The sequence below is a fragment of the Scleropages formosus genome, chromosome 4 (assembly GCF_900964775.1).
Source record: "Scleropages formosus chromosome 4, fSclFor1.1, whole genome shotgun sequence".
Classification (NCBI taxonomy): Eukaryota; Metazoa; Chordata; class Actinopteri; order Osteoglossiformes; family Osteoglossidae; genus Scleropages; species Scleropages formosus.
In genome coordinates, this window is record NC_041809.1 from 9,925,407 (window position 1) to 10,069,585 (window position 144,179).

The 144,179-nt window shown below is 39.6% G+C and overlaps 2 protein-coding genes across 19 annotated transcripts in view; one reads left to right on the forward strand and one right to left on the reverse strand.

Annotated features, from left to right (window-relative positions):
* Positions 1-39,169, forward strand: part of LOC108932824 (transcription factor COE3) — an 83,271-nt gene extending 44,102 nt beyond the window's left edge. The window contains exons 7-16 of one of the 18 annotated variants that reach the window (XM_018749424.2): positions 5,507-5,588; positions 8,350-8,491; positions 13,502-13,635; positions 14,078-14,204; positions 27,255-27,343; positions 32,647-32,712; positions 33,708-33,885; positions 34,770-34,970; positions 35,479-35,676; positions 37,236-39,169. In XM_018749424.2, coding sequence (XP_018604940.2) covers positions 5,507-5,588; positions 8,350-8,491; positions 13,502-13,635; positions 14,078-14,204; positions 27,255-27,343; positions 32,647-32,712; positions 33,708-33,885; positions 34,770-34,970; positions 35,479-35,676; positions 37,236-37,267 — 1,249 coding nt within the window. In that variant the 3' untranslated portion in view covers positions 37,268-39,169. Of the gene's footprint in view, positions 1-5,506; positions 5,589-8,349; positions 8,492-13,501; positions 13,636-14,077; positions 14,205-27,254; positions 27,344-32,646; positions 32,713-33,707; positions 33,886-34,769; positions 34,971-35,478; positions 35,777-37,235 lie in introns of those variants that run through there. The other 17 variants (XM_018749425.2, XM_018749426.2, XM_018749428.2 and 14 more) reach the window with 17 other exon arrangements.
* An 11,800-nt stretch (positions 39,170-50,969) lies between these two features.
* Positions 50,970-94,005, reverse strand: LOC108932891 (methylated-DNA--protein-cysteine methyltransferase). Its single transcript, XM_018749594.2, has 5 exons — positions 93,975-94,005; positions 88,110-88,246; positions 62,885-63,045; positions 55,177-55,316; positions 50,970-51,592 (listed from the first exon to the last, which is right to left on the reverse strand). The coding sequence occupies exons 2-5, from the start codon at positions 88,241-88,243 to the stop codon at positions 51,470-51,472; spliced, it is 558 nt and encodes a 185-aa protein (XP_018605110.2). The 5' UTR covers positions 88,244-88,246; positions 93,975-94,005; the 3' UTR covers positions 50,970-51,469.
* Between the last annotated feature and the right edge of the window lie 50,174 nt (positions 94,006-144,179).

Genomic DNA, 144,179 nt, shown 5'->3' on the forward strand with positions numbered 1-144,179 from the left:
GGCATTGCTCTCAAAGTGATGAAAACAGGGACGAAATAAAAGGAAATGGAACAATGTACCGCTGAAGTCCTGCAGAGAAATAAAAGGGGCTTGGGGCTACTCCAGACTAGGAAGGGTTAATTCGCACAAACCAATAGCGCTCTGTATTGAAGCAATAGGATATGGTGGGGTTTGCGAGTGCAAAGCAAGCTTCCAGCGCCAGGAGCGAGGTACAGTCGGATACGTGTTTTTCTTTCCATGTCCTCACGCAAGTTCATGTGTACAGAGGTCGGCGGAGACGCTGGGGAGCGGGAGTGACGAGAGCTTGGACGTCTGTCCTCGGACACGTTCCTGTTTGCGGTACAAAAGAGGGGGGCTGGGGAAACCGTGCGCTCACAAAGGACCATCTGGTTCCTGCTGTAAAATCCAGTGCCTCAACAGTGTCTCAACACCCCCCCACCACCACCACCTCACCCCCATCCCATGCACACCTCATCCTACCCCAAGCCGTGACGTCAGCCATGCATCCACACGAGTTGCCTATAATTCAAAACGTACAAGGGTTTAATAAGACCGGTGATAAAGGCATTTGTCATGCTGTATCTGAAGAATAAATCAACCTTATGGAGCAGTTTTTTTCCCTTTTCACCCCAACTTACTGTGGCCCTGAACGATGTGGACCAGGAGGAGTAGCTAATGGCATGGCTTGTAGTAAAGGAAAGAGCCTCTTGGAAATGTGATACATATTGACCTGTGTACTATATCCGTGTAGGGATCTGGTGTCAGCAGAATGTAGCCTTGTATGGGAAGCGCTTGTTACAGGTTTTCTGAGGGGAGCGCATTGTGTCCCAGGCAGCCGGGCCCAATCGGCTAGAGTTGCTGGGTAATCAATACTCTCAGGGACGGGCAGCCGGCAGGCTCTGCGCGCCGCACAGCTGTGGCTACTGCTTTCAGACAGCACTCGATAATTAGTGGTAGCTGTAGGGGAAGGGCCACAACCTTTACCCACCCGTTTGGGTGGACGTTTTTACCCATCTGTCATGCTATGTATACTCCCCCGTGCATGTTTATTGTGAAACAAAAGAAATCTCCTTTTTCCCTCCAAAAAACCATTACCCATAAGGCATGCATTCTCTGAGTACTGCATATGTATCATACAAGAGCATGGCCATGCATGCCTCCAGGATTATCGACCACACCTGATTCACGAGGGTAAAGTATGGCCAAAGTATTCGGATGGATTGTCAGAGGACAGGAGTTCATCACGCTGCAGAACTCTGACTGGTGTGGATGCAGAGGCTGCCCAGAGCTACTGGTACTTCAGTTTTTTTTGCGCTCTTTGTTTATTTTTTTAAAAAAAAAAAATCTGTAACTCCATCCTATACACCCTAGTCACTCCTCGAACCGGAAGAAAATTTGTTACGCTATACTTTGTAACAACCTAACTATTCACAAAATTTCACGCAAACTATGATGACAAACCTGTGGTTAAACCAGAGTGCCTCATCTAAATTTCGGTAAGAAAATTTCAGGTTTACAATAAATGTGATTTCACTCACTGTGAATCCGTGAGAACTGAACGCTGCTTAATTCCTCTCCGTTTCTTCTACCTTTGAAATAAAAGAGCGGGTCTGCAGCTATTTGCCCTGTGCTTCCTCATTATCTGAGCTCGATAGAGAAGCACGCTTACAGTAGAAAGATCAGAAACACCACAGTACTGACGGGCGTCGAGAGCTGCTCACTAGTCCCCATTTTATCTGTTTGTTTTAATTCCTCCCCGTTTGATAATTGGAGAGGGAGATGAGAGAAGTGCTCGGCGGGTCTTTTATTATTAGCGTAAGATCAGAGCAAAGACAACGAGGGGACAGCAAACCTCGAATTACCTAAAGTTCCCGTTTTCTTCGCAATTATGGGCCTTGTGAAGACAGGCAGTGTAAATGTCAGGCCCACCGCTTTTCTAAAGAGACAATCTATTTCTCCTTTGACCGGAGGGAGAGAAATCATTATTGCGTGATTAGTGGGGCTTTGGTTGGGTAAAAAAAAAAAAAAAAAGAGAAAGTACTAGGAGCAAGAGCGTTAGGCGAGGACGAGGCGTATTAATTATCCGGCCTTGGCCTGGTGCGGTAATTCCGTTGGCAATTTGTTGTCTTGCAGGTTCCAGTTCGAGATAAAAGCTGGTAAGTCTTTGCGCTGCACAGACGGACGTCATCGCGAAGCACTGTGGCAAATGAGACGCATCCTCACACCTCTTCCACTGACAAATCAAATTCCCCTTCTTGCTGTAATTGATTACTGCCTCGCACAATTATTTCCTACATTACAACGCGCAGGGCCCCCCTTTTCGCCAGTTCTGCTCAGCTATAATTACCTATGCTAATATCCCCTTTATTGGCCCTAATATTGCCCGACACCTTTCGCCGTCCTGAAAGCCACGAGGGCCCGGTGGCCTGTCAGAAAGGCTGATTATTGAGAAGGATAGCTTTAATCAAACCTAATTGCCATCGGTTTTCCCTCCCCTTGCGCTCTATTGCCAAAATCTAACGCAACAGACTCCTTGATATTCCATTAAATTACAATTAAACAGCCTCCTTTGTTCCTCATTGTCCTGAACAACAGCACAAAGTTCTGTAGCTATTCAGAACGAGAGCTGTTAGGTAATAATTGCTTCCCTGGCTCACAAAGGACCAATTTACACGATACTCGACTGGAATTTAAACAGTTTGTAATGTACTGGATATTACGGCAGAAGCCTACAGCTGCAGTCCAAATTATTTTAGACCAGATAGCGCACATGATCCGGTTAATCACCTTCGTGAAAGTATATAGAAATGAACGGAGGCACGGCTTAAGCACAAAGCAGCCGGACAGTCTGACAACATGCGGAGGTCCTCGTTTCACACTTTGCTGGCTTACGGTTTGCATTTACTGAAACGTCTGCGATGTGTGAAATGGTGAGAAAAAAGACAATTTCAAAAACCCAGGAACAATACAGTTGAGACAGCACCGTCATGTCAAAACATGATATAATTATATAGTCTCTGGAAAATATTAACGGTAAGGCCTGGTCCGCCTACTTTTTGTTTTTCCAGCTGTTTTCCAGCACAACATCAGGGGTACACTCGTTTGGTCGCGTTTGGCTGTCAAAAGTTATTAAAACATAAATACATATACACGCACACACATATATACACATACTGTGTATATGCATGCATATATGTGCAGAAATAGACAGATAAAGACAGCTTAGTACAGTAGTCTGGATCCTACAAAAACTGACTCTTAACTCGGAACAGCAAACAAATTGTCTTCAGTTTCTGAACTCCTCACTTGCCCGTGGCCCATTGCGGCGGACGAGCCGTTTGTCAGCGAGAGAGAGAGGGAGAGCGCTCGGCTCTGCCGGGGAGGAGGAGCGGGCAAATAACGGCTGTATTTCAAGCTTGATTTACTCCGATACCTACTGTGAAGGATTACGACTCTTTGGGGAAATAAGGACAGGGTTAGGGAATTAGTTGAACATAATGGTCATTTTGATAATGGGCCAACAGACGCGACCGAAAACATACTGTACACAATTAAGCATAATGCACTAACGACAAGTCAGGGTTCTTTATTGCCTCGCCACCATCCAGCAGCAAATCCGCCGTACTTGGCCACGCAGAAACAACTTTTAATGTATGGGAGTGGATGATTTTTCGACTCGCGAGGGAAATGTTCCTGCCCGTCCCCATTGTCTTGGCCAGCGGTGATGGAAGTGGAGGGGGTGAGACACGGCACCTCTCAGGATCGTAGTCTGAAAGGCTCCCGAAAGTGGTGGTTCGGCATTTAAGGTGTCATTACTTTACCTTCTGATTTAGGGTAGCCGAAAAGCCACGGTCTCTTTGGAGACCACACAGTCAGCTTTGAGATAAAGTGCTGCCTGGCGTGTGTCAACCACTCATATTTAGCAACAAAATTTGTTAGTCCACACGTAGTGCAGTCCGCAGTACATGATTTAAAACCCAAGAAATTTTTATATTGTAATTGAAATGCAGACATACTGTGCTTGGGTGGCTAAGTCTGTGCAAAAAAACATGACTAGATAATATATGCACCTTACGTGAAATAAGTCAGACCTACTTAAAAGTTGCTGTTTGAAGGACATGGATCTAACATCAGGTGACAAAGTACAGGTTAAGCCATTTTACCACATGGCATTGCAAGAAAGTACTGATCCGCATAATCGGAAAAAATTATTAAAACTGCAGATATGATGCAAAAGCCATCAATTAATTCACGCATTCTTATTTTAAGACTTCATGAATTGGGATGGGTTAGTCACCTTAGCCGCTCTAAAACAGCGGTCACAGGTACTTCCATCGATGGCAAAGTTGGGCCCAAATGAGCGAAAGCAATTTCCTTCTCTGAGTTAAGCTGCTCTATCCCATTGTGTTTCTTTAGTGGACACGTGGCATCAATTTACCGTAGCATTCGTTAATAAAGACGCCCTGGACAGAAGTGCGCACGCACAGCATCGATCTGCATGGATCCAACCGGGTGTGAGTGTGCGGCTTAAGAGCAGGCGAGCTTGTCTTCTGAGTGCCCTCCCCCAGATCTCTCAGACATGACATTTGTTCAGAAGATTAGCTGGGTTGTAATTTGCGGCATAATTGCCCGGCGCCGATGTCCCAGAAGTGGAGTCCTAATTGCCTGACAGGACTATAACTTTGCAGTGTGCTCTCACCTTGTTAGGTCCTCTTCCTGATGCTCCACAAATGAGCCCTGGTCGCAGGTGCACCTAATTTACCTCGCGATCCAACATGTTAGCTTTAATTGCGGAGTAGTTGTTAGAGAGAAGGAGATATGCGCGGAATATCAAGTGACTTCCTTTGCGCTGGTGGCAGATGGGAGTTAAAAGGCACAGTGAACTTTGTGTGTTAGGTGAAGAGATGAGATTTGATGCTAAGGGCAGCATCTTGAGAACTCATATTTTTCTTGATTAAAAAAAAAAACCCTCTTATCAATACATGTGATGTTTATGCTTGTCTCCAAGTTGCAGAAAAAAACTCATAATGTAAACCCTTAATAAAACTGTATGATTGTGAGGTAACTGAGTCATGAAGGAGATTGCCGGTGACCTTTTATGCCTTACGCTTATTTATTTAATCACGTTAATTTCTTTGCCTTTCTTCCCGTTGTTTTAATTGTACTCATGACTTTGACATATTGTGACTAATTCCCATATGTTTTCTATTTGATGGTTTGTCATTTACTTTAACTGAAACCTTGTGGATGATTTCTGTCTTCAGAACGGAGCACTATATGCAGATGAAATGTATTGATAAAAAGTAATTATTTTTTATTGTACTTTTTTTTTGCTTTATAATTTAAGTTTCAAGCTGTATGGTTTTTTTTCTTTATGCTGCCCTCATTATTACACCAGGCATCATTTTACTGTGTAGTTATGTCGACATATATGACCCATGAAAGTGTGTTTTCTATTCATATGGGAAAGATGCTCATAGCTGTCCTGTTTTGTGCTTCCTTCCAGATTCTTTTTAAAATTCTTCCTCAAGTGCAATCAGAACTGTCTGAAGAATGCAGGAAACCCTCGGGACATGCGCAGGTTCCAGGTAACTCGCAGCTGCACAGCGCCATGTCCACTTGGAACAGGCGGTGAGGCATGGACCCCTGCTACTGGCTCCTCCATCACACACCAGGCTCTACTCACCTCTTGCCACACCTGGTTTTATTCCAGTGATACACAGTGGGTTTTACTAGCTCTAAGTGCAGGAAATCACTGGACCCTTTCAGCTCTTAAAGCAGATAAAGAGACTTACGTTTTGCCAACTGAATTTAAACAGGTAAGCCCATCTCTCCCTCACTAAGGAAGAGTGGTAGAGCAGTGTTGGTGTTTTTCGTACCCAGGACATAGTCTGGTGGACTAGAACAGGGGTATCCTTGTTTTTAACTGAATAGCATTTTTGCTGCAACTATTAATCCTTGGTGCATTTTGCACAAATCAATGTGAAGCACAAAAATTTTGGAAATTCCAAAATAAATCTAATTGAATGGAATAAGGAGATGGCAGCACGGTGGCACGGGTGCCTCCATAGCCTGGACTGTGCAATTGGGTATCTGTTCGATCCCCGTTCGGTCTGTATCCAGATTGCATGCTCTCCCCGTGTTCATGGGGGTTTGCTCTGGGTGCTTTGGCTTCCTCTCACAGTCCAAAGACCTGTTTCCAGTGTTCTGGTGACTCGTAACCGCCTGTAGTGTGTGCATGTGTCAGTGAATCTGTATGTGTGACTCCACTGCAACAGACGGGCATCCCATCCATGGTATACACTGCCTAACCTGTTGCCCTGTACATGCGGGACAGGCTTGGGACTGCTGTGACTCTGACCGGGACAAGCAGTTCTAGATATTTAATGAGTAAGAGTAAATGAGGCATTACATTTCCCCCCAAAAAACTATCCCATTTCTTTAACATTAATAAGCACACACAACACACTGCCACACTGGAAAGTGGTGGAAGACCTGTATACCTTCTCAACAACTGGCTTCACACAAATGTGCTGGATCCTTTGTATCTGCACATATATCTATAGATATATAGTTATCAATAGACAGAGGTTGTACAAGCCAATGGAGGGTTGCGCTCATTTCTCATACAGCAGAGCCATAGGTGGCACTGGACATACCGATTCACTCATGGAGAGGAGAAGGTCACACTTGGAGAGAGGAGCTGTGTCTCATTTTACTACATCTTGCCCGTGACACAGGAATTGTACAAGTCCCAGCTGATGCTACGTTCAGCAGAGGAGTTGTCCCAACTGAAAAGACACCTTTCTCCAAAGATTTGGCTAGAGGTAACAGGGCCACGGACTCTTGGGGATGAGCACAAAGGAGCCTCAGCTGCAGCCTGGTGCCTGGTGACCCAACAAACTGTCCAGGATCTTACCTTCTTACCACAAAAACACTTCATGAAGACATTTCTGCCTTCAGAGAAGCCCGCTGTCTGCTTTCGCTTTCCTAAAGAAACCATCCAGGTCGACAGGTCGTGCCGCTTGTCCGCCTTCCTCTCTCTGCGAATTGCCGTGGAGTGCAGCTGGAGGTCTGGCAGGTCCACAATCCATCATGCTCTCTATGGACTGGCCCTGAACCTGGATGCAAGAATGGACCCCTTTCAGTCAAAAAGAAAAAAAAAAACAAATTCCACCAATGCACTAAGGTCAATCAGCATCAAAATGATTCTGAAAGTGGTTGTTTCCTCCTGATTGAAATCACCCAAATCACCCTGTTTCAAATTCTTCCAAACAAGTCTGGATCAAATTCTGCAAACCAATGGATCACCATATGAATGGAGACATGAAAACAACAACAGTTAGAGGCAAAACCCGGAGGCGCTGTTTGAAACTATGGAAATATTTCAGCAAACTGTACTCCTTCTTCTACTGTAGTATGCAAATGATATAGTAGTTAGATGTACTAGATCTGAAAGCAAAAACCGAGTGAAATTTTTTTTTTTTAAAAAAAGAACAAAGTTGGGTTGAATGACAAGTATATCCCCCTTTGCCCAAGCATCAACTACCTGAGAATCCTACAGAGACTTCCGTATTTACACATCCGCACTTGTTCCTGTCAGGAAGAAATTCTCATCCCAGCAAAGGTTAATTATGTGGCTCCAGCAAGAAAATGGAGATATAACTGAACAGCTTTGCATTTAGCTGTTGTACTTTGTCACAGTGCAGAAATGGAAAACACATTGGGTCTGTCAATCTGTCCAAACTTCATACTTCAATCAAGCACAATTTTACTGATAAGAAAATTTATCAAAAAGACATCTTTATTTTGTAGAGTGTATTTCTTTAAAATGGTTTGACAAAGCTGTCATTACAGTCTTCATCAAATAGTTGTCATATTTCAAAATTTCAAAATTATCAACTGGCCGGAAACTATATTGCTTCATTTGAGCTGAGATACACCAGTCATAAACTTTAATCTTGATCTTGTAATTTCGATCTTGTAAATTGAAGCTACAAGGAATTATTATTTTTTTTTGTTTGAAAACCGCTTTGGTTGCCAACACCCGCAATCTCAGATGGAGGAGATGAAGCTCTGCTTGGGACATCGTTTGGAACTGCAGACTGCTTCCAGTGTGGAGACCCATAACAAACATCATATTAACCTCTAGAGCTCTACATTGTATCTTAATTACACATTTAATTTTTAGATTGTGTTAACCACCCAATCCCCCACGAATCTGAACAAAGAAAAAATGGGACGTTTCGCCACAAGTTAATGCCATGTTGATGACAAATGTAGATGGTGCCGACTGCCACCTACGGATTGCTTAATGACGTGTCTTCTCCGCTTTCACTCTCGCTGCAGGTCGTTGTGTCGACGACCGTCAATGTGGACGGCCACGTGCTGGCTGTGTCCGACAACATGTTTGTACACAACAACTCGAAACACGGCAGAAGGGCCCGCCGCCTGGACCCTTCAGAAGGTACGGCCCCTTATCTGGAGAATGGTAGGCACATTTTACATCTCTTTTAATTTGCCATGCTTTTTGATCATTCAGTGTTGCATTTCAGCGTTGCTGTGTACCCTTACATTGCAAAAATTTAATTCAAACCTCAATATCCTCACCTGATTTTCTTCACCGTTTCATTGTCATTTTTTTAAGACTGATTTTCAATGTGTTATGCCATCATTTAAGATTGTTCTCCGCAGTCTCCTAATGTGCCTTGCCATTTTTTAATATAGACAGTTGTGAACGGCATTATTCACAACTGTATATATTAATAATAATAGCTTCTGAAATGTTGTTTACCTTTTATTGCTCTCTGGTTAAATGTCCTTAAGCATTGATCTGAAAGCCTGAAAGCAAGATTAAATCTGTAAAAAGTTTACTGTGAGGTCGGCTTCCTGCTGCTGGGCGCTGCTGCGACACGTGGAATGTAAGGGGTTTTCTATGAGAAAAACAGCACAAAACTGTTCCAGCCTATTCCACGATTGACTGACTGTCTGGACAGAAAATAAGCAAAAGGGAAAAAGGGGTTTTTGGAGCAAAACCGGACCAAAACACCAAAAAATACAGGAAATGCGGCACCTCCGCTTCTCTCTGCCACTTGGGCAACTAAGCTTATGAACACACATAGCTTTACTATCCTTATAAAACATTAATTAGCAAGCCACCAAAGAAAGGGTAATATTTAAAAAGACACCAAAAAAACAAAGACAATTAATAATTTTCACCAACGAGGGGGAAAAGAAAACGTATTTGCTTTTCTTTATTAATGACTAAGCTGTAGGATGACAGAAATATCGTAATTAAAGAGTGCCCTTAGCGCTGGAGTCATTATGTCGCGTGACGTATTGTTTATCGGCCTCATGTTCGCGGCATGGTAGGTGTGTTTAGCCTAGCAACCGGCTTTAATGAGGAGAGCAATTAAAGAGGTTAAGCCCTTTTCCCCAATCTTCTCGGTCCCGGGGGAGAGGGTGGAAAAAAAAACATCCACATGGGCTCCATGCTGGCCCCACCCAACTCAATATCTTCAAAGTGTCTTCAAAGCACATTTTGCAGAAATCCCTCGCTTCATTTCTCTTATTTACATTTTTTGACCAAATGACTAACTTCAACTAAATGAAAGTAACCTAAGTTTTATATATATATGTATATGTGGATACAAAAGATATGATGTCTTGGGAAAATTATTTACTAAAATTAACTTTTTATAAAATAAATACTGAACAATAATTTAAAATAATTCAGTGAAATTTAAAATAAACATATGAATACACAAACTTTTTTTCTCAGATCATATCAATCCATTTCAGTGCTTTATTATTGTTATTATTGTATTGTTTTTTTGTGTAATGTTCACAGATTTATTTGGATACTGTGCTCTTGTCATCAGACTGAAAAAAGGACTTGGGTTACTGGAAAGGCCTGGCAGAGCCACATATACAGTTGTAAAAATGTAATCCAATCCACATTCACCACAGAGTCCAGACCAGGGTGGACTGGGGGCATGTTTCGTATTAGCAACACATTCTTTACAAGGAGAGCGCTTGGTGCCTGAGTGTGTACTCATGCCTCGCTTGCACCTCATTAGCTAATCATCTGATATTCACCCACCGCACATACACACTTGGAGCGTTTTGAAACCACTCTCCCTGCACTCTCTATACGGTTACACTCTAAGTCATTTTAAAGGCCACGGTATGAAGTCGTTGACCGCGCAGAGGAAAAAAGCGAGCTGATACATTTCCGATAACAGGCGACGCTGCTGATTCCTAGCAACCGGGTTTTTCCATGGATGCAGACGTGTATCATTGTTCCTCACTTCATAAACGGCTCTGGCGACGGCTTTGTGTCGAACTGCCCTCGCCCCCCCATCCAGCCCGCGCAGCGCTCAAGGCCCGATTTGCATGCCAAGTGCCAGTAATGCTGTTAGGTTTATGCAATAAAGACGACCGAATCCCGGCTGCGTTTCTTTTTTTTTTTTCTCCCTGAGAGTTAAAGGGAACAGATGGCCCTGGGAGAGGTAAAAGGTATAATCCCATCAGCTGCAGTATCAGCCTGCCATCTGGACTTCCTGAGCACAATTACAAGACATTTTAGCAGGCAGAACAAAGAAGTCTTCATAAGGCAAGATTAGACCTGTTTGAGTGTCTCAATATTGTGGATCTGGGGAAAGGTGACAATCCCTGCCACCGGGCTCGGAAGAGAGCTCTGATTAGAGGACGTGTTTGGTAAATAATACGCAAGGGGGCCCCGGAGTGGCTTGTGCATGGGCCCTCTTGAAAACACAAAAGGTTTGTCAAATAGACCCCGCAGATTTGCTCAAGAGTGATGAGGAAAATCACAATGAGTCCACATTGCCTTCCAAGCACGATCAGGAGAAATGTCAAAAGAAAGCCCCACATATGTTCGATGCACTGTATACGTGGTGAATTATTTTTTTGGCATCATTTTTACTAGCCCCACTGTCCATTATTAGCACTTTCCTCTAGCATTGCGTAAGTTGCTATCCACGTTAGCATAAAAACTCGAACATACGATAAATGAACAACTTGTGAAAATAGATCGAGCCGCATTCTTTTTTTTTCTTTTTAAAGAATTAGACTAATAAGTATCGAATCAGCAACTGATTCATCAATGTATTCTCCTTAATCAAAAAAATCATCACTCTTTGCTCTTCAACAGTTAAGTAAACCATAAAAGTCCTCGGCAAAAATCCATTCTACAGTTAGCTGCACCCCATCACAAAGTTTATTCGGACCTATCGTAGTAACAGGCACATTTTGCAGACTTCTAGGGCTGCTGGAGTTGTGTTCATCCGCTGAAACGTTCCCCCACCCCCAAACACACAAGCCCATACACACACAGACACACACAGACATCAAACCTCCGTTGTCTGCTTGAACGCACCGTGCACGTACTTCATTAGCTAGCTAACACTGCCTGTGTAATTCAGTTCGCCATGGTCCCCATTGAACACATGTTTCCCTTCTATATGTGCATTGAAATGTATGCAAATGTGGGCAGAAGGGAGATGGCGATGGCCCAGACGCACTGGATCCCTGTGTTTCCTGCGGGGGAAGGTATTGCAGATTCCAAGGCAATGTGTAGGGTACCAGGCCGCAGCTGCCGGCCCAGCCCACCCCACCCCACCCCACCCCACTCCATCCCTATGTGCACCCCGCTCCCTCGTCCCGTCCCCCTTTTCCGCTCCCTCTCCTGCCTCACCTACAAAGTAAATTTGTTTACTGTAATTTTTTTTGCCGTATTATTTGGCATAATTGGCAGAGCTGATGAAGGTCACTCCCTCGGAGTGGGCAACGTCTGCCTTCGGAGACTTGGTCCTTTTGAAACGCTCAGCTCGCAATTAAGAAAAGCAAATGTCACTTGCAAGGCACCATGATGAAAATTCGTATGAACTTATTAGCATGGAGTCAACAGTGCTAGTTGGGGGCAGGCTCCCGGTATGTGTGCTTTGTGCCGCTGAGGTGCAGGGCGACGCGCACAGAATGAGCAAATATAACCTCCGCTAGTCCAACATTAGAGCAAACAAAGGGAGGCAGCTTGTCTGAAGTGTTCTACACAACAATAGCTAATGGCGATTAGTGGGACCTGGCTTCGTGCAATAGCTTAGTGAAGGGCTACCGGGTTGCCAGCCTGGAATCATGTGAATTCTCGTAACATAAACTTTGCTTTGAGCAACCCAGAAATGTCCTCATAATACAGCTACAGTTAAAAAAAAAAAAAAAAAAAAAAATCAGTGAAATACAATAAGAATAAGCCCTTTAAAATTCCCTTTTCATCAGTTAGCTCTGTTATTGTGTTTATATTGTACTGAGGGAATTACAAATGAGATTTTAACAGTGTAACTCGTGAAATGTATATTAAAAAGAAGATTAAAAATAACAAATTTTAAGCATGTAAGGAATGATCTCAGAAGCAATGTGCTTAATAGTGTGTCTCAATTATACTAAGAGGTTTGGCAGGACGCTGAACTTGAATTATTTAGCGGTAGCGATGCCTGGAGACCTAAAGGCTGAAACACGCCACCATTACTCCATTAACGGCAACAATGAGCGTGGTGAAAACAGGACGAAGAAGAAGGAGAAAGAAACAAGTCTGAATTAAGGACTCCCTTGAAGACCTCCACCCGTGGCAGAGAGACGGAGTGGGGAAATTTAGCTGTTATCGAGAGAACGGGGGGTCTATAGGGCCACTCTTTTGCGTGAAAGTCAGTGCACAAAAGCCCATCAAAGGCGGTGGAAAAGGTCTGTCGGCAGCATGTTAAAAAGGCGGTCTGATCAAAGTGAGCACGGAGAGCAAAAGCGGCTCGCGGCGGGACTGCCCCGCCCTTGGTACCGGCCTTGTCGCCACACATCGCCCGCTGTAGGTTCCGAAACGCTCCCTCCATTGCGCACCGGGCCCCTGCTCTAATAATTCATGCACACGAGGGCCCCCTGAGACACTGTTTTCCCAACTTGTGTTGACATGCCGCATGGGATGGGAACGTACACCCCTTGTAATGCCCAAGCAACGTTAGCGTATCTCGTGCCCCTCCAAATGAAAAGCGGAGAAAGACCATCACAGAAGGACAGCATTCGGGAAATAAAGACCTAAAGTCCGAGCCCATTATTTGCTTAGAAGACACTGAAATATGATACATCAGCTCTCCCAACTTTGCAAAAAACCTTTTTATAGACTCTTCTCAGATCCCCAAAGCAAAGCAGATAAATCGACAGCCCACACGCATGCAATTCTTAATCATTCGTAATTGCTGTCTTTGCTCTGATATGGAGTTTGCTACGTGGAGCCATTCTTCTCTTGAGCTGGTACAGTGCTGCTCAGCCTTCACAATGTTAACTTTTAATAGCATGTTTAGCTAAAGGTACATGTTGATGTATGTTCGTCAGTTTTATGCTCAAAAAAACAACGTTATTGTTGCATGGCCTGTCTTTGGGAGGAGAAGGAAGCAGTGGTCCTAAATCGGCCTTTCCCCTTTCTGCACTGTACAAGCAGCTACCCCGTGCATAAAGGCCATCAGCCCCAGTGAAGGATGGACCACGGGAGGGGCAACGGTCATCATCATCGGAGACAACTTCTTTGACGGCTTACAAGTTGTCTTTGGAACCATGCTTGTTTGGAGTGAGGTACATATGTTGAAATTTTACTTTAAATCAGTGAAAAAGTTTACAGACAGATTAAAAAAAAAGTATGGGAAAAATGTGTTTTCATATGTTGTCAACACTTTCTATTGTCTGGAGAAATAAAATTAAAATGACAAAATAAGCAAGGCTAATTGCAGATAGTTGTTCAGTAGGTCAACTGGCAGAAAAAAAGCATGCAATTCAACAATAAACCACTATAATACAACTAGTGCAAGGAGACATATGGAAACAATTTTCACATGAATGACACCCTCTGGCTTTTCCTGGATCATTTAGAGACATTTCATTAAAACTGCTGAATCTTGAGCTCGAATTTTTTTAAGGTGGGCAGAAAATCGGGCCCATTTTGGTAATTAACTGGGAAGAGTTGTTCATATCATCTGCCATCTCTCTGAGAGTACCATTTCCTGTGTGATTCTTCCAGCTGATAACCCCCCATGCTATCAGGGTACAAACCCCACCCAGACACATTCCTGGAGTTGTGGAAGTCACCCTCTCGTACAAATCCAAGCAGTTCTGCAAAGGGGCTCCGGGCCGCTTCGTCTACACCGGTAAGGCCCTCCGTTGCTTTCCACCGTTCAGACCTCTCTGTGGTCCAGCAGGAGCCCTTACTGCTCACGGTACATGGCCCACAGCTGTGTGTGTGAGCTGCTTATAGACAGGGTAAATTTGGGACTTTCTGTAACCATGTTTTTCACTGGAACTTCATTGATAGGGGCCCTGCCAGGTCCTGCAATTCCACATGACCCATATTACTTATCACTTAGTAGGGAAATTTCTCCAGAAATCCAGGCTGTAGAGCTCTATAGGCAAGGGTTAGTGGAGTGATTAGAGCTGCTGTTGCTGCTGCTAGACCCAGATGTTGCAGGTTCAAATCCTACCTCCACCTGTAATACCTTTGAGCAAGGTACTTACCTTAAGTTCCTCCAGTAAAATTACCCAGCTAAATAAATGGGTAAATAACTGTAAGCAGCTCAACAATGTAAGTGTCAGCTAAATGAATAGATGTGAATTTGACACATGTGCATATGCTATAGTATGTGTGTACACTGAATAATTTGACAATGTATGTTTCAGTTACTAGTAGAGCAAAGGCAATTCATCTTGGGAAACAGAAGGAAGTGGGATCTTGAATGTCACTGGTACAGAGATTGCAGCTCATCTGACCCGAAAGCATCCGATGGGGATGACAAGGGGGTCGCTTGGAACAACTTTCCCTCCCTTGAAAAATGAGCTTGGACCCTGTTGTAACCCAGGTCATGAAAATGTGACCTCATCACCCCTCCATCTCCCACCACCCACCAAAGGAGGGGGGTAGGGGGGAGAGGAGGGAGGCCCAGCTCCCCAGGGCGCCTGTCTCCCATCACCGTCCCGCCAAGCTTACGGTCAGACACTGGCCTCTAACATTTAACCTTGCCAGCAGGGAAGGAGCAAAGGGCACCCAGCCTGCTGGATAATGAAACAGGGGTTCAGTGTGTTCTGTGATGCACAGCCAACGTATATAATTTAAGACATTAATGACATATATAGCGGCCAATAAAAGTGCCAAATCTCTGCGAATGGGCTCTATTAGTCACACATCCTAAGCGGATTGTGATGATTATCATCACGCTGGAGGAAAATGTGCCCCCCACCCTCATACTCATGCTGTTGTATCCCAACCAACTGACCCCCCCCCCCCCCCCCCCGCCCCCCAGCCAGTAATATAAAGAATTTCCCTGGGAGATTGTGGACACGTAGTTCATTAGCATGGTGAATTAAAAGGAGAAGTCAGGAACGGCATGTCCGCATCTTTTTCTGCCAATCCATTTATTCCCAGAGTGCCTCACCCCACTTGTAAGCAGGTCAAACCTCAAGAGAGCGGAAAAGATTTCAAGCAAGTAGCATTTAGCCTCAAAATTTACATTCTGTATGCACTGTAACTAGCAGCTGATACAGAAGTGTCATCAAAAACAGTAGCAACTAGTGGGACCGATAAATTAGATTCAGAAACATTGCTTGTGGGCGAATTAGTATTTCGAAAAATGTAAGTGACTGGCCAACAAAGTTATGATTACAATAACTTCACAAACGCAGTCTTGAATTATTGTTTCTTTGAAATATTAAAGGATGACAAGGATAACCTTTTTCTGTCTAAATCACTGCAACAAAAAATGCAAAGCTTAACTTTGAAGTTGAAATGTAATTTTATTACGAAAGTAATGTTAATACAATTATCACTATAATTAGAATAGTAATTATGTCACGGAAAAAGATAATTTGAAGCTGATATAGAAAGCGTGCACTGTTGGCACTAGCCACGTTCGTTGCCCGACTGATCGTAATGGCTACCAATTTAACAAATCAGGTTGAAGGAAATGGATATTAGCTTTCCTTCAAGCATGGCTTCTCAGCTCGCTCTAAGTAGGGCTCATTTAAAACGTTTCATCTTGACCTCCCTCACCCAAACATTTTGCTAACCCACCCCAATTTAAGACTTTTTTTTCCTCAATTAAAGAAATTATCACTAATTACCAGGAGACGGCATGCTGTTTGCTGTAGACTTGGACTTGTTACCAAACACAGACATTGGAGGATGATAGCATCATAAATAGACACAAAATCAGGATGAGTGTGGATTATGGATCTCTTTCCAGTTTTCAGGATTTAAATGTGCACCAAATGAGTATGATCTATAAGCTTGTAATCATTACCCAGGCGACTCTCTTTGGGAATACGTTCAAGTTTAAAAACGTGGACTAAAGAGAAGGGAACATGGATTTAACTAATCTACATGGCAGTGGGTCCAACTTTGACCTACAAGTTTTCTCTTTTTTATTATTATTTCATATTTAGCTGATGCCTTTGTTCAAGGTGACTCACAATGCTAGATAAACTACACTAAGCTACTTACAATTATTTATCCTTTCACACAACAGAGCAGTTTAACTCACACAAACTCACACATTAACATCAAGTTAGAATCTCATTGTCACTTGAAACATGCCTTTGGACTATGGAAGTAAACTTGAGCACCTGGAGGAAAACTATGTGAACATGAAGGCTGAGTCGGATGAGAACCCGCAAACTCATAGTTTAGGACCTCTGAGGCACTAGTGCTACCTTCTGTGCCATCCATCCATCCATCCATCCAGCCAGTCAGTTCAATAACTACTTTGTCCTGAGCAGGGATGTTGTTATCCAGCACCTATCCGGGAATCATTGGTCGTAGGGCTGAGGGGTGGGGTACATTCTGGATGGAATACCAGCCCATTGTAGCTGCTGTGCTATCATGTTCAATATTTTTCATACTTGCCAAAAAAGGCATACAAAAATGCCAGAGAGGCTAGAAGATCTTATGTGGATAATTGAAGTGCAGTATAGTATCGCTGAATACTTTACAGTAAATAACATCCCCAGCAAAGAGACAAAAAAGGACTGTCTGGGACTGCCGCATTCCTTAGAAACCTCAGGTGAAACATAATTTCATGAAAACCAACACATGTTAATGTGGACCATTCTTACTCAGCAAATAGATGACGTTCCATTTTTAAAGCGATGGAAGTAACTAGAATGTGCTGTTGTAACTCTAGATGGCCATTGGGTAGGGTCATGTTAGTGCCCTTCTCTTGTAATCGAACAATCAGAGTTTGACTGTCTTCTCCTGCTGTAATATGCCTGAGTGAGGTGGTTACCCTGAATCAATATGGTAAAAATCACCCAGCAGTATAAACAGATAATTTTAAGTAGTTTAATAGTACACCTAGCAGCATTAACTTGCCTTTCACAAGGACTCGGCTCAGTGAGTACAATAAAATACCTAAATGAATAAGATACATTTTAAACTGGTGGCATCTGGAAGAAACCCGTCTAGAGTACAAAATTACTTCATACGCTGTGAGCATTTCATTCTGCTACTAATTTTACGTGTTGAAATCATTATAATATGGTTTAAAGTCTCCACTGTTGCACCTTTCCTCACACTGAGATGCAGTCCGCACAGTCTTCCACGTACTGTATATACTGTATTGGTATATCAGCTCCCCATTGATCAGGTGTGGCACTCCACAGACTGCCGCCAGCGGCCCTCAGAAATCATCGTAGGACGAACATGCTTGTCCTGCTGTCAATACTGTTCAGGCTAAGTCCTCGAAAGCTGATCATGCAGTTCCAGCAGACACCTTAAAACCCTTCAAATTGATTTCTGCCATTGCTTGTTCTTTTTCTGAATATTATCTACTTCGCTATATCTTAACCTCATGGCAACTTGGAGAAAGAAATACTTTGCTTTTAGTACTGTGGATTTACATTCACACAGGACCAGTAAATGCTGTCAACTATGAGTACTGGGCTTGAATAGGATGATCACGGACGTACTGTATACCTACTTCTCAAAATAGATGCACAGCTCTTTTATTTAGATTGTGAAACTTACACGTCACTAATTGTTTCAAAACCAGACCCTGTTTCAGCAGGACGGCTAAGACAGCAAACTCTTTTACGCCCCATTTCAGCCCTGAGAAATAAGATGTACTGTTTTGTGCCATCGTGTCCATGGACTATTTGTCCTAATCAGTGACACCCATTTACCTGAATAGCTTGAAATGAAGTACATCTCACAGAGAAATCGTACGTTTACCGAATCCCATTCATCACGGGGGGAAACGGAGGGTCATAAACTTTTCTCTTCCTCCGCTGGGATCATACGACATGCATCAAAATGTAAAGAAAAAAAATGATTGGTGAGACGGAAGTGTCGAGCATTTATCAGGGTGCAGGGACATTATTTGCTAATTTTCCAACCTGTGTAGTGACACGGTGCTTCCTCTTTAGACCCAGGGTGACCACCTCAGCCTTTTTGTTATTAGTACATGTCAAATTTTTTCACCCCCTTCTGCCTTTGGGCGCTCTAACAAGACTCATTTGTCTATAACAGCGTTGCACGTCTCCACCCCTCCCCCCAGCTCTTTCCAAAGGACTTTGAGCAAAGATAGTCTCATGCTCTGTAAGCTCTGCCTGCCACTTTGTGGTGGGTCTTGATGGCTCGCGGGCTGATAAATCACAAAGTTTTCTCGTCAAGGTGACAGTATTGACTCTAATGCGCCAAAACTGACAAAATGTGGGGGCACGGCGACAGCAATTAATCAAAAAAAGGACAAAGGGGTCATCTCTTTTTCACTCAATAAAGAGGGAATCCTTACAGCTTAAATAAGATCTCTCCAACACAGCGCCGGTGGAGTGTATGGCCCGAATTTAACACAAAGATATATAAGAGCTTTGGTAACTTAATTGTCTGACACGGGTTCACTAATGACATTATTGCGAATCAAAGTGAAGCAATCAATAAGTGTCTGAACCATTTCCTCAGGTTGATGGGACAGGGGTTGGTGCATAAAAGAAGGGCTGGTAAAATGACATATTACATATTTTTATTATAGGTTAACTTAAGATGTGAGGAATGCAAAAACAGAGCAGTAATGGAAAAGAACAGCAGGAACTTTGGGAGCAAAATTTGCGTTTGATTTCATGATCCAGTGTCCGTGAAGGTTTAGCATTTTTCTCTGCGTACGTCAGGCCGAGCCCATATACAAACCCTCTGAGGTCTCTGATCTAAGATGCAGCAGATCCTCATGACTTCCTCTTACGTAGGGCCAACTTCCCGAGTCCTTCTCAAGGCCAGAGCGGGATTCGTAAAGGCTGCAATCAAAGTGTTCGCACAAGAGGTTTGTGAGCAAAGCTCGGCACTTTCGATTACTGGAACCTTCGAAAACTGAAAAGAGCGAACTGTCCCTTTTATCGCCAGGTACTTTTTAGTGTCCTCTTCTAATGTGAGACTGGGGGGGAGGGGACGATTCCTCCTGCGTGGGCCACCGTACGATTGCCCGGGGACGCTGTAAGGGCCACCGAAGAGCCAGCTCCTGTCTTCCAATTAGAAGCCGGGTGCGGCACTCGCTCCGCTGCTGGCGAGACGCGCTTAGAGGGAAAATTTCATGCCGTTATGCCGTGGCGTGTAATTATTAAGTGACCTGTGAAATCGAAGTCTGTAATTGAAACAAGTGGCTGCAATTGAGCATGCGATCCCCGTTCGCTGAGCCCATCCCCCACTCCCATCACCTTTCTTCTCGCAATTTACCGCGCTAGCTGCGAAGGAGAGGAAGGAAGGTGAGCAAAGAATCCATTTCTATAAGAGGGCGCCCTGCACTAATTTGGATATAATTGGTTCACTTCGTTCCTATTTTGGATCTCTTTTTTTAACGCTCTTCTAAATAGGTTGTCCTTACTAAGACGGAGACATTAGTCCTGCTCCAAGAAGCAAGGCAGGCCCCCTGATAGATGAGGTGCTCAAGTGGCCCCGTGCCTTTGTGCTCCCCGTGCACTTTGCGAGTCTTGGTGTACCTTGTCTGTCAGCCAACCCACTGCCCCAACCGCCCCCTTCTCCGTGAACGAAATTCATTGCCAAATTTATTGAGAAATTAATGAGAAAAGCTGCAAAGTATTGACTTTGAGAGGAAAACACAACTCATCTTGAATGAGGGGGGAAAATGCAGCAATAATTTAGCCACCATTGATTTTCGCCCTGTCCATGTATTGATCTTCATTTTACAATATTAATTTGCACCTGCGATCAGCTGTGAAGGGAACCAATTTGATTTTTGTTGGCAGGTAATGTGTAAGGTCTGCTCCAGGCCGCAGAGTTGTGGCCTGTGTGCATCCAGATGTTCCACAGGGGAAAAGGGATCTACTACCGATAGGGGCCCATAACACAGACTAGAAATATCTTTTTTTGTCAGACAAAATATGAAAGTGTGAGTTAATTTCCAGAGGTATCCAGTCCCTCCGGCACCGATTGGCACCGTTTTTATGTGTCACAGGAGCCATTGCTGGCTGAAATTCCAACCGCCACTCATCACCATGCTTGTATCGGTTCAAAGTTCATGAAATTTCTATGAGCATCGATTCCCACTTATTGATTTTTTTCCTCCTTTTTTCTGTCGCGGATCTTTGAAATTTTAATTTTCCCGAGCATCTGAATTTCTGGGAGATGAAACGACTTTGAGAAGCGATGGGGCGAAGGCACTTGGCAGTTAATTTGTCGTTTTGTTTTGTCGTTGGCCACGACGGTTAAGTGGAGCTCTCTTTTTAGAAGCGGAAAGCAATGTGACAGAACAGCACGCTTTACAAGTGCTTCACACAGAGCCACCATTTCTCGCCAGCAGTTTTTATCACCTGGCGAGGCTGGCGCACCTACCTCCTCATCCGTAGGATATTTCATAACCTCAAGGCGCGTTATACAGTAATTGCTATTGGCATTTTTCTCCACGGATTGAGCCGGCTAATGTATAAACTACTTGTCAGCAAATAGCACTTTGTCACCGCAATCGCTAACACCCTCTAGAGGAACGTCCCTGTACTGAGCAATTTCATTTTGCTTTATTTAATTCTTTTTTTTTTGCCCATTACGAGTCAGTACTTCCAGCAAGGCACGCCCTAGGCGTAGCCAGACGGGCGCCAGGGCCCCTTCAGTTCACGTTCAGTGGAAACGCCTCTGTTTTGTTTGCAGTGGACCGTGGCCTGTCGCATCCTGGTTTGGGCTCTTAATAACACATTTTTCACTGGTGTGCATAGATCATATATATTGGCTGCTCACAAAAAGTGCTTCTGAGATTGGGGTCAGTCTCCAACAAAGTGACAGATAAAATTATAACTGTAAATTCACAGGAAGGTTATTACTACTGAAATTAATTGCACCTAGCTGGTAAAAGAGAGATTAACATAACCTATAGTTTCTTCTTCTTCTTCTTCTTCTTATTATTATTATTATTATTATTACTCAAACCATATTTTTTTCTGGAAAACTCAACTGATTTAATGGAAATAGATATCAAAGGATTTTTTAAATCTCTTGCCTTTGTTAATACATTGTCTCAATTGCAACATAACTTTATACTGCCCACTGCAAAAGGCTTTTATTGATTGAATGTTCTTAATCCAAAGTCCCTCAGGCATGTGCTAAAACCGGACTTGCTGCTGAGACCTATAAGACCTTGCAAAGCAGATGGATAACTATGTGAAAAGTCACCTTTTCCCATACACTGAATTTCAGCAGAAATTTAATTTTTTTTTTTTTAAAAAAAAGAATGCACAAATGCACTTCTCTGGTTTTAGTGGAATGGTATTCTCCACTTGTGGCAGTAAATAGAATTCCCTATCATTTCTTTCTGCCTCATCTCAGCGCCCATTTTGCACTAGAGAAGGTGGGGCGTAGATAAGCTGAGAGCAGTTAAGTATAATTAGAGAAAGTAATGGCTAGCTATGGCAATAAAGCTACTTATCATCTGGAAAGATACAGAGTTATCATAATAACTGTAATGGTGGGCTGGAATGCCAGTTTTGGCATGCAATCCACGTATAAATCAGGCCTGCATCAACATAACAGGGACGGACTCTATGGCACATTTGCTGCTCATTTTGTTTATCTGGAAGCTCACGTAACATTTTGTCTCTTAGCACCAAACACATTTAAAGCAGACACGAACAACCATGCCATCTTCCCTTTAAAAAATCATTTCCAATATTTTATTCCCCTTGAGCACAACAGTGGGAGAACAGAGCACAGCTAGAGGAGCAGATCCTCGGTATATTAAATGAAGAGCTGGGGATGAACCTTCCGGGCGGTTCACGTTAAAGTGGTGTTGGAAAATACGTGGCTGATAGTGTATCAGATGTAGTGATGAAGAAAAATATATATTATTTTCAATTGCAGGTCAGGAGAATTCCTAGATACTCCAGTCTCAGTTGCAGGTCAAGATGAAGGTGTCTTTTCAAGATGAAGTGTTCACTTAAACTTTGACATATACATTTACATTTCTATTTATTCATTCAGAAGACGCTTTTCTCCAAAGCAACGTACATCTCAGAGGAAATACAACTTGTGCATTACATTAGGAGAAAGAGAGACATAGCTGCAGACACATGATTCTTAAGTAAACCTAGTTTGTTTCTTTCCACTTTATGCACCGATGTTCATCGCACGAGTAGGTGCACAAAACTCAGGATAGACTAGTCCTGATCGCCTTCCTATATTTTTTTTTAAAGGTACAGAAACATTTACATAAAATACAGGAGTAGTGGCTGTGTAAAGGCTTATCTGGGAATGATCGTACAATTATGGTGCATGAACATTTACACCATACATGAGCTTGAGAGGTCATCGGCGAAGTGAGTCCGGAATGTGAAGTCGTATGATTATCTAGGTTGCTCACATCGGTATTTAAAAATGTCTTCCCGTGGCTGCTGCGTAAGTGCTATGGCATCGGACTCTGATTGCGGGGCACCGCATCGGTGTTTGCCTGTACGTGATGACAGGATATCTGCTGCTCTCAGAGACGCAGATCTGATTGCTCGTCTCATTTGGTGGCTCCACCTTCCTCATTCACATTGTTCTCCGCTGCCCGACCCACCTATTAAAAGTAGAAATTAGCTCTGATAAGGCCCACCCTGACAGCAGTGCCAGATCTCCTTTTAATACAAGGGTGCAACATTAGACAGATAAAAGTAACCCTGCTTTGTTCCGAGATAGTAAGGTGACCGTCAGGCAGTGTGACAGTGAGGCGTTTTTAAAATTAATAACCCGTCGGCATCATTTTAATGTACAGCAAATACAGGACCCTCATTAACAGACTCAACTCCTCACTGACTAATTCATACAAGTTAACAGAGGGCCGGTGGCTTCAACCTGCGAATCCTGCATTAAGATACCTTTTTCGGTCAGTCCACCATGCTTCTTGTGCCTTATTATGCCTTAAAAGCAGATGTTGTCCTTTGCAAGAAAACATGTGCATTTAATGATAATTTTCTGAATTGTAAGCACATTATGTGCCTAATGATCCATTAGACTTCATGGATTACTGTTGTCAAAAATAAACTTTGCAAGGCTTCAGGCTATTTATTGTATATGAAAATTAACTCGAATAGCGGAGGAGATTTTTTTTTTTTTGCCGTATTACTTCTTTGAATTTGTATAATAGCATTGCTCTGTATCCTCGACTCTGGCCCACAGTTGTTCCTTCTCTAATTATCTGTGAGGTCAGTAAGCAAAAATTGGGAAGACGCTGGGAGATCAATACAAATTATCCCTGAGCAAACCAGCGCTGACAGTTTGAATTGCAGCATATGTTTACCCAAAATCAGGCAATTTATCTTAATATCAGCAAAGTAATGCAGTGCAGGTGAAAGGTCAGACAATCTCTTCACCTCATAATTACGCGCCTCTAAAACAGGAAAGTGGTATTGATTGGCCGGCCTGGGAACTGAGTGCGTGGGACGTGCTGTCCAGCCCGCCCTCTTTCTCTGCTGGACTCCTGGCCCGGAGGAGCTGGCCGCTTGTGTATTAATGCGCTCTGTGTGGAGGGTTTTGTGTTTCTCCACTGGCGGTCGGCCCTTCTTGGGATATGGGGGGGGTGGTTGGCCTTGTTGGGCCAGGCATCAGGGGTGATGGATCCGATGTCGCTCCCATGTGCCCCAGGGCCCCGGGCCAGAGCGTCTGGAGGTTCTGTAGAAGGAGGGGAGAAAGGCGGCTGTGGGGGGTGGGGTTCAGATGGAATTACTCTTGTGTTCAGCAGTCTACTATGAATGTACAGCCCAGCTGCCGCGGCAAAGGGGCTGGCCGGCCAGGGAGGCCCCCTGTGCGCAACCCTTACAGCCCTCTTCCTTCCCGTGCTCTCTCTCTGTACAGCTCTTCAGTTATCTCTTACTTCACTCTCTAATAAGAAGAGATGGGCAGCTTTATTGTTACTGCTGAATGCCAATGCCAGGGTCTTTTCAATGACCACAATGGATGTCCGCAGACTCTAACGCGTGTGCTGAACTCTGTATACCCAAAAATTACATGTAATGTCAGAAAATACTTCATTTCTTTTATTCATGCTGCTTGCTGTCCATATTTTAGGTGAAATTTGCTGAATATCTTTATTTTCAATGACTGCACTCAATCATCACCAATATGAAAACTGGATGAATTCCAAAGCAACGCATCCCATCCAGAAAGAAAGAGTTCAAAAGTGAGATCCATTTACATAAAATCAATATGAGATAGACATGCAGTTAAATCGCACCATGCCCTACCCTTTGAAAGCCATTAGACCGGATGTTGCCTGTGACTGCTGTCCAGCAAAGAGGAGGCCACTTACTCTTACGGTGCCCTAGACACTGGCTGGGTTGTTGTGTCTTGACATGCAGCTGTTCCCCACTGGGTGGCGCACACATGGGGTTGCCATGTTCGCCCACACGGAGAGACGTGACGAATCATCCTTGAAGCCATCGCTGACAGCCCGTGATGATTAATGATCTGATTATGAAGTGGCTTTGCACATATAAAATTTACATCACACTTTAGCCTGTTTTGTAGCTATGTGACATACGTTAAGCCAAAGAGCCACCTGGCAAGCTTTACTCTCTCTCAAAGAGTTGGATCATGTAAAAAAAGACGGCGAAATACCGGCAAAAGCCGCAATTCACAGAAATCGATATGTTGGATCAATGTGTTATTAACAAGAAAATGTTTCATGTCACGTTCCCAAGAAGACCTTTGTCTCCAAGATGCATGAAGAGATGTCAAGGCGAATCACTGGGCATCAAACTGTTGTCCCATTGATAGCATGTCACCATGCAGCCCCTCTGTTGTTGCCCATCCTTGTTTACGTGGATAGCTGTAGCAGTTGATCACTGTCAGCTAATTATTTTAAGGTATTTTTCACTCCCTCCCCTGTGTGCATGTCATTAGCCTTCATGTTCCCATACCTTCAACAGTGTTAGCAAGCTGGATGATTTTAATAATGGAATTACATGCTGAGTAATGAGTGATGATCTGACTCGCACACTGCATGATGAATAGATGGAAGCAGCTCTTATTAGTCCAAAAAAGATTTACATTGTACTGCACTCCGCAGAGTCACTGCTGACAAGGACATCCAACGTACTTTGAGAAAATGGGTTCCTTTATTTGTTCTGACCTTATGGTAGAGCAGCAGGTGGTATATCGGTTAAGAAACTGAACGTGTAGCCATTACAGTTAGGTGTAGTTTAATTTCAATCGTCAAGTTTTGCCTTGATCTTCTACTCTTTAGCATGAACTTCATGCGAAAGGATTCAGTAAAATGCACCACCCAGTAACTAGGAAAATTGCAAACTGTTTTGGATTTAAAAAAAAAAAAAAAAAACGTCCAGCAAGCAAAATTGAAATCCGATTCCATATCATGTTATTAAGATCCAAGTAAGTCTTTGAAGGTACAAACTTTTCCCACTTTATTTTTTATTGCATTTTGCTTCTCTTTCCTTTTCTTTGCTTTCTTTCTTTTGCATCACCTTATCTTTTTCTGAAATTTCTCAGCTACAGAGTGAAAATTCCGTTTTTCCACTTGCTTCCATTAGATGGCAGCGAACTGCACTCCGAAGGAAGGGCAGGTTTAGGGAGAGTGGACATAACACTGTAGGAGGATGTAGCTATATCCAAGACTTTTACAGAAAGTACCCAACACATAAATAGAAGTGTCTACTACTGCACTTGTTTGGAATTTGAATGTGACCAAATGCTGACAAACGTGATGAGTCAGTAGTATCTGTGCAGCCATGAATAAATTGAGGCTTAACCTGTATCATCAAACTTTTGATTGTGATGTGACGAGTTACAAAGATTTTTGTTCCCAGTTGTTTTTGTAAACTGAGGTACAAATATAAGTAAAAGTTTTTTGATGCGTGAAATAATGTGCACTGTATAGTTTTATATGTTGGCTATTTATTTATTTAGTAATTAATTAATTGATTGATTTATTTTTTAATTTCTCTGACACTTTTTTCCAAATTGCTATGCAGTATGTGCAGTGGAACTATGCCTTGATTTCGACTCATACAGTGTAAGCACAGGGATGCTGTAGATTCCTTTAATTTGGCCCAGTCAAATTCTTACAGGGATATACAGGTAACATTGTGGTTAGAATCATCACCTTGCTATCGGATCACCTGGGCCTGAATCCCTGCTTCTTCTGTAACACTTTTGCGCAAGACGTTGTACTTCAGCTGCTCTGCTAAAATGTACCCTGTGTAAATGGGTAAATCATTGTAAAAAGCTGAGTGTACAATCCTAACAATTTAAGTTGTGTTGGAGAAAGGTTTCAGCTAAATGGTTAATAATAACAATACTCAGAAGTACAAAGTGATCCATGATGCTGACATCACTCAATTCGTGACAGCGGCAGTTGCTGTATAAGGCACAGAAAACCACAGTAATTAAGTGATGCTGGCTCATTCACAAAGTATCATCTAACTCTGATTTGTTTCACTTATTAATTCTGGTGTTATTTCAAGTTGAAAAAGACATTAATGGGGTGCCTTGCGACGGACTGGCGTCCCGTCCTGGGTGTGTCCTCTCCCCCTCCGGCCTCACGCCCTGTGTTACCGGGTAGGCTCCGGTTCCCCGCGACCCCGTATGGGACAAGCGGTTCTGAAAATGTGTGTGTGTGTCTTTTTTACTTCATTTATTCAGGGCAGTATGTGAGAAAAATAATTTGATTCCTGTATCAAATGTACCAAAGCCTAATACGTTACTGGCTTTTTTTGTGTTTCAGCTTTGAACGAACCAACTATTGACTACGGATTCCAGAGGTTGCAGAAGGTCATTCCGAGACATCCAGGTGATCCAGAGAGGTTACCAAAGGTCAGTATTTGAACAAATTAATGTCCTCATATACTTCCAAACATATAACCAATTGCATGTCTGCACTGATGAGTTACAGCCTGCCAGCTTCTTTAGCTAATCATCATTTTTCACTGAGTGATGATGCTGTACATTTATTCATTTAGCTGATACTTTTCTCCAAAGTGACTTAGAATGTTAAGGTACTTAAAACTATTTATACTACTGGGTAATTTTACTGTTACAGTTTAAGGTAAGTATCTGGCTCAAGGGCACTACAGCTGAGGCTCAAACATGCAACTTTCGGGTCCAAGGGCAACAGCTCTAACCACTACACTACCAGCTGACGCTCCTGGAAGGGGACCACACATAAACATGTACATTCAGAGGTCATGCAGGGGATCATTTAGGATTCTGGGAAAGAGGTGTAAACTTTTCTATGTGGCAGAATGGTCCAATTAAACTTTTTCCACACCAGTAGCCTGTAGTGATCGTAATCAGGACCGCCCTGACCTGTGATTACTCCGCTCTTGTTTTCCTTTCATTTTCTAAAGCTCGATTCAGTTTAATCTTTTGTTTACAAAGCTTTTGTCATAAGTCCTCGTCTTAACAGGCTAAAACACAGGGTTCATATTGGCACAGCGTTTTCTTTCCTTTGAATTCCACTAAAAAGCGCTTTGCCTCCTGTCCACGTACGCAGAGCGCACATCACCGGCCTGACATTTAATTGTACAAACTGACGGACGTGCAGCGCTTAAATGGATTTGTTTCCCTTTGATTTGACATTATAATTTTATTTGCAGATAACCTAGAAATGTATCACACAAACAGAATGCCTGCAAGAATTCCCATGTAAAAAAAAAAAAAAAAAAAAAAAAAAAAAAAACCAGGAGAGTGGTTTTCATAATAATATGACTGATTAGTTTATCTGGGATTTCTGATAGCTCAGCAAGTGCTGACCACCTCTGCGTTTCAATAATACCATAAAACCTTTAAGGCCTTATCTATTAAAGCCCAGCATGTGACTTAGCAATATCATTAACTAGCACTGTATAATGTACAAAAGTGGAGACTGCAGTTACTGTATTGGATGAAATTACAATAGAACTATCCCCAACACAGGCAGCTGTGTTTCAATTACACTTGGCTTTTTGTCTCAGTGGAGGGCAATATCTTGACATGGAATCTTGTTCCAATAAACGTCTTAAACTATCTTTAATACCAATAAAAAGGTTCACCAGCTGGTAGTAGACAGAGGCCCTTCCTCTGTGCTTTTCATCTTTACGATCTTTTGTGTTGAAGTCTATGTTGGATTCGCTTTCCGAGATGTGTTAATGGCACCGTTCAACAAAGAGAACAAAAAAAATGCATATAGCCGAGTATTTTTGAAAATAAAGCTCTTTTCCTTACAACGAAAAAACACCTCTGTAAAACCAAGCACAATGTTCGAACGATGGCTGGTTAAATTTAGCAAAAAAGCGCATCAGCCGAAACAATCAGAAAGCGAAATGCAATTTCAATAAACAATGTAAATATTTGATTTGGCTTCTAATGGACCCAAATGTGGAGTTCAGTGGCATGTAAATGAAACTGCCAAGTGATTCATCATTGTTAAGGCGGCCGTCTGAATCTGGTTTGCTCGGGGTCAAAGCGCGTTACAAGTGAAACAATTGCAATTGGTCCGTACATACGTTTTGAATGAAAGGAGAAAGTGAATAAATAAAATGAACATTAGCCGTTTCAGAGGAAACAGGGTTGTAACAAGGCCGAGGGTGGAATCGGAGAATTTAGAGTGTGTTAGCAATAAGGCAAAGCGACACTGCTCAGCCCTCCCCAGCTACACCCTACAGTTGATAATATTACCGCGATATTGATTTCTGCTGCAATTTTCTGAGGATCCGTAATGCACGTGGCTTGATGGGTAATTGCGGCACGACAGAAAGCCAATACGGGGGTTGCGTGGATTGCTTTGGACACAGAATAATATTGTTGCTACACAGAGAGGGAGTTGGCTCGAATTGAAGTTTACCTCCTAATCTCAGACAACATCAAAATTACCGGCTGACCCACTGGGACAAGCATAAACAAACAGTGCTCGAGTAAAATCCTGTGTGAATATAAAGACAATAACTAAGTGCATTCATGTGATGAGAAAAGAGATTGGAAGAGTACATCTATTTAAGTGAACAGAGACTTCGCAATTCTCATTCTTTGAAGATTTTGTTTTGAAGCAATAGAAACTTAGCATCCAACAAACGTAATGGGGAAATACAACAATGAGCAGCTGGTTATTAAAGCGTATATATATTCTTTTTCTGCTGTGACAAATTATATTCATTACAAAACAAATAGCACAAACTTGATTTTATTTTACCATAAAATTAATTGCACACAATTTCTTGCCTTTCTGTTGTGCTCAGCAAACAATACAAATCTATTTTGCATCCTTTCCGTGTAATATACAGGAAGAGTATTAGAATTGCATTAATGTTGAGCAATTACCCAAGCATTAAAATTCATCTTCTTTCCTCTGCTTTTTGAAGTAGCTACATCTAATGGGCCTGTACCTCTCAATGTATTCATGTCCTCAGGCTAGAACTAACAGAATAATTGCTTTACAGTTTTATAATGACATTAGCACCTGAAGCCAGATCACCTTGGTTACCTTTTTTAACTGTGATGATGTATACCATTCTCGATGATGAAGCGTGTGAAGAATTACACTTAAACTGTTGTCATTGACAATGAATACCCCTAATAAAAAAGCACATTTTTCATGAAATAGCAACAGAAATCATTTTGAGCTTTAACGGTTTCCATTTAACTTGAAATTTTTATTATTTATTTTAAGTGTTGGAAAGGGAGTCAATTATGCATTATTATGGGGAAGTGCTTCCGAAACGCCATTCTGCGCTAATCATATTCACAGTATGAGGCCCTGCGCTTGGCGACAGATTATCGGAACACAACGATCCCGTTTAAAGCATCCTTGACTGATCGTGTTGCCCTCCGTGCCTCCTTGCAATGCGAATGCACCACCACTTAAGTGCTCTCTGTAAGTCGGGCTCATTACTTAAGACAGCACATGGTGAAATGATGGATTAAATACAAGAGCTTTGTCATTTTTCCTAGCGATATCCTCACGCTGCTGCTGCAAAAGCACCATATGGAACAGGCGAGCCACAGATATTTTCTGCAAATGAAAAATAGCAAACGCGACTGCCTTAATTGCTTTAATTGTTGCTCAAAACTGAAAGGCGTGTAAGAATCCTTGTGATATGATACAAGAGATTATGACTAATTATTAACACCTCAAGAAAAAAAAAAAAGGAGGGAAAAGTATCCTGTTGGTGGAGTCAGTCTGGTTGATGAGGCAGGATTAAGACAGCTGGCCCCTTTCACTGATAGTACCTGCTTGGTGACAAGTATAATTCTTTATTTGTATGCAAACTAGATGCCATGCAACATCGAGCATAGGCACCGATTTCGGAAGTAAATGCCCATTTTGAGAGCCACCCATCCAGTAACTTTCCGGATTAAGCACTGTTTCTATAAGCGCGAGGGGTGGTGATTAATCTTGATAAACAAAGGGTGCGAGACGAGATGCTCTTCGGGATGAAAGAGGCAGCGAGCGCGGTCGGAGACCGTCTCCCTGCGCGCGAGCCCGGCTCTTTGAAATACGGGCCAAATTTACAAGGCTGCAGTCTGAGGCGGCGGCGGCAGCAGCGTGTTTACATTCGCTTTGCTTGTCACTTAGAGCAGCTGCTGTCTTAATTTGAGATTGCTACTGCCAACTGACAGAATATCTAATGTGTATTATGGGCACCAGAGGAAGACAAATAAAGAGAAGAGCTGAAAAAAAGGAGCAGTATCTGGCGTGTGGGGGTTCTCAACATTCATAACTATACCCCAGGAAGGCACACTAGGGGAATAAACAAAAATTATAGGGTACTCTTGGTTTACTTAAATAATCTTCCATTTTAGACCACAGTAAACTGTGTTTATTGTACAAAAATCATTTTTTGTTTATTGTTAACAGGAATAGATCAGTGCTTCAATGCACGGTAGGGCAGCAGTAAGGGAAGTGGTTATGGACAGTGCCTTTCAACCGAAATGTTGTTGGCTTCAGTCTCTTACGCAATACAAGAGCAAGAAACGCCGCTTGAACAACTCCAGTAAAATTTTCTTTGCATGAGTGCAATAAAAGGGCTACAGTAATGAAGTGCAATTTGCTGTGGATAAACATGTCAGCTCAGCAACGGCGGTAACAACTAAAAATGTATAAAATAATTAATAATAAGGCTAAAAATAATAACAGTAATCAGAAAGATTTACATAACAGTCAACACGGGAAATAAAAAGAAAACCAGTGAACCACAAATAAGCAGCCAAACTGAAGCGCTCCAAAGCAGCATGGGAGAAGTACTGAAAGAGCAGTCGCGTTCTGAAGAAAGCGAGGCGGCGACTGTTGCCAAACACGAGGATGCGTGCAAACGTGGATAAGAGAAATTTACAGCTCTTGTGTCCCCAGGCACAAGCACTACACACTCACTGGATGGGAAATCATTTATGAAGCCCTTTACAACAGGCAGTCAAAGAGGTTAATTGAAAAAAAAAAATCCTAATATCATTATGAAAGAACTAGATTAGCCCAAGCTAATTCACTTTATTGTTCAGAAGAAAGAGGAATAAGCGGTGAACTCTCCTGCAAATTTGGGCCATGTATTAAGGGTGAGATGTTGTCTTTAAGGACTCTGCCAGTTTAATTAAGATATGGAAAATGAGTCATTGTTCTGTGCCTCTAAAGTACTAGGAATTAGCAGACAAATTCGGCAGGGGGGCTTCACACATCTCTGCTCCATGTTTGTTTGTTTAATACCCACAAAGCCACATTATTCAGACTGAAGAGCTTCTCAGGCTTCTTTAAGGTCTGCAATGTGAAGAGCTGTAACTGAGCATGCTGATATCCTTATATCCTTCCTCCACCATAATTCATCAGTTTGTTTAATTCAAAAAATGTAAACATAAATGACATGTCCAATTTAATGAACTAAATATCAGGTAGATATCAAGTGTATATAAATTCCTATACATGTAATTATAGGTGTATAAAATTCCTATATATAAACAAAGTAATTGCCAAGATTTTTAAACACGCTATTTTATATTTTTAAATACAGTAAATATTATATATATATATATATATATATATATATATATATATATATATATATATATATATATATACACACACATATATTTACACTTTTGCAATCAGTTTGCATACATCTGTGTTAAATATAATGTTATAATTTTGCCTGCAGGAGGTGTTGCTGAAGAGAGCAGCAGACCTTGTGGAAGCTTTATACGGAATGCCCCATAACAACCAGGTACCGCCGTCCAACCACAAAGTGCTCTGGTTGGGCCATTTGCCACACACACTCCCGTGCTGTCACCGTGTCCCCGTCTGGTTCGAGGCTGTACGATGTCCTTGCTCCGGAGGAGTACCTCTGTTTTTCCCACACGCGTTCATGGCCGTCACACATCCGTGAGGAAAAGTTAATCAAAGCACAAACGCAAATGTTCCAACATCCCAGTAACCTTGAATGGCAGCCAAATGTTTTGTAACTAATACAAATTCTGAAGTCTAACTCTGCAGAATGCATGCTGCAACTAAATTAATTTCCCTTTAAAATTAAAATAAATGCCATTATAGCTGTTTTTTCACTGTTTTTTAAAAAAAAATTATCGCTATACAGTCTAGTAGCTACTTGTGTACTGTTGTCTTCAGTTCTGTTGCTTTGTTTATATGGGTTTCACTTTTCCATTAACATAGCTGTTCACTAGATACCTGTGTTTTATACATGTTTTAGTAAATTATTTACAGGTGGCCCCCGATTTATGATGGGATTACGTTCCGCGAAACCCATCGAATGTCAAAAATATCATATGTCGAAAATGTATTTAATACACCTAATACACACCTCTGCGTGACAGACTGGGAGATGTGGATTGCTGCCACTGCCCAGCATCCTGAGAGAGTATTGCTCTGCATATTGCTTGCCTGGGAAAAAAATCAAAATTCAAAATTCGAAGTACGGTTTCTACTGAATGTCTGCTGCCAGGTCACCATCGTAAAGTCGAAAAGATTGTAAGTCGAATCATCGTAAATCGGGGACCACCTGTCTACAGTATGGACGCATTACAGCAGCATAAATAAGTGCAGCTACTCTAGTTGAATATTTTCTGAGCTAACCAATTTTTTTGCCATACTGTAGCTATAATGAACTTACACACATGAATTGAGTTTATTTAACGACTTTAGATATTTCAATGAACGTTATTTCATGCAAACCATAACATTACAACATCTTCTTTTTTCCAGGAGATCATTCTGAAGAGGGCAGCTGATATCGCGGAAGCCCTGTATAGTGTACCTCGCAACCACAACCAAATTCCGTCGCTCGCCAACACTCCGGCGCACAGCGGCATGATGGGAGTGAATTCCTTCAGCAGCCAGCTAGCAGTCAATGTATCAGAGACATCGCAGGGAAATGATCAAGGTAGGTATCCAGAAGAGACAGAAAGGTTTTCTATCCTTCTACCCATCAACCCTCCACCATTGTGCACTGCCACACCTGACTGTCACTTGGTCCACAAACTGTAAGTGTATCACCCTAGCTGATTCTAATTAATCTCCGAGAAGGCTTTCTGACAACTTTGTGGTTTGTCCTGGTTGTGGGTGACCGTTTCTACTGTTCACTTAAGGCCAGGCCATGTGTTCTTTGTAGTCGTGGTTAAGATCAGTATGAAAAGGAGTGTACCTCTTTACTTGCACATGATTGCTATATAATTAACATATGGGCATCCAAATCTGTGCTACTCTGTGCTCTTTTAAAAAGAGGTGAAGTCCGTGTACGTGATTGGGGCATGAAGGGCCATTACACAGTACTTCCGTTTTCATCATTCTACACACGCTACACCCAGGTATTAAAGTAATCTAAATGTATTGCATTTTTACCTTTTTATATCTCCTTGGACAAGACTCTACTAAGAGATGAAAAAACTTTGCCTGGCTCAGTCTGTGTGGAGTTCGTATGTGTTTCCCCTGTTTGTGTGCATTTCCTCTCACAATTCAAAGATGTTACTCATATTGTGCATGTTTGTTATTGCCCTGTATTGGACTGGCATCTCGAGTAGGGTGTACCCAGTCTCGTGCCTTGTGCTTCCAGGGTAGGCTCAAGACCACTGCAGCCCAGCACTGGACAGGCAGTTACAGATAATAATGAATGAATGAACGAATGAATTAATGAATGTAACATTCAGACACAAACTTTGGAGAGAATGTTCTGCACTTCCTCAATACCTGTGATTCTCTGCATTTCTGTGGCTAAACGGACAAAGTCATAACCACAGTGCCCCTGTCCCCTTCTCAACCCTTCTGCAGTGGGCTACAGCCGCAACACAAGCAGTGTGTCACCACGCGGCTACATCCCCAGCAGCACCCCGCAGCAGTCCAACTACAACACGGTGAGCAGCAGCATGAATGGCTACGGCAACGCGGGCATGCCCAACCTGGGAGTGCCCAGCTCCCCGGGCTTCCTCAATGGCTCCTCAGCCAACTCACCCTACGGCAGTAAGTATCAAGGTACCAGCTTTTCAATCGTACCTCCTACAGAAGAATGACGTCCTTCACTGTCTTAGGCTCCAACATCACCTTTGTTCATGTTTTAATGGGAATGAGTGCTACTGGATAAAAGGAAGGGTGACTCTGGAGGATTTTTCAGTAGTCAATAAGGCATAATTTGAGTAAAGCTTCCAAAAAAAGGAAAAAGTGTAAAATCTGCATAAAACATATAGAAAACTCCAACACTAAACCTATTATCCAGAGAATGTCCAAAAGAGAATATTTCCTGTCCCAGCACATGCCCAGTTATTTATAATTATTTATTTTATTTTAATATAACTTGCACTTTTCAAGTTGGGAACGATATTAATTTCCTTCCCTTATTGACTTAATTGCTGTATGTATTATTGTAATTCATTCTGTTCTTAACAAACAGAAGTTAAGTTAAGGCAATTTTAAAAAAAAATAATAATAATATGTGCCCTGAACTCCTCTCTCTAAGTGGTAATTATTCTTTGCTTTATTGCAGTAGTGCCTTCGAGCCCTACCATGGCTGCCTCCTCGGTCACCCTGCCGTCAAACTGTAGCAGTGCGCACGGCATTTTCTCATTCTCACCTGCCAATGTCATCTCCGCAGTGAAACAGAAGAGCGCCTTTGCCCCCGTCGTCAGGCCCCAGGCCTCTCCGCCGCCCTCTTGCACCAGTGCAAATGGCAATGGACTTCAAGGTGAGCACGGCGCCACCTCCTTCCACTTTTTGACGGCACCTGAAATCCGACAAGTTGCTTGCACTTTTCCACAACAGCCATGGTCAACATCTGCGTAGTGCAGATATTTGTAAACTGAAGTACAGAGCAAGCTTGCTTACACTCTATGTATATATCCATATATGCATGATAGAATTTCAGAAAGGAATATGCAATTCATATTGAAGTTTATTTAAAAATGCACACAGCGAGTACGAGAGTGGTAAAAGTAGGATTGTAGCATCTTTGCCATTTGCTGCATGTACCGCTTCTCTTTTTTTCTGTAAGGAAAAAAAGCCTCTTAGGGCTACCATTTTACCAATGCATGCATGTCTTTGTGGCATATTTGGGGCAGTGGGCAGAATAGTGGTTAGCACTGCTACCTTTAGAACCAAAGGTTGCAAGTTTGAGCCTTACCAACAGCTCTGTACCCTTAAGCAAGGTACTTCCCCTAAATTCCTATAGTATCCCAGATGTTTTACAATAGTTGTACATTTCTTAATATTGTAAGTCGCTTTGGAGAAAAGCATCAGCTAAATGAATAAATGTAAATGTAAAAGTACAATTAACTGCAGGCAAATGTATACACGTTAAACATTTCTGCAGTATTTGATACCAACTATATGGCAGAAATACTATATATGGGTGACACAGATACTTTGTTTGGGTCAGGCCATTGGCAAAGATCTAATACGATGCAGTGTGATCAAGACCTTAACAAAGTCTTGTCAGAAATTACCCTCCCCATTAAGCGCACTTGTTCTTCCAGTATCAGCCAACCTGATTGCTTTGAAAGTGTTTTTTTTTTTTTTCTTTTAACATGGACTGTATCCATGATTAATACTGTTAGAATTAATGAACTGGGAAATTAAAGTCCATGTTGCTATACACACATATTATTAATACATAGTGGGCAGAAATTAATGAGGAGTGCCTCCTCTCCTCATCAAGTTCTTTTTGCAAACTTAAAAGCACTCGAACCATGACACTACAAATAAATGGAAAGCAAAGTAATCATTTTCATTCCAGCAGCTCACTGGACACCTAATTGTTCAAAAGAGTGAAATGACCAAGTATATCAAGACTTTGGGTGGCAGCCTAGCTAATGAGGTTCAAGCAGATGGTCTTGAAAAACCCTTCATCTCCAGTAAACCACTAAAAATGCTTCCTAGGATATTATAATAAAACATAATTAACAAATTGTGAAGCACAGTTCTGGTACCTCACAACAACCTAAAATCAACAAACCTTTTTGCAATAATTATGTTACTGCAGAACAAAGCAAGCAGGGGAAAATAAAAGAAAATAGGTAAAGAGTTGTTAGCACTGTCACCTTGCAGTTGGGTCTGAACCCCTGGTCCTGCTCTAGTACCCTTGAACAAGGTACTTTGTACATTGTATTGTAAGTAGCTGAGCATATAAATCCCACAGTTCTAAGTTGTTTTGGTCAAAGTTATCAACTAAATGAATAAATGTACTAGTCTGTCAAATGTGTCTTGCAATAAGATGTCCGTATTGACTGATTTTGTTCTGTTTTTCAGCTATGTCTGGATTGGTCGTCCCACCCATGTGAACAGCACTTTCTCACCTTGTCAAGCAACAGATGTTCATGCAATGGGCTCCAGGTGACCTATGTAGTACATACAGAAGATTCTGGTAGAATCAGCATTATCACGAACAAAATCAACAACTAATTCTGTTATTCAGAAGTAAAAATGACTTTGTTTCAAAGATTTTATTCGAATAATTATTATCGACTGACATGCAAGCCACTTCATGAAGAGTTCCATTTTATGGACAGGATTTTTTTCCCCCCCACCACATGTTCACATTTTCAGCTTTGAAGAAAACAAATGAAGAAGAAAAAAAAGAATATTTTGTATAATACTTTGGGTTACATCTGGGAAATGTTTGTTTCACGCAATGTACATGGAGAAACTTTATGGATGCACCATTTGAATATAAAAAAGAACACTGATGAAAACGCCTCAATTTTTTTTTTTTTTTTTCCAGTTTCCTTACATATTGTAGAGTCAAAAATGATCTCTTTAATGTAAATTTCCTTTTACCTTTTTCTATTTTCATTTGTGTCAAGGAATTGGGGCCAATAACCGTGGGAGCCAATGAACTGGAAAATATACGAAATATATAATTTAGATCAATAAATGAACAAATTCAGGCAAAATTAGTGGGGAGGTTGGGCAGGGAGGGGACATTTTATCATGCTCATGTCATCTTAAGAATGAACTTTGTAACTTATTGTAGTTAGAAATTGTAACTTTGATATTGCAAAAATTATTCTCTTGCCTTCAATGAGCACACTGACAGAGAGAAAATGCAACTGTCTGTTGGTCAAAAAATACTTCCACTGCTAGAGCTTCCTGTAAAGCAAGTGTGATCTGCAACGTTTTTCGACTTTTTTGCTAGCACTGTATATTATTGCATTCTTAGGCTACTGTGAAGTCTGTTTCTTGTACAAGAGATTTGTCCTTTTACTTCTAGCTCCTAATTCCCCAATGTGTTTTGTATGTGGTAATAAAATTGTAGACTTTTGTGATTTTGCCAAAGTTGTAGCTAAATATTTATATACTTGTCTTGATTTTTTTTTTTTTTTTTTTTGAGATCCACTCAAATATATTTAGTACAGACTTGCACTCCTTCGATAAGGCAAAGGAGTGGGGAAAAGTCTTATTCATGGCAATGCTTTCTTTCACGTACAAACCTGTGGTCACTAAGGGAATTTTTTTGTAACATATCAATTATAAATATTGTATTTATCTTTGAAATTTTGTATATTGATTTCCATCTTTTTATTTGATCTTGTTTGTATTGTTTGTCATGGCCTGATATCGTGATGCAGCACACAGAGTTAAGCCAAGAACTGTTGCCTTCATTTACTTATTTTGTATTAATAGAATGCAATGTCCATAAATTTCATTTGTATTTCAGAAATTTTGTTACTTGTCGACTTTTCATTCATATTTTTAAGGAAAGTCAAATTCATTGTTTATTTTTATATTGATTTTTAAGTTATCAGAAAAGATTTTGGAATAAACTGTTTGTTGTATAGTCAAATAAATTGTTTGTGTCATATGGCTGTAATAATTCAAGTAGAATAATGTGCATGTTAAGCAGCCCCCGGGGGAAAATTCAGTTTGTGGTTGTAAATTTTTTTTGTAGAATGTAAAAAAAAAAAATCATTTTTACCTGTCAATCATGACGCCACATAGCTTAATTGTGTTTACAGGGAATCAAGATGCCGAAATTTGGAATGGAAATATAAAGAAATCACTGATGTTTTAATAAAATTTGTCAAAAAAGCAAAAAAAAAACTTGTATATTGCCTTAACAGTGGGCTTCTTGGGAGTAAATTTTCTGCTGTTTTAACAAAAACTTTATGCCACTGTTGTTGATCACCACTCCATCGAAATTGTGTGAAAAGCACAGACATTTTGCTAAAATAAAACTTAACTAAGATCACTCCATTTTTGACTGCTTTCTGTTACTTATGTACTATTTTCTGCAAGCAGTATAAAAATTTAAAAAAAAAAAAAAAACACTTTTATATTACAGAGTGCACTGAGCAAAATATTGCAGACAATAAGGTGCAAAAATTTATAGCAGAAAAATTAAAGTTTTACACTCATTTATATGCTATTTAACTGCACTTTTGCTTTTAAATATATTTTATATTTTAAAAAAGCTTCTGCATGAATACTATCTGATTTATGCCTACACTTAAATGTGGTAATTTCCGGTATTTTTTTAGCGAACAGCAGAAAACAAAGGTGTTTGCTGATGTCCGTTTGTAAGAGTCATTGTTAATTTGAGATGTATGTTTTTGGGATACTAGGGGTAATTCAAGGGGATGCAGTGGCACAGCGGGTAAAGCTGGTGCCTTGCTGCTTGGTGGATGTGGGATTTGAGTCCTACTCAGGGTGTGGAGTTTGCATGTTTCTCTCTGTGTTTGTATCCCCAAGAGACACACATAGAAGAAAGCAACGGCAAACCATTCCCTTCCTCCCTTGCCATTAAAAACAATACCAGTGGTCACTACCAGGTGGGACCGACTCAATGGCACATTACATGGGGAGTTCAATCTTTAGAGGCTTCAACAGAGTCCAATTATTTTCTATTGAATTGATATATATTTTGCTCAAAAGACATTCAAAATATTAAAAACACCTTCAGCTGGAACATTACAACGTCACAATAAACCATGTCCATACATATGTAACTGAAGTAGTAAAAGCAAGGACTCATACTTATGTAATTAAAAGATGTGCTTAACATATAAAAGATTTTCATTTTAGTAGAAATATACATTTACCTCATGAGACTGTCATATATCAGTTTAATTTGCACATTCAAAGATATTAAATAGGAAATAATGAAGCTTTCAATATAGTATAATATATGTAGAGGGTACAGGGGTAGACCATGCCTCAAAGTCCTGCTGCCCTTGTGCAGGGCAATCTATTCTGCTTTAAGAATTTCAGCTGCCTCTGTGAACAGTAATGGCTCACAGACACACACCTCAAGAGACACATAAAATGAAGGCACAGACTGTCAGTGTCATCTAACCGAGCAGAAGGGATTTATGAGTCCAGAATTGTGCGCGTTAATTCTTAGGCCCGGTACTTGTCTCACAGTTCCTTGGTCAACTGTTACCAAGTACGAAGCCCTGACACAAACAAATGTGCATCAATAACTTATATGATAACCCACATATTTTCCATGACAGCTGCACATATGCCACATGAGTGAGGCCTGTGGTAAATGTAGTCTAAAAATTCATTATTTCATAAGTAACATGTCTGCATCATAACTTTAGTTGTTATTGCAAGATAAAGCATTGCACCAATAAGGTTTAAAACAGACTGTACCCATAAAGATTAAACAATTATTAAATAACTAGGCAAACTATCACCATGTGGAATAGCATTGCAACATGGTACTTGGTTGGTCTGAGTGTACACTACTTGTTCCCTCCTAGAAAGAATAAAGTATTCTGTAATAAGATGTGAAATTTATATGCATTTACATTAATTCGTATAGTTACCATTTTTCTGCAAAGTAATTTACAATGTTGAGAAACTATTTACCATTTCTTACAGTTGAGTACTTCCTAGTATATAAATTCAGGATAAGTACCTTGCTCAAGGGTACTACAGCAGGAGGTATGATTCGAACCTGAGTTGAGTGCAACGTGACAGTTTTAAGCAGTCTTAGTGGGAGTAAGACTGGAATAATGACAGGAGCTGAAAATCACTGGAAAAAAGACTGGACCACAAAAAACAGAAACCTGACTGATAGCATAAACAAAATGTACTAAAATACAAGCAAATATGTCAAGTAGCGAAATGTAAAGAGAATTTCTCAAGCTACAGCTGCCAAAGAAGACTGTCTAAAAAAAGGCATTGAAAACAGAGCAGAACTTTATGCACAGATGCTAATCAACACTCATTACTCAGTCATGTGCAAATGAGACCAGTTATGGTCTCTGACAAACACACAGTCCGAGTACAAATAAAATGATCAAGATCTGAATTAAGTCCAATGTGATTTCTATAATAATGCATAGAGCAAATGTCTCCACAGTGATATTAACCAATTTTCACTCATTTAATTTGATTGATTACAATTTGCTCAGCATTTTATATTAATGTCTCTGAGCTTGTGGCAATTACTGGAGAACAACCTTTTAAGTTCTTGCAAGCTTTCAAAAGATTATTCAGCTCACTCAAGTCGTGTTTTAGCCTAATGCCTTGTTTCATTACATTAAACCTCCCCGTTAATAAAGAATCAATGCACTGAAAAGGGGGAAGGTTACCTTTTGTCTATGATGGGTGGTATCAGTTCAAACCTTTTATAGTTTGAATACTGAAAAGGACCTTGTGAAATCCATACTCATCAACTGGGTCAACGAGAGCAATATAAAGGTGCTGGAAGAATAGCCTTGGCTCTTTAAAACAACTATACATCTTATCTGGCTTTAAGAGTGGCCCTGGATAGTGAATCTGTGAAAAAAGAAAAAAAAAAAAAGTCAATTTCTCATCAAGACTGTCTCCATAATCATCTTTCAACAGAATAAATACAATTAAGAGCACATGAAAAGGCTGTATTGGTGTTTTGGTAGCTTATTATGTCACCATCGTTCCTGCGTCTCATGGTACTGGAGATAATGAGGGTGGGCTGATGGCAGAAGCGACAATATTGCAAAGAATAATTTTTTTAATGTAATCTTTTGTGATTCCTTACCCTCTGTGGGTGATTTCCATGTGTGATAGGCAGGTTTTAGCTCAATTTTAAGCAACACATGAATAGGACAGCAGACCTTTTGAGTGTCCTTTCCCCTCTTTCTGACAATACCTTCCTGTTTATTGAAAAAATTGCTACTTTTAATTAAACTCTCCCTTGTGCTAAAATATCAGTTAATAACGATAATCATTTTTGACCACTTCCAGTGTTGCGTGCCGATCAATCGATGTCTTTGACCAGAATATCCTTTTCAAAAGTACTGATAGGTGCCACTAAACATCTGCCCCTGAGCAAATCATGAATAAAACTAGCGTGAACTTTCTCAGTCGCACTATATCTGTGTCCAGCATATTACACACCTTGTTATTATTAACCTTTAAAATAAGTGTTGAAAAACCTTTCATATCTATTATGAAATACAAATGGCAGAACAGTAGGAGAATAATTTGTTGAATGTTTCCTGGCCATTTGCACCATACTTTGTAATAATAGCTCCTATAATGATAATTTTGGGCATCAGCTCGTTTACTGATATAAGTCCATTCAAATCAGGTGAAGTAACATCCATCCAGCCACACTGGACAGGACGGCAGTCCATCTGAAAGCAAATGTTCAACATCTTAAGATGTTTTCAAAGAGAATTACTCTTTCACAAACAAACAGTGGTGGGTCACATGTACTGCAGTTCACTACTTGTGAATCATAAACCAGAGAAACACAGTAACTGAGACAATGATTGATGTTACACACCAGAATTTGCAAATACTTTAATTTCAGACTTCACTAAAATACAATAATTCATTTACAAAACGTCGAAAATGTACTTTAAACTTGCCAAGGGAGCATGCAATCTGCAATGTGATATTATTGAATATACAGCAAATGATATAAGAAATACACGTATGTGGAATTGATACACTTCTCACTGTATTGTAGTATAATGAAGACACAACTGAACACAGCAACTTGTGAAGTACTGTGAAAATGACCTGAAGCTTGATATAAATCTTGACACAATCTGTTGTAAAACTGATGTGATTACGATTCTGGGTTAGGCTGTATGAATGTGCACTGCTTTTGGAGAGACCTGGCAGATGTTCTGGGCAACACTAAGACACTACGTTTTGGAGCAGCAGGATAGTTTGGTTTTGCCAAAGCACGATATCGCTTCCGCCGCATTCCCGCCTCATAGCATAATCTTTGTTTTGCAGATCCAGTGTCTGTACCCACAGCAATCTCCATGCATGTCCAATGAGCCTCCCTCCCATTGGCCGACATAGCAGAAAGCCGACACCACTTGTTCCATGAATCAACATGCTGGATATCGACTACTGGCCTTTCCGACATACTGTCAGATAAAGGAACAGTCCAAAAAAAAGAAAAAAAAAAAAAAAAAAAAACATTTTAACACATTTGACTTGAATTTATCTTGCACAACATTACTTTTTCAAGTGTATACCTTCAAAACAAATAGTAGGTGCACTGGTTATAACAACATTAACAATTTTTACGGCTTTGAGGGAAGTGATTCTTTGCAACATACTCCCGAATTTGCATTTTTCTTGTGGTTGTCAGTCTGAAAGGAACCAAAATGCTTTCCAGACCGCTCAGATTCCACGCATGGCGATGTTACTGATCTGTTCCTGTATTATTCAGGGGGCAGCTTTTGTATAAGTGATAGCACACATAAAAGACAGTTTCAACAATAAAAAAGTCAATGAAAAGCCCCTGTTGATAAAGTCACAATGGCTGCGCATTGTGGGAATTAGGAAAGGTAATACAAAGAAATAAAGCCTTCATTCAGGTCACAGAAGACTTTTATCTGGATTGGTTTTTTTCCTCCAGCCCACTGACACAGTTTCCATGGATGAAGGAAAAAAAAGGGGGTGAAATGTTTGCTGTGTCCTTCTTGGTGAGAATTAATCTAACGACTGTTGCTGTACTACAGATGATCTAATGATCTATATCTAATTTGTAATCTATATGCGTTCCTGTGATGAATATGGTGAAAAAAATAAAGACGAACACATAACTAATACTCATGCCTACAAAAAGCCATTAAAGCAATCCGTGCTAATTGACCCTTTTTTCAGACATGTGCTGCACAAAGCAGTAGGTAGCACACAAATATGATCTTTTATGATGAAGCGTACAGATTCAAGAACCAGATAAAGTCCTACAATAGATCCTTATTTTCTGATATTCCAGTAAAACATCCAACTGCATAAATTGGTACATCTGGATGCAGAACAAGTTAAAAATGTCCTGTAAGAAAGATATAAAAATGATCAATGTTATACCTTCTTATTAGTAAGAACCATAAACCATTTTTCCCCTTCCTAAACTCCCCATGCTGTCTGTAAGGTCTGCTAATGTAATGTCAAAGTAGAAGGATATTGCTATTTTTCAGTTCTGAGGCCAGTTGCAAAGCAATGTCCCTTCTCTATAAAGAAAATAAAGTGACATTTGCCAGACGTGATCTTAAATAATCCAGAAGAAAATCACATACTACTGTAGTCCAGAGCTGTGCAAGAAAGCTATCAATGGGGGGTTGCCTGGAAAAACAAACTGACTGAAATTCGGGCAGCATGGTGGCAGAGCGAGTAGAGCTGCTGTCTCACCGCTCCTGGGTGATGCGAGAGGACATGGGGTTGATCCCTGCTCAGTCTGTGTGGAGTTTGCATGTTCTCCCCACGTCTGTGTGAGTTTTCTTCTGGGTGCTCTGGTTTCCTCCCACAGTCCAAAGACATGCTGTTAAGCTTCACCCATAGTGTGTGAGTGATTGAGAGTGTGATGCACTGATGTATGGATAAGTGACCCAGTGTAAGTAGTGTATCTAGCAGTGTAAGTCACCTTGGTGGAAAAGGTGTGTGGGCTGATAACACTACATAGTGTTCATTGGAAGTTGCTCTGGAGAAAAGCGTCTGCTAAATAAATCAGTGTAAATGAAACTGACTAGCAAAAGTCAAGCGGAGGACAGTTGCCTTACAACAGCTATGCATTTCTCAGCATCAATGAGACTTTTGTCAAAAAATAAAAGACACATCAGCAAAATAATTTACAGCAGGACAGAAGTGAAATGGACGTAAATCAAAAAACGTTTCAGTTTTTCTGAAGATATAACAAAATAAAAAGAATGTTACAAGTCAGTAAATACTACAGTCCTGCCTTCAGTATTACTGTTTAGAAAACAGCTGTGCTCCAAAACAGCTGCAAAAATGTTAAATTGTGACTGCCTTAGATAAAAATATGTTAGTACTCAGTACACGTTTCAAGAAGAGAACTATAAATTATTTACTAAAGGTTAAAAAAAAGTATGTTACAATAAGTAAAGTGTTAAGTAAAGTTTTACAATAACAATGTGCTTGATGAAGAGCTTTGATAAGGTGAACTGCACACTCCAGTGTTCTTCACTGCTCTAACCATGGTAATATAAAATAAGGTAAAGATTTTGATATCACGGTATAAAATGGCGTGCAGATATTAAAGCAACTAATAGCTGCACTGTTTCAATTTCTGAGATTTTCTCTTCATAGGCACGATAAAGCCGTAAAATCTAACGGAGCAGATATATTTTGCTGGAGATTTCCATACTGCAGCCAGTTATTAGAGCTTTTCTGTTGTCTTATTCATTTAAAAAATGCCACATATGTATCATCCTTATTTATGTATTGCATTGTAATGCAAAATGCAAACGCAAAGACATCACATCTAGTATTTATTTCTTGTCATTATCACCGTGCTGTTTACGGCCGCTGACGAAACACCGCCGCCATGCAAATACCCACCATGTTTCACAATTTCTCAGCGCCACAGCAAGAAGCTGAATAGGTGGCGTAGCCATTATTTAAGAGCTGGAGCCCTTTCCGAAGCCTGTGAACTGCCAAATTTCCCGTGCCTAATATTTTCACTTTAATTGTGCCACTTGAGAAATTTACTTCCCTCCGAATGTGGCATGAATCTTACGCTTATTGCAGTATCATTAGCGGCAACATTTAAGCAACATCTGTGTGCTGTGGAGCTAATTGAAGTGGCAGAAGTGGCAGCTGTAAATCCACAGGAAGATGGCAGTTTTTTCGCCCCGGTGCTGCCGAGCTAGCTGGTAACCGTCAGCCTGTTCGTGCAATCTGCTCTTCAGTACATGCACGCGATGTCCAAAGAATTCAGAGCCGGGGGTTAATGATCCTGTTAACTGCGTTGCTGTATCAATTTGGCGGGTTTTCAGGCGGCCTTGCGCTTCGTCGTGATTCTCGAATGGCGGCTTGAAAGACGTGGAGAACGAAAATTTAGAGCAAGACAAGCGCTGCCCTCCACAAAAACAAGACCGCTGTAGAAAAGTGTTGAACTAAAAAAAATTCTAAAAATGAAAATAAAAACATTAAAAAACCTTGAGCATCAGGCTTATGGTGCCCTGACATACACAGTGTGATTACTGTCACTTTGGCAAGCCGCATCTGTGCCAACCATCGTTACCATGGACAAGCCTGGCTGCCAGTCAGTTAATTAGCTAATACGCGCTCTGTTTATTTGTCAACTTCAGCTCTGGAATGCCGTTGTCTGTACTGGCTTTGCATGCTGAAAGATTAAAGCTTTAACATATTCTAATCAATGCAATAATTTGTCATGGATTAGGTTAAAAAAAAAAAAAAAATTGCATATTTGGGTAGAGGTGTGTTTTGGCAAAAAAGCCCACTTTGATGCTTATTCAGTTTGGCTCAGTGATGCCTAATGTCTGTCTAATGTCAACCCTTACACAGGTGGTGGACAGCTTACAATGTACTAAGAGATATGTGCAATTTATCTCAAGATCATCGTAATGAAGTAAACCAAAGTTACTCTGACTCGAGAAGATTTATCAAGCAGTCATAACAACTGAGGACCCTCCACATTCCTCCATGTTACCACTCGGTCTTGCTTTACTTAAGTACTGTTCCAGGGAATTAAACATTTACAGTTTTCTTCTACATGGAATTTGATGCTCTCTGCATATACTGTATTTCAAATACATAAAGCTCTAAGTATGACCTATGAATCACACCTGGACTAGTTTTATAGAGGAGTTTGTACATGATTTATTTTATATGGTCATACACTGCAAAGCGAGAACTGTTGACTGTAATAAATAAACCTATTAAATATACAATTACCCACTGATTTAATCTTTGATGTGTGGACAAAATGGAAATTAAAAAAAGCTTTACTTATTTATTGTATTAAATGTATTCATTTGGAAACTTAAAAATTGTAGGTTTTCATAACAGAAACCAGATGATGTTTTTTTTTTTAAAGGGAAAAATTAAACTGACTTTAGTTATTCGTTAATAATGCTCCTGCATCTCCCAAATGTGAAGACTACCGTTTCATAACGCAAAGATTGAATGATAAAATTGTGAATTATTAGTTGGCTACCAGCCCTGGAAGGTTTCAGAAAGCAAAAAAGTTTCATCTCTGGAGGAGAACCAACTGTGAAAAAATAAGAAAGTAAATTAAGAGCAAAACGCATTTTCTATACGTTCTAATTTCCTAAGGGATGCACAAGGCAGCAAAACTAAACACATTACCGAACTTGTGAAAACCCTATTATCCTGTTTTCATAACAATTTAAACAACAACAAAAATATTTTACGGCACTGGAACCTATAATACAATTGGCTTTCCATCAAACAATATTGTTGGTGGTTTGCCTTCATCAGTCACAGACGTCACGGCAGCACGTTGGCTTCAATTTTCACCTTACTGCTTGGAAAATAAATCCCAAACAAACGCCTTTTTCCTCTCCACCGTTATAAACTTTTGTTGAGGGACATGCTGGCATGTGTGTTAACTGACAGGTGTGTTAGGACCAGCAGTCCCGTGCGTGGCAGCAAGGATCTGAAAAAGTCACTTTAACAAACATAACAGGACTCCTCACAATATGCTGTAGAAAAAGAGGATCCCTGTCATTTACTATGATAGTTATTCATTAATCTGGCATTTTCCCTCAAAGCAGCTTGCACTTGGTTAGTATAGGTCTGCATACTAAGCTACTTACAATCTTTTAAGTTGGGGAGGTTTTAGGTTCTCAACATAGGTTAATAACCTTGATTAAAGTTACTATAGTGGGAGTTGGATTCAAACCCAGAACATTTACTTCAAGGCAATGGCTCTAAGCATTTCACCACCAGATGACACAGTGGCAGGAGAAATATTGCTTTATAAGACATGGATTGAAGTGTATGAAATGAGTAACCCAAAGCAGACTTTATGGATTCCACCAAAAACCTTTGTGTCGCCCCTGCAATTGTATTCATAACAAAAGGGGCAGCAGGTAATGTAGTTGTTAGAGCTTCAGGTTTGCATTCAAAGGACCAGGGTTCAAATCGCACTACCTGCTGTAATATACCTGAGCAGGATACTTAACTCTAAATTGCTGCAGTAAAATTGCCCAGATCTATAACCGGGTAAATAATTGGAGGTGGCTTAACACTCTGTTGCTTTGGTGATTATTTCAGTTTTATACTAAATAATGTATGTTTTAATTTTAATGTTTTGAGTCCTATATGTTCTGCTTTTCCCTAAACTTGTAATCTTTAATCACTAATGTTTGTTTGCGAAAAGTGTCAGCTAAATAAATAAATGTAGAATTTAACTTTCTCCTGTAAGAATAACGCAACTGTATAAATGGATAAATAAAGTAAATGTAATAGCTTACACTTCAAATTCCACTGGAGAAAAAATATTGGCTCAATGAATAAATATAAAATCTTCAGATATCCAAATCCTCACTATCATTTTGCTTCCTGTTTTTCCTCTCCTTACGCCAAACCAATTTTAGTTCGCACTCCCAAACATATCCAAAATACCTTTACATACATACATTAAGTAGATTTTCCTTCACTCGGATTTCATCGAATGCAAGATCTTGAACGATGTTCCCATAGTAGTTCAGCAGGATACTGCAGAGATTTCTCTGCCCTTCCTTGGAAATATGCATTACCTCACCAGTCCGCTTTCCAAACACACATTACCTCATCAGATAACAGACACATAAAGAAAAAAAAAAAAGGTCTGTTATAACGATGGATCACTGGAGAACACCAAGAGGAAAACAAAACAGTGACCCACAAACTCTTTTCAAAGCGACAAAGGCACCTTTTTCTGCCACTTTCTTCTGTATTAAAATAAAATACATATCCAGTTATCTTCACGGTCAAGGGCATCCATTTCATTACAAAGGTAGTGGGGCCCGGGTAAATATTATTTTTTGAATCTTTCATTATCTTTCTCTGTGGAAATGGGCTAAAGCAGCGTGTGTCGGTATTAGATGCCGCCGAGCCAGCTGTCGTGCCCGGCTGCGCGGCGACTCTGTGTCAGCGGTTCAAAGGGAGTTGGGGACGGGAGGGGGAGGAAATCGGATCGGTCAGGAGAAAGCCTGGTTCAGAGCCTAACGGACATGGCTATCTTTTTGCAAATCATATTCTTCTGGCGTGTCGGGCTAACGGCGCACTTTCTCCCCACATGGTGAGTGTTGGGAGGCAATCTGACATGCTGTCAGATGAGAAGCTACATCTTATGTGATACACACTTACACACCTCTTGGTCATTGCCATATACTATATTATTACTAATAATGATCTAAATGGCACGTCCATGGAGACAAGGGGGAGGCCTCAAGAAACTTCTGTGAATGCATATATATATCTATATGGAAAAATGGATGGGATTTCACGGAAGACATGGGTGCATCTTAAGGGCTGCCAATTACTGGTGCACGTGAGCAGGGGTGTGTCTAACATGATTTACGATGGTGGTCTCCAGCATCGGTTGATTTTAACAACAGAAATGTAATGAGAGCAGTGTGCTCCGAGCGAGCAATGTGCTGCTCAGTGGCTTTCATTAAACTTATTCCCTTGCTTTTGTTACATTCTACCTATGAAAGTTAAATACAAAATTTTCTAATAAAAATGTATGGTCATTTTTGAAAATGCATTGCGAAAGTTTGTCTCACACTGAAAAGAAAATCCAAGTGAAAAGAAGACAATAAATGAAGATAAAAAGCAGGGGAATAAAACAGAACCCCTCAAAGTGGATGTGGTGTCACCACAACCTTCATTACCTCTGGTGTTAGTGCTTAGTCCAGGCACCATCTGACACCACTGATACCTGCATCTGAAAATGGGCCATTCTTCATCTACCTGTCCGTATGCTCCAGAATCCTCCACATAACTGTACATAAATATATTCAGCAGGTACATCAGAGCGGAGCTGGAATGTTAGCTGGGATTCAAAGCCAACAGCAGCAGCAGGTGGCACAATGAATATGGAGGAGGAACAGTAACCGAGAGGTTGCCCACTTTAGTCACACTTGTACCACTGCTATTGTACCCTTGAGAAAGGTAATTACCTTGATTTGCTCCAGGAAAATACCCAGCTGGATAAATGGGTAAAATAAAGCTGCAAGGTGATTTTGGTTAAAGTGTCAGATACAAGGCAAGGCCAACTTTTTAAATGTTGGAATAGAGAAGCTGTGTACTTATTTACTTAAATGTTTACTATAAAACATGTGCATTTGATTCCAGCAAACCGCAGTGCCCTCTGTTGGAAAGTACACAGAACACGAAGGGAGACGTGCGCATACTCTGAGCCGGGAGGAAAGTCAACGTACAGCAAAGCATGCAGGCGGCACCATCCTGCATGTTCTGCAAATGTCACACCAAACACATTTTTACTAAACCTTTCTAAAACAACATCTGACAAAGTTGAAATCTGACTGTCAGTCCATGGCACCCATATATATATATATATATATATATATATGAGAATGTTTTCATCAAATTTTATTCTACTTTTAAATTCTTATACTGTGAAATACACACCCATGATTTTGCACTGATATAAACATTTATGAAAGTGGACATTGTAAATCACAAATAAACATACAAAAATGTCATACTCTCTCATGGCAGAGTTGAAAAATAAATTATTTCTTTGAATTACAAACACAGGCTTCACCAAGCACAAATGTTTGTCATTTTGCAGTTTTATTTATTTATTTATTTTTTAAATCAAAAGTACATGCAAACAGCAAACATAGTGCAATATTGTAAATAATCACATTAGGTCCCAGAAGGCTTGAATAACAAGAATCAGTGGAAAAGTGAAAATACATCAAAATGCTTGTCTCACCTGGCTCACATCAATCAAGCTGGACTTGTTTCTGCAAATTGTGTCATAACTTAATAGGTTCCACAGAAAAAACACAAAAAAAGAAAAGAAGAAAAAACAGGCCCCATTTCCCAAACAAACATTATTCGAACGACATTAAAAGTAGTAGAAGATTTTCGGAACTTTGGGGAAAAACAGAACTTTTAAGACTCCCAAGATTAAAATTAAAAACATACACTATTTAGTATAACACTGAAATAATTACCAAACAAAAAAAAAGAAAACATTAATATCGCAAACTGTGATAACTTGTGCTGAAGAGACAGAAGCCAGGAAGGATGTGGGGAGAAATCAGACCACATTTTATCTTTTACATGTTGGCCTTCTCATGGGCCAGCAGCCACTGTTTCAAGTGGTTACCTTGACCGCCCATGTAATTTCCAATTTGACCATTGCTGGCGATCACTCGGTGGCACGGAATGAGCAGAGGAACCTACAATAAAACAAAAATGTTCATTCATACTGTGATGGATCTCTGTGGAGAGCCATTGCTGATGCAGGCTGCTTGATCACCATAAACACAGTGCACCAATACAGGTAAATTGCAGCAGAATATGTAAAAATACTGAAGAGATTCATGATATGTGAAATCAGGAAATGTAAAACTTTTGAAGAAACCCGATGTAAAACAATAACAGTACTATGTCTGTAACATGACGTGACTCGTATTCCATGGAGTTATTCAAAACAATTTGGTCAAACGGGAAAAAAAACCTGCATTCCAACACGTGTAATGAATATGCATTTTCAATTAGTTTCAGCAAAAAGTCTGTCTACCTACTCATCAAGACAGCTTGAACATGACTCAAATCCATATGATGTGGACAGAGTGACAAAGATAAGTGTAGAAGAACTAAACTGAGAAATACTTCACTGAAAGTTGTTTTAATCTGCAATATAAAACTTAAAGTAGAACTGAGTGATGACTGAATAACTGAGATTATTCTTATTAATAATAATATTAAATATCTCAGTGGCATCTTCTGATATTTAGTATTGTCAGTAAAGCAGAATAATGAAAAGAAAAAAAGCTCCGTATACTGAGTGATCTAAGCAATGGGTCTGAAAGTGAGCCGATGAAACAGTCCCTATGCTGCACCATACTCATGAGAAAAAATGTGCTTTTACGTGGCAGAAGTTCGGAGGCAGTGTCCGTATATGTACGGCCATCAAGGGAGCAGACCTTGAAGGATATTGGACCACTACTTGCTGGGCTAGGCCAATTAACACATTCTTAATTGCCAAGTACTTGGCTAATTAAGCTCTTTAAAAAGCACAGGGTGATCTGCTCCCAGGACTGAGGGAAAAAGTGAGAATTTATGTACATACTGCACCAAACAGCTAAAATCTGGCAGTTGCGAAACAAAGGACTGTAAAAACCTCATCTAAATAGTGAATAACGAAGCGATGGTTTTCATCTTACCTGAGAAGGCGAAGAACAATAGAAAATATGAACATTACAGAAGACTGACACAACCATAATAGTACTTTACACACCAAATTACAAGAAGTTACTGTAAATACAAAAGGTGGAATTAAGATGGAATGCAAAGACACTGAGCTATTATGTAGGACGGTTTAAAATACCATTGCTTTTAAATTCAGATATGAACATTCGAGGAGCGAATACAGGAGAGTTAAGTTTACATCCTGCCTGCATCATGAGAAATGTTTTTGACGGGAACAGTACCATATGGTGAGGCGCAGCACAAATACAAAACAATATAAAATTTCTCCCTGATCAAATGGACTTTTCATTCACTGTTTTCCGACCTGAGTCACTGCTGAGCTTCCGAAACTTGAAGGAGTTAAACTTCTACACAGAAGCTGCTGCATTTCAAAAAACACGTCTGCACATTTATAAAGAGAGAGACTACGACAGAGAAAAAGAAAATGTTTTGCTTCTGTAGGGGGCCACGTACATGCGCTCATCACCTACCGCAAATGTACGAAACAGTGCCGGCAAGAATTGGACCGTGTCGAGCTGAGCGCTCCAACAACAATGGAGCAAACCGAAATAACACGTTCTTATGTTTTCCTCATTACCACTGAATGGTAAATTACACTCCGGCGTAACTAAACGACTCCTCTGGCCTTGAGAAGTTTTGTTCTGATAAGATCCTTGAAATGCCTGCCCATAGGGATCTTACATTCTTTTTCCTCATATTTTAGCTTAACACACGACATAACCACTTAGTGATAAATGATCAACTCACTGATAAATGATCACAGCTTGCTGTGCTCTGTGGCAAGGGACTTGTACTTCCTATTAGGTATTTGGGCAACATTGCTCTATGCAAATTAATTTCCTGGTGTCCATGGTGTTAAGGTTTCTAAATTAGGACCGTAATTTATATACGTAAGTACAAAATCTGAATACACAACAAAACTGTAGCAGAACAAAAAACTTCTGCAACCATTATTTTCTTCAATATATGTACATTTGGCCCAAGATCTCAGTCAACAGAAAAAAAAACTCCACAATTTATGTCTTGCGTGCATATTTTATTTTCACTGATCTACTGTACTTTCTGTTCTGAAGCAGCACTCAACAGAATTAATTTTGGTACAATGGTGACAATAAAAATAATATATGGCTAGAAAAACAGATAACGTATAGGTTAAAGACATGAACTTATAACATGATGGTTGTTGGTTCAAGCCCCACTCCCTGGAACTACCGTGGTTTAAATGGGCCAAATTCTATAAATCACTTTAGGTAACATAATCCTAAACAAAAAATTAATGACAATAATAAAGATACATATCTGGTGTTGTCCTCCTCCGGTTCTATCCAGTATTTACGTCGGAAAATGCAAAGTCCTTTTAAGCAAGCAATGGACTGTAACTTTTGTCAGTGCTGAAGAACATCAAACGCAAATACCAATAAAAAAAGTATTAGTGGAGCATCTTTTTTAATATGGACAGAGCCAAACATTTTCTAAGATTTCACATCTTGTTTCTGCAGGTAGAGAGGCAAAGGGGAGGAAGTCTTTCCCCCAAACCAGAGCCTCATTAGTACCTAAATCCAAGTGAAATCGCGACAGTGGAAAGCTGTAATCAATAGATCTCCTTAAGTTTTTCCTCCGGTGCAAATGGTTCACCAACCCTGACATGACACCCAGGCCCTGGTATTAAGCCTTTATCAAAACACACTGAGCTGAGTGCAGTAATAAGAAGAATGCTCATGATTAATGTTTACAGCAATCTGTGCACAGACAAACTTGGTGAATAAGAAAAGGAGTTTTTTTCCTAAAGAATGGATAAAGTATGGATTTACAGTGACTGAAATGGATTATGAAATTTTTCCTCAATGTCAGAATCATGAGGAACTGTGGGGCTGGGCTTGTGAAAGTGAAGCTCAAAACGTACGAGTAATTTCAGACTGCTTTTTTAACATGGATATAATAATTGGGTAGAATTGCTATGGAATGATGAGAGAGGCTATACTGTTCCTACTCATATATGATTTAAAGTAATATAAAAGTTAAATTCTGAATAATAAATATACAGCAAGATGTACCATACACACAGTATATTAGAATTAAACTCATAGCACAATACTTGGATTTAATAAAATATCGACTATTAATATTTAAATAATCTATAGTTATTCCTTTAGCACGTGAAACATCTTTGGATTGAGGGAGAAAAGCAGAGAACTGGAAAGAAATCCACATAAACACTGGAAGGAAATGAAAACCGCACACAGCCTGAACTGGATTCGAACCCACGTCCGAAACCACAGGTCAGGTTCTCTGAGGCACAAGTGCTACCTGCTGCACCACCATTTCAAAGAAAATTCAACTCTGGAAATACTGTACTGATTTCTATGGGTTGTGTAATTAGTAAGTTACCTATAAAAAAATCTTGTGAAAATCAGTTGGAAATCATTGGAATTATTCATTTATGATATGAACTAATATATCACATCAAAAAGGTGGGTGAAGCAAAACCTATTAAAGCTGAACTGTACACCTTTAGCCGTGAAAGATACACTAGCGGCTGTCTACTTACTGGGTTCCTCCTCATAGCCCCGCCTACCGCTCTGACAGCATTAATGTTTCCGGACATCTCGGCGAGACGTTTGTAGGAGACCGTCTCTCCCAGCCTGATGTCCCTTTGCAAAACATGGAGCACTCGGCTGGTGAATGACTCTGCAGGTATCCAGAGAGACACAGAGTCACTTTAGTGCCGTGTGAACCTCTCAGCTGAAGGCAAGAAGACATAGTTAGTTCACCCCACACACACACACACAGGCACCCAAAAAACCAATCTGTCGGCAACAACTATCAGGGTAAAGTTAGTCCATCACCATACTGTCTCTCTTTTCTCAAAACAGTACATGACTACTTTAAAACAGGACTTTATCGCAAAAAGTATAATATATAAAACAGAAAATATAAAAACTCTTAACTGGTTGTGATAACAATTCTATTAACATATTAAACTTTAACAACACATTCAATATTTAGTATGTTTATATAAGACAACAGAATAACTGAGGTTATATTACAACAGGGTCAGCAAAGAAATTAACTTTCTGTTCATTCATTTATATGGATCAAAAGACAGTAAATGTGTTCCTAGTTTTTTTTCCCTATGAAATCATTTAAAAGTATAGATCATTTGTGGCAGCTGGGTGACAGTGGGGTTAATCGGGCTGATTTGTCCTTTTAATTGCTTTCTATTCAGAGTAAATTCATTAGATTATGTTCTCTTCTAAATTCATGAATCAATTTAACCATAGACGCCACATTAACAGCTTTAGGTTCATTAACACATGCAGTTACGTTAGCAGCCAGTTGCCAGGAGGATTTCTTCAGGCAAACAGATTTTGTTTACTGTGATTACTTAAAAGGATTACTGATTTGAAGTCCATTTCTTCACCTTGTTAGCATTTTTTCCCTCCCAGTATTAGGAGAAGTGAGAAAAGGGATTTGTGCTTTCACCATACAACACTGACTACCCAACAAGGTGATTTCCTATGGGGTGTTTAATTTGATTTATTCAGTTTTATTATTATTTACACACACTTTAATGATCCCCTTTGTTTCCATGGCTTTGTATGGAAATAACTTGACAACCTGATAGAAGTATCTTTCTCTAATATATTTTATATCCCCACCAATGCCAGTAATTTGAGACATATAATGCATCATCTTCATGCTTTAAAGAAGTAGCTAAAAAAGTCAATACAAAGAGAGCAGTTCAACAGTGCTTAAGTAAATGCCATCTGAGTTTATCAAGTACCTGTGAACTGGTTTTCGTAAAAGAGTAATGGTAACAATTTTCGCTAATTTTAATAATCAAAATGAAATCACTGAGACTTGTAAAGAACACAAATGCAAATTATCCAAGCTTTCTTGGCTTAGACATTATTAGTCGGATTGGCCTAGCCCAGCTTGGAAAGTTGCAATGGCATCAGTTCAGTCGGGAAAGCTGTCCAAAAGAAAAAAAAAACAATCCCTCGCTTTAACCTCCCTAAACCTGGCCTGTGCTTAACAGTAAATCCCAAATACGTGGAGAAGATCTGGGTAACAAAGGTAATTTGCTTGAACTTACGGTCTAAAGGGGATACACTTGATTGATACCCACCCATGTTTCTTACCTAGATCTATCTTTAAAAATTCCCCCGAGGTACAGTTAACTAATTATTCACTGATAATCGCCCTGTCAGCGGCAAAAGCCAAATTTGGGAAGACCAACCTGACTGAGGGGATGTAAGCTCCTTCATTTGTTAATAAATTATTCTTTAGCAAAAGGACAAGGATTAGTGCATGCGGGAAGGGCATGTCACTGCTGACAGAGCTGTCAGATGGACAGGTGAAAGGAAATCCAGAGAGCTTTAATTTATCTGCGGCAGAACGAACAGCTCTTTGGGGATTAATCTCCACATCGACGGCGGGCCGTTTGCCCCGGGGCCAGTTAGAGGACTCGGAAGAAACTGTGACTGAAGGAATCTCACTCAAATGCGCCACTCTGGTTTTCTCCCATATTTAAATGAGAAAGTTGCCACAAAGGAGACTAAGGGTGGTATGTGCTGGCCATCTGTGGAATACTAATTACTGGCAAAACATTATAAAAAAGAATAAACAGTTTGATGCAGGCAATGTCTGCCGAAAGAAACAGGCAAATTTCTTAAGTGATAATTATATTTTTGGGTTTAATCTTGTGTGATATAATATCAATATTTCCAAAAAGTTTACTGGCAGTTTATGTCCTCAACATATTACTCTGATCCAAATATGTGCATCACAGTAATTATCCAGCTGTAAATGGATAATATCCAATAATATTTTTTTCTTTTTTCTCCCATTATTACGAACTGCTTAAGCAGTGTAGTGTTGCGGCGGTCTCCATCCATCCGGAAAACAGGGACAGAGGCACGGAACACCCTGAATGGGGCACCAGAACATCGCAGGGCGATAACAGAGCAACAAATAAATATACTTGCTTGATTAGGACAGCTTCTTGATCAGTATTCTTTGCAGAATATCTAAAGCTTTTAGGAACAAGAGGAAAACAGCTGCAGATCCCTCAGATACCTACTGCCCAGGAAGGACCTCTCCAGGTTGAACGATGGTCTTTCATTAAAGTCAGTTCAGGTGGCAGAGGCACTCATGGTATTTCACAGTTAATGAGGGGTTTAAAATGCCATGGGAAGGGTCAAGACCCTGTTTTGCTGGGCACTGCCCGAGTCAATTGTTTAAATGCAGGCTGAAGTACCTCCTGTAATCTTAGCTCTGCATGCAATTTGGACAAGCCATAAATACGTTATAGTTCATTTAATTCCATGAGGCAGCAGATTACAGTAGTATTAGCCAACTGGGACTTGGAAATGTTGGATTGGCTGGGAGGTAATGTGCAGCTATTGATCGGGAGAATCCAATCACATGATTTTTATGTTTACCATTTTAGCAAATATTTATGGATAGGTCAAAATTCTTGTTAGTTCACCAGCAATAGCACCTGTGCTGAATCCTACTGGATGGGGATGACAGCTTTAAAATACCGCATTTCTTGGGCGATAAGAGCAGGACTCAAGCCTCGATTCTACATTGTTTGCATCAAGTTCCATGGAGAGTCTAATAAACCAATTCCGACTAATGAATAATTGAACAATTCAGTTAACTTCATAAATAAAGACTCAGCAGTTTTCATTTAAGAGGATGGAATTTGGTGCAAAACTTGACATCAGGCATCCATGAGTTAAACTGCTGCACATGACAATTACCATGCAAAAAGTATACATCCTTTAAATAAAAGCATGCGATCTTAGGAGAGAGAAGAAAAAAAAAAAAACGACATGTTGAACAGAGCCATTTCTACACAGATTTCTTGCAAAAGATTTTAAGAACTATATTTATATGCAATATTTAACAGAAGTAGTTATATTTTATTTTGAGTTAAATCAAAAAGCAAAACCATGGCATATGTTAAGTTTTACATAAAATGATACCAGTGATCAGGAGGGCTCCACATTTACAGAGAAAGAACTGATTGCTGAACGTTCACAAGAGGTCATCGGGCATCACGCCCTGGGACATGTCCAGCTGTGTTCAGTAATCATGTTGTCTTGTTCAGAGGTTTTTTGATGAACAGTAATGTCAATGATACTCAGGTATGGTGCATGTTTAATAAGGTTTACAGTTCATATTCACTAGATGAGAGCTGCTCAAATGTTCCTTCCAGTACCACTTTTAGAAATTACAGTCATTATTGTTATACTCTGCTTAGGTTGTGCTGATATCAATCATGTGATTTTTTTTTTTTTAAATCAGTGCTTTAACATCCTAGTTGAAAGGTCCTTTGTTGCCCAGGAACAGTTCAGAGACACACCACGGTGGTCTCCTGTTCAAATTGTAAGTAGGTCTTATTTTGCAGACATGTGCTCATGGCTTCCTGTACATATTTACATTTAGTCATTTTGCATCTTGCTTGTAACCTTAATTTGGTTTTGTTACCAATTAGTGTTTTGAGTTTCTTGTGGTTTCTTATACAGTATAAGAAAATTAAATATAAATAAGGGATTTTGTAAACTAAGGGCCTGCAGTGAATATTTATAAGGAGCCAGATATACTCTGATCATATTTAAATACTTGAGTTAAACGTTAACAGCACATCACAATGCAAAGACACGGGACACCTTGAAACAGACATAATACGTTGTTTGGAATGCGCTGACTGCTTTCACAATCATAAAGTTATTTATCAAATTTCTTCTCTGTATTTCTCATTCTGTTGTTTGTATCCAGCTAAGGGCTGTGGTTGTGGCAGCGGTATGGTTTTTTTTGTGTGCAGGGGATCAGCTGCTGGTCTTGAGGAGGCTGCCTGCACTCGTCTGGTGGGTATGTGGTGTTCTGGATGGGCTTGAGGCGGAACGGCAGAGCTCCAGAGCAGTGAGTGTAAATGCGTTTCAGATTCTGTGAGTAAACGGAGATCGCCAGTGGTGGGAGGAGAAGTAGCGGGCATGCCGTGCTTGTGAACAGCAGGTGGTGCATTTCTGGACATATCTTGGATGTGGAGTGGAGTACAACCCACAGGTTTTTAGAAACCAGTTTGCTTGCTAATGTGGAAATGATGTGTAACACCATCTGCAATAGATACAAGATTTGAAACAAGGCATGTGTGTTGCTGTGGCTTAGCATAATTTCATTTAGCATCAATAAAGTCCTATCTATCCATCCATCCATCATGGTGGGATATGCACGTATATCTTGTTGAAGTAACACTGGAAAGAAAATTATTTTGTTGTGCTTCTAACGACATGCTCCAAAGTTTGCAATTATCACAGCAAACAACACAGGATGACTTGACCACTTTAAACGTGTTGCTTTGAAGACTTTACAATGTTTTTCAGATGGTTAATTTTACCAAAATGTACATTGTGTGTATTATATAAAACCCTGATGTTTCAATGCAAAAAAAAAAAAAAAACCCCTACACAGCCGACTACTGCGGTTACTCTATTCAGTAATGTAAAACTAATTTTGTGTACTACTACATTCTGCTAAATACATCAAATGCAGCTTAAAAATTCAGCTGCTAAAGGGCAGCTCATTTCAAAGGAAACAGAGAACCCTATTTATCATTATTAAAATGTAAAGCATAGCCCATCTTTAATAAGACTATTTGTACATTACAAAGAGAAAAACTTAAGAGTTCAGACAAATATAGATAAATCCCTTCACTCGGTGGATGGATGGAAGTGCCATCAAGTCGAGTCCGACTCCGGAAAGATGTACGCTTCGCACACTCCGAGCTGGACTGAAACCCCACGCTGACAGTGCAGCATACATACATATTATTTCAGAAAATATAACATTTTTTATACTGTATGTTCCCATCGAATGGTCAAGCCCCTCAACCTGTTGTTTACTGCCAGCCGCCACTTTAAGAGAAAGGAAGAAGAGCAATAATCTCCTATTCAGAGCAGGTACTAATGAAGAATTCCTTATATTCCAAAATTTAATTAACACCCCAAAGACTTCAAATTAGATGCAATTTGAATTGCCTGGGGCAAAAACGCACGCACTTGTGTGGCGAGGGGTATCACAGTGAAAGTTGATATCGTAATTGGTTCTGATGTATTGTTGTGTTGCTGGGCTGAGGTGCCCTCGCTCATAACCATACAAAAAAAAAAAAAAAAAACCTCTCTGTAGATTACCCGCTTGTGGAAAATGTTGTCGCTTAGGTAGTGTACTGCTAAATTACCATGCGGCCGAGATGCACAGAGCGGCTAGGAGGGGAGGGCGGCACAGCTGGCCGGGGCTGCTGGTGGGTTGTGGGTGTGCGGGAGCTGCCTCTGCTCTCTTCAAAATGCCCTCAGCCGCATATTAAAATGTAATTGGCATTCCACCTAAGTAGCTTAAACCATTCTGTTATTTTCTTTTTAAAATGATTTGGATCCACTGTGGTTATTATTTTCAAAGGGGCAATTCTTAGTCTAATGACAATAAGGCCATCCGAAACATTCTTTCTCAGATACTAAACAGGTTATCACAGTACCCACTTTTCTTTCGAATATTACTCAAGTTCCTTTGAGCATACCCTTTAGCTGAGCATGACATACCTTCTGAATAAATGAGAATGCAGTTTCTCTCTCTACTAAATTATCCTTGAGTCATGACATTTTAAATCAACTTTCATGTGTACAGCTTTGCTGTAATTTAGAGCTTTTATTCATATTTGTTAATGCAAATAACACACTAAAATGTCTCTCTCTCACTGCATAACTGCATGAAGCTTATCTGTATGGAACACTATTTATATAATACAGCCTTCTACAAATGTGTACATTAAATTGGGTTTGGCAATAAAAGAATTTACAACTAGTGGCTTGAGGACTGGCAAAGCATTTATAGGAAAAAAAGAAAAAAAAAAATAAAAAATTTCCACTGGAGAGATTCACACATGAAATTGTGGAATATGTACCTGCCAATCACTCCAGTCTGGATCACCTATCGACTGGAATGAAAAACGGAAAGCTGGAAATATGACAACTTGTCACTTCATCATAAAGATACATGTCTAGTACTCAGAGACCAATAAGTCTGCACAACCTCTGTTTCCAAATTTTCGTTTATTTATTGAAGAAAAAAAAACTAAATATAGATGGATGCTGATGGTATCCATCTAACAGCTCCATCTGTCTCTTTGATGAAATTGGAGAGCTGTAACAAATCCAGCTATGCTGTTCAAGGCCGATCTGTCACTAACAAAATGTTATATCTGAATTTATGTTACATGTGAACATACATGCTCACTTTAAGTAATGCTGGAGAACACAACATGTCCAGTTAAACCAATACAAACACGTGAGAAAGATATAACAATGCATAAAGAGTTATGAGGAAAATCAGTGAAAAGAGGCCTCTGATCAGCATATTGTGGTTCATACACTAACTGATTCACACTGTTACTCATAACAAAGGAGAGTAATTCCTTCAGTTTCCCCACAATAAAACACGAGGTAACTTCATATTAGCACCACACATGGATAACCTTGCCAACATACTGTGGCATATGTAGCAACTTCACTAACGATGCCAAAATTAATATATTTATAAAATCAGTGAAGCACTTGTTGGCAGTCTATTATGTAGGTCTACAAAAAGGGGGCATGGTACACATAGCTTGGCAACTTCATCAACATTAGATCGAAGAGCACTATTACTGGAGGAAAAAACAACGGCAAACAACCTTTTCACAGACTGCCCTTCAGGGCAGAGAGAAAGTAAAAGTTAACACGGAGCCCTGCTGGGTTCATAAAAACAAAGATAGAAAAATGCCATATATCTTAAGCAATTACTTGTTAATTTACACAATAAGCATATTTGCTCTCATAAAACCCTAGCTAGGGGCCATCTCACTGCGAATAATTGTCACTGGTTTGTTCACTGGATTCATGTAATAGTCCATTTGTCAGCCATTCCCCTCCTAGTTTTGGAGGGTGGGCAAAACAATAGGCTCGTTGAAACTTTACGACTCAGATGTTCTCATTTTAAAAAGCTCCGTCAGCTCATGTCAGGAGTTAAAACTGCAACGTTTTCCGAACATGTGCCAAAGTTTTATGAAGGCCAGGGCCAAGGCTATCACAAACTTTTGGAACACTTGCAGAATCTGAAGGCTTGTAGCTGCCCTAAACTTGCGCTTGATACCTGGGCTTAACCTCACAGCAAGAAGCATTAAACACAGCACCATTGAAATTCCCATTACCAACCTTCCTGAAAGACAGGGTGGTGAAAGCATGGCATGGGCAGTTTCTCCGCCACCTGTGGCTCACGGAAATAGGCTCGCAGCCAGTCTGTACAGACCTGGAGCTGGCCAGATAGCGCCTCCTGGCCCTCCTGTACTGTGCAGTCAGAGGAGCCCGTTTTGGTCCTTGGGAAGAAAAAACATACAGTAAGTAATAAGTCTTCTGAAATGTTCCAATCTGATCCATTTGATCCATTTACACAACTGCAGTTACACAGAGAAAATTGAACTTTTTGCTGAGTATGATGTGAGGAGTCAGTAGAAAATTTCATTAAAAAACTCTTTCAAGAAGAAAATTACAGATCCTTTCATTTTTCTCAAAGTAAAAGATGAATTTGGCTCTTTCATGGCAAAAATCAACAAAACTGACAGGCAGTGAAGTTCATAAATGATTACAGTAACAAACAGTGTACTGTTCATATTGGACTTTTTGGTTTACTCTGAGGAGACAAAGCATATAGCACAAACAATCAGACTGAATAGTAGTAAACTGTGCTTCATGCATGTACAAAACATGTACAAAAGTTTTTCTTGTGATAGAAGAAATTGAGGAGTTTTGAACAATAAGTGTCCAACCAGACTGGCACTATCACTTGCAGAGAAGAGATTAACATGGAAGCAGGATGTGGTGTTCAGTCACCAGCATATGACTTCTGACACTGTCACTGAACATCCACATAACTTCAGCATGTGATAGTTTCAGGTCCTGCTATGTAACGAAAAGAGGTCACTTCAAAATCTCAGGGAAAAAAAGCCTTCCTGCTCATAAAAACCATATTGACACTTTTTTCCCTAACAATTTTGAACAAATTCAGCACACTTAAGAGCTGCATTTTGAAATGAAAATGTTTACCTGTTTTCCTGCAAAGGAAATTAACACGTAGAAGCTTTCGCCATCACTGAGGAAAAGTTGAAATATCACTTTGAGAAGACTATCAAATTTTAAAGAACAATTACACTGTCATAAGCTAACTTGGCTAACTACATATTAATATTATAAAACTAAAGGTTAATGTTAAGTTGGTCTTTAAATGTATATGAACTGTAGAACCTGAAAGATACAAATGTTGAAATTTAGATATATTTGCATTTATATATAAATCTTTCAGTAAATAGCACATATCTAAAAAAAAATCAATTTCAACAGGACATCGTGGCAGATTTACAATTGTGAATAACATTTCAGTTGAATTAACACTGCACTTCAATATTCTGCAGGCTGTTATAATCATGTTTCAGTGCAAGTGACTTCTTTTTAAAATGCTTTATAATGCTTTATACTGCTTCAAGGGGGGTGCGGTGGCACAGTGGGTCTGGGGTTTGAGTCCCACTTGGGGGTGCCTTGTGATAGACTGACATCCAGTACTGGGTGTGCACCCTCCCCCTCCAGCCTTACGCCCTGTGTTGGGGGGTTAGGCTTCGGCTCGCCGCGACCCCGCTTGGGACAAGCGGTTTAGACCGCTGTGTGTGTGTATACTGCTTCAAATAAATAATATATAATGTGTCCATTACTGACCATAGTGATTTCTTTCCACGCTTTTCAGGTAATAATTTATAAATCACTAAACATTCAAGCCTTGATATTTACCTGTGGTTTTCGCTTATTGTAATGACACATCTTATTTTTAAGGTCAACCTACTAACAAAAGTTTGATTGTTATTATTTATAAATAAAAAATGTTCATCCCCCCCCACTCCATTGTGTGGAAAAACCAAGGACACTTTGACCATGAGGGAAGTGCGTAGAAACCAAACCAAAAGTAAAACTTAATGCTCTAGAGCATCCCATACTACCTAGGAGTTTATTAATTAATTTTTGACAACACAATTAATGAGTTGGAAAAATATGCATAATTTCCTCTAATACAGAGGGGAACAGCATCTGGTTAAGCAACAGTCCTGGGATGAAGCAGTAACTGCAAGCACCAAGAAGCTTTACTGCATAACAAGGTACTCTGATGAATCAGGTATATAAAGACTGCTGTAAACCCACTGTAAAGTACAAACACCAGGTAATGAGTTCCAGCACACAGTTGATTACAATGTGCAGTGTACTTTTAATACACTACTGGATGACACGATGCATCTTGGGGCAGTATGCAGTGGAGTGGGTTTGGCTGCTGCCTTGAAATGTGAAGATCTCCGGCTTTAATCCTTCTTCGTGATGTAGTACCCTTGAACAAGGTACCTGAATTATTTCAGATGGCATAGTATGTATAAATAGATAAATTGTTGGAAAGTTGATTATTTTACCCAGTAAGTCACTTCGGACAAAGGGATCAGAAAAAAAAAAAAAAAGGATGATGCTCATAACAATTTTTGAAACAAAACAACCAATATTTTCTTTGCTATTCATGAGAAATAGCCTTAGACATAAGAGGAATTCAGGACCTTTCTCTTGCTACACCAGACACAATGTAGTGTCATGCTCTTGTCTTTATTTCTCTTGGCTTGGTTGCAGGCCGTTAGGAATTCACATCATCCTCCTTGGCCCTCTTCATGCCAGTGGTCTTCCTAACAATGCCATATCCCAGCTATTGTGGACTTGGTCAGGCTTTTCTGTCTCCTACTTATTCTGACAGGGACAGTGTTCAGCCGGTCCTCACAGACACGCTTTAGTAACCTGCTGCCCCTGCCTGTTCCTGGCAGATGTATTTAAGCTGGCCAACTTTCATACAGGGAACCCTAATATTACCGTTAACAACACAGTGTGTGTGTTTAAGGTAGGACACTAGGGTTAACGCTGTACCTAGTTATCAGAAGTCATTAGTATGTCAAAGCTACAATTAACTAGTCGATCGCAAGCTTCAGGCTTTCTTGTAATTTCAAATACCAAAAATTTTGTACAACAGATAAATCTGTTGCTGGGGTAAAGCCTTTGTCACACAGCCTCTTTTTTAAAAAAAGAAAAAAAAAAAAAAAAAGAACTGTGAGTCTTACAATGTTCTGATAGTTTCGGCAGCCAATTAATGTTGTAATCTTGTTTCTTCCTTTCTTCCATGGCCTTCTGACACTGTTTCACATCTAACATATTATATCACTTATGCTATCTACAGGTTTCTTTCTTTCATTATTTAATCTGTGGAAAGATTTTATGCAAAAATTCTTTGAACTTTCATACTTGGAAAAATTACAGTATACCAGCACACTCAGCCCTCAAATAGTGGGGTCCCATACAAGGAAAAACCACAATGGCCTTATTACATGGTGCAATAATATTTTTCTCGGATACATGGTAATTTTACTTCTACAACAGGTATTTTATTCATTGAATTTTAGTCACTGCCTACTTTATCTTTCACTGTACAACCTATTTTATTCAAGATACACAGGACAAGATGTTACAGCCCATGCGTATACTACAACAGCTTTATACAAGGATCCAGTCAAACCAACCTTGCCATGAAGCCACAGCACTGCCATCATACATTGCCATGACTCGAAACCAAGCAGCTTAATGTCCTCCTCCCACACCACACCAACCACAGGGTACCAACATGGATATTTCATTGAGGTTGTCAAGTGGGCACCTCCCTTCATCGGTGTTCTGTTGAATTAGGTCCAAGACACCTCCAGAAAGCTAAAGAGTGCAGTCTGGCAACCTAGACCCACTCCGCTCTCCACACACGTTAGATGCTATCACACTGATAATCTCAACAGATCACAACCTTCATTTAAGATTAATATCACTAGTAAATAGCAGATTTAGTACTACTATTTGTAGTAATTCTTTCAGTTGCTTTTTTCAAAGTGATATGCAATGCTAGTTACAGTGATTTACCCATTCATATGGCAGGGTAATTTTTTCCTGGAGCAATTCAAGGTAAGTACTTTGTTCAAGGAAACCACAGGAGCGGGGATCAAACATTCATTAGTTACGCTATGCAGTGTCTCTAACTATGTATTCTGCATGCTGTACAGAGTGAAAGACAGTCAGTGATCTATCAAAATATCTCCTCCAGGGTATACCCTGCCTTACACACTGTACATTGGAAAGGCAGTTATTGAAAATAAATGAATGGACAGAAATGTAACATTAACAGACAGACTTAGAATTTTTTTGGTGTTTAATATGTTAGTTTTATCACTGTCATGTATAATAGATAAGAAATAATGGTAATTTGATTCCATCATAGAAGAAATTTGCCTGACCATCTTATGTGGGATATTAATCCTGTTAGATGAGGAATCCATGTCGTGTAATACTCAGAATCTGGACATTTTCCTATTGAACTCAGTTACTCTCTGACTCTATGGTGTTGCCCAACTGAGAGCATGCCTGCTATTTATGGAACTTCTTCAGCACTGTAATCAATGATATTACTAAGATTTCAAACCACCAAGTATTCTGAGATTTCAGTTTTTTGGGTGCGGGGGGTGACTACAGGGTAAACTGTCAACAAAGTTTGTCTGTGTTAAACTTAGACTACAGCTGCTCACTTTATAAGTGGAAAAAAGTGATTGCATGCATCATGTGTTTCATGATATGTGAAGCCCTTGTCATTTCTTGCAGGCTTTTCACCTCAGTCTGTCTTCAGTAAATAAATAACAAGACCGCAAAAACCCACCAACAGTTTCAACGGTTATGGAAACCATTCAAACATTAAGGGCTTCATCCACACACTTAAAGATAACCAGACAACCCCCAGCACAGCTGGAGAATCATGGGGGGGTCTGCTGGTTCTGAATGCTGATCATCTACCCCCACATGGCTGACTGCCCGCCTGGCTCCTTAATGTCATCTCGTCTCCGCACTCTCTACGTGAGCATGTCCAGGCCGGCTGCGGCCGACAGGCCTGGGGATGGCTGTCCACACCAGCCTTTCTGCTGGAGCCTGGAGCGCTGGCGCTCGGCGAGGCTGATGGGGAAAGGCTGTCTCCCGGTGTGCCTGGGAGCCCTTACCCAGCAGTAACACTCATTACTTCTGCTTGGGTTCCCTCAGGGGACCAAGCGCCAGACGTCATTCCACCACGATAGCCCATCATTGACATTCCAGCCCATGCGGATCCAGTCGGCTTCCAGCAGTAGCTTGTTGCCCACGAGAAAGACGATGGGCAGTCTAAGCCGTGTGTCCCTTTCAAATGTAACACCATAACCTGTTGATTACTGGTAAAATAAGATTTTTCTTTTTTGAAAGAGACTCCTCCATATTTCTTAGTAATCCTTGTTACTGTCGAAATACTTGAATACATGAAACACTAACTCAGCAACTGCTAATCCAATTGTAATGTTCGTAACTATAAAACAAAATGAAAAAAAAACAGGAGAATTGTGATGGAAAATTTATAGAAATGATTACACAACAACACAAACTATAAACATAACCTGAACATAGAGTATTAAGGATAAACTAATAACCACTGGAAAAAAAAAGGGGCAGAAAAAGAAAACACTACTTACAAAGAAAAATGCTAAAAACACCCTGAAAGGATTTTATTTAAAAAAAAAAAAAAAAAAAAATCCATTCAGTTTCTCAGATCAAAGATCTAAATTACTAAGAGCAGGTACCACGTTATTGCTTTTATTCTTTTTTCTGAATAAATCATGGGGATGATTTGTGAGCATATCTGCGAAATGTGAAGTATTCAGTGTGATCAGTCATGATTCCCATGGGAAGCACTGAAGGAGTCATCTCTGTAAAACCCACTAATGTAAGACAAGGTCATTTCTATTTTCTGGAAATGAAGCTTTAAAATGAACCTGTCCAGAAGTGTCTTCATCACAGCACTCAGGAGCATTATATAATTAGTGCTCTGGAGCAAAATACAACTTTCAGTAATATTTAAAACAAACCTTAACACAATTTCACAGATGTCCACAGACACTTGACAGACTTTTTTTTTTTGTCGTAATAAAGAATTTAAGTTAAATTAAAAAAAAAAACCAATTCAAGCTACAGCTGAAGGAAAGCAAAGTGTTGCTATGAACACTGCTGTGGAAGAATGGGACAGACCTTGGCACAATCAGGCCACGAGAAATGCTCTGAATATTCTGCATGCAGACCTCCAAAAATCACTTTTGTGTGGGCTTGAAAATGAAAACGACATTCAAAAGAAACAAAAGTTATTTTCCAATTGTAAGTATTGTATTCAATTTTGTTTTTAACGATAAATGAATATGGACACAAAAACAATAAGCTGATTTTAACAACATATGTAACACTGCTGCCATACAATGACAAAATGACATTTTAAAATGTTCTCTCCGAGCACATGACCGTTACTACTCCTGACAAGGATAGCAAGACACCAGAAGAAAGTTCATAATTCATGCACAATATTATGTTAAGTAGCATACATTTCCAGCCTACATTACAATTTAATAGCAACAATTTTGATTCAGGTCTAAGGATTAATATCAAATCAAATTCTGACAATTCCCTTTTTTCTTTTTACACACAGTCGAGCAAGAGGTATTATTGGAAATATGCAAATTACACATTTTATTGTAGTTTTAAAGTTTCCATAATATTAGAAATGCACTGAAATTTGTATCATTGATTGCAGTGCTATATAATTACTTACACAGGTTTGTCATGTTGTCAGAAAACATAGGATTTAGAGAAAAATGAGCTAATTAAAAGAAGGAAAAAGTGAAGTCTGCTCTGCCCCATAAGATACTTGTTACACTACAACTGTTTATAACTTTGTGAAATATCACCTTTTTTCGTTTTCAATGAAATCCTAGTTAGAACTTCATTGTTTCTTTTAAGTGGAGCTGCAATGTCAGAGTATGGATGTCAATCATAACAAAGCAACTGAGCTCAAGTCAGCCATTTCAAACAATCGGGGCAGAAACCTTGTTCAGCCTCCCTAGAGGCAATTTGGCTTCAGAGGCTGAAATGGATAACAGGCTGTCCTTAGTTACTTATAATGCTTTACCTACGAAAACAACAGAAAAGAACGATTTGCACTTTTGGACACTAACTAAAACACACAAACACTTTAACTACACCTTGTCTATGTGCAGAAATAAAAAGGAACATATTGTTTCCTAAAATCCCAAACTAAATTAATGTGTTTGGAAGTTCACAGGCTAAATTAGTACTAATAACTATGGCACGTTTCCCTCTCTTGTCCCAGTACTGTCCCACATCTGCCAAAATTCCTTCTCTCCTCCTACAGCATTCCTGTTTTGTCCAGTATGACTCGTTCAACCACAGCTACATTCACCTGTGATGTTCCAGGCCAGGCAGACATGTACCAGGTCCTAGGAAGGGTCCACAGAGGTATACAATGGTGACAAACCAGTAGTCCTTTCGGCTTATACAAATCTGTTCCACTTCCATTTGGGCGTCACTCTGCACCAGCCACATTTCAACACCTACACATGCAAAATACACTGTAGTGTCCAGAGATTATATAAATTACGGCAAAGACTGGCAGTCTTTTGAGGACAGTCCTAAAATCACTGCAGTAGACTGGGCTCACATAAAATCAAATTGTGCAAACGAGACAAGAAAGTTATATCTTTCATTCCATTTATGTGGCAAGTACATTTGCAAACAGTCTGATGCCCAAGTATTTTAATAGCAGATGAGGTCCCCTTTAGAGTTGGAAAATTATTATTGTTGTTCATTTATTTCATTCTATACTTTCTGCAGATAAAAGCCCACCTTTTCCAAACTCAGCCACAAAGGTGTTCCCTATCCTGTCCATTGGTCAGAGCAGTGTCAAACCGCATTTCAGTCAATCATAGAAACACTATGTGGTGGTTCACTTTTCACTTTTCCATATTTTTCTTTTCGTTTTTGTGTTTGAGTTGGATGCTTCAGAGAGGGTTCAGGAGGGTTCCAGCAGGTAGACGGACAGAAGTTTCCTGTGCTGTACAACTGCAACAAGCTTACAACAAGTAAGGAGCAGTACAGTAAAAGCAGAATGAGATGTCAAGTGAAGCAATCAAGTGGGCAGTTCTGACCCTTCTCAACTATCTCATGGTACTAGATATTCACTCATAGGCAGATGACTTTATGACAGATGCCAACTTATGGACCACCCACTGGTATTAGTTGGTACCTGGCATGGCAAACTTTCAGGTTTCAAGAAGCCCACTGACCAGGAAAAACTCTGGCAAGTTCAGGTTCATGCCAGATTATCCACCTGCACAGAAAAGAGGGATCTTATCCAGAGAACCCACTGGTAAACAACAATCATAATTAGCACTTGACTCCAATCACCTGTTTTATCCTTTCTGAAGTGAAAACGGCATACCCATTTTGTCAAGAAAAACACCAAAATTCCCTGATGCTTTCACTTAAGTTTTTTCTTCCTCTCCATATGCAGTTCTTGTTTTTGTTTAGTTATTATTATTACTACTATTTTTCTTTGTTCTGACAGTCTCCCTTTAAAATTACCAGAAAATAGAAACTTTTTTTTTTTTATCTTTAATCACATTAGTCTGTGACCAAGTTCATTGTCTGACTGTGCACAACCAGGCACATCACAATAACGTTTTAGCTTTGAAGAATAATAATAATAATAAAAAAAAAAATGTAAAAGCTGGATTTTCAAGCCCTGCTAAATTTTTGTGACAAATTTCAGTGTTACGTGTACAGGTGAATAAGACAGTCAGAGAACAATCTATTCATGCTGCGGTTAAAAACTGCCTTTTATTTCAACTACCGAAAAGAAGAATTAATTTATTAAGAAAATTATGATCTTATAGTAATGTATTATCTTGTAAACCTATTATACACCTATCTTTACTTCACATAACTTAAGCAAACGCAAAAATTACATTTGGCATACAGTAACATTTCAAAATAATATAAGAAAACTGAATTACAGGACAATTTCAAATGAAACCCCACAGGAATTCCACTGTTAAAATTACCTGCAGTAATTTGCAGACATTTAAATGGTTTAAATAAATTGTTTTTATGCATGATTTTACAGAGAGAAAATTGTGCTGTCTTACACACTATATTCATTTTTATGAGAATATTGAGGTCAAAATCTCTACAGACTAGAGCTTGCAAGGTAAGATGAAATATGTTCCCTTGACAGTGAAAAGTGGAAAGTACAATAAATAAAATATTACAGAGATGCGTTTCTAATATTGTATTGTCACAACCAATTTCCCATTATCCATCCAGATTTTGATCTATATTATATTATTTCCCTCAGAAATCCACTTTATGAAGCCACCATCTCCCGTTTACATTCAAACTGCTTCCTACTTCCAGCTGGAGATGAAAAGCCAATGGCTATATTTACATGTATGAAACAAATTGAGCATTTAAATTACAATAAGCTTGATACGTATAACACAATGCACCTTTATATTCAAGCACAGTCCTGGACAGCCATATGAAAAACATCAAGTGAATCATTGCTCAGAGAAGAACTGAGTAAAGCAACAAGCAAGGGAATAAATTAATCTTTTGTATTAGTCTGCATAACAGGACATGTTTAGCTTATAGGAAAGACCAAAATTTCAACTATTATGATCTGAAATATGTTATTTAAAACATAAATATTTCTTAGTTTACATCTACACAGAGCAGTTTATGAAAAATGAAAGTAATGTAACATGGTCTGTTAAAGACTTATGAAAAGCAGACTGTATTGTATAAAAGGTACAGTATATGCATGCATGCATATAGCAAAATCATTACATAAACTGTGGTTGTAAAAACATATTTCTACAGTATTCCCAACTATGAAAATATTGCTATGAACTATTACTTTCTCTGAGATGTATACAGCTTTGGAGAAAAGCATCTGCTAAATGAATAAATGTAACTGTAACTAATGAAACCACACATATATAACAAATGAAGCTATATATGGTTTACTGCATGGGGCACAATACAGTGCATACAAACAGGACAGTTCAGGAGAGAGAGGGGGGGGGAAAAAAAAAAGGAAAGCCTGGGACCAACGTCAATTTAAATGCACTGAGCACCAGAAAAGACCCCAAATTCAGGCTTCAAAACTTGTAAAGCACAATCCCTCTCAACCCAACTAGATTGCCTGTCATATCTGACAGCAACCGTCAGGTTCTCCTTCACTGCTCATGGGCAACATGGAAGGTCAAAAGACCAAATACAATGGGCAAAACCATTCTGCCCCCACACCCTTGCCCCCCACTTCCGAGCACCAGATATTGAACTCAAAAAATGACAAGAGGGTGTGTTAGAATAGCTGCCAGAGAAACGGACTGCCGGAGACTGTCGGGTCGAGGTGGGGGGAAAAAACCAGTCTGTCTGGTGAATGTCAAGGCTTGGCATCATGTGCTGACAATCGTACAAGCAAAGGCCAAGAGACAATTGAAAATGGCTGTGTCCTTTTCGCAAATTTTATTGACTACAAAAAATACACCCTTTGCACGGTACAACAGCTGGCCTTAACCTTAGTGTTGTGGCTTACTTTTGCTGCAAACCTCTGTTAACCTACAAGTTAAAGCTTCTTACAAATTGAGAATTTACATTAATTTATCTTTTAAAAACTAATATCCATGTAAAAATCCATGAGTAACATCTTACAAAGTGGTTAGGGCTACTGTATTGCAATCTAAAGTATATTCAAATTCCCCGTCCGCTGCAGCACTCCTCAGCAAGTTACTTATTTTGAAGCATTCCAGTAAAATATTCAGCTGTATAAAAGTAACTGTAAGTAGCTTACTGTACAAAACAGACATAGTAAGTTATTCTGTGCAACTGTGTAAGCTAAATAAATAAAAATCAGTTATGCATGGGCGTACGTAAATACAGACAATTCTAAACTAAGCTGAAGAAAAATTATTACAATTGTACTACTTTCTGCTGGAATACTATTTTCTCTTTAAATAAATATGCCATTCAGAATTTAAAAAAAAAAGAAAAAAAAAATTCAAAGAAACTGAATTTGAGGAAAATAATATTTCCAAGCCTGAAAACTGAGTAAAAACTCAGCATGCCTGTACCAAAAATAACAATCTGTTTTGGTATGAATACATTATTCATTTGCTTAATGCTTTACTTTGAAACAGCAGTACAGAAATAGCCATTTTAACTAATATTTCACTAACCGCCATCCTCAGCTGCCAAAGTCTTGTCGTTTTTGCATGTTAACATTCAATTATGCAAATTGGGTGTTACTTCAGCCACACCTAGCAAGTGATTAAAAAGTTATGAATGTCAGAGGTCATATTAGACAGTTTTCTTCTGTTTTAGAATTGAAGTATAGCATCACATATCCTGCTTGTTGAAATAATTAATGGTTTTCAAAAGACGCATCACCTTGCTTCTGCTCCTTCTATTAATTGAGATGGAGAGAGAATAATAATGAAGCACATTTTAAGTTACTAGCTCTTCATGGCTGATTTTTCTTTTTTTTTTTTTTAATTGTGACACGCGACCTGCTGTTTTTTTAAACATGCCGATAGCCTGACTGGATTAAAGGGATGCAATTTAAATTGAGTGTACTCGAGATTCTGCAAACACCGTGCCACCATGTTGAGAGCGAGGCACCATCTAAGCGAATGGATGAGTAAATATCACTGTGCAAGGCCACAGACGACAACCTGCTTGCACATACGCTATGGCAATTAGCCAGACCAGAACAACCTCCACAAACCCCCGAAGGCTAGGATACCTTGATGATTTATGTTAACCCTACAACCACTCTCCTTGTTCTTTTATAAATGGCTGGGAGAAATTTCTGCTAAACACTCTCATCCTGCCCCTAGGCAACAATAATGTAAAGGTTGCACTGGACTCTGAAGCTTCAAGATTTTATTGTTGCCCATACTGAGTCTGTATTATAAAAGGCTGAATAATTTAAAATACTTGAATTGTCTCTCTCTCTCACACACACACACACACACACACACACACACACACACACACACACACACACACGAGTAACACAGACACAAATTATTCCCCAAACAATTTATACATGCCTTTTGCATTCTTAGTATGTTCCCCATCAAAAAAATGACTTCAGGGTCACTGTATTTAAGGCATGGTAAACTGCCCAGTGGAGACCTGCAACTTAAACACAAAAAATGTCTTAGAACAAACTAGTATCACTGTACCTACATATCAGAGATGTACCTGTCAAGCATCAGTTCTTGTATTGTATTTCTGCACATTATATTTTCAGAGAGCTGTCTGGATGCTGACCTATGGTTCATAATATTTATGATCCCCAAATTTCCCCTCTCCAGCACAAAGTCAAACAGAAGTACTTGTGCATATTCCTTTTTCCCCAACAAAATGCTTATTGACTCAGATCAGTGAAGAGTATCATGAAGCACTGTTTGACAGAGCAAGCTGGCTCTTTCATAGTCTTTTTCAGCTTCTCTCCAGTAGCAAGAGTGAATTAAACTGACTGTCCCATCATCAACAAAGCTGCAACTTCAGTGCTGCAATGTAAAATATATTTCTAATACTGCATTTTTAGTGCACCTGTAGTTTCTCTAGGAAACCCCAGTACACTGCCTGGAAGATGGGGGGAAAAAAATTCTCTACTGAGACTGAATGGGACACTTCAAAGGCATATATGAATGAAATAAGCCTGCAGTGGAGCATGGCTCCTCACAATCTGGACAAATATCCTGAAAAGTACTCAAAAACGGCATACCAAATGATAAATAAATTATGTCGACGTCAAACAAACAGGTATGCTACAAATCCGGAGACACGAGTCTCAACATTACACAGCTTAACTTGAGGCAGAGCCCTGGCCCTTGATTAGACTGCCGGGATGGTAATCGTTGCCTGCACATGCCATCACTACACAGAGCTCTTGCATATTTTTCATTCTTAATGAGAGGAAATTAGTGGTAGTCCCCAAGAGTTTTGGGTGCTTAACACTGAAGCACTCAACCCCACTCAAATCCCATACCAAATCCATGTTTAGTGCCACATGCAGATAAGAGCTAAGCAGCATTGTTCCATAATTGAGTCTTGTCCTACTTCAGTTTGGGATATCAGGAAAACATCGCCCTACTCCACTCTTTTTTTTTTTATATGAAGACATGAAGGTCTTATTTCATCTTATTTGCTAAACAATCTTGTGAATGTTACATTAAAACTGGTGACACAGATATATTCAAACAGATACTTTTTAAAATGCATGCAATATTTATTAATGAACACACTATACTACATGTTAAAATGGCATTGTTTTTCTGCTCACCGCTATACGAACAATATGTCTTTCTAAAATTTTCAGTCAGCCTTTGTATGCACATGGGGGATGGGAGCAAATTTATAGGTTGTACATTTAATCTGTCTACACTGCAAACTGAACAGCCACTATAACTAGGAGACAACCCTTTGAGACCAAAGGAATTCAAAAACAAGGCACAGATGGGGAGAAGCACCCAAAGAAGAGTCATTGAAATGAACAGGTTTCATTGAGTCACATCTGGGCAAAGACAAGGGAAATTGGGGTGGGAGAAAACAAAGGGAAATTTAAAAACCTTTTCCTAGTTTTTATCAATTATATATTTCTCTTCCTGTTAATGAGTATGAGTTAAATATAATTTGCACTACTATGGCAGTAATATTACGTGTAGAAATTGCACCCATATTACACATATTACACAGTATCACACATTGAGAAAAGCTGAACAGATGTTCTTTTTCTAGCAATTAATAGTAGAAAACTGTAAGCTTGAACTGCCCATTCTATGTCTTTCTTTGAAGAGCACTGTTTATACTTTGGATGCTGAAAGCTTAATGGAGTTGAGTATGCAGATGGAAACCTTGTACTCACTGACTTGGCATAGCCACACTGAAAATGTCACAACACACTTCCCTGAGAATAGCCTTGGCACCACAAAGAGAGATCTCTCCATTCTGCAGACAAAGTCACTGGGGGACCGACCGCCCAGGCTGGAGAGGCTCAGAAAATTGTATCCAAATGTTGCCTGTGCTGAAATATGACTCTTGACGGCCCAATAAAACTTTCATGGAGTGGCCATAGGGGGTTCTCTTGAAATCCAGCGAGTGACCAGAAGGCAGAAACCAAAGGTAAAACCAAAGCTTTGCTTTCTTCACACATACACACACACACACACACACACACACACACACACAGAACAGGAAGAAAAACCCTTTGTAATGAAATTAAATGCATCAATTCAAATGAACAACATACAATCAATACATATTTGTGCATATATTAATACAGTGTGAATACCTCATAGTTACTGGAGCTGCTATTGGACTTTTGGCTGACGGGTGCTCAGGCAAAAGTACACTGTTACTCCCTTATCGACAACACACTCCACTACGCCGCCCGCTTTCAACAGCTGACGAGGATATTAGCGAGTATCTAGGATGTCCGTGCCAGCTGAGGTGGACTGGTGGAAAGCTTTCTCTCATTTGGACTCATTTCCAGGTCAAAAATAATAACACACTCCAAAAATCAGCTGTTTATTTTAATAGGGTTCAGTTTCACTGGTGTGACATCTAAAATTAAGACAGGAGAATACTGAGAAAGAGGTAACTGTGAAAATTGCTTGATATTAGACAGCAGTACAAATATCTTATAAGCCTGTGACAAAAAAGGAAAGTAGATCTTAGGGGAAATGCTCCAGGACAGACTCAGCTTAACAGAGCATATTTCATTTTTACTGGTTCATTATTCTCAATATTAATCGTCATGATTCAACTATTCACTAATGTCAGGCTTCTAAATAACATTTCTGTTATTTTCTGTGACCTTGATCCTCAAACAAAACATTCAAAGTCATCAGAAATATTTCAGAAGTATTAAAAAAAACATTTATAGTATACTGTGGACACCAGTTGTTTCAGCATTATCTTGCTCGCAAATAGAATTTACTGCACTATATGTGACAATATTCTCAGGATTAATCACCCATCAGTGAAATTTCAATATGTTCATAAAATTCTAAAAATGAAACAACTGCAATGTTGTTGATGTAATGGAAGCCACATTTTTATTGCAGCCTCCCATTATTATGCATATCCAGGTAGAAAGTTAATTAACCCAAAGCTTAAGCTAATTATTATAGTAGAATGCTATCAACCAAACGCTTTTTAGTGAGACAGCTGTCCAGAATTTCATTTGCTAATCATTTGTCTTTTGGCTGAGCATATGGTGCATTTTTGGTGCTATCAGAGGAACAACAAACAGCTGAAAATCATTAACTAAAACAATGTGCATAAAATCACAAGTAGCTTTATATGGCTTTGTGTCAAAAGAGCCAGATCCCCTGCCCTATAAAAATAATTAAAAACATGGTTCTTGCCAATTACATTTTCTGGTCGATCATATACTAAATGTGTGACAGGCATTCAGATGTGCAAATAAATTGTCTATATTTATAGGCAAATGAGGCTGGATGTTTATTATTTATCCATGGTATGCTAATAGTGTATTAAGTATGCACACATACCTGGATAGCCTGTATCTGGAGAAGATGATTACTCAGTTGATGCAAAGACATGTTTTCTACCCCATGTTTTTTATATTTAATTAATGTAACAATGATCATTTAATATGCAATAAAGAAAATATATAATTGGTAATGCACAGTATTAGATGAAAATGTTCACTTAAAGCAGTGAGAAAATATGGCTCATGTAATGTACATTTACAGTAAATTGAAATATAGGGAATCTGCTACACACATTTAAAAGGTTAAACATAAATGTCAAACAATACAATCAAGTACATTTTGATAATGTTCTAACAATGGTTAAGAGAATGTAATTAAAAAAAACCCTACTGCACACCAGTGGAAAACTGCCTTCTCTGCATACTACGTTACCATCAACCATACTGTACCATTTGTAGCCCTAAAGATACAATCTACTCTAAGATATACTCTAACACTGTACCTCTGCTAGCATGTATCAAAAATTGCCCAGGAACATCACTTACAGCTGATTAAATGAAACTGAAGGATCCTTAGGAAATCCTAAAAAAATAAAAAAAATACTAATTCCTATTACACTAAATCCAAATCAGTCTGTCCATAGTTCAGTTAAAATTTTAAGTCCTGCAACAGTTTTAACAAACAAGAAGGATTTTACAAAATTTATTTAACAGCAAGTGTGGTCTATAGAGTATGTTAGTAAAGAATTTTCCCATTTTATCTTCTGTCAGTTAATTTGAATGTACAAATATAACAAATTCTGAAAGAAAACTCATATGTATGTACTCTTTTGGACAATGGACCTCAATCACTTTGAGAAATACTGTAATTTGCCGAGACTGATCTATACTTGCAGCTGTTTCTAGTAATACTCTGTGTTGTTGCCTCCGTACATCACTGTGACCCAATGTTGCTTTTGCGGCAATAAAAAAAAAAATGTTTCCAATAAAGAACTAAACATACGATAAGGCTATACCTACTCATGTGGAGCACAATGACACCACAGAGTACAGTAACAACAACAAGCTAAACAATCTTGGGTATAGAAGAATACCTCAGCTTCACATTTCAAAAACAGCTTTCTACTTTGATGCTGATGCAGCTTTTGACTGGGTTGTCTGCCACCTGAGTGCAAAATACAGGACCAGATGAGGATCTTAAAAGAGGATTCAGATGCTCATTAATAATAATTACTACAGTACAACATTTAGTAAACTTAGTGTACAGAATTTATTACAAATTCAATGTAAATTTGCTTTTGAAAGAAGTTACGCAAATAAAACTTGGAACTGACTGAAAGTTAAGTCTTCTACATTGCTCTGCCCAGAGGCGAGGAAGCAACAACAGGCAGGAACATACTGCCTTTGTGGATGAGGGGAAATGCAACCCCACAGAGTTATTAAAACACCACTGCAATTATATCGGTACTCTTACACTAGAAAGAAAAAAAAGTCAAAATTTGTGATTTTTTTTTTTTTATATGCATGACAGTATTCCAACTACCTCAATTATTAGATGACACTAGCACTGCTTACAGTTTGTGTAAGAAATAAATGTATGTGGTTTATTATCCAGAGGTCACAGCTGTACCTTAATGAAATTTCTCTGCAAACAAACAAGAAAATAATCATTGTTACTGCCATTTAAAACACTACCTGGCAATTAGACTAAACAGTTTTAAAGCATATCACAAAATGAAATATAAAAAGAAATTACAATCCCAATTAAATAAAGAGCTAGGCATAACAGCCAGAGTGAAAACTGCATGTCCATGTTAGGAAAACCATAGGAACATAGTTTCACTAATTCACTGTAAGGGAACTGAATGTATGATGTGCCAGTAACCAAAAATGATTGATACCTGTATCAGTTCCTAACACTTGCTGAAAATAAAACTACTCAAGCTCTAATACAGTAAGTGACATGGGCTTCTCTGACATTTCTCTTTAGGACCTCACAGGCTAAATTGCCTTTGCTGGTCCTGCTACCTATCAGGAAAACTGACAGACAAATTGGCCAAAGCACTGTAAAATAATATGCTTGCGAAATTTTGTCAGGGTGCGATTTTGGTCTTCTGAATTTTTCAAACAGGAACAAAATGAAAAATAACCTCAGCTTTTCCTTCCATCTCATGCAGACATGTCACACTTCAAAAAGTGGTAATACATCGTTTCCTACACTACACAATTCAAAAAACATGAGAAAAGGGAAAGAGGACAGGGCAAGCTGTCTTTATGTTTGTTCTGTACTATGTATTTTGCTGTTTAGAAATAAGAAATTCATACACTGGAGCTCCCAACATGTCCCTCCTTTGATAGTGGAGGATTTGAAGAGTTGTTTAATGAAAGAGTTACTGTGTGTCATTTAAGGACAAGTATGTGTATTTATATTTACTTTGTTGTGAGCTAAATTTTGTAAATTCACATATGAAACTAAGCAAAGTATGAATAAACACAGTCATCAGAATTTCCTGATGCGTTTAAAGAACAAAAGTTGTCTATTCAAATATAAAGCTACTAAGTTGCAGCCTTCAGCAGGCCATGACAAAACACCATTAAAGTGGTGAAAATACTGTCTATAAATTCTGAACACAGTGTGAGAGTTGATTTCACTGATAAAAACCTGGCAAACCGTAAATAATTAGGGACCCAAAAAACAGACTGCACCTTACAGTCACAGGATGTTTTATTCCACTGGGATGACTCTTGTAAGCCCCAAAGGGATCACAAGCTCTGAACACAGCCAGAGTATTTATATTACAGCCTTATTTCAGAATTTATATTTTTGACAATGACCAGTACAACTCTATGACTCCTTTATTTCTTCTATCTTTCACATTATTTTTTATTGCAGAAAAACAAAATGCATGACCTGTCTGCTGGGCTGGCGAGTGGCGGAAATGACTAAATGGAGATGGATGCTTTCAGGTGCACCTGCTCAATGCCCTGGAGGAGGGTCTCTAACAAGAGGCCCTGATTTCCAACGCTCAACATTTAGGCCCCTCATAAAGTATGCTGAAAGAGGAATAAGTCCCACCTACATCACCTCAAACAAACAGCCTGAAAATAGCAAGAACAGTGTATTGTACAGTATAGACCTGAATACAATAGTTAAATTACACTCAATTTTCAGTGGGCATTTAAGAAATAATACAAATCGCTAAGAGAAAAAATAGTGCAGTACAATAATTAAATCTTAATAAAGTAACTTTTCAGCATATTTAAGATTAAACTGCCAAAATTTTAAACCTATGAGCTAGCCATCCTTTTTACGGAAATACAATACAGCAAAACATTAAATATTTTTTCTACAAATTTATTCCATTACTTTAAAACTTTTAGTAGTTTATGAATAACTGTATATCTATTGAACAACTTTTGAAGACAGCATTTGAATTAAACCAACAAAATTGTTTCTGTACATCTTCTGATCATTGGCACAAACTATTGGCATTATGCTGTGTTTATGATAATTTAATTTACTGCTTTGGAAATACAGACTAATGTGCACTTTTGCAAATACATAAACACTGAAAAAAAACAACCACTTACTGGATTTTCATTGAAACCAAGTCACTTACATTCAAACAAATATGCATTAAAACACCAGATTATGTCAATTTTGCATCCTGGTAATGTGGTGTCACTACACATTACGGACCTCTAATTGGTGCTACGGTCGATGTGACAAACCTACACAATTTTGGCAGCTGAATGTGTGAATTGCTTTTCAATGACAGATGTTTGTTGCAAAGAGAAAAAAAAACTGTCACAACAAAATTAGGTGATCTATCATTGTAAGATATGGTTTTCATATACTGTTTACTTGAAGATATCACTTGCCTCCAGCTAAATCTGACTGGGAACATTTTTGTGATGCAGAAGTGATATGGATACAATCATTATTCGTGATAAATGGAGCTCCTGAACACAGAACAATCTAATAATATTGCCGTAATATTGCTGCTAAAATCAGTTTGTTTAAATGTCAGATTTTTTTTTCCCCCAGTATATTCTTTTTATCTTGCTTCACTCAAAACGTTCTGAGTGTCACATTGTACTGCAAATATGATTCAAGACAAACAAATTAGAAATGGAACCAAGTGAATCTACATAATGCAGCAAGGAAAATCAGACACAAGTATAATGACTACACAAAGGCTTTCCCTGTCCATTTTAATTAAATACTTCAAATGTCTAAACCACTGAATTACTAAAGAATTTAATCATTTCTCTAAAACAAACTGAAAAGCTACACAAATCATACTGATATAGAATTTAAAGAAGCAAAAAAGAAAGTACTTCCCAAACCAATTCTTGATTTATTTATAGTTTAGGTTCTATTAAAAACATCAGCGATAGCAACAATTAACTAACTAATTTTAATTCAAGAGTTATTCTGTTTTCATCAACACCTTACCCAGGGTCTCAATCTTCCTCCACACTGGAAACAAACACCAGGCTTGAAACAGGATACAATGTGCATGGGATACCAGAATTATTAATTATTATTAATTACTATTAACTACTATTATTATTATCATCAAATTGATTTTATTATTGGCTTTAGAAATTGTGGAGATGTTGTATTTCAATCACCTCTTCAAGGTGTTGTGTTTGGCTTTCCACACGTGAGATGGTGGCACGTTCCTCCATCAGAGGCCATGATCCAGTGGGGCAGGGAAAGCAGAGTGACTTGCAGTGTGTTGGACAATCAACTTTATGGTAAACTAACAAAGCTGGCCATGAGGAAGCAAATGATGCATTTCAGAAATACATTTGCCAGAATTTGGTTACGTTTGCAGTTAAAAAAGTAATGCGTACCTTGATTAATTCACTTCACAGTAAAACTCTTGAAAATAGCTATTACAGATTAAAAAAAAAATTGCTGACTAAGATCAGCCCAAAGTCCCCACTCTTGCTCACTCTGCACATGGTGCCATTTGAGACTCTAATCTGAGTGCATTTTGCGGCCATCCAATGGCAACAAGGAGAAAGGCAGACCATTTTTCTTTCTGAAACAGAGAATCTAAAAAAATTAAACCGGAAAGGAGCTACAATTAAAAACAAACAAACCGGGATTTGAAAATTTGTAACTTGGATGGTTGTAACGAGGTACAACCCTACTGTGAATTCCGATACAAATGCACGACTGGGGTACAACAACACTAATGAACTATTACTTCACTGAAAGTTTTTGAAAGCAACATCCTTTATACAATTACAGTACAGGGATCTAGAATTTTCCATAAACTAAGGACACTATGATTCCTTCCAACAAAAAAAAAAAAACCAATAAGCAAAACCATTTCAAATATTCACATTTACAGTTGGTGTAATACTTTTGCCACTATTCAAAGCTTGCTACAAGCAGCAAGATCTAGATCAATATGTTTTTTTGGAATGCTTTTGAGTCCACAGCATTTTAAAAGAGCATTTCCTTGAATCAACACAGATTACCAATGATCTGACAGCAGGGCTCAGCATGACACAGTCAGTCTTTTTGCTTGTATGCAGCTTCCCAGACACGAGCGGACATGATGCTCTCAGCATAAAAGCTATATACTTATAACATTTTGCAATAACATGTGGCATATCATTTGGCCTAAAGCTAGAGACACCATCTGTGGAATTCATTCCAGAGGTTTAATTTGCATGCTGAACCATTTCTTGAAAATGTTATCTGGTCTTTTATTTCTCAGCAATTATGTTTAGTCATTTCTGCATCTTCACCTCATACTGTTTAAACACAGGTGTTTTGCTGGTTCTCAGTCCTGAAGCTACAACAACAAACAATATTTCAATATAACAAGAAAGAGTGCATTAACTGTATTCATTTATTCATTTTTTTTATAATTTAAAATCATTGAGAAGTAGTTTTGATACAGTACTCATAATTTTATCCAATACATCACTGATAATAAGTTGCTTAACAAAAAAGGGAAAAAAAGCATTTCCATTACATATGTGCATTTTAAATAAGAATAAACTGAAAGATCCCAGCTATCTAAGCCTTGGAATTTGTGACGTACATAGAACATACACATAACCAGTATCCTTTCAGACAAAAAGGTAAATTTTGATAAATGTAAACATGACTTCCTCTAGTTCCTTACAATACATTTAATTTTATTCAATCCTTACAATGACCTAAGAACAAACTATGGGTCCTCATTTGATAATTTCAATACTTCTCTCCACATAATATTAACCCCTCCATCTGTTAGACTATAACCTATTTCCCAACTTTAACTCTGAAAGCCTCAAAACAACTGTAAGCCTTTAGACAGCCACTACTCCTGTATTGTATGTAAATGTTTGTGTACTTAAAAAAAAAAAAAAAAATGTAGGAAGGTGATCAGTATTCGTCTATCCCGAGTTTTGTGTGTGTACTCCTGCGATTAACATCGGTGCATAAACTGGAAAGAAAAACTAGGTTTACTTAAGAATCCCGTCTGCAACTATCTCTCTCTTTCTCCTAATGTAATGCACAAATTGTATTTTCTCTGAGATGTACATCGCTTTGGAGAAAAACGTCCGCTAAATTAATACATGTAAATGTAGCTAATACTTACCGGAATGAGAGCTAAACTGATGTTCTTCATACCTAATTGTGCCAACCTTTTGACATCCATCAAATTTTGATTCTTCTCTCTTATCAGATAATACTTTTCACAAAAGGCATTCAATGGTTATTCACAGTGGTAGAAGCATGGAAGAAAAGACTGGGGGGGGACGACTTATGCTGTGGTACAGCATCAGCTTCAGGGCAGTTTCAATTGGCTTAGTTTTCTATTTGGAACACTGAATATTTGGTATAACATTGTTCTGGTTAATGGGATTGTAAACTGTGACTTGCTACCAATTAACCTTTGTCCCTCCAATACATTTTTTTTTCCTTTATTTTAAAATTGAATTAAATTGTATGCAATAAGGAATTTTGTGCATATTAAATATCAGTTTAAAGTAAAAAACAGCTAACAATGGAAAGAACCTTACTGCAAATTCATCTTTACTCAGTTCTTAACACTAACAGAAAAACCACACTGAAATTGTACTAAATCGATTTAGACAGAACAGCATCTTCCCAAAAGGAAATACTTAGCAATAGGCTTGATACATTTTATTTTCAGCAAAATAGCAAAACCAGTATCTGAACTATTGAAGATATTAAGTCTAGCTCTGCAAAAAAGAATCCCATAATGTAAGATAAAGCTAAGAATATTAAATTGTGAAATGCTTTACTGATGCAAATCATTAAATTTGCATCTGTTTACTGAACCTTTACACAGGAACTAAAGCATGTTCAGATAGAGGAGAAAAATTATTCTGCATTGTTAAATAAGACATCTTCCGGGATCCAAACTCTGTACCATTAATCTTCACACTCATTAACAAGTATAATTTTTTTGCACTGTTTGAAAAATTTTAAAGATAGCAATTAAAATATTTATGATTATATACAAATTTTACACACACACACACACACACACACACACACAGCATTTCTTTAAAGTATGCAAACCCATTGTGTCCCTTAGTTTTACCACAAAATTATTTTATCATAACCCCACACACACACACACACACACACACACACACACACACACACACACACACACACACACACACACACACACTTTCAGAACCGCTTGTCCCAGACGGGGTCGTGGGGAACCGGAGCATACCCGGTAACACAGGGCGTAAGGCCGGAGGGGGAGGGGACACACCCAGGACGGGATGCCAGTCCGTCGCAAGGCACCCCAAGCGGGACTCGAACCCCAGACCCACCGGAGAGCAGGACTGTGGTCCAACCCACTGTGCCACCGCACCCCCGAAATTAAATACAACAAAGAAAACCAATGATACGTAAATATGTGTCCTTTAAAACAACATTTTTTTTCTCAAAATTAAGAAAGTTAAATGTTTCAAAGCTCAAAGTCCATCACATAACTGAAAACACACAAAAAAAATCAGTCTTACTGGAATAAGTAGGTATGTTGCAGCTCATGTTGACATCAACTACTTTTATTTCAGTATTGCTTATGACATCATAAGAAGCAAATTGCAACATCTATAAAATAAATTGTTTTAGGGCATTCTGCATGCTTTCCCTCTTTTTCTTCAGTTCCTGTACTGAAGACCAGTATTAAAATATGCTGCTTTTCCTGTCTCTATGACTGTTAAGAGAACTGACCAAGATAAAATAGAAGCCCTCATATTAGAAAGAAATGGATTTTTTTAATGCTAACATTTAAAAACACTTTAAACGTAATACAGTCTTTCATCATTGTTGCCAACGCAGTATATCTACTTTCATCCTGTTCCATTTAGTTTAAGTGAACTATCCATAAATAGGCAGTGAAAGTTTAGAGTAAATATATGAAAAAGATAAAATTCTTCCAAAATTTCTATAAATGTCAACAGAATTTTATCATAACCAGTGAAAGTTTAATATTTTATATACATAAAATTTATACAAAATGGGCATCTTGCCCTGCCTGTCAAAAAACAATATATATAAATATGTATATATTTCTTTTGAAATACACATCATGAGGACTTCACAATGTCTTTAAAAAAAGAAAAAACTGAAAATGTGCCTGGTATTCTTGCAGTCATATTTTGTTTTCATTAGAATTAAGGGAACACTGAACTGAAGCTGAAACATAGTGAAACTTTAAAAGTTTGGTCACAACTATGATACGTCAACTTAAACTTACAAACATATTAATGGAAATATTACATTTTTCATAAATTAATGCTGTTAAAACAAAATTCAACTAATAAGCAATGAATTGTGGGTAATTATTTTCAATAGAATAATTTCAGACTCAAGTGTTGAATGTGATAAAGCAGAACTCACAGCAATCATTTCAATTCATAATGCTAACAGGTCTGACATGACAGAACAGACTGATATCAGAGGACTTCATAATCAACACTACACCATGTATTTCTAACCTGAAAGCAGCTGTCAATATTAACTTTCATTTGTCAGACATCTGTAACCCTGTTGCTAGATGGTTTCAGGTTTGTTCAGGTGCAACGGAGACTTCAAATCCCTTGGCGATACTCACTTATTAACTACAGCAACTTAACATTGCTGGAGGTACACAGAATATGTACAGTATGGAATAGAGAAGTTACATGTAAATGTATGATCATATTGTAGGGCAAACGAGGACCATTTATATGTTGTTACCAAAGTATTATCTCAGTGAGTAAAGCCAAGCAGCACAGCCAAGGTGATGAGTCATGTTTTGTTTGACCAAACGAGGTTCTTTGGCATTTAAGGAAAAGCTGACTTTCACAACCATGAACACGTTTGTCTCTGTTCGTTACCATGTAAGAAATAACACAAACTTTTGAGTTTAAAAATACCTTACTGATTAATAACATGTTAGGAATAATGGGTGGGGCATTTATAAAAACTGTCGCAGATGGCTGTTGAATAAATACCAAAAACCTGCACCTATATGTGTTTAATGAATGGTTGAAAATGTTATGTTTAAAATACAAGACAGACAGGGGAAAAAAAAATTAAAATCATTTTCAAGTTTCATGGCCAGGTTTTAAAACGTGCGGTGCTTAAGCACTGTAAATGCTTGCAATATTTGCTGCTATCATGTTTGTGCTACCAAATTTCTTATTCTTAACTCAAAAAAGGTCTTCAAAAGTGTCTCCTCTTTGCTCTGGTACAAACTTCCCCCTGCTCATTTCTTTGGGGATCCGTGAAACTTTTCACTGGTTGATGAGACATGTTCCACTCCATCACATCTATAGATTCTTTCTGGCTGTAAATTTAATGCTTTTATTAATCAAATTGCACCCAAGCTTCTCGCCTACCCTTCGGTGAGCCTTGTGTCCGCCTGGATGCTGATGTCATGGACGCCCTCTTCACATCCACTGACTTTTATCCTCCCCAGGGGGCTGTCCAGTGTGACCCAAGTCAGCTTGCAGGGGATGATGCTCTTCATCATGCTCTGAATGTGTATAGGCAGGGAAGAAATGATAAGCAAGCCCTTAACACAGCACACACTGGATATAGATTTAAACATTTTATGAAACACTTTTTTTTTTCCTTTTTTTCAATTTTACATTAAAAAGGACTAGTACATACATGAGGAGCTATGCAACATTTACAACTTTTTGCAGTGTATTTCTACATAACAAATAAACAGAGAAAACAATGCAGTCAGTCCTGTTGTCTGCTAAACGATTCCCCAGATAGCAAAACATTATTTTCGATATGTCATTTCTGGTTGATGTTCAGGATGTTTTTCTTGCATTAAATTTGTTCCACTGGGTTCGAACCCCCAGAGGCACCGGCTTTCAGCTCTTAACAACAGCAGTAAAGCACAGCTTCTTTGATGACCAAAATAGACGCTGGCAATAATAAAAACCAAACACTTTTTTCCAAGCCATTTTTTTCTACCCATGAGACTTTTATTGAGAAGTCCTTATTATGATTTACAAAACTATATGTAAAGAACACTATGAAATTATATGTTATGTAAATTAAGTGCTATGAACCTGGCAGTGACATTACTAAAGAAAAGGCTAAAGAGAACAGAACAGTTATAATTTTTAATTTGGCTTTAAGTTCAAAAGCTACATTAGATGAAGATGTAACAATGTTTACAGAAGAAAGATTTTTTCCAGCACGCTCAGCATAACGGTATGTAAATACCATTCAAGGCACTGAGTACAAGTAAGGTAAATATGAAATGTTAAAAACTTTACACAATAACTTAAAGGAAGAACATTTAAAAAACAACAACAAATGCGGGCAAGTTACGTGAGAAAGCCATTCCTTGATGGACTGCATGAGGGACCCATAGTTACAGAACAATTCTTGGTGTGCTGTAGTCTAGTATTTTTTTTACAAGAGACAGCAACTGCTACATATCAGGTATAAATGACTGAATACCATGCCATGCTTATATCGGAAAACTGCACCAGCTGTATTAAAAAAAAAAATACATAAATGCATTAAACAGAATGAAACTAACTAGCAGGCTTCAGTTTGTAGCCCTTCAAAAGTCTTTCCACTAATTGAGGTCAACAGATTTTTCCTTCCAAGAGGTGACAAGAATGAGCAAAGCAGCTTACCAGTATATGGCAGGTTGCCCGGGCCGCTTAACGGAAATCACACTGAGTGGCAAAAGACAGCTGGCAGGCCAGCGATCCTTCCAGCCAGGGAGCTGCCTCTATGGGGTAAACAGCGTGTAAACCACCCAGGGGTCCACAGAATCCCACTTTGTCTAGGTCAAAGCAAGTGTTTCCGTGAACCTCAACTAACTCCATCCATAAAATGATCTTCTACATACACCTTCAGATATTTACATTCTTTATATAAAGAAAAATCAATGATTACTAATGTAACATAATTTATTAGCCACAATACAGGAAGTAGTGACATGAATATAAAAACATTTAAAACAACCAAGATTGGAAAAAGTACCAACAAGAACACATCAAGAACAACATGATTCAGGTTCTCATGGAAAAGGAAAAAAAATACAAATAAGTGCATTACTTTGTATATTGCAATATACAAATTCATGAAGAACAAGTCAATATGCTTGCGCTATAAATTTTTTTCTATACCATCCACTAAATGTTTTTTTTTTCCTCCATATATGATAAACTAACCAACTAACTTAAAATCCAGGGTAAAATGTAGGTATGTAAGAACAATGCCCAGCGTTACAGTCAATTCACAAAGTTGCTATCGCTCAAGCTCCATGACGAGCAAAATTCTTCATTACCAGTTAATTTCACACAAACCAAATCAGAACAAGTCATCTTACGGAGTCAAACCAGCCGGTTTGAGAACAGAGATGACGAGTGAACAAAGCCTGCCATTGAATCGTGAATTCAAAACAACTTGGCCTTCATCGATTGTGAAGACTTTTTGTTCCACTTCCTGTGCTATTTACAAAATCTGTAACCCAGAAACTGTTTCTCCATTATTTTACGGTTAAGGAAAACTTTGTTACATGATGAGATGCAGCAAGCAAAGCACAAATACGTATAAGCAGTGATTTATGTCTAAATGTTGCAAAGTACACCCAGATGCTGTAGACTATGTTCAACAAGACCTCCCATGTAACATACCATGGTCATCTGTGAAAAGGCATGCTTCAAGTAAACCTTATCACACGAGTCAATTTATTTAAAAGTAATCCAAAAACTTTTCTTTTGGGTTGTATTTAATGTTGTATTAAGAATTTGAAAACAGTTATATTTACTTACTGAGTTCAGCACCTTAAAATTACAGATGTAAACTATTACTACCAGTTTCTGTAGAATATTAAAAAGATAAGATTACTTCTATATATATAAAAATATGGAAAGAGAGAAAATATATATTTCAAAAAACACAAACATAATGGTTGCAAATCTTCAAATAAAATCTTTTTTATTGTGAACATAAAGCAAACCAATTCAAAATTTGTCTTTGGTTAAAAAAAGAAATGGTGTTCCTTGAAAAGCTGTTCCTGGAAAAAGTATTTCAATTTTGTATGTTATCTGTAATGTAATACCATTACAAAACCACCTCAGTTAAAAATAAGTGTATGACTTAGATTCCACAAAGGAAATGTGTATCTTGCCATATTTCAAATCGGTCTTTTTGAGCCAAACAACATAATTAAAATATTTCTATGGGGAATAGTCAGCAGCTGGCCTGGGCCCCCAACCCTTTAATGAGACGACTATGAGCAACACAGAGAATGACATATTAGGACAAAATATATTATTTCCCAGGATTCTAAAGGTGCATATTGCTGTAACCTAACATCAGTTGCACTGGTAATATATAAATTAACTTAGAACACATTTTCAGATAAAACAATAAAAGACACTGCATTTATAATTTAAGGCAGTTAAAGTCCCAACTACCTAATTTTACATCTCTAGCAGCTGAACTATCAAACCATATTACACTAAAACAGCAAGTTAGCTCCCAGCAATGAGTAACCAGATTTACTGCATCTTTGATCTCTGAAATCACTCTCACCAACCTGAAAATTTTACTTGAGTTTTTCGTAATGCAGAGTATAAGACTTCAAATAAGAATGAACACTTTCCTAACACAACAATAATGATGATGATGATGATGATGATGACTGTGAATGCATTTACATTTGGTGGTGTTCATCACATTAACTATGCTCAGTAACACATTTTACACAAAAAAACTACCAATTCCGTTTGTGGTAAGAAATGAGTTGACAGGATAACTACTTCCTCACACACTACGGACTGTCCAACCTGAGACCAAGCCAGAGGACAAACTGGTTTCCTGTGGACCAATCACAGTAAAAATACCATATTTAAGGCAAGGTACTGCTACCAACCATTGCACTGTGTCAACATCACCATTTCTTTTACCCTCAAGTATCAAATATTCCATGTACAATGCATCATTTTCATACTTCATCAGCAAATTTCAATCATTTAAACATAGGAGGCTTTAATAACCATTACATTTCAGTTTAATTAAAACTCATTCATATAGAAATATCTTAATTTTCCAATATCTTGCTTGTAATTTCTCAGATAAATGTGTGGTCAGTTATGATGCGTTTGCTGTTAAACTGCACTTAAACAGGGCTACCTGCAGTAAAGCGCATTAGTCTTTTTTTGTTTTTTTAAAAAGGTAACTGATGTAATTGAACTGATTAGTTACATCAATTTAAATCATTTAAGAACTATGTGCCTTAACTCAAAACTAATGCATAAATTCTGGATACACATTTACCTAGGTGGCAGAAAAACTCAAAATCCTTTGATGTGCAGATGAGTATATAGCACAAACTGCAACAGAACAGCAGACAAATGTAAGTCTATAAATGAAAACATCCAGAATAAGGACCGAGAACTACTTAAAATAGGATAAAAATAAATAGAGAAAAAAATAAACAAATAAATTATAACTGGAGCACCCTTGGGCCTAAGACTTTGAATCTTCTGCTGCACGCTGCAACTTTCTCTACAAATTGTTGTTGCACAAGAATTCTAAAACCTTTAATAAAAACAACTACTGTTGCCTTCTGTGATTAATTAAACAAAAGGAAAATAACTTCACATCTAATCAGTAATTAGTTTCCTTAAACAAAATACAAACAAAGAGAAAAGTTAATACTATGAGTACAGCAAACATGTACAAGGGCTAAACTATTAAATATTAACAAGCTTCCTGATTTGAAACAAGCATGTATTGTGTTGCAAAAAACAGTTACAGTAAACAATAAAACCCAATTCAATAACACACCACATTATGATTCCGGATTAGAGAGACTGGTGTGTATTTTTTCCTTCTCTTTCTTTACACGTGTCAGGGTATTTAAGTGTGCGAGACACTTACCGAGGAAATTACACTCAAAGCTTGAGAACTGAAAGATCTAATAATTTACCAGAAGGTCGAGACACAACCGGCCTCAACAAATCTAAGAATAGAGCTCAGCGGCATTAATCTCCATTCAGGATAGATGGATAGACATGAGATGAGGAAAGGTTGCTGATATCTGGTGCTGAGTGAGACAGGGCTCTCGTGATTTACAATACCGCATCAATCTTGTCACCTTCTCTCCAAACAATAACTGCCAGAAATATGGAGGAAGCTTCCAGCCGCTGTGTACGTGAACCCATTTTTCTTCAGTTGCTCCACGAAATACTCAGTTCCGCTCACTTTTTTCCCCCCACTGACATTTTAGTGCGAATTCTGCAGCAGGGAAGCGATGGACAGAAGTGAATATAAAAGACAGGGAAAATATTTCTTTATACACTGTAAACAGAAGTTCAAATTCCAATCAAACACAGACCACTATATACTTTATATACTGAAGTTCAGTTCAAACAGACAAGTCGATGTAGTCTGTATTCATAAGTTAGAAGAACAATCACTAAGTGAAAGCAGACCATGGTCCATGCATATGATTTAAATCACTCTATGCACTTTATTATATAAAAGTTCAAACACAGACCACTCACTATACTTTATCCCTGTGTTAAACAAACCACTTTTTATTCTATACACAAGGTAAACCACAGACTACTATGTATTATGCTTTGCTTAAGTTGAAACAGACCAGCGTGTATTATTATTGCATACAACAACTAACACACTCCTTCCCCCGGACTCCACCCCGTACAAACTTCAAACACTCACACACTGTTACACCATAGACTTTAGTTCGCACAAAACTCTAGGGAAATCGGACTAAACTGGCATTTATGATTTATAACATTGTCACAAATGAGTGCCACTCATGGCCGTATCTCATGGCTAGTAAGACACGTCAAACTTCTAACTACATGCTTGTTGTTGTTAAGTCTCCGTCACTGCGTCAGGAGGGAAAAAAAAGTGAGTGAGTTTTAAACTGCAAAACACGAAAAGCTGAAGTTAAGTGCTTTAACAACATTGTTTTTCGCTGCGTGCGGCCTCAAGACTTACTCGAGTCGACTAAAACACAGATCTGAACTCTCGACTCGAGTCGTCGCGTGACACCGCGTGTCAAGTGTGTGTGAAGACTGAAGTTGAACGTCTGTCGGAATGGAAATATGTACGTATTAGGCAGCTAAAGCACTACAACCGAGGAAATAAGTAGCCCTCCATATCCGACACAGTCGTTTCGCGAACGTTTTAAACGTCCAATGTCGTGCTGTTGCACAATCTGCGCCACAACTCTACTGCGTACTTACAGGAACTCGCACGTGCTGCACTTCCGCACTGTTCCGTTGCACAGCGTCGCAGGGTAAGAGCGCGCTCCAATCATCGGCGAGAACGCGACCCCGTGATCATTTTATGCAAACTAGCCACGGTCGCGTTCACAGCCTAATGTTTACAGAAGTCAGCCGGAATGAATGACTCGCTGAAAGCGTTTGCAGTTAGGAGTTATATCTGTTATGTAAGCATTAGCAAAGTAAATATTAAAAAACTGAATACAAAAAATTATTATTATTATTATTATTATTATTATTATTATTAGTGGTAGTAGTAGTAGTAGTATTACAGCTGGGGAATGTTGGGAATGCTTGATGAACGTCGTGAAAAAGTTTTATATGGAAGAACTAGCAAATCACTGTTTACCAGATGACAAGAAGTCAGTGTATCTGTTTGATTTGCTCCACTGCCTCGGCAACTAGGGTTACATTTATTCATCTGACACTTTTCACCAAAAGTGACTTACGATTGTTTATCCATTTGTACAGCTGAGTCATTCTTTGGAGCAAGTCAGCGTAAATACTTTGCTCAAGGGTACCACAGTTGGAGATGGGATTGAAGCCTGTGATCTTTGGGTAAATACGAGGGGCCCCGATCATTACACTGCCACCTCCCACTAAGTGGAGGTTAAACTGTCCAGTTCCAAATAAATAAATCAGGAGCTCTGTTTAAGGGTTGAAAATTACCCTACTTTCCACAGATTATTACAATGAAGTGAACTGATCAAGCCTATCAAACAATATCCTCAGCAAAGCCAGATGCCCCTTCTACACCTGACATTTGTTTTTCATCATGAAGCGAAAGGTCACTAGCAGAGAAGGTGCCAGCGATCCTGTGTCGGTTTACTTTGCTTTGCATTTGCATGATTTTTATTGCCTCATTCTCTCTGATAATTCCAACTCTTTAACCAAAACAGCGCCTTGTGTTTGTCTTCTGCTTCTACGGATGTAAACAACACAGGAACAGATAAAAAGAAGTTTTCCCTGCAGCTTATATCTAAGTTTTTTTGTACTTTTGCATAATCTGTTCTACCTCAAGTTATTCAGGTAGGCCAGGAAATGTAACTTTTTTCATATGGCTAAGAACAGGTTGTTGTTTCAAACATGTAAACCCCAATCGCACTTTTATTATGTCAGCAACACTTTTAAGGAAAAAAGGTGTTATGGTGGAATTTCTCTTCATTCTCATCTTTTTCTTCTCTTCATTCGTTGTGACTATAAATAATAATCACCACAATTAATACTGTCACCCAGAACCTGGATTTTTAATTTATAATGATATCTACATCCAAATTACTTCAAAAATATGCTGAAAGGATCATTTTCTGATCTTGCATTGTATATCATATTAGATTTGTTTTAAAAAGCAGAAAAACTAAAATCCATCGTTGATTTTATGAGTGTTAAAGGGAATTTGGGCTGCATTTCATTACAAATTATCAAAACATTTCAATACGAGTGAAATGGTTCTTTGCAGATTTAGGAATTTTGCCCAATTTAGTTTTTGTCAAAAAATTGTAATTAAATTCTATAAATGGGGTACAGTTAAATCACCTGCAGTTCCACTTACAAATGTGAGTAATTTCCCATGAACCCCTGCAGCCATATTCATTAACCTGCAGTGAGAGTGGGCCAAGACAGATCTGTGCAGTGGCTATTAATATGCATAGCCCTGCTAATGAGGCTGAACGGACCACAATGGTACAACACACGGACCCGACCCCCATCATGAAGACCACTGGGAACTTGCCTTTTCCCATGACTTTCCCTCTTCTGGTCTGTGTTATGGCCAACAGCCTTAGAAAACCATAAAAAAAAATAGTTTACACTGAGAACATGCACACTGTCATGCATTCAAATTTAATACCACAGCTTCAGCTCTTTGCTAATTCAGACTTGAAGGACCCAGATTCATTTTAAGTTGCTTTAGAGAAAAGTGTCAGCTAAATGAAAAGGCAAGCACTGTAATTACCTTAAAAGACTGCTCGGATTGGACCAGGATGGCCTGGAATGAGAGTTTGTGTCCAGCTCACAACCTTTTGCTGATACAAACTTTTTAAGAAGTATTTAACCTGGAACATCAATTCAAATCACGGACCACGTCACACACCATCACTCGATGTGTGTTCGGGAATTGTTAGAATTGCCTTAAGTTTTTCAAAAGAGTGGAAAAAATGTAAAAGAAGAGAAGCCGGTGAATGAGCTTTAGATGATTCTGTGATTTCTGCATCTACCAGTTTTTGGCCCGTCAGTGAATTATCAAGGTAAATAACTGATATTATTTTTAATTTTATTATAATTGTGTTATTATTTCTTGTTATAATGATTGCATTAGATATTAGTGAATTTTGTGGATCCACAGAGCTCCCAGTGCCCTTCAACACCCTGGTCTGGTCTTTTGTCAGACTTTCTTATTTACACCGTGTCGTAAATACTCCCGTCAGGGGCCACAAAATGCCCAGGCACCTGTACAAGAGTCCAACAACATGTATATTGCTTAAAGAAGTCACTGCCAAATGATCAAGCATGTTAGCTGTCACACACCCCACAATAAGAAAACAAATCACTTGCATTTCAGTATCACTTGTCACAAAAGAAACTTTGAACATTAAGCTAACATTAAGCACAAGAGTAGAAAAAGTCTGAACCTATGGCCTTCAGAACCAAAGGCACTAAACATCACACTATTAGCTGGCCCTGCTCGCACTTTCGTGAGATTAAATATCGTGTACCTGAAATAAATTACAATTTTTTTCCCCACCTTTTTCCGGTGAAACTTTCAAGAACTTTCGTGAAAGTCAGAGGAGGCATATTAAGGGGAAATGAAGTCATTGAATGTGACAAGGATGATGAGGTAATTCTGTTCCCACTAAAATTTCAGCAGCAGTGATCAAACTAAAGGACACATTTGGAATTAATTTCATATTGTTCGGTCGTAATTGAATTTGTCATTTTCGTAATCACTCACTTAGGGAAAGTGATGGACTTTCTTGCATGGAACCAATGATGTCACATTGCCTGATTTTGGATTCCATTTTTGTCAATCAGATAGAAATTACTCAGGGTCAGCTAGTTAATTTAGCAGAGATGTGGGTGATGGAATTTCTCCTTGTTATGCTTGCATTGTGGTGTAATGGGGTAGATCTGATCAACGCACAAAAAAGAAAGCCAATGGACTAAATCATTTTAATGAAGTATGCTTGCACTGGGAGCATGAGGTGAAATTTCAAATTATGCAAAATATTTTCAAATTTAGTATCTCACTGAACTGCATAAATACATATTGCATGGCACATTTCAAACTAAAGCATGACGATATCACTGTTCAAATTAACTTGATGAACCATTATACGCGTATTGCTCTTTTAGAAAAAAAAGTGGATTAAAAGTGAACATTAAACATTAACGTTGAAATTTTTACTGTAGATGTCTTCAGACAGCGTAAGTACCTGTAAGTACTGGATCGATACATACACAGATAAGCGCACCATTAATCGTTAAAGAAGCTGACAAACTCAATCTGTTATTATATACGGTAAAAATAAGTATCCATCATTTATTATTTGTTCTGTTTGTTCACAGCTGTTCACATAAATATAAATAAATATACTTATTGAGGAAATACACCAAAAGAATTATTTAATTAATTAACCAGTTAATGAATTAATTAACAGACACACAACCGACAAAGAAAGAAACAAACAAGCACGTGTACCCTAAAGATCAAATCCCCGAGTACATGGCTTTCGGTAGTTAAGGTATTTTAGGAGGCTAGCTACTGGGCACACTGATGAAAAACTATAATTAAGAATGTATAGGCGGATGACTCCAGGTTGAAGTTCCCTACCAGCGAATAATAGATTCCACAAATTATTACTATTTTTACCCCCGACCGACATTCTCGCAGCAGGACCGTGTCGTGTTTGATCTTCAAGGAAGACCTCAGGCTAAGGCCACTCGCTCATCTAAGAGGCGCCCGACACGCTTCCGGTGCACGGACGGACCATGCTCCGTGTACTGTGTAATTAACATCGGCGTGCCAAAGTCACGCAACGCATTTCTGATCTCACGCACCAGCGCATGGGCTGCTGGGTAGTGCTGGTGTACCCTCCACCCTCCCCCCCGCCCTCCTCGTACTGGTGCCTAGCGACACGGGGGCGGATTCGCTCGTCCTCGGCCGGTGTCAAGGATGGGAGCGTGAAGCAAACTGCCGCCCCCGCCGAGATCTTTTGAAGTCCACCAGGATTTCCGCGCCATCTGGAGAGGCTGTCAGTCTGGTCCAGATAGCACAGGTTGCCAGCAAGTCCCCAATTGTGCAATATGGCCCTTCCTTTAATGAACTACTAACTGTCCCCCGTTTTAATTGATGTGACATTTCAGCCCTTTATCTCTGACATTTCCATGAGGGATGTTTTTCACTCATGCCATTTTCTTTCCTTTGCAATTCCTAATATACATTTTGATTTTTAACATGTTTTTTACTGTCTGACAAAGAGCAACGTTTTATATGAGATGATATTATATCCACACTCAGATGCTTAATTTTTGTGCTTACATCTGAACCTTCAGCGCTCCGGTCGTTCATAGCATTTGTACTATTTTTATTTTTTTATGTTTTTTTGTCCATTAATGCCATGTGCGGGTCAGACCTGCTGCGATTATTTAGAAAGTTCCCAGGGCAAAGTTCCTCCACCTGCACTACCTGCTGGACAGAGTCATATTGTGTCACACGGTGATTTTTTTAGGCTGTTTAAATTCTGATTTTAAGATCTCGGGAGTCAGGAGTTTTTAAGTGAACTTCATTTCATTATAATTTTCGCAGAGCACAGAAGGTACAAGAAAGCCAGCAAATGACTGGGAAGATTCCCTGTTGGCAAACTCTTTCTGTCTGCATCTGTTTTATTTGTGGGACAAATCCCTTCCAAGAATGGTGGGGTGCCTTGTTGCTGAAATCGGAAGGGCAGGATGACAGGATGGCGAACGTGGTTTCTAATGTGTAAACCTGAATAGGGCTCTCAGATTGGGATATAACCTCATTTCTCTTCACTGGAAGCTGTTCGTACCTTTTTTTTAAATACAGATTGGATAATGATTGCGCAATTTTGTCCGTCTTAATTTTACACAGATTGATTATCACTACTAACCATCAACCTTGGTACTTTTAACAGATAATTATATAAAACATGGCTATTATTTTTGCTCCTTTGTTGTTCCTGGCCATTTGTAACTCCAGACTGGTGCCATTCATGCAGTAGCAAACAGTAAGAAGTGGAGGATGGATATCTGAGTTCAGCAAACATCAGCCATGTATATTCAGAGGAATAACACCATCAGGTAAGGAAACCTTTAAAGAGCTCTGTGATTTTGACATTGACATTGGTATTACTACTGCTAAGGCAAACATGAATGTGCTTTTTATTTTTTTCCTCTCTCTTCTTGCGGTGCCCTCCAAACTGGATTATTCACCCATGACTTCATTGTATACTGATAATAATCACATTTATTACACATGCTTTTAGTATACCTGTAGGCCAACTGAGTTAGTTCCTTCATTAAAATAGAAAAAATAAAATCAAAACAGAAAGGAGTTCATTTTAAGTGTATGAATCAGCTTATATGAAGTTTTACACCAATTAGAAAGAATAGTGGAGAAAATAACAATTTGGGATGGAAGCTTTTTAATAACTTGTAGCCATGTGTTTATTGAGTGAGGTCATTCTATAATAATTGATTATATATTTTTTAATAAAACAAAAACTGTACTTAGGCTTTCTGACTATTGCTGATTAAACAGAAAATATGAGCAAATCACCTTGTTGTAAAGTGCAAATTCACTGAAACGTATCAGCAAGTGGGCCAATAACACCAGGCCAGCATAAACTAAAAGCATAAAGTAAATGCAGTTGAAAAGGGTTAGAAAAACAATCTTATATTTCTCACCTGGTGTTACATAAATAAACATGTTTATCAAAATAATATTAAATGCTTCTTAAAAGACAGTAAGGGTTATTGCAGGGGGTTATTATTTTTACCATTAAAACCATGACACCATTTAAAGGTATTTGACCTTATGCGTAAATGTAGCAGAGGGCACTGGGTCTGAAGGAACGGGTTCCGTTGCTTTCAGCCTAGGAGATGGTACATCCCATAATCGAGGTCACGCTTTGCTCGCTGCTGGATTAAACGATTTTGCACAAAAGAGCGGCGAGACGGAGAGCGAGGCACAGGAAAAAAAATGGTGGGGGGGGGTTCGTCTCCTTTTTTTTTTTCAATTAAAGCGGCATCATTAATACAGAGCCCCCTCTGCTGGAACACGGTGGCCTGTCGTGGTACGCGAACGCTCCTCAGGCCCGTCTCCAACACGGAACACGATGAGCACAGCGGCACAGCCGGGCTCCTCCGTCTTCGCTGAGTGCTGCGGAACGAGGCCAAGCTGTGCTGTTCACGCACCTCCACGGGCGACCAAGTGGTTGCAGGTTCAACGCCCAGGGCGTGCCAGTGCCTTTGTACTTTTCTGCAGTCTCTTTACCCTGTATCGCTCTGCATTTACACTCATCCATTCTGCTGGTGCTAAAATCACATGTAATGTCGAGCTCCCTACAATTATTTACCATTTATGCAGTATTCACTTTAAGTTGGTTACACTGCTTATGCATTTATCTATTTACCTGAACCGTTCTCCAAAGCACCTTATAATGTGAAGCTTCTTGCATAAGATACATGGGTTTATACATCTATGCAATTTTTTAGGGGAAGTGCCTTGATCAAGGGCATTACAGCAGGAGATGAGATTCAAACCTCCTTTGAAGGCCAAGGAAGCAGCTGTAACTATTACACCACCTGCTCTGCACTTCCGGCTGCTTTCCTAAAACATATGTCTGGCTGAAACTGTGTAAATTGTATATGTCACAAAAAACAATAACAATTACTGGCATGGTGGCGCACCTGAGTGATGTGAGGGAAGGTGGGTTTGATCCCCGCTCAGTCCGTGTGGAGTTTGCATGTTCTCCCCGTATCTGTGTGGGTTTCCTCCAGGTGCTCTGGTTTCCTCCCACAGTCCAAATACACGCTGCTCAGGTTCATCCATAGTGTGTGAGTGACAGCGAGAGTGTGTTCCACTGATGCATGGATGAGTGACCCATTGTAAGTAGTGTATCTAGAAGTGTAAGTCACCACGGTGAATAAGGTGTGTGGGCTCATAACACTATATAGAGTTCATTGGAAGTTGCTTTGGAGGAAAGTGTCTGCTAAGTGAATAAATGTGCACATGCACAGGCCAAAACCACTTATCCTGAGCAGGGCTGCGGCGAACTGCAGCCTAACCCGATAGCGGAGGGCACAAGGCTGGAGGGGGAGGGGACACACCCAGGACGGGACGCCAGTCCATCACAAGGCACCCCAGGCAGGGCTTGAACCCCAGACCCACCAGAGAGCAGGACCTGGTCAAACCTACTGTGCCACCGCACCCCCCATGTTTGCTAAATAAAAAAATGTAAATGTACAAATGCACTGCTTTATGGAAAGTGTGTAGCTACAGTTAATAAACCTGTTAAAAGGAAGGAAAAGAGGCTCAGAGCAATTTTCAGTAATTTCAGAGGCTCAGAATAATTTTTTCCACGTACAGGACCGAAAAGAGCCCATCTGAAATAACAGGCAAACTTTTGCCAATGTATAAACATTCTCCACAAGAGCATAAAGCAGACTGAAGAGGGAATTAAATAAAACGGGAAACGTTTGACCGTTTACCGGTACAAAATTAGAAAGGTTCCTGGGACTCTTACGCTTCTCCCGCTTCTATTGTTTTCCAGTGAATAATTCCATCTATTTTAAAGAACTCCTGCAGAAATCCAGTGGCACAAGGTCTTCCTTTAATTGTGAGCCCCTTTAATTCAGAGGTGCGGTCCCGCCGTCTGCCCTCGCAGTGGCGCTTTGCGTGTCCTTTGTTTCCAAATGCAAACACTTTTCCTGTGCAGCTTCCCTCCATTTTTGGAGCGGGCGAAACGATGACAGAGTTACGACACAGTTCGCTTCCTTCGGCGTGCCGGTTCATACTGTACATCTTTTTTTTTTTTTTTTTTTTTAAGAAACGCAAATATGTTACAACCTTGTAATTGGTGTTACGGCAAAGACGGTCAAAATTGAATTCTAATGCGAATTAAAGATCCGTCCCGCCAGATGTCATCTGGAAATTCAAAAAGAATTTAGTATGGATTTGAGCGGTGGCTGCACATGAAACGGACGCGAACATCTGCTGGGACGCGCGAGATGTGTTTGAAAACTCGGTTAAATGTTTGAAAGGGCCGCAAAGTGAAGCAAAAAGCCTCCGCTATGAGAAAGTTGGAGCAGAGAGACAAAAAAAAATGTTAGAAGGAGGTATTTGCATGATGTAAAATGATTGAAAGCTGCAACATCGTGACCCTTCTGACCTCTTCGAATTCCGTTGTCTTTCCATCACAAACGGGCCTGGTCATCTCACATGACGCTCATCCAATTTCACTTCATATTTCCAGCGTCATTTACTCTTTCACCATAAGTTACGAAGCCCTGTCCTTCAGTTCCACCCCGACTCCAACCCCTTGCTCGTTTTGCTGACTCAGTCTCACGAACGCTGGACGACTAAGTAGTTTAAGCCCGTACTGTGACAGGTCCTGACACGGGCTCTGCCGTGTACTACCACACACATGCTGCGCAGCATAATAATTACACCGCAGCCTTGTCACATTATTAGGAATGACTTCAGATAAATTAATGATAAACTAGAGGTTAGGCCTCTTTTATTACAGGGTTGATAAGGCAGCTAATCACTGTCCAAGTAAATGTCATTACATAAATTATGAACTAGACTTTGATGCATATTCCCTGCGTGTTGCCATGCATGGTTTCACCTACAGCTGAGAGTGTAATATGGAGACAATGAATAAAGGCGTATTGAAATGATTATGCATCTATTACTAGAAGAACCGTGAGTGTTACGCCTATTGTTGTTGCTACTTAGTCATACCCACTGTATTTATGCATATTCACTGTAATGCTTCTAGACACTAATACATAACCTGTGAATTAATGAAACTAATGCACGGCCCGGTGGCACAGCGAGTAGTGCTGCTGTCTCACAGTGCCCGAGTGGGGTGAGGGAACATGGGTTTGATCCCTGCTCAGCCTGTGTGGAGTTTGCATGTTCTCTCTGTGTCTGTGTGGGTTTCCTCTAGGTGCTCTGGTTTCCTCCCATAGTCCAAAGACATGCTGTTCAGGTTCCCTGTAGTGTGTGAGTGTCAGAGAGAGTGTGTTCCACTCATGTATGGGTGAGTGACCTGTTGTAAGTAGTGTATCTAGCAGTGTAAGTCACCATGGTGAATAAGGTGTGTGGGCTGAAAACACTACATAGAGTTCATAGGAAGGTGCTTTGGAGGGAAGTGTCTGCTAAGTGAATAAATGTGATGCACAATGTGAGATACAGGAACAGTTGCATTTATTAAAATGTGAGCTTTTACTTTCACAGCACCATTCCGCTAGAACCGATAGACGTGTTGTTGTTTATGATTATTTTTTCAGCGGCAAAAATGCACCATTGAAGCAGCCCGCTATTAACTCATTAGATGACTGAGACAAAGCACAGCGACATGGGATGGACTGCTTATTCAATGCATCACACACAGTGGCCGAAGCCGCTTGTCCCAAGTGGGATCGGAATGAACCGGAAGCCTAACCCGGCGACACAGGGCGTAAGGCCAGAGGGGGAAGGGGACACACCCAGGACGGGACACCAGTCCGCCGCAAGGCACCCCAAGCGGGACTCGAACCCCAGACCCACCGGAGAACAGGACTGCAGTCCAACCCACTGCGCCACCGCACCCCTCCCCCTTATTCAATGTATCTTATTTATTTATTTATTTATTTCCTTCTCCCCCTGTCCGTGAGGATACCCCAGAATAAACTAACACGCCGCGCTTCTTGCAATGAAGGGATCAGGTGGAATGCAAGGCAGAACGCCACTGACCATGCAGAAACCCGAAATGAGTTTCACTAAGCTGCACCGTGTGCAGTAGATTAGCAGACAGCGTCGCACGGAGGAAAACGCATCGTCTCCATCACAAATCAAATCACCTGTAGTCCTGGAACATGAGCTCCTGCTGATGGGCCTTTATATCGTTCCAGCACTCTTGCTTGTTCTTTCTCTATTTCAAGTTGGACTAAAGGAGACTTCGGGGCTCCCGAAAATGGAGGCTGACAGTAGGCAGTTGAGCTGAAACACCTCTCGGCACACTCTCCAACTTTGTAGCATCCATCCAGATGGCAGTTAAGAGACTCAAATCTGTGGGTAGGTGACAAATACATGGGAGATAGCAAGTGGCTCCCTTTCTGCAAAGAGAAAAACCAGCAGTGCTTCTTGTCTGAGTTAAGACACCACGCGTCACATGAAAGCGGCTCTAAAGAGATGTAAACGCCGGTATGGAGCTTGTGCTTGAAGTGCAATTACAGTTACGTCTGTCATCCACGACTTCCTGGAAGCTACAGCAGCCCAGCATGGAAACTGAATCCTGCCGCCTGTACTGTGGTAGAGTAGGTACACAATCAGCGAACAGTACAAGGAACATGATTACCGCATTAAAGCTATAAATCTAGATACGCAGCAATATATGCATCATAAATACTGTGATGGTAATTTAGTGATAAGATGTAAGATATGGAATTTCGGTATTTAGTGGAGAACTATGCAGGCTCTGTGTGTGTCCACTGTATGGTCTCTTTTTTTTGGTTTTACACATGGTTCAATTTCATATTTTGTCAACACTTACATTTGTAATTTTTTTACTTGTTTCCTTATTGGAAGGGGCGCGATGGCGCAGTGGGTTGGACCGCAGTCCTGCTCTCCGGTGGGTCTGGGGTTCGAGTCCCGCTTGGGGTGCCTTGCGACGGACTGGCGTCCTGTCCTGGGTGTGTCTCCTCCCTCTCTGGCCTTACGCCCTGTGTTACCGGGTAGGCTCCGGTTCCCCGTGACCCCATGTGGGACGAGCGGTTCTGAAAATGTGTGTGTGTGTGTGTTTCCTTATTTATATAGCAGAAAACAGTGAAAAAATAACAAATGAAATCCATGAACTAATTTAGGGAATTCAGGGAAATATACCGAAAAACATCATTTTAGCAGCTGGTAAATTTAAATGATATTGCTCCTCGACCAGGTAGAAAAATAGAAAGGTAGACCTTTAAAATAAAACGTTATGGTACTGTAGGGGGTGCGGTGGCGCAGTGGGTTGAACCACAGTCCTGCTCTCCGGTGGGTCTGGGGTTCGAGTCCTGCTTGGGGTGCCTTGTGACGGACTGGCGTCCCGTCCTGGGTGTGTCCCCTCCCCCTCTGGCCTTACGCCCTGTGTTACCGGGTAGGCTCCGGTTCCCCGTGACCCCATATGGGACAAGCGGTTCAGAAAATGTGTGTGTGTGTGTGTGTGTGCGTTATGGTACTTTTTCTTTTTGTAACAGCTGACAGTAAGTTCTGATAGGGAAATTTTGCAGAATTGGATGAACCGCCACTTGAGATTTACCGGAAGTTATCTGTAGCATTGGGGGGGGTGCAGTGGGTTGGACCGGGTCCTGCTCTCTTGTGGGTCTGGGGTTCGAGTCCCGCTTGGGGTGCCTTGCGATGGACTGGCGTCCCGTCCTGGATGTGTCCCCTCTGGCCTTGTGCCCTGTGTTGCCGGGTAGGCTCTGGTTCCCCGCAACCCCGTATGGGACAAGCGGTTCAGAAAGTGTGTGTGTGTCTGTAGCGTTTCTGTATGTCTTTGGCTACCCTGTGATGGACTGGCATGTCGTCCAGGGTGAACCCTATTTAGCCTTGTTCCTTGCTTCTGGGGTAGGATCAGGACGACTGCGACCCTGCCATGAACACACAGTTGAGGAAAAAGGAGCGAGAAGCACGGGAAGAAACGCAAATTCCTTTGAACTGTCGTTCCGACGGAGACTTGTAGGGGTTCCATGGACTGCCAGAACAAACAGATGAATCTCGGATCTAATGAATCTACAACTCTTACCAGAAGCCGAAATGATGAGACTCGAGTTATTGTGCTCCGGTCACATCATGTGAAAAACAGACTCTCTGGATTAGATTGTAATAGATGGGAAAATGATGACAAGAGAGACCAGCAACCAGATGGGAAGGACTCAATCACAGTGACATTGGACACACCTCATTCAACACTAAGGACACAGGTGGAGGACGGAATATTCTAGATTCTCTGCGTGGCCCCAGAGAATCGACGTTGACTCCACAGCACTCAATAACAGTAAGTAGTAGTACTTTTGCTGTTTTACTATAGTCAACAGTTTCACAAAGTACAGGTCGGCTGCACAAACAAGTTCATGCCCTTTACTGAATGTCATTCGTTACACTAGTAAATAACTGTCTGTTTGGCAGATCATGTTTTTGTGCTATGGTTGTATACAGATTTTTGCACACGGAATATACTGTGGTCCTTACCTGACAATATATACTGTAAATGGTAAGTAACCATAATGATTAGCACACTGGTTCTCAGTTTTGGCAACGTGTATCTATACTTTTTTTTCTGGATTGTTAAGTAGTCCTCACTTTGCTGTTCTTTGCAAAACAGTTCACACATTACTATGATGTTAAACCGAATGCATTCGAGAACGCCGAGGCTTTCAATTCTAAAATGCAGCGTGTTTCAGGAAAAACTCATTGTGCTAAATTTGTTTCAAAACTGTCAGCTCTGCACATGTTTTCTTTGCTATTATTTGCTCATTTTTAACATAAGCTATTAATCTGATCCATGTAATCACACACACACACACTGTCTGAAACTGCTCGCCCCAAGTGGGGTCGCAACAAACCGGAGCCTAACCCCGCAGCACAAGGCATAAGGCTGGAGGGGACACACCCAGGACAGGATGCCAGTCCATCACAGGGCACCCCAAGTGGGACTCGAACCCCAGACCCACTGGAGAGCAGGACCCAGCCAAACCCGCCGTGCTACCGCACCCCCCTCCCATGTAATCAGTATTTGAGTAATGAAATCACAAAAATGATGTCATGCGTATTGATTGTAAGCAAAAAATGAAACATTCGAAAATTTACATTTTACAAGTGAAAAACTGCATAAAAATTACATAAATGTTTTTACTTACATTTCTATTATTATAGGTTTTTCATGACTAACCCAAATTAAAGTGATTCGTGATCTAATACTGCAAGTATTACATGATTTGATTTGTGCCAGTCACTTCATGGAGAGCTCAAAGGTTGTTAAACCTTTAAATAAAAGATAGGAGGTCAGTTTGAATAAAAACCAGGAGACACAATAGGTCACCAGGTCGAGGCCTGCAAAGGGCGGGAAAACAAGGATGGCTCATTCAGCATGCGACGCCCTCTAGTGGACAGACTCATTACAGCCCATCTCTGGAAGTGCTCTACACTGCATGTCTGAAAGAGATAATTACAAAAAAAGCCATCTGTGCTTAACTGCTGTGATTTTATGCAGAAACAGTTTTTAAAAGCACCTCATGATTTGAACTCCTGCAAACACATCATCTGATTACCTGCATTCACAAATTAAATTCTTGTTAGAGTAATACATAATATATGGAGAATATGGTTAGAACATTCACAGTTTTTTTAAGTTCACATTTGTGGGAATCTATTCAGTATGTAAATCACCATAAGACCTATCGGATCCCGTACATGACATTTTGTTGAAATAAATTGTATTGCCTGTAAACACTTCCATGATGATCATGTTAAATGAGGAGTAAAATTAAACAATATTGAATAAACTGCCTTTGAGTAATTTTGTGTCACAATACATTAGTGAAGCTTTCCAACAGAGGAGCACAGGAAATACTGCGTAAAAACTTAATGTCTCAACAAAGAAGCGTTTTACTAAACCCAACAGCTTGTTGCAGATATTCTTTGCCGTTCTCTGACTCTTCTGTGTGGATCAGTAACATGATGTCTGAAACGGTTCTAGATGTTGGACCTTCATTATGTTAAATAAGTGGACGGACTCTCTTTCAGGAAGGATCTTTGTTTCCGTGGAGTTAAGTTGGAGGCTCAGTTCCCCAAAGCTGTGGAGAGACAGAGCACTGGTGCGCTGAGATGTCAGTCAGGGTAAAGTTAACCCGTTATACAAGACTTCATCGGAAACTGAAGGCAAAGATCATCATTTTCCAAGCGTAGCTCAGTAGGAAGCAGAAAGTGGACGATGAACGTATCTGTGGACACTGGAGAAGTTCTTGTACCTGACACAGTTGTTTGGTTTGTGCTAATGTTAACAGAGCCTGTCACAAAGTCCTGAGTGACATTATTATTATTATTATTATCATTGTAGATCATAAATACAATAAAGTATACATAGCAATAAATGGGTTTTCAGACACCTTTGATGGTACGTCATCTGAGATTTTTTAAATAATAATAATAAAATCACACACACACACACAGAGTCTGAAACCATTGTCCCAAGTGGGGTCATGGCGAACCAGAGCCTAACCCAGCAACCCAGGGTGCAAGGCTGGAGCGGGAAGGGACACACCCAGGACGGGACACCAATCCATCGCAAGGCACCCCAAACGGGACTCCAACCTCAGACCCACCAGAGAGCAGGACCCAGCCAAACCCGCTACGCTACCGCATCCTCATGATAACATGACATTACTTGCTATGTATACTTTATTGCATTTATATTTCTGATTTTGCATTTCTGCCTTTTTTGTATAAAGGTGTAACACTGAAGTGAAGCACGTCCATTGTATATTAAGGCTGGTAGAAGGCATGCGACATGACTGCAGATATGCGAGGGATGTGCTCCTTTGCCTGGCAATGGATCAGTTCCTAGAACTCTTGGCTTGTCAGTGGCTGTTTGGTAATTAAAAGAGACACGCGATGCTGCTGTGGAGATCAGACAGTCGGATTAGTTCTGCCGGGCTCCCCTCTGGTCCTGCGGCACCCTTAAAATGCAGCACAGACGCACCGGATTTAAGTTGCATTACTGCAACAGATCCACCTAAACTTCTAAGTCCACAGAGTGCCTTCTGAAGATTGCCACTGTACAAAAATCATAATTTGAGAATAATGTAAGCAAACAAACCAGCAGACCGATAGATAGATAGATAGATAGATAGGTTACTGTTAGGTAGTCTTAATGGACACACTGACTCAGTCTCAGTATTCAAATAAAAAAAATTTCACAGCTTTTGAGAAATATTATGAAAGCTTTATAAAACCTCCGAAGCTCTCAATGGAGCAGACCGCAAACATTCATTATATTTTATACCCTAAACTAAGACTGTTTTACCAAATGTGAACATTAACATTTTCCTGGAAGGTTGCAATGTACCGCGGTATTTGATACGGCAAACGGTATTAACACAGAGATATACAAAAGATGTATGGATGCAACAATACCTCGCTTTAACATTTGGCCTTGTTGGACCATTAATAATACCTGCTTAAGGTTGGCTCCCTTGCATTGTAGTTGTCCTCAAACTAAAATACAGAGGCCGATGCTTTACGACGTGCTACACTAGCTCCTTGGGGTATTCCTGGCCATTATCGCATTTGGATATATTCAAAGCTAAGCCTCTCTGGAGAGAGCATTAGGACTGACCTTTAACCCTGACGGTATCCCCCCGATCAAATGGCGTAATAACCTGCAGTGAATATTTACAAGCACACTTATGGTATAATAGAGAGCCGCTGTGAATATTAACACATATTTTCTGCTCAATCAGACTCATGAATGGAGCAATGGCAGAGCTCTGGGTTGGTGGGGGCGGGGAAGAGGAGAGCTCTGCGGAGAAGTTGCACCCTACCCCGGGGGGGCAGCCGCGGACACCTGCGTCACCCGGGCGCAAGACGTATCGCCGAGCACGTGTGGAGTCTTGGGAAACGAGCAGATCGCGTCGAGGGTTTGGAACGCTGCTTTCGAACGTGTGCACCATCAAGAGGCGGAGAGAACGGCACGCGGTTGCGACATCCGTCTGTTAAGCACCCTCCTTGTTTACTTTCCACAACACCCAATTGGAGTAAGCCTGTTCTTCTGTTTCTTAACAGCTTTATTTGTGTATTTCTACTGCAGATCTTTACTGCATTGCCCCGAAAATGTTATTTATTGGCATTTTAATAGAAAGCTTAAAAAAACTGTTGTGGGTTGGTTTGGTTCGAGAAGATGCAGTGACAGGGACGCATCTTTTGCAGAGAGGTCCTTGGGATTTCCACACAGCACCCAAATGGCCTTAATGAAGAAATGTCCTTATACTGTTTTTTTGCTATCCACTTTTTTGTAGTCCTGTCTGTTTTAACCCTGTTCTGATTTGCTTATTGCTTCTTATTTGCCTGCTGCCCATTTCAATATCTATATGGCTGTTATTGTTATTTTTATGGTTTTTCTGTGTATCGGTTTAGGCAACTTTTCTGTTAATCTTCTTATTTTTAATTGTAGCGGCCAATTTGTTTATCTGTTTATTTGTTCCGTATCAGCATCCGTTTGTACTGATTCTGTATTTAATCTCATGCATTTTTGGTTTTTGTTTTAAGAAGCGTTTTTTTCCAAATCCCTTTTCCCCTTTAATATTGTTGGTCTATTAAGTATGAGGCCATTTCCAAATTCATGACCTCGGAAGTGTATATATGTCATTTCTTCTGCAACATACAGGTATGCTGATGAAAGGTTTGCACCAAAACACGGCCGCAAACGTTATGTGCATAAAGCCACTGTCAGATTTCCGACAACGAACATGAGCAGTAAGGTAGTGCGAGACTTCACAATCCATAACTGACCTGTCCACACTTTTCTGTAATATTTACAAAGGCCTGACACATCGCTTATAAAGAAAATAAAGCGAAGAAGAAGACGAATCCAGGTGAAGATCCAAGATCCGGAATTTGAAATACAACATGGGACGAAAGAAAGAAGCATTGCTTGCCTACTGTTGTGCTGTCTTTGGATGTGTGTGTGTGTGTGTGTGTGTGAAAGAGACGACAGAGATGCAGTGTCTGCACAAGCTCCCCAGGGCTCTGACTCCCCTGGGGATATGCAAGCATTCTTCACAACAGATCCACATAATTGTACACAATCTACCCTGAAACGGCGTTAATTTCGAGATGTTACATCACCGAACCCACGAATGACCGGGCATAACACATTTTGAGGTGAACTACTGACAAAGATTTTCTAGTAGTATGATATGTTTGTACGCAGCCATGTAGACAAATTATATTCTGGGTGGTATAGCACCATTTTTAAAAATACTCACTGGATTATGCTTTTCCAGAAGCATTTCACGAACACCATTATATGAAATCATATGAATTCAATCAGAATATTAGGTGAAAATGTGGTGAATAACAGTAATCAGTTTTTAGGACATCCATGGCTCAGTTTTCCAGCATCAAAATGCACCGCAGTCATTTACTTCGGCTCCTCGGTGAAGAACCGAAGTCATTTAAGATGCAGTAAAAGCTGGTAAAGAAAGGTAAGATGATAATTACTGCTGGTACATAAAAGGAATGGAAATCTAGCAGGGAATCTGATTTAAATGGAAACCTGTTGAACGCTGTCTACTGAATGAAGGCTTTTATTTGATTAATGTGTTCAGATTAAACAAACAAACAAAAAAAAGCTGCATAATATGAATCACATCCAATGTGTCTTAATATAAGCCTATAAAATGCTATTGTAAAAGATAAAAAATCTGCAGCAAGTTTTGCTTTTCAAGTGCTTATAACTAAGCTGGTAAACCCTCCTTGTAGAGTTATTTGTGTACTTTTGAAACTTTCTCATCACGCACACTGTCTGAAACCGCTTGTCCCATGCGGGGTTGCAGGAGCCTAACCTGGCAACACAGGGTATAAGGCTGGAGGGGGAGGGGACACATCCAGGACAGGACGCCAGTCCGTCGCAAGGCACCCCAAGCGGGACTCGAACCCCCGACCCACCAGAGAGCAGGACTCGGTCAAACCCACTGCACCACTGTGCCCCCTCCTTTGCTCATCCTCTAAAGTCAAATCAGCAGATAAAGTGACTAAGAAGCCCACACACCTTATTCACCAAGGTGACTTACACTGCTAGATACATTACTTACAATGGGTCACTCATCCTTACATCAGTGGAACACACTCTCTACGTCACTCACACTATGGGTGAACCTGAACAGCGTCTATTTGGACTGTGGGAGGAAACCAGAGCAATTAAAGGAAACCCACGCAGACATGGGGAGCATGAAAATTCCACACGGACTGAACGGGGATCAAACCCATGTGCTCTCACACCACCCAGGTGCTGTGAGACAATAGCGGTATTTTCTGTGCCACCATGCCGCCCGTCATTCACACATTTACCGTACATACCACAGTAATATAACACTCAGGCAATTTAAAGCTACCAATTCACCTGAAACACATTTTGGACTGTGGGAAAACACCCAAGTGAACGCAGGGAGAAGATGCAAAACCTCAGGCAGAATGAGCCTGATTTAGAGCCACATCTGATCGCATAGCTTTGGTGCTGTGAGGTGCCACAGCTACCTGCTGCACCACTGTGCCATCTGACCCGTTTGATAATTTGACTGAATGAAAGATAATTAGACTCCTAAAGCGAGTCGCACTTGACACTGGATAAGCGGGGTGATCATCAGCCATGCAGCAGCCTCGCCGCTCCCGCCCAATGCCTGTCCCATTTCTTGGCCCATCCTGGAAGGCTCCCCAACACGATGCGTGAATATCTTCCTCCCTTTAAAGCCGCTTGATTCTGGACCCATAATTAGCGGACGCATTCGATGGATTTTCAATGCCAGCAGGTCCCCAGAGAGCGGAGGATGAGCGGAAGGTACCTGACAGGCCTCCCCTCCATCTGATGGGGTCTCGTGTGCTGTAACATCCCAGCATGCACTGCAAACGCTTGTAGGAAGCTGTCGCACCATTAGACACAATTACTGTGTGCGAGTTCAGTGCCGGGCACATTTGGTTTGACTGCTTCTTCACCTGTAATATACATTCCTTTGACCGTTTTCAGATGACGTGAAATTATGGCATCCTCACTCACTATGCTGCGAGACATATGCAGCAGGGCACATATTTGGCTAAGTTTGCTGAATATTAATCTTTACTTTTTCTTTTTTTTTTTTTTAATTCTGTGACTTCAGGAGACAAAGTAGAACTCATTAATAGAGGACTGTACAACTTCTCCCGGTATGACTAGGATAATTAATTTGAAGTATCAAAAATTCAACAAAAACAAGCTTCTGTTATGGATATAATTACTTTTGCGAGCAGGGAATTGCTAAAACAAAAATAGGACAGAAATACTGTCAATCAAACTGACACAGTGTTCTGGGGAATTCTGTAATTTCTGGAGTGTAATTGAACTACGTTTGTGTAAACGCTTTTAGAAATTCCAGTAAATGCAACCTGCTCTTAGGCTGCAGTAATGCAGTGATTGTGCATTCGGTATAATAAACCCTGTATAGCCCTATATAAGCACCTTGAGAAAACAAAAGGGCTTCTGAATCATACAGAGTACTGTATTGTTTTGTACGTGGTTTGTGGCCTCTTCTGCGAATGCACACCTGTAGCTTGTAAATTTTTTTTACCAGGTTGTGCTGCCGATTATGTTAGCAAGGTGGTAGCCCGTTGAAAATGATTTAACCTGGGAACACAATGATAAGCTTGTAATAAAATAATGAAACAGCAATTGTAATGGTAGCCTTAATATAATCAATTATAATGGCAGCTGTAGGCATAAAGTGATTTTTTCCATCATGTAACACAATATTAAAATATTTTTTCTTTTGTGATTGCTAAATATTGTTAATTTATTGGTGAGGTGTTTCATGTAGCTTGTCTTGATTAAGGTATTTTTGCTGAAGTATGAGGACTGTAATGAATGGATACGCTGATAATCATTTACAGATGTTCCTCGATTTATGATGGTTCGTCTTACGATTTTTTCACTTTACGATGGTAGACATTGATTAGAAACCGTGCTTTGAATTTTGAATTTTTATTTTTTCCCGGGCAAGCGATATGCTGTGCGATACTCTCTTGCAAAGCTGGGCAGCATCGGCAAGGCCATAATGGCCATCACATGCATGCTAGGTTATGATTTTCGGTAGGTTAGGTGTATTAAATGCATTTTCGACTTAACGTTATTTTTGATTTATGATGGGTTTTGCAGAATGTAACCCCACTGTAGTCGAGTCGGAGACCACCTGTAAAATAAAATTTGTGCATACATATTAAACTTTTTTCTATTTTTTACAAATATATACTGCACACACATTTTCTGAACCGCTTGTCCCATACGGGGTCGCGGGGAACCGGAGCCTACCCGACAACTCAGGGCATAAGGCTGGAGGGGAGGGGTCACACCCAGGAGGGGACGTCAGTCCGCCGCAAGGCCCCCCAAGCGGGACTCGAACCCCAAACCCACCGGAGAGCAGGACCCGGTCCAACCCACTGCGCCACCGCACCCCCCACACACATATTCATAAATGAATATTCATACAGGTATTCAAAATAGCATGAAACACTGGGAACTGTTAAGGAAAAGATCTCATTTACATTTGCTATATTAAATTGCTGAGTGGTGTTTGCTGGAAGTCACTCTCACACTGATGCGAGTCATATAATGAACTTGCAACTGCCCTTAATTAAACAGTGTGCATCCCTTTGCATTTCGTCGTAATGATGTCAAACAGTGCGGCAATTAGCTGCCCCTCCATGAAAGAAAGCTGAGTTTGTTAGATAAATACAGCCAAGCCAGCTTATTGAAACCCAGCTGAACATGAAATTAATTAGTATGTTATGTCTTTGGGATACCGTTTCGGGCATAATGCTGAAACACCGTACCCAGAGGTCATGTGCATTACATTAGAATTTAGCTATAATTCCCTGAGTCCATAGTAATGAACCAACTACCTTTTCCTTTGAAAGATCTAATTAGAACTGAACTGCAATAACATAACTGTTTGTCATGGCATTCAATGAGAGAGTCATATTTAACGCTTTGCATTTATAAACTACCATGTGAAACCTTTTATTTAGAAAAATCTGCATTACGTTTCAAAGGAACACTTGAAAAGAATGCAAGAACTATTGAAAACTGTTTGCTTAACTGAGTGATCAAATAGAGACAGGAATAAAATTTACTTTCAATCTTCAAATTATTAGTTATTAGTTAAATTATTCAAATTTAGTTTTTATTCAAATCAGCTCTCAAATTATATGTATTTATGCAACTGGATACTGTATTTTATTGGAACAAGAGATGGCGAGTAACTTATTCAATAGTACAGTAGCAGAACCTCTCCTGGGACCTGAAGCAGCAACCTTTGTGTTATAAGTTTGAACCCCTAACGACTATGTTACCCATATCTGCGTTCTGAAACGATCTCAAAGTGTCAGAGTCTCTGCAAGATTCTTGAGTGTGTAGAAGGTTGACAGTGTGGTCTTTTCAGGGGTGACTGAGAGCTTCAGCAGAGGAATGTGACCCTGAAAAAAGTGGAGGTCGGCTTTTGAGAGGTTAAGTTACAGATGATGGACAATCGTCAAGGCTGAGACAGAGGTGACACATGACAAAATTCCAGGGACACTGCTACAAACGGCATACGATGTCCACTGTCGTCCGTTTTAGAAGGGAGGCATCCTTTGTCTTTACAAAACACATATCAAGCAATAGAACATCAATTTGGAGATGGAAATAAATATGCTGCATTTGCCGTAACATAATGCAATAATAACTCATAGGTTTGTCGTCCTCAGTGATAAAGGGGTCTGCATTTATTGTTTTGTTGAGGTTGACGGATTTTTATATTCCTACACCACTCAGGTTATTATGAAATAATTTACAGGGCATCCAAGCATGTTGAGTTTAATGGTGTATGAACATTCCGTATAAATAAATCTGTAGTCGTTCCAGCCTCAGCCCACTTCAAACCTGGCTGTGTACACATTATAGCCTTGCTTATTGTCTTTGATAACAAAGGCGTTGAAGAACGCACTGATTGTGTAACACATGACGATAAAACACGCCAGTGGAGCGCAGTTTGTGAGGACTGTTCACACTACTCTAGTATGTGTTAAGCGCAAGGCAACCGAATCCTTAATTGGACCTTTAATCGGCTACATCTGACAGATTGGAAACCCATGGATGGAATTCATAATTTGGCTTTACCTCGAGTTTAAATTTTTTTATTCTCATTCACACACAGTGCAATGAGCTGGCAGCCTATGTATATTCCTGGGATTTATTGCAGACCACCATGCGCCTACATTAGGACAAACGGTTAATGATAATGAAAGAATGAATTCATAAGTTACACACATGCTGGACATACAGTTTCTTGTTTTAAAAGATCTTATTTGTTTTGCTAACCTGTGTTTTTTAGATTTTTTTTAGAAAAATATTTTAAATAAAGTAAATATTTTATATATTCTAATAATAAATATATAATATTTTATTTTATAATATTTAGTTTAATACTTCAATATTGAAAAAAAAAAAAAAAAAATTATTTATATTATGAGGGGGCGCAATGGCGCAGTGGGTTGGACCGGGTCCTGCTTTCTGGTGGGTCTGGGGTTCAAGTCCCGCTTGGGGTGCCTTGCGGCGGACTGGTGTCCCGTCCTGGGTGTGTCCCCTCCCCCTCCGGCTTTGCACCCTGTGTTGCCGGGTAGGCTCTGGTTCCCCGCAACCCCGTATGGGATGAGCGGTTCAGAAAGTGTGTGTGTTTATTTATATAATATAATATATATAATAAAAATGTCCCGCTACAAAATTATGTACTTAAGAGTATTTAAAACATGATAACAATCCTGATTTTTCTTTATTAATTTATTCTTTATTATTCTTAACTTTTGTTTGACTGCATTTCCTGGATATACTGTTTTCTTAGTGTTTTTCTGTATCATGTAAGTATTATCTTAGAGGAGGTACCATTGAGGGGGTGCGGTGGCGCCATGGGTTCGTCTGAGTCCTACTCTCTGGTGGGTCTGGGGTTTGAGTCCCGCCTGGGGTGCCCTGCGATGGACGGGTGTCCCGTCCTGGGTGTGTCCCCTCCCCCTCCAGCCTTATGCCCTGTGTTGCTGGGTTAGGCTCCGGCTCCCTGTGATCCCGCATGGGACAAGTGGTTTCAGGCTCTGCATGTGGGGTACCATTGATCGCTTGACCCTAAGCAGACATGATGTCATCTCTGCAGTGTACTTTGGAGGCAGTCTTTTATTCTCTTCCTGTCTTTTACTCTGTGGAGCGACTCAGTACCACCTGCGCCCCAGTCCTCTCCTCTCGACACTGCAATGGTCAGTCAATCACCCAGGTTATGGCGTCGGCAGGACAGTGTGGACCTCTCAGGGCTCTGTTACCGCTACATGCTTTAAAGTGTCGCATCCCCTCTCTGTTCGAGAGGCTTTGCTTTAAAACCTCTGTTGCTGAATCATACCACTTGGGACTCAATGAGCTATTCAGGTCCTGGACGCTCTCCAGAGTACACTTATTTCCTCCTTAGTGCATCATGTTCTTGCCATTTGACTATGAAAGAGCAGGCAATGCAAACACTGCCAGTGCTTTTTAGGATGCAGGAATAGAGCCATGTCCTTCTTCATTCCGAATCTTTCATTTTAATATGTTTATCAGTGTTTACATTAGTTTTTTTCCATTTACATTTACATTTATTCATTAATTTAGCAGATGTTTTCCACCAAAACGACTTCCAATGAACTCTCTGTGGTGTTATCCGCCCGCAAACCTTATTCACCCAAGTGACTTACCCTGCTAGACACACTACTTACAACGGGTCACTCATCCGTACACCAGCGGAACACACTCTCTTCATCACTCACACGTTTAATTATTTTCTAATTTCATTTTTTTCTTTTTCTGCAGTTCTTTCAACTCTCTCAATTGCCCAGATTTTCAAACGCTGTTTCAATGTTACTTTACTGCTGTGTTCCAAGGTCCCTTTAATTCCACATTTTGCTTCTTTATGAAAAACAAAACACCACCGAAACACATTATCTCAATTTGTAATGTTATTGTAATACGGTACATACTTCATGCGTCGAACAAGCACAGTAACGTGGTTCATTTAAAAATAAGAGATCTGCTTTTGTCAACGGTGTCCGATAACAATTACTGTTGAAACAATTATAAAATTTTACAGCCATGATTATTTATGTAATCTTTAGCACATGTGAGGAAGATGTCAGCGCAAAACAATGATGTTATTGCAGCTGTAAGCACGCTCCTGCAGGAACAGATCTGGCTGAAGGCCTTTTCCGTGTTTTTGCAATTTAAGCATGGATGTTTGATTATCGAAGCGATAACTGCGAGAGCATGGCCATGCCATTTATCAAATTTCTATGTTATTAAGGGTTCAGAGAGCCGCAGTATGCAATCTAATGAATGACAGCAGTGAAAGTGCAGGCCGGGCAGCGGAGAGCGACCGCTCTGTTATCATTCTTTTCCCAAACTGTTTGTCCGGAGTGTAATTTGAAGTGGTGTCAGGTGATTCCCAGCGTCAACACTGCCCTTGAAAAGGCTGAATGGCTACAAGATAGAGGGTACGATAAGCATTAAGAGACCTTCTGTCATACCTAGTGTAGATGACCTGGGTGGAGGTTAACAGAATACAAATACATTACACATCCTGCACCCCTAATTTCAACAATGTCCAATTCTTAATAACTTTACACATTACAATGCTATGGAAAAAAAGAAAAAAAAAAAATACACACTATATACTGTATATATATACACATACTATATACTCTATATATATATGTAGTATGTATATATAAAGAGAGAGAGAGAGAGTTCCTTATGAGAAATTGGTATTAAAATGTTTTATTTCCTGCTTTATCTTGCAAACCTTTACACAAGAATACAAATCTTACTCCTCCAGAATACACCTGCTCTTCAGAATCAGTTTGAAAAACAAGCCGGAACTGCAACATTTTGAGTTCAATAGAAATAAATCGTCCAAAACTATCAGAAAGAAACAGCTTTTTGGTTCTGTCGATCCGTGTTGATATTGTTGAATAAACAGGCCTCATTTACAATCAAAACCGGAATTAAGGGGGTTGCATCTATATGTCACAGTGAAATATTGTTTTCACAGCTTGGTTTTTCTATTATTTTATATTAAAAGAATGTTCATGGAAGAAAAGAAGAGCACCCATAATGAGCAAAAAATCTTGGCAAGAAACCTAGGAAGAGCTGTAGGGGAAACCTGGGTGTAACTAACCACTGTGTTGGAATATTTTTTTAGAAAATTAAGTTTTATTTGTCTGTGCTCTGAGTATTCACTGGGGGTCCTGCATTGCCCTCTAATGTCAGGAAAAATTGTAATGGTCCTTGGCCGAAAACAAGCATTTGATCAATCTAAATGTTAGAGGTCTTGGTCGTGTTTCCGACGAAGTACGGAGAGGGAGGCCATCATTGTTTCCAGTCCCTTAGAGAGGACAAAGCCCATGTTGGCCCTCAAGCCCCACAGCGGGCCCTCTCGACGAGACCTGGGGTGAGGCGTGGCTACCTCGTGAGTAAGCTTGTACCGCCACTGCCCTTGACATGCCTCCTCCATAGAGTGTGGGGTGCTGCCAGCGCCTCCAACGGAGGGAGTGGGGTCCATGTGCCAAGTGGCACCAGCTGTGTTGGAGGTTCTGCCGTGTGGACACCTGTCCACTCTGGAACCCGGCGCCAGCAGCCATCAGGACGAGCCCTGAAGACCCGTCAGGAGGAAATGAGGCAGTAACCTAGGAGCGAAAGGCCTCCCGATCCTTGCTGAGAAACCTAATGAGGGAGCATTACAGCGCCCAGGCAACATTAAGGAGTAATGCTCCTTACTTTATCATAATTTCCCAGCATGCTCCTGGCCAGAAAACATTTTGTCATTAGATTCATAGCCTGGGAGTTAATTCTACACTTATGGAAGATAATAATGACTTCCTGGCAGAGGAAAGGGTTTTGGAAGTTTTTCACCATATAAGCATGACACCTGAAGTACAAAAGACAGGTAATGTGCCTGGTCAGTCTGGTATACAAAAAACAATACAGCACTGCTAATTGCTCCACATGGAAACCTATTTCTCTGAAATACAGGTACCACTACTGGTTGTTTATAGTAATTATGTGTGTGTGTATACAGACACACACCCATATGTAGGACTGCTTTATGCAATTAATATGTTTATTATGATGTATTTGAGGCTCAAGGAATTTACAGTGTTAAGCTGCACTGATTTTTCCGTTTATACATCTGAGCACATTAGGGTAAGTACCTTGATCAAAGGTACTACTGCAGATGGTGGGATTCAAACCTGTGTTTTAGAAAATTCAAACCTTTTCATTTTAAATGTGAAAAAATACTCATATCTGAACTCTTTCAAGTCTTTGCTTGGCTGTATGTCTTTGCATCACTTAAACAAAGGGAGGAAAAACAAATTCCTTTGAAGAGATAGCAACACCTTGCCAAAACAAATTTAGATGTGTTTGAGTGACAGCTCCGAAAAATGCTTAGCGCATTGACAAAGCCCGCATTATGTCCAGCTAGGCAGTTTAACCCTTGGGTCATTTTGCTGGTGTGCCACTTGCAGAACTCCTAATAGATTTCCTTCACGTGGCTGAGATGGTATGAGCAGAGCTCAAACACATAGATGCTTCATTCAGCGTGGGTGCTGGTGGCCCAGGGCTGCATTAAAAGCAGCTTCAGTCCCCATGCCTTGACAGCATCGCAGCTGCAAACCTGCAACAGTGAATCCTCCCGTGGCAGTCTTAATTATCGGCACCGGTGATACTATCAGTAAGTGTGTAATTATGTGTCAGGTTTTTTTTTTTGGCTGTTGGGTATGAAAAGTGGAACCGGTGAGATGATTGTTGGAACGGCAGGCACTTATTTAAACAATTCAAAACGGTAACTGGCGGTGTCATTAAACAGCGAGGGTCTGACCTCAGCTGTCAGTTAATTTTTTTTATTTTTTCTGTCAAGGCTTCACACTTTGGGGATGAAGCAAGAAATGCAGATAGTGAATTCAAATCCTGCTTCTCTTACCGGGAATGCGAATCTGTTTTTTTTCAACACACCTTTACACATACATTATAAAGGCTGCGCTCATTACCCTTCCTAGTCAGAAAAGCTATTAAAGACTGGCTTTTTGTTTTACAAAGATTTCAGTTACCAATTCTGGAAAAGACAAACATTTTCTGCAGATAGTTTTTGCATTTTCAGCTGCATTTTCAGAAATTTTTGTCTTTTGCAAAGCGAAAGCAACCTGCGTTTCTGCAGTCTGCCAATAGGTGTCAGTAAAATGCACCCAGTGTGGGACCTCCTTTACTCATTTACATTAACGTACAGGTGGCCCGCCAATTACAATGGTGCTACATTCGGTGAAACCCATCATAAGTCGAAAATATCTTAAGTTGAAAATACATTTAATACACCATTATGGGCTTGCCGCCTTCATGCTGGGCAATTATATTGAGTTTCTCTGTAAGAGTAATTGACCTCCTCTTCTTCTTCTCACCAGCTGCAAGAGACACAGATGGGCATTTCTATGACATTATGGATGCACAAAACACAATTGCGTGGCAGACTGGGAGATGCGGATCGCTGCTGCTGCCCAGCATCGCGAGAGAGTATCGCACCACATATCGCTTGCCCTGGAAAAAGTCGAAATTCAAAATTCTAAGCGTGGTTTCTACTGAATGTCTATTGCCAGCTCACCATTGTAAAGTTGAAAAATCATAAGTCGAACCATCGTAAATCGAGGAGCATCTGTATATTCATTTAGCAGATGATTTATTTAGAAGACATACAACTCTGAGTAAACAAAAGTACATTTACACCAGATGAAAGTTTAGATGTGGACACAAAATTGTCCAGTACCCCTGTTACTGCCAGGAATAGCTGCTTGCTTAACAGGAAAAAAAAAAAAAGCGGTCATGTTGATGTGACCCTTCGTGAATCTTGAAATGAATTATTCAGTTCTGAAGAAGAGACAGAGCTCAATTCACACTGGAGCCAAATTAAGAACCTAAGAACTTTCAAAGTCTATTTTACATTTTACGGTCTTATCTATGACCGATAGAAATTAACCCATGTGTAAATTAGTGAGTCCCTGTATTATTAAATTTCTGTTGTGTGAGAATAAAAAAGTTGAAGTTGGCCAGTGGCTGACGAAGTTTGCAGAGACTTTTCAGTAATTTTCTATGAATTTTATTTAGTTTATAATGTATTATGCTTAGTTTAACTATTTTATGTTAGTTTTAACAATTAATTATTAAATTAATAAATAAATAAAGTGAAATGAAGTGAGGCCTGTCTGCTTTGGTAAGCTTTTTTTGATTGAAACTAGTTGTAAAAGTGAATTTCGATTTACAAATGGTCTTCAGGCCACAAATGTGTTTGTACATTTAGGAGCAAATACACTTATAAATCGAGAGTATGTTGCTCAGCAGGCATGAGAGCTGCTGTCTGGACATAGCTTTGAATCCAGCTCAGTGTCAGTGGAGTTTGCATGTTCTCCCAGTGTCTGAGTGGATTTCCTTGTAGTTTTCAATGACAGGCAGTTCAGGTGAGTTGGCCACTCTTAACTGCCCTTAGTGTATGAATGGGTGCCTGTGGCTACCTTGTGATGGGCTGGTATCCCGTCCAGGTCAGCCTTGTGCCCACTGATTCTGGGATGGACTGTGGACCACCCTGACCAGGGTGAGTGGTTCTGGAAAGTGAGTGGGTGATTAAGTATACATATACATATAATTTATATGTAAAAAAAACTTTGAAAATTAAAATTTTAAAATATTAACACTGTGCAACCGGTGGGGCAGTGGGTTGGCCCAGGTCCTGCTCTCTAGTGGGTCTAGGGTCAAGTCCTGCTTGGGGTGCCTTGTGATGGAGTGGCGTCCTGTCCTGGGTGTGTCCCCTCCCCCTCCAGCCTTACGCCCTGTGTTGCCAGGTTAGGCTCTGGCTCCCTGCGACCCTGTATGGGACAAGTGGTTTCAGATGGTGTGTGTGTGTGTGTGTGTGTGTGAACATTATGGAATTAAAATGATATTGTTTCTTGAAATGTCTTTATTTTCTCAACAGTATATTTATATATGGGCCTGTAAAATAGAAGTAAAAAGTCCCACAAAGATCCTCTGCCATTCAGATTTTTGAACCTGGGCATCATTAACAACAAGATTATGCATCCATTTTTGGTAAATGGCCCCAACAACAGCAGTCCAGAACTGGTCCTGGGTTGTAGAAAAGTGTAAAGCAGGCCTTACTCTCCAAGAGGGTAATATTTAGCACTACATCAAAAAACTCTTCTTAGTTTTTACTCTGTGTGTGAACGAGACTGGAGGAGAAGCACATGTTTCATTGCAGCAAAAGAACAGTCCTTCGTTCACCCATGCCTAGGACATGATTATGCTGAGCCATAGGACTTGCCCTGACTTCTGGATGACAGTCAGGAAAACCACATAAGAGTTCCTGTAGATGCATTTGTGGAGTGACCTTCAAATGAACATACGCACATTTCAGCAGTATAATTACATTCCAGTGACATATTAAAACGGCGATTTTTGTTGTGCAAAAACAGGAGAGGAAAAAAATCCACATTTCCTGTACTTCATAAAACTTCACAGAATGTATTAACTGGTCCCATCATATCTTCTGTTGTATCTGGTTTACTGTTACAGGGACTTGATGATGTTCATAAAAATGGGCCACTTTTTGTTTTTCTAATGTTTTCCTTTAGTATATGGCTGGAGCTCGTGGTCTCTTTCGGCGGCCAAAGGAGCACGTTGTGCTGCGGTGGTCATCATCCTGACATGGTGGTGAAAGCTCAGGAATGTGGACGCTGGTGTTTCCACAAGGCTAAGTTACAAGCTAAGCAGTGCATACCAGCCAAAACATGTGGAACACCCGCAACACAGAGACATTTGAAACCATGCATATGATTTAAGGCTGTGTTCGAAAGCACTGAAGAAATTAAATTAATTTGCCATGGAAAAGTAAAGTAAGAATCTTAACAGTTGTTATTTCTATCAAAATGAATCTCCAAAGCCAGAATAAGAAGAAAAAATCTAATCTACTGCCTCCACATAATGAATGATAGTTCAACCTGTTTTTGACAACACAGTTCATTGCAATTCATTCAAGCAAATGCTGGATAACTAATAATAGCCATGTAATTTTTAAATAAAAAAAATTAGATTCAAACCATTACCTCAGCTCCCATTTCCAAAGACTGATAAATAAACATGGAACCTTATCCCATTTTTGAGCAACAACATTATTCATTTCAGAAAGATCAAATTATATGTATTTTTTTAATTTAAAAAAAAAAAAAATCTCTATTATCTGAATACATTTTTAAATGCTTTTGCATTTTTACTAGCTCCATGTACCTTTAGAAAGACAAGAGTCCCCCTGCACATATCAAATGTTATAGGGGGTTGTTAAAAAAACAGTCTACTCCTGAACAGAGACGCCTTGTTTCATAGGACTTCTAACTAGTTCACTAATTTGTTGACCCTGATGACAGATGAGGTCATAAGTTTAAAACCCTGCTGTGGGAGATATTGCTGTATGCATGTTGAGGTATCAGATACTGGCAACCAAATACGAAGAAAATCTAGCAATTTAAAAACAGAAAAAAAATGTGTAAAAAATATGTTTAAAAAGTGGTCCATGCCGCTAAAGTACATTCCACTGCATTGTGCTGCAAGTGATTTGAATATTCTTGGATATTATTAAGGAAAGAGGGCCTATTTTAAGAGTCTGGTGTGCATTAATGAATACGTTTTCAGATTTTTTTATTGGGACAGAAGATGTAAATCATGGACAGCTGTCTTACTTGATGATGGACAGATCAGTCTTAAAGTCAGTCTGTTCCATTTCAGAGTCTAAGGTTAAAAGAAATTTCCATTTTTCACCCCTCTGAATTGTAGCTCAATGATTTTCTTATAAATATGGACATGCATGAAATATTTCTCCCAAAAATGTTTAACTGTCACCATAACTGCCGTTTTCAGTTTTTTTAATGCTTTTTTGTTAACATTGGAAATTGTTGCACTTTAAGCAAAACTTAAAATAAAATTAAAATGAAAAAAAAAGAAGCAGATGAAGACAATGGACCCTTCCTTTACTTCTACTTCCCATGTTCAGCGTTTGCTCTGCTCCCTTCTCCTCATTTTACCTTTCCAGTCTCCCATCCCCATAGGTCATAAGTCATGTTGTCCAATTCCTTTTCTGTCCAGTATTTTGGGACGCACTCCACATATTCAAACCAGCCCCTTATGAGCTGTGGTCTCAGCAATCATCTTTACGCTGTAGGTGCCCCTATTACAAAGAAAAATAATACTAAACAAAGTGAACTTTGAAAAGGAAAAATGGGAGATGGACAGCAGAGAGAAAGGTCAACAGTGCTAACTTCTTTTTTTTCTTTTCTGTGCTTATTTACCACTGGTAAAGAAGTTACTACATGAAATGTGTACATATTGAATTATGACATAGGTGACAAGTTTTTCTTAGATGTAACAAAGCTGGGAAAAAAGTTTCAGTTTTAGTGTTTTGCTGCCATTTACAGTACAGGCAGTGCCTGGCTTTCGTTCCTAAGACCGTCTTCAAGTTGAATTTGTACGCAAGTCAGATTGTAGATTTCATCGGGACAAAGCCTTTTACATGCTCCATTATTTTTACTTTGTCCTTTAAAATTGTCCCGACTGTAGCCTAACGCTTTTCCAATGTTCATTGGCGTTTCACCTTTTTCCAATTGCTTTATTATTTCCACTTTAGTTTAAATCATGATCGTTTTCCTATTCTTTGATACATCACCATCACTTGCATCACATTTATGCTCTGGTGTCATGTTTACGAGGGTAAAAACAAAAAATTAAAGCCAAATACAGTAACACACGATACACTGTTAACAGCAATGTGGTCCGACTGAAAAGAACGAAATCTTTGAACCTACCTCGGGCTCAACGCACTCACGAGCTGACAGACCACTGTAGACGTGCAATGTTTTGATGCACGTGCCAAAGTAGCACCTGTTTGTTATTCCGAACCATTGTATGTACAGGAACTGGAATTTTTAATATAGTAGGCATTACAGGGGGTGGTTCGTAAGTACGGGTTGTACGTAAGTCGGACGTTTGTAACCCGGGGATTGCATGTACTTCTGATCAATCTGGTGGCAGATAACACGTTTTTACTCTGTGAACCAGTTTATGAGGCGTCTTCATATAAGGAGGCTTCATCTGGGATCTTCAAAAACATGCAAGTGTCCGTATACAGGGAGTGGACAAAATAATGGAAACACTTCAAAGACCTAATATGCAGCAGTGCCATGCTTTGCTTTGAAGACAGCTTCAGTCCATCTTGGAATGCTGTCAAACAAGTGCTGAACTGGGATATTACACCACTTTTCAAGCAGGAAATCTTCCAGTTCCTTGCCAGTTGAAGGAGGTAGAAATCTTGATCCCCAGAACTTCCTGCTAAGGTTGAATAATGTTTAGATCTGGTGACTGTGGAGTCCACGGAAGGTATTTGACTTCATCCTTGTGTCCATGAAACCACTCTTGAATCTATTTTGCAGTGTGTAAGGTTATTATCATGCTGGAATATGGGAATATCATAAGGGATACGTTTGCACCTTAGCAATGACACATACTGCTAATTGGTAGTCAACCTTTCTATCCATCTGTTGTGAACAACTGCTTGTCCCAAGTGAGGTCACAGCAAGCTGAAGCCTGCCCCAGCAACACAGGGCACAAGGTTGAAGGGGAAGAGGACACAAGTTTGCCACAAGGCACCTAAAGCAGGGCCTGAACCCCAGACCCATCAGCCGAACCCACCGTGCCACCATGCCCCCATAGTCAACCTAATATAGCCTCATACAACTCAGTTTTGCAGCTATGATTAAGTTACTGACACACACACACACACACACACACATATGTACACTGCCTGAAGCCGCTCATCCCGAGCGGGGTCATGGTGAACTGAAGCCTAACCCAGCAACTCAGGGTGCAAGGCTGGAGGGGGAGGGGGCACACCCAGGACAAGATGCCAGTCCGTCACAAGGCACCCCAAGCGGGACCCGAACCCCAAACCCACCAGAGAGCACGACCTGGCCAAACCTGTTGTGCCCCCGCGCCCCCTGATCAAGTTATCTCAGAGTTAAATTCCTTTTTCATCTGGTGTTTTGTTTATTTAGTCCCACCTGTGGTGCTTTGTACAGTGCTGCTCTTGTTTGTGAATGGTGTCTGTCTATATTGTGAGTGGAGCGATGTCATCTAATCAAAAAGTTTCCCAATCATGGAAAAAAGCTTCCAGTCAAATTTATTGCCAAACAATAGAAAAAATATTGAATTACCGGCGGCTTGCCTCCTTTAACGACTGAATAACTCGGACCTTCATTAAAAGTCGCTTCTATGGATTAGGCCAATTTCTCTAATCAGTTCCTAGTGGTTTTATGTGATATGGCTCTAAGGAAAAATGAGTCCTTATGGCCTGAAAGACTAATCATTTTCCTCATGGGTAATATTAGTTATATAGCTATTACTAAGATCAATCCGAAACACAAGAAATTTCCTATTCCTGTTTTTTTTTTTCCCTTTGACAATTTAACATTAACATTATTATTTTAAAAGTTAGGGAAAGCCAAAGTCCAGCAGAGACAAATTAGGAACAGGGGAATAGATTTATTTTCCTCAGTTGTATAGTCTGTAAGTTTATATCCCAACCTCTTGAATAGAATAAGGGAAAAAAAAAAAAAAAGAATCACCTTGTTTTCACTTGAACCGTTTTGCCACAGTTGAAAAGCAGACATGTCAGCGATGGCAGATGCGGCGCTCCGCTTTTCCTGTGTTTTGTTTAAGCATTTTGCTCCGCCTTGTTCCTCCTTGTCATGCCCCATTAGAGCTGGCAGACTTGCGCGGCTGTCCTTCCCCTAAAGGTACACCGTTATTTACACGCAGCCCATCTCCGTTCCCCGCCACTCGGAGAGCATCGGAGCGGCGAGCGGGGAATGGAAGCGGGGGCCTCGGAAAAGCTGTCAAGTCACAGCGAGGGGGTGAAGGCGCTCCTGGGGGGGTAGAGGGTATGGGGGAGGAGGTGCAAAAAAAATAGTATTTCAGAGCTGATAAATGAGGCCCTTCTCTACTGCATATGGTATGTGTTTTAAAGCAACCCCACTTTCCCTCGTCCTCATTATGGAGAGCCATCCTTCATGATGAGAAAAGGACCCTTTCCCCCCTTTCCTTTGCCAGGTGGGTGCCAGTGAGCTGCTGGAGGCAGCCACCGAGGCTCTTGGGCCCCTTCAAAGGCGCTCGAGCTGTTTGCGCAGCTCACGGCGTCGATGCTGCCGAGGAACATATTGAAGGTTATTATGAAGCGTGGAGTGGAAGTTCGATGTGGCGAATTGCTGAAGCCAAAGCAGCTAAAATGGTAGAAACATTGCCAGCCTCTGCATCTGTCGGACTCACACCTTTAATCTTTGCGAACATTAATGGGAAGATGCGTTCAAAGAAATTTGTTAATATAGAAGCGGGAGTATACATAAAGAATATGCTGAAAATTTTTTAAGAATCTTTTTATGTCTACCACGGTGCAGCGAGTGGTAGGGAACAAACTGGGTTTGCTCGGGACTTTCATGTCTGCAGCTATGTCTCCTTCTCTTAATGTAATGCATAAATTGTACTTTTGCCGAGATGTACGTCGCTTTGGACAAAAGCGTCTGCTAAATGAGTAAATGTAAAATGTAAATGTTAATGTAAATGTACCACCTCCTTGTATTGAATGATTCTGTTGTACTAGTAAAAAAAGGTTTTTTTATAATAAAATATAAAAAAGATACTTTATTCTAAATCTTACTCTAACTTTACGCAAAGCTGGGTGGCATGGTGACCCAGCAAGCAGTGGTGCTGTCTGGCTAGGTGGTGCAAGAGGGCATGGGTTTGACCCCCGCTTGCTCTGTGTGGAGTTTGCATGGTTCCCCCTCTATCTGCGTGGGTTTCCTCTCACAGTCCAAAGATGTGCTATTCAGGTTCACCCATAGTGTGTGAGTGACAAAGAGAGAGTGTGTTCCACTGATGAGTGATCCATTGTAAGTACTGTACAGAACATGCACGCTGTCCGAAACCGCTTGTCCTAAGTGGGGTTACGGCGAGCCAGAGCCCAACCCGGCAACACAGGGTGCAAGGCTGGAGGGGGAGGGGTCACACCCAGGATGGGACGCCAGTCCATCACAAGGCACCCCACACAGGACTCAAACCCCAGACCCACCAGAGAGCAGGCCCAGGCCAAACCCGCTGCACTCCTGCACCACCATTACTGTACAGTACTAGCAGTGAAAATCGCCTTGGTGAATAAGGTGTGTGGGCTGATAACACTGTGTAGAGTTCATTGGCAGCTGCTTTGGAGAAAAGTATTTGCTAAATAAATAAATGTAAACTGTTGAGTCCTCAAAATAACCTCACTATAACCTCAGCTTTGCAGACACAAGGCTTTCAGGTAACTTTCAGCAGATGAAAAAAGCTTCTGCAGTTACTATATATAATGTTGCACCAATCATTAATCCGTCCAGATATCTGAACTTTGACGTTCAATCTAAGCCTGCAAAATTCAAGCACGATAAACTGACAGCGCATTTGAAAATTGATACAAGCAGCTGTGTGAGAGACGCTCTGTATTATGGGAACATCTGTCTCATGGAAGTGGTTTAAAAAATTATTATTATTTATTTGTATTAATTCTATTTTAATATGTTATGCAGCTTCTTCCTTATGGCAATACTAATCAGTTTAAGGTAATTTTGAGGTAAAGCCGGGAATTAATTGGAATTTTCCCCTAAACGAAATAATTAATAAGTAATTTCATTATCCGGGTTTGAAATGTGATTTGTTTCCAGGAAAGAATTAGGACCCATTAATGGCTGATAAGTATGTACTTATCAGCCATTAACAAATATAGAAATATGGTTAAAAACATACATGGCTTACACTCATAATGACTTTGCTAGATGGTGAAGAAATTACACGGACAGTTAAACAATATACATGTCTGAAAATGTATTGCTTTGACCGGAATATCGATAGGGAAGAGTTGCTTGCAGTGATTTTGACTGCAACATCGTTGTCTTAAAACGTGATCCTTCCTCAGCTACATTTGCAGATGGAGGAGCAGAGTGAGGATCCTGCCTTACTACTGTGTGACCCAGAAAAAAGACATGCGCTCGACAGGCCCACGACAACCTCTCCTGTCAGTAACTTCAGCTATGTGGGTCAGCATTTATTAGGAAGTTATTTGTCATTCACACATCACAGTAACAAGAGTGTGACGGAATGAATATGTTACAATGTAGTTTAGGAGGAGTCTTTTGCCTCTCCGAAGAAACTCTGATGTCTGTGTTGTCCAGTTCCGCTATTGCTGGCTTCTTGCTTGAGTCTGGCCTTTTGTTTATGATTTCCCTCCTTTTTTCGTCCATACGCTCCATACATGAGTAAAAAACTATTTGAAATGATTTAAAGAATTTTGCATGCACATCAACACCATATCTTTATCATGTAAAAAAATATGATACAGACATAAAATGGAATGAGGGCAGCTAGCAGATAGCCTTTTCAAATAAACTTTACATAGTGACAGCCTAGGCGGACTATAAATTAGTTCACGGTTTGTTTCTTTGAGGAACTTTATCTGTTACAGTAAATAAAATTGGAAATATATCTAAAGTTATCTATTTTTAAATGCACTTACCAAAACCAAATTACTGAAATGAAAAAAGTATATGTAAAATCTATTTATATGTTGTAAGGGGTGCGGTGGCGCAGTGGGTTGGACCGCAGTCCTGCTGTCCGGTGGGTCTGGGATTCGAGTCCCTCTTGGGGTGCCTTGCGGCGGACTGGCGTCCCGTCCTGGGTGTGTCCCCTTCCCCCTCTGGCCTTACGCCCTGTGTTGCCGGGTAGGCTCCGGTTCCCCGTGACCCCGTAAGGGACAAGCGGTTCTGAAAATGTGTGTGTGTGTGTGTATTTATATGTTTATATTTTGCCATTGCTTTTATATATATATATACATCTATATATATATATATATATATATATATATATATATATATATATATATATATACAGTATATATATATATATATATGTAGAAGGTAGAAGATATCCATATTTATCATATTTTCTAGATCACACCATGGCATTTATAAAATCAGACATGTAGCTAAAAATGTGTGCTGTTAAATAAAAGACAATCGTTGATAATAAAATATAATAAGGCCTTCCTGTAATCCCTTGTGTTTAATAAAGGCTGCCTCGTATCTGGGAGACGGCTAGACGTCTTAATTACTGGACAAAAGTTTCATGGTTAATGACTTTTATTTTTGTCGACACACTCCCTCATCATGAATTATGCCTCTGCTACGGCTATGCAGTGAATCATTATGTCCAGGTAAATGCCAGGTTGATGGTATAATTGGTTGCTGGGAGTGCAGCTCGACCTCTGCAAAATGTTACCCAGGTAAGCGCAAGGCCCGCATTATTCATTATACACATGTGTGACTGAAGCAGTTATTTATCATGCCCAGAGTATGATAGTAGTGAAGTACTTTTTCTGTCCGTCACCTGGTCATTGGTGATACAGTGTAGATGTAGATACTATAATGTCCCAAACAAGAGAAATATTAATTTGCAAATTCAGAAATCAGAATGAAAAATTCCAAATTTTAAAAATAATTTTTTTGAGTTCTAAGCAGGCAGCTCCAATTGGTTACAATGAACTTCGGTTTGTTTCATGTGGAAAGGTAAGAATTTGCTGACAAAGCTATCTAACTTTTCTCATTCTCATAATGCAGGACTGCAAAATTAGGGATCGATGAAAAGCCAAAAACTGAATGTGTTTAATTCGGGTTGCTTAAAGAAGTCTTATACACAAATTCCATCAATTAATAATATTTGACCTCTTTGTTGCATTTATTCATTTAGCTGATGATTTTCTCAAAAGCAACTCACAATGTCAGGGATACAGTTATCACCAGATTACAGTTATTTACCCTTTTATACAGCTGGGTAATTTTACTGGTGCAATTCAGGGTAAGTATTTTGCTCAAGGGTACTACGGCCAGAGGTGGAGATCAAACCTGTGACCTTCAGGCCCAAAGGGAGCAGTTCTAACCATTACAATACCAGCTATCCTATAGCAAACTTGCCATACTTATCAAACAAAACAGTGACCTCAGTACAGAATTTGTAACTAATTCAACTTAGAAACGTGTCTTAGAAATATTACAGTATTTGGAAAAACTTGCAACTGATTGACATTTGATTATATTTTCACAGATTACATCCAACAGATCTAAAAACACATCAGAGTAACTCCAGGTTGATGGAAAATATATATTGTATGACTGTAATCGTGCCTTTACACATTACACACATGAAAACAGACAGAACAGTTTCACTAAGTAATAACATCCCAGTTTTGTAACATATTTGCTGCACTTCATATCTGTATATTTCAGTCACTTTTATTTTAGGTCAGTTTTGATGAATCAGGTCCCCATTCATAATTAAAATGTGCCATCTTGAAACCTTTAAACTGTTTTTACCATACTGCCCTTTTTAAAACTTTGCTAATCTATGAACAATTACAGTCCGTGGTGATGACTGAATGTTTATTAAATATGCATTAATATTAACATTTTGCATTTCGATGATAAAACCCGTTCGGGTGTTCAGCTGGAACAAAGCGGAACAGCTCTGAAATATTTAGACGTGGAAACCTGATCAGGCCTCGCAGTGCTCGACATCTGATCCCTCTGGGAGTCTGTTGACAAAGCTCCGCTGAGTTGATGACATCCCCCATTTCTGTTCTTGCCATTCTTGCCTGTGTGAAATGATAATTATTTTGACCTTAATTTTTTAAAGAGGTTTTGGAGACTTGATCGGGGATCTGAAACTGATGTGCTTCCATGTTTTTATTTTCATTTTTGCTAAATGCGTTGTCTTAAAAAATGTATGTGCTCTCTTATATGATGGGATTTGGGATGACTGCTCACCCACACGCACGCACGCACACACACACACACACACACACACACACACACACACACACACACACACACACACAGAAGTTCACTTATAATATATGTGACATATAACTTTCAGTGGACTATTTGCTCCCATATACACCTACACTATTTGAAGTGGTAGCAACCAGACTCAAGCTGTCAGCAGTTGAAATTCTGTCTCAATATTCAGATTGATATTCTGAGTTTACACAGTTCAGCACAAAGGCAGCCATATATTTACCGTGAATACCGGGTACACCTAAGCAACCTTTAACTAACCGGTCATATACTAGTGTACTTGTAGTACTACTACACATGTCTGCGTACTATTGTACTTGTGGTTTCCAGTTATAAATTTGCTATTATAAAATAAATTGTTCAAAATTAGCACACAGTCGTACAAGAAATGTAGATTCAACTTTAAATTACCTCAATTCTTAATAATAATGTGTCTTAACTACTGGTATATCTGTATGAAAATGTGATATGAGTGATCAAGTAATGTACAGACCGCATGGGACACCCATCTATCATTTAGATTTATTCATTCAGCTGACACATTTCTCCAAAGCAACTTACATTGTGAAGCTCACCCACACACACACACACACACACACACACACACACACACACACACACTATCTGAAACCGCATATGCCAAGCGGGGTCGTGGCAAGCCAGAGGCCAACCCAACAACACAGGGCACAAGGCTGGAGGAGGAGGGAACACAACCAGAACGGGATGCCAGTCCGTCACAAGGCACCCCAAGCAGGACTCAAACCCCAGACCCACCAGAGAGCAGGACCCGGCCAAGGCAGCTGCACCACTGCGCTCCCCCATTGTAAAGCTATATACATTTATTTATCCATTTGAAAAGATGGGTAATTTTTAGGCTAACAATTTTAGGGTAGGTACCTTTCTTAAGGGTCATTAACCGTCCCCACGGGGAGCACTAGCACAAGGTATCCAGATTAACAAGGAGTTCAGAGTCACCAGTAAAACCAAAAAGGCATATTTCGGACTGTGAGAGGAAACCTGAGCACTCCAAGGAAACTCACACAAACATTCAAACGCTCAACAGAGGTTAGTTGTTTTCAAAGCTGCACCCAAGCAAGTCAGGTATTGTGAACCAGCACTGCTGCTTGCTGCACCACCATTGTGAAGTTCATATTACATTTTATTTATCTAGATAATGCATTTCTCCAAAGCAACTTACAATGTTAAGGTTACAGTTGTTATAAGCTATTATAGTTATTTACCCATTTATACAGCTGGGTAATTTTACTGGAGCAATTTAGGGTAAGTACCTTGCTCAGCAGTATTACAGCCAGAGGTCGGGATCAAATCTGCAACCTTTCAAACTAGAGGTAATAGGTCTAACCACTATACTAACAGCTGCCCCTTAACTGAAGCAACATTTGAAATATAAAGGATGATTCAAATCAATTTGTAAGAAATTTTACTCATTATAATATTGCAGTTGTTCTCTTTAAGGGATATTTCTTGCTATTATGGAACTTAAACTGACTTTACAACAATGTAAAGGGGCAAGAAGAAAGTGTTTTTGCTTTCAAGCTACCCTACTGTATTCCTTTCCACTTGCCTTTTCAAAGAACTGTGACATGCTTATGTAATGTGCCATTTAAAAATGTAGTCGTGTCACTTGGTCTTCATCAATAATGGCTTACCCTTTGACCTTGGCAGTCCGGAGCCTATGCTGGAAGTATAGGGATAAGGCGTTAAGTTAGGTACACCCTGGATGGGGCACCAGCCCATTAAAGGGCAGCCAAACATTGCACAGGTTAACACAATATGGGAAATTTAAAATAACAAGTCCACCTAAAACACATCTTTGGGAGTGCTGGAGGAAACTGGAGCACCTGGAGGAATTTAGTGTCTATGAAGTAATGATTTGTGTCTTTTCCTGTGGTATTAAATATTGTCATAAAAAAAAAAAAAAAAAAAAACCTGCAGTGCAGAAGGTCATTGAAATAAAAGCCCCAGTATTTTCCATTATGATACACATACATCAATATTACAATCTGTTTCTGTTTCTACTTTGAGGAGTAAAACAATGTATATTATTTGACCTATGCATGTTTTGTTTATCCTGCCTTAGACACTTTATTTTATTGATTTCATCAGAACTGCTCACTCCTGTTGACAGGTTGAAGAGTGATAAGCTATTATTGTCTGGGTAGTTTCCTTTTCCTTTGAGGCCTTGCTCCCTGAACATGTCAGTTTTTTATATGAGGCAAAATTAAATTTTACACCTTTCTGTCTCAAGGTCATTGTCAATGGTAATTAATATGATCAATGTTGTACAATTTTTAGGAAACATTGCTATAGACTATCAATCAAGTAATATTAAATTGTACTATCACGGTAATATTAAATCTAGTATTATGAAATATCCCTTTGGAAAATGCAACATTTTATTTTACTTGTGATAAGTGACACTAATAACTGCATAAATATACCTAGTGTTTTTTACTGCTCATGTCATGTATATTGTATTCATAATGGTTACAAATTTAACTGAAGGAGAAATATAAACTGTAGTTACAAAGATTTTTTTTTTTTTAAAAATCTGTTTTTGCAGTCACAAGTTGTTACTGAAATCTGATTAAAAGACTCCAGTTTCAAATTACTTTTATAGTATCATCTGCCAAGTATCTAAAAATGGGCAGCGAGAAGGTAAATGAAACATACACTTTTTATGATCACTATCTTTGAAAAGTCAAAGTGGAGCGAAAAGTAAGATAGAGGAGTAATCTATGTGCTGGAAAAAGAAAATTTGCTTCTTTTTCTAGAAAATGTGCAATTTGGTCAGACAGAAAAAACTGAACAGCCTTCCAAGCAATAAATCACTGGATTGCCAGTGACATTCATACAATGCGGATATAGTGTTAACTGTATGCATCAGACAGGCCTGCATGCACTCGGGGTCCCCCTCTCGAGTGACCTTGCCATGCTGTCGTAATCAATCATTCTGGCACGGGTAACAGTGTGTGTATGTTTTTTCTTTTCCCTTTTTTTACTTGTTGTTTAATATTATACTACTGCTACATACAGTAAACAATACGCAAGGGGTGGGGAGCGGAATCTGGTGGCAGCAGGACAGTGGTTATGGTGTACCGGTATCTGGAGAACGTATAGAGTAGCCAGAGGGCATCTTCATCAGCCCACTTTTAGTAAAAGTCGTCTCTTCGAGAAAATCTCCAAAGCACAACTTAAAACGTCAAAAAACGAATGAATAAGAACAAAATTCAAAAAGCTTTGAAGTCATACAAACGAAAATGTACAATTTTCTGAAAATGTTTTTCAGTCCCTGAGACTTGAAAAAAACAATAGTAGACCAAAAGAAATCAAGCAAGCACATTCATAAATTAATGCACTAAAAGATTTAACTTCTCTGCTTTCCTTTCCTTTCCTGATCATCTGTACATGTTGCGCAGTAGCTGAACAATATGACACATTTTGAAATGAAACATAGCAGAACAGACTGGGCTACAAATACTGTTTATAATCCAGAAACATAAGAACAGTGTTTAGTCATTGTGTTCTCTGCTTTTTAATTCTTTTAACAGTTCTAACAGTGGCAATTCATTCATTCATTCATTCAACATTTTTCTATAGCAAACTAATCCTTTTTATAAGTACTGGCTCTATTGTCTCAGGTGGTCATCCCATGTGAAAGCAGTTTTGAAGCCAGCAAAATTAATATAAAATAAATTTAATATCAAAGGGTACTAATTGTTTAGATACTGTCTGTTTTATGAAATCCCTTCAAAATTCTGCACCCTATGAGTTTTAAAGTTTCTTTTTCTGTATTCGTATCCGTATGTTTCCGTTAAAGTTCTGTCTTACAGAAACTAGCTTGCCTCAGGTTTGTTTGCTGGAGAACTAGTTGCATTTATTAATATACAGTATGTTCTTCTGAAATTTTCAGTAGATCATCTAGAAAATAAAAACATCTGTTAGTGCGCACAAAAAGACGGCAAATTAATGCCTTTGTAGGATAATGCAAGCAATTTCATATTTCCAGAAATTTCTAAAACAGAAACCTGGATGAGTGACATGAAATAAGGGTAATGAAACAAAATGTTACTATATATACACCATCACCATATAAACGAATCTGGCTGTTCAGCCTTTACACGTCCCCCACACACAAATGTAATAGAAATATTCATGGAAGACCAGAAATATGCGTTGAATGTTATATTTAACACTTCATAACCTTTCAAGCATGTGTATTATGTCAAGTGTGCATTCCTTTCCACAGTTCATAAAACTGATTCACTTCTTTTTAAAATACATCAGCTGCCCATAAAATAAACTACATCAAACTCCTTACAATATCTGGTCACACCCCTGAAAGCTTAAACGTATATATGAGCGCGAATATCTTGGAAATGATCATTATAAACGAAAAACAGCAATCAACATAATGACAAAGCGAAACAAAGAAATCTGAATCCTCACATCATGGCAGCAGTTCACTCTTAAAAGCAGCCATTCATCCATGCATTTGGACAGATGCAGCGAAGGTCCTGGTGGTGCAGAACCAATCCACGTGGAGTGATGTGCGATGTATATGCCGGATGGGATGTCAGTCTATAACAGGCCACTCAGACACAATTTACGTACACTCTGCTCTCACAGTTGTGACCTCTGGGTGATTGGAATCTGTGCTTGTGCAAATTAAATCTTGGTAGAGGAACAAGTAATACAAAAGGCATGAGACCCCTAAAGGCCCTAATCAGTACATTATTCAGTTTTATTCAGAGTGACAGATAAACCTTAGAGTTATTACATGTTTAATATTTATGCAGCTGGAATCAATTTAAGGTGTACTAAAACATTCTTGAGACTAAAACCAGACATTTATTGTACGCAAATCAGGTTTCTTTATTACTGGTGACCTAGAGTACTTAAGATGTCGTTTACAAGTTGGAGAATATGTTGATGCATCCAAGCAAAGACCAGAAAGGACACAATGTGAAACAGGTAGTTGACTATGGGTTTCAAACAAGATGCTTCTGCAACTGAACATCTAAGACGAAATGTTGATTGATCCTGTCTGAGGTCATACATCAGAGTCTAATATGGAGATCCAGGCAGCTGTAAGGCAAGTGAGGTATACACAGATCTACAAAAGGTTTGTAACCATTTTGCTACCAAATAAAACCAAATGGCACGTCACACCAGCACATTTTCTGCTGAAACTAAGCTACATTTAACCAGCAGTGGGTTGTACTGTGATTTCTTGCCACATTAGACATCATTGACCTGAACAAAATATCAATAGTAAGTTGTTCCCCCACCTTGTTTAATCATACAGTCTTATGAATGCGAAGCCCCTGCAGAGGGGAGGTTCTGGTCAAAAGCCATTTTAAGTAAATTGTGCCCATCGTGAGGGAATGTAAAGCATTCGTGTGTTAAATAGAAGCATTCATGTTCTCGACTCCTCCAAAATTACACAGAAAGGAATAGCTCATTCATCATTGACACCAGACAGGGTTGTCTGTACAAGCTTTTTATTGACACACTTGATAAATGATATTGCATACTCATTTGAAACAGCTTGTATATTTAAAATCTATACACCTGAAGACAAATGATACAAGAACCAAATAACATAAGCAGCTGAAAGGACTTTCCCGATGAAGGGAAAATCTCTGCAAAATGAAAGGTACACAGTATCTGAACCTTCTTGCTGTATTTCCGTGTCATTACTCTTCGTTTCATGTCACGTAGACTTGTGCACCATGTCAAACCTTGAGGAGCTTTGCAGGGATAATACGTGTCCATACAGTTGCACTCAGTTTTGCTGTTCTGGTTAAGGTCTTCGGGAAAAAGTCACCATTCTTTGACTTCCAGCTTCCCGATATAACAAACATTCAACTTTGCTATCACAGCCCCAAAGCCCTGCCCCTAAAGTCGACAAGAGTGTGTTTGATTGTAGGCTGTGTTTCAAGCTCTTTTCTTCTTTCCATTTTCTGCTTTTATTTTATTTTTCTCTTGCCCCTAACTTTCATGTTGAGTTTGTGCCATATGCTGATCAATATTGCTCATACCCAGAGGGATGGGTGAAAAGAGGGAAGGAATCCCAAGAGAGGATTTTTTTCCCACTATGAATCTTTTCTTTTTTATTTTAATTTGCTACAAGCATTGTCCATTGTAGGCTTTTTGATTTTTTTTTTTTGTCTAGATGATCGCATCCTGCCTTTATATATGTGTAAAGTTTAAGGTAATTTATACCAGCTGATGTACTTGGTTACTAATCAAGCTTTATCTGTTTAGCAAAAGCTTTACCTGTGTGCTACGAGCACCAAATGAACAAGTCTGAGCTTCATAATTTATGTATAATGTGATGCAATATTTAAATGATGTATAAATGTCTGTCTTTTAGCTCTCGATGAGCGTTTTCTGTCAATCTAATTAAAGAGACACAATAAAAATATTGTCTGAGAGAGGTCACGCGGCACCATGTGGAAATTTTTGTTCCGTTTTCTATTTTGAAAGTCTCATAACCCAAAACCTTTTTTCAAACTAACAAAAAAATCTGAAAATTTTTGCAAATTTGTAATGCAAATTTACTTATTGGCAATTGCATTTTTAAATAGTGCAGCATTACCAAACATATTTTTTTTCCATCTGTTTTATGATCCTGTGCTATATTCAGCGTTGTAGAAATACAACAAAAATAAAATAATTAGAAATTTGGAAGGAGAGAAAACAAACCCTGAAAATGCAACTGATTCCAGCTGTTTTTGAAAACTCCAAAATGATTTTGCAGAGAATTTTTTTTATTCAGAGAAAGTTCTTGATTTACATGGGTTTGACCCAATAGTCAAAACAATCAAATCAAATTAAATTTCTATGTCTCCACTCTAAAGAAGGAATTTAGTTTATGTGGCTGAACTTCAAATCCTTTTGCTGACCTATGCTCTGAAGAAATCTTAATAATTAATTGTCAAAGTATCGTCATTGCTATCAGTACCCAGCATGCCATAGATGGTGGCTGCACACCAGTGATGTCAGGTGCTCTATGAGATCGAGGATTAAAGTCTCACCCCTACGTTGCCTGATAATTTATTGCATCAAGTATTTCCAAACCCAGCTTGCTTCTCACTGCTCTGTCAGAACACAGAATCATTATGAGTCGCCGCATCCTGGAACATCATGCAGCTCTAAAAGACATAAATAGCCTATATTTTTCATGAAGAGCTCAGTGACAGCACCCTCTAAGGGCACTGGAGACTGGAAACCTTTCACTAAACACTGAAACGTAGCTCATCTCTTTATACAAACACAGCTCAGGAATATGTAAGTGTCAGAAAGAAGTCAAAATATGCCTTTTTTGTAAACAAGAAAAAGAATTACAGTGTCATTCAATATCTCAGTGATAGACATAGTCGGAAATTGGGGGTCAATAACATTGTTAAGAATTTACATTGGAAATATTCAGGATGTTTTTTTTTTTTTTGGCTACATAGCTCATGGTGAAAAGGTGGTTATTTGTGTGTGTAAATTGGATGTGGTATTGTCTGTAGTGTAGCCCCAGGGCTCTGCTGGAGATATTGATTGAGTTGGATGCAGGTCTGGACACTCGAGGATTGTGTGCAGAACTCAAGACAGAAAACAAGAGCTTTTATTGTCGCTTTTTACTTCTTCAGAAAACCCTACAGGAGTTGTAAAAATAAAAAGTCACAGAAACACTGAATAAGTTCAGTGTGTCTGTGCTGCTAGGCTTTGAGGATTCATTTATTGAGTAAAGCACCATGTATGAATATTAAATATTAATCTACAAGTAATATGTGCTTCTGTGGGTTAAGGGATACATTTATATTACTATTGAACTAGATCTTTGTAAGTTGTGGAGTGACTCATAAGGAAAATGCTTAAATACTTCATTTTTATGATAATGATGATGATAAGAATAATAATAACAATAATCTCATTTTTTTTATCTTAACCAGAAAACAGTAAAATGACACCGGTGTTGTCTGACTCTTATAAATCTACAAAAGAGTTAATCTAGGCATAATTCAGCAATACATCTAAATTTGAGACTGCATAGTGGTCCATCAAATTGCTAATAAAGTTTTGATATGTCAGTTGCCCCTTTGTTGCTGTTTTGCTACTTTCGCTAAAGAAAAACGCAACATATTTGTATGTCACACAGGAATAGAAAGTAACCGTGTTTGTATGTATGTATGTGTGTATGTATGTTTATGTCTATCGATCGGTCTGTCTCTCTATTTACTGTATCTATTTTTAATTTATGTATTTAATAAGCACTGCTCAAGACCAGAAAGAAGAGTTGTTTCTCTTTTTTCTATATTTCTGGGTGGGGGGCATGGTGGAGCAACGAGTTTGGCGGGGTCCTGCTCTCTGACGGGTCTGTGGTTTGAGTCGTGTTTGGGGTGCCTTCCAATGGACTGGCGTCCTGTCCAGGGTGTGCCCCCTTCAACCCTGCGCCCTGTGTTGCGGGCTGGGCTCCGGCTCATCACGACCCTGCTTGGGACAAGTGGTTTCAGCCAGTGTGTGTGTGTGTCTGTGTGTGTCTATATCTATAGGGGTGCAAGACCCATACATATAGAATTAAACAAGAAATGTACAGTAAATAAATTACATAAGTCTGAACCATTGCCCACAAAATGTAACACCTGACAGTGAATCTGCAAGCTGTAAGTGTAATGGTGCAAAGCTTGTAAATGGTCAGCTGTGGTATCTCACAGGTCCATGTTCTTTTCATCAAATCTCTGTAGTCCTCACCCTGCCTATTATATTTAATATGACATTTGCTTACCCTTTATGAGGGATATTTAATCAGTTCTGAGCTATGCCTATCAGGGGGAAATCAGTTTAATAAATGCCTTGTTAAGAAATAGTGACATTTGTTATTCTGTATTTGTGAGGAATGGGGGTAGATTTTTGTACATTTGCAGTCTGATGAAGAATCTGAGTTTTTTAATACAGATGAGACATTAAAATGTTAAAAAGGTATCCTATTTCTGCCTGTCCTCTTTGTTTACACAGCCGAGTAAGAATTGGAGGCCTTTTCTCTTTTCAGTGCAAGGGGTAAAAGAGGGTGATGATTTCTATATTGTTTTATTGCACTTTGTTATTTGCCTCTGTTATCCATCCCATAGGTCTTTAAAAGATGGTGCCCTCCCTCGGAAATAGTCTATATATGGGCTCTTCATTCCGCACCTGACTGCGTTTAGAAGGAGTAACAGGGGTAGGGGGTTGGTGGGATTAAGTTGCCTGCAGTATTAAAGTCCAGTTTCATTCATCACACTGAGCTGTAGACTAAAGGTAGACTTGCTTACTGTTACCTCTGGACAGCAATCTGTATTCACACTCTTAAATTACCATGCATCTTTTTACTGCCACCCTCAAGGAGCCCAAGAGAGTGTTAATGTCAGTATGGGTTTGCTGCTGTGTTCCTATTTTGTTTGTAATTTAAAAATTCAAATAATAATAAAAAAAATGTTAAATCTCATAAGCAAAACAGTTTCATGGAAAATTTCAGTCCTGCGGGAAAGAGAAAGTCTGAAATATTTTATCAAACACAACATTTCCATTGAGATAATACAGTTCAATTTCAGTCAGTTTTTATTATGGAAATATGTAGTACAATTGGGAGCGCGGTGGCGCAGTGGGTTGGACTGGGTCCTGCTCTTCAGTGGGTCTGCGGTTCGAGTCCCGCTTGGGGTGCCTTGCGACGGCCTGGCGTCCCGTCCTAGGTGTGTCCCCTCCCCCTCCGGCCTTACGCCCTGTGTTACCGGGTAGGCTCTGGTTCCCCGTGACCCCGTATGGGACAAGCGGTTCTGAAAATGTGTGTGTGTGTGTGTGTAGTACAATCAAAAAATCCTAACATGAAATTTCAGTGAAAGCATGATAGAAAATATTGATACCTTAATTGTTTGTAGCGCACTAATATACAGTTATGATGTCTTTTGGAATATTATTTCTAGTTATAAAAAAACAGCCAAGATAAATAATTATTATACATTATTTATGCTTTGTAGACAAATATATAATATTTAATGTGCATTTATATAATAGTGTGCAATATTTAGTGTTGTTTTCATGTAACCGTCAACTATAAACAACAGTGATAATACATAATATATTACGCAAAATTATCTTATTTTCTCATAATACGGAAGTATCCTATAACTGCCACAACCAAAGCTGTGTATCAATAGTTTTAAGCAAAACTTTTCACATCCACAGAGGATAAATTCAAAGTACTTGTGCTCAGCTTCTAATTAAAAAAAATAATTTCATGGTCTCTCAGTTTGGAAGTATTTCTCGCTGTAGATTCTGCAGAAGCGGTCGTCTACACAGTTTTCCTTTGAGATTGCGTACTTTGAGATACGTGCACGCTAGAGAGGAAGCCAAAGTGGACAAGCTGAAACGGCTCTCGAATGGCTATCAAGACTGGGTTCTGTGTTGGCGGTAGTCTCTGAGTCTGCTTTTCTGCTTTCACCTCCCGTTGCTTGATCTTCTGCCGAAGCTGTCGTGTGGACTCCATATAGAAAGATGATAGCTGATGTACAAGCACACAGTGGGGCCAGCTTGAACCAAGCTTTCACTCAGTTCAAATAGTATCAGCTGAGCTGATTTTTGGTGACACCCCCCTTTTTCGCATACTATAGTCACCATATACTATAGCTACAGCTGTGAGCTCTTTTACATGTAAACATTTGCTAAATAAGTGCAAATAAAAACGCAAATGTTGATGTAAAGGTATATCGCCTCCAGGCTGGAGGCAGTGATCGCTCACGGAGAACAGGAGGCAGGAGGCTGTTCCCACCAATTTCAACTGAGCATCAGCTGATTAAATAAAGTGGCCTGTTGGAGAACTCCTGCGGACTGCTGCGACCCATGCTGCTCCATTATTCCTTGTCGCTTTGCTCCCCCCCCCAATTTTAATCAGGCAAAATGGTTGTATTTAACATTTAGAATTAATGCTGGGTTATTTTGGACTGCTGTGCCCGTTGGGGTAAAATGAAAGCCATAAGTGTGTTCTACACGTTGACCTATGATTTCAGCAAGCCCTGGCAACAGACCCAGCAGCTGTAAAAATGTTCCACTGTTCC

Coding starts and splice junctions, on each gene's coding strand:
- LOC108932891 (XM_018749594.2), bottom strand. CDS start 88,243: ATGATGAAGAGCATCATCCCCTGCAAGCTGACTTGGGTCACACTGGAC. Junction 63,046..88,109: donor GACACAAGGCTCACCGAAGG/GTAGGCGAGAAG, acceptor TTTCTTCCCAAG/GACCAAAACGGGCTCCTCTG. Junction 51,593..55,176: donor GGGCTATGAGGAGGAACCCA/GTAAGTAGACAG, acceptor GTTTTATTGTAG/GTTCCTCTGCTCATTCCGTG.